Below are 102,297 nucleotides of genomic sequence, written 5' to 3'. Positions count from 1 at the left end.
ACTGATCTCCAGCCAATAGAGGTCAGTTCACCAGGAGAAAACGGCCGCTTTGGCAATTGGACTCTATGGCATTGAAGTCCCTCCCCTCCCTCCGAAGGTTCTGCCCCAAAAACCTCCCACCGGTGGCAAAGAGGGATCTGGCAACCCTAACCAGGTTATTTTAGGTGGGTGTTCTTGAATGGGACAGCTTTGTAACACCAGCAGCATTTGGTGCCTCTCTACATGAACCCCAGTGCTATTCAAGCATTCTCATCTTTACTCAAATTTCAAATTTATTTACGGTCGACTGACCAATCATGTGCCAACACATCAAAAATTCCAGACTCAATAGTTTTGCACCGCAGAATCACAAACTGCCCGTACATATAAAGGTATAAGATCAATAAAAGCAACCCCTGGTTAAAATTATCATCTTAAAACTCATCTTTACTCTGTTATGCAGCTGAAGCAGAAACTGAAGGCTTCTCAGCAGACCGCTACATCAAACTCCATACTTGCTGAGGAGGCATCACTGGCCCAAGCAGAGGCTGAGAAGCGTCGAGTAGCAGCTGAAGCCCAGGAAAAACTGTGTCGAGAGCAACTGGAAGCAGCCCAGCTAGAGAACATCAGCCTAAAAGAAGAAACGGAACGGCTAAAGCAAAAGGTATTAGTTTTGTATCAAATAACTTTTTGTCAAAGGCTTTCATGGTCAGAGTTCATCAGTTCTTGTAGGTTATCCGGGCTGTGTGACCGTGGTCTTGGTATTTTCTTTCCTGACGTTTCGCCAGCAGCTGTGGCAGGCATCTTCAGAGGAGTAACACTGAAGGGCAGTGTTGACACTGAGAGACACCGTCCTTCAGTGTTACTCCTCTGAAGATGCCTGCTACAGCTGCTGGCGAAACGTCAGGAAAGAAAATACCAAGACCACGGTCACACAGCCCGGATAACGTACAAGAACTGAAATAACTTTTTGTTTTGAAAAACTGTAGCATCGATTATTAACCATTTGAAGCGATGGACCGAAATGGTCTGCCGTGTAGCTAAAGGCAGACTCAACTAAGACGTTCACTCCCAATTTGACCAGTAGGCCATTACTTTACTTTAAAGTAGTACCAATTATTAACCACTTGTTTATTAGATTATTAGTACTACCGATTATTAACCGTTTGAAGCATGGACCAAAATGGACTGCCATTCAAATTGGCAGTGAACGTCTTAGCGGAGTATGTCTTTAGCCACCCAGTATTTTTATCTGACCTCCGGGTAAATTAGTGGAAAGCATTATTAAAGATAAAATTGTCAAGCATATAGAAGGGCAAGGTCTGCTGGGCAAAACCCATCATGGCTTCTGTAAGGGTAGGTCCTGTCTCACTAACCTGTTAGAGTTTTTTGAAAGCGTCAATAAGCATGTGGACAGGAATGAGCCTGTGGATATTTTGTATTTGGATTTCCAAAAAGCTTTTGACAAAGTCCCCCACCAAAGACTGCTAAGCAAACTTCATAGTCACAGGATAAGAGGACAAGTCCTCTTATGGATTGAGAGCTGGCTGAAAAATAGGAAGCAGAGAGTAGGAATCAATGGTCAGTTCTCACAATGGCGGGATGTGAGCAATGGGGTGCCTCAGGGATCTGTGTTGGGACCGGAGCTTTTCAACCTGTTCATCAACGACCTGGAGTTGGGGTTAAACCGTGAAGTAGCCAAGTTTGCAGATAACACCAAATTATTTAGGGTGGTTAAAACAAAATTGGACTGTGAAGAGCTCCAGAAGGATCTCTGCATACTGGAAGAATGGGCATTAAAATGGTAAATGAGATTCAATGTGAGTAAGTGTAAAGTGATGCATATTGGGGCAAAAAATCCCAACTTCACATATACACTGACGGGATCTGTGCTGGCAGCAACAGACCAAGAAAGGAATCTTGGGGTGGTAGTGGATAGCTCAATGAAGATGTCAACCCAGTGTGCGGCTGATGTAAAAAAAGCAAATTCCATGATGGCCATAATTAGACGAGGAATAGAGAATAAAACTGCTGATATCATACTGCCCTTGTACAAATCTATGGTGAGACCACCCTTGGAATACTGTGTACAATTCTGGTCACCACACCTAAAAAAGGATATTACAGAGCTTGAGAAGGTGCAGAAAAGAGCAACCAAAATGATTAGGGGACTAGAGCAACTGTCCTATGGGGAGCGGTTAAGACGCTTAGGGCTGTTTAGCTTGGAAAGAAGGCGGCTGAGGGGAGACATGATAGAGGGTTATAAAATTATGCATGGTTTGGAGAGAGTGGACAGGGAGAGGTTTTTCTCCCTCTCCCATAATACTAGAACACGGGGTCATCTGCTAAAGCTGGAGGGTGAGAGATTCAAAACAGATAAAAGGAAATATTTTTTCACACAACACATAGTTAAATTGTGGAACTCCCTGCCCCAGGATGTGGTGATGGCTGCCAGCTTGGAGGGCTTTAAGAGGGGAGTGGACATATTCATGGAGGAGAGGGGTATTCATGGCTGTTAGTTAGAATGGATACTAGTCATGCTGCATACCTATTCTCTCTAGTATCAGAGGAGCATGCCTGTTATTTTGGGTGCTGTGGAACACAGGCAGGATGGTGCTACTGCGGTCGTCTTGTTTGTGGCTTCCTGGAGGCACCTGGTTGGCCACTGTGTGAACAGACTGCTGGACTTGATGGGCCTTGGTCTGATCCAGCAGGGCCTTTCTTATGTTCTTATGATGTATGGTCTACGGTCACTGTTATGTCTTGAATGACTCTGACAGAGCATTCCCGGCTTTGGGCCGGGCTCCCTCCTGCTGCTGCAGTCTACACTCCTGTTCCTTACCCTGGCAGTAGGGTTGCCAGGTCCCTCTTTACAGGTTACCGGTTGGTTGTTCCTGTTTCGAAGATTTCTTCCTCAGAAGATGCACATGATGTCACTTCCAGCTGGAACCCATACATGATGTGGTATCTCTGGGTACCACAGTCCCAATCTGAACTGTGCCTCTGCACATCTGGTTTCTCAGCATGGAACTCCAGGCATACGTCTGACCCAAAGTCTTCACGGCTGCCACATGTCTAACATGTAGACTTTATGTGAATTGGCTTTGAGAATGGGCTTTTGATCTTCTCTTGGGAGATTGGGGAGGGACCTGCCTTCCCCATTGTCCATGGCCAAATAAGTTCTCATGGGTCATTTACGCATGGTCGCTGTAGCCTCCTTTATTCCCCATTTCAGCCAGGATCAAAGTAACCCGGGTTGGGGGAAACTGTTTGCATTGGCTGGAATGATCAGGGACGAAACTGTGTGCTAATGGAGGCATGAATACAGAAAAGCAGTCTCCCAAGTTCAAATCATGTCCCACCCCTTTAAATGCTGCTCTGTAATTGGCTTACATCGCGAGAGAAGATGTCCTTCCCCCCCAAAACCCAACTGCTGCATAAAAAAGCATTTTAGGAACAAAAAACAGAGCAATCTGAAAAAAGGGGGCAGGGGGAAAGAAATCCAAGCCTCATTTTTAAAAAAGCCTTTCTTTTGCTCAGAAAGAGCTCCGAGGTAGCGGGAAGCAAGAAGCACTTGAATCTCTGCCTCTTTACACACTGCTTCGTGATTGGCTGTGAGAGAAGCCAATCTTCTGTGCTTCCCCTGTTTGGCTACATGCATGCTGCCTTGAAGAGGGGTTTGGAAAAGGGTGGGGCAAAGCTCCACCCGAGAAAGTTGTACGCTCGCTCACTGATTCCGGAATGAGCCAGGATGAACTGTTTAATTCGGGCCGGAAGAGGAATGGGAAAAGCCGGGTTCATTTTGTGTTGAAACAGGGTTGAGCCGACAAGGAATGAGATAGCGTGCGTTCAGAAAAATTTGATCCTGGCTGAAACAGGGAATAAAGGAAGCTACAGCGACCATGCGTAAATGACCTTGGATTATGACCGGGTTGCTACAGAGTCCAATACAATTTCTATGCTCTCTGCGCCTTGTTGAGGAGTCTTTCCCGTATTTCCCCTCTGCTGAGTGAGCAAAGGATACTGACTAGTGTGCGGGAAATGTACCATGGTCTTAGGACAGAGCTACTTGTCAATTCCAGAGGAAGCAGCTAGTGTGGGAGCAGCCATAATCTCTAATCCTGACACTACAACTTCTTATCTTAAAAAAAGGTGAAAAAGTTACACTTTTTGTTTTAGTTAATAGAAATGCAGCAGCTCTTGGCACTAATGGATAAGAATCAGTTTGAAAGCACGATGAAGCTAGACAGACTAACCGTGGAGAGAGATGTTCTCAGTGAAGAAAAACAATGTTTGGAACGTGAAAGAAAGGAATTGAAGCAGAGACTGAAGGAAACAATAGAAGATAATTCAAAGGTTAAAGAAAAGTAAGATTTTGCTTTAGGATTCTTTTGCGGTTTTCCTCCCATTCTAAAAAAGAATTATTTGTTTTCTAATTGACATTTGTATGCTCCAAAGCAAAACATGAAGGTAGTCGGAGTATTTTATTTAGACACTGGAGTTTGTACCCCATTCTGTTATGTAAACTCAGAGTGACTGCATTGTCTCATGGTTATGAAATTTCCTCTGTCCCCTTTTCCTTTCCCTTCCTGTTTTTTTCTTATGAGTTAGAAAATATTTTATGTATTAGAATCATTCTCCCCCCAATAAATAATATCACAGTATCCGCAGCCAAGGATGGGGGGTATTATAAAATACTGTTCATTCTAACACCATCTTCAGGGATAAAATAGGACCAAGGTCTGTTTGCATGGCTCCACAGAGGAGTACTGTTGTACTCTCCTTCCAAGTTTAGGGAAATTATACAACTATATAATTCCTAGTTTTGGTAGGATGGTGAAAGCAGAATACATTACTTGACTAAGGTAATTATCAGTGGGAAAAGCTCTTAAGTTTCAAAGTTGCATGTGGGTTGAAATGAACCAACAACAGATGGGATTTTGAACCTTCCAGAGACAGAAACACCACAATACATTGCAGCATAGGTCCAAGTGAGGGCTTTTTGTGAGCCATTGTCTTTTTTTCATTCTCAAATAATGTTGGTGATGTGTGTTTACAGTGAAATCTCTCAAAGATACAAAACAGAAGCTGCTGAAGAAGCCTTAGAAAAAGCAACCTTACTTCATTATGAGGCCGAAAGAGGAAGGCGCTTCCTAGAACATGAGAAAGAAGAGAGAGAAAAACAGTGTGCACTATGGATGGAGAAATATAATACCTTGGCAGACCTTGTACATTCCCAAGAAGAAGAAAAATCAAAGAGACAAAATAAGGCTGTATGCACCATTTTGATATTTTATCGGCCAAATTTTATTACTAAAGATTCTGCAAAATACTTCAAGGTTTGAACCAGAAGTCTCATGTCCCCAGGCTGAACTACACTGTTAGAGCAGCCGCCTGTTTAGCATTGTCGGGTCTTACTGGTAGTAGCTTTCCATGGAGAAAGAAATATTACTGTTTCTCAATATTCGCTACCTGAGATCCTTTTAACTGAGGATGGAAGGATTGAACCTGGGACCTTCTGCATGCCAAATAGATGTTCTATCAGTGATCCATGGTCACTTCTTTCCTCAGGTTGAGATAATCTGGTCTGAGCTATATTTGACTGTATATGTTCAGGCCTCAGGGCTCTCCTGGTGCAATAAGAAATCAGGAAAGTGCAATGTTGGCCTTTGCAATTGGCAGGTGGTATGAAACCTCCGCCCTGACCTGGATGGCCCAGGCTAGCCTGATCTCGTCAGATCTCAGAAGCTAAGCAGGGTCAGCCCTGGTTAGTATTTGGATGGGAGACCACTAAAGAATACCAGGGTTGCTATGCAGAGGAAGGCACCGGCAAACCACCTCTGTTAGTCTCTTGCCATGAAAACCCCCAAAAGGGGTCGCCATAAGTCAGCTGTGACTTGACGGCACTTTACACACACACGCGTGAAATCTCCAGGTGATCAGATGTAACTCTTACATAGATAACAGAGTAGTACCTTCTGTACTTCGGGTTCCAGTTTCTAGCTTCCAGCTGCATCCTACAGTTCCAAGCCCTCAGCCCTTCTTCTTAAAGTTAAGAGGTAGTAAATGCAGCATGTGTACAGAAAATACTAGAATCTAGGTGCCAAAACCCTATGGGGTCATCATATATCAGCTGTGACTTGAAGGCACTTTACACACACATACACACAGGCACCAAGTTGGCATAGTGGGTGGGAAGAGGGTTACAACTGCCTTCAATGTAACTTTAATGTGGGGCACCTGGAATTACAACTGATCTCCAGACTACAGAGACCAGTTCCCCTGGAGGAAATGGCAGGTTCTGACACTAGACTCTATGGCATCACACCCCTACTGAGCTCCTTCCCCTCCCCACATTGTGCCCCCCTCAGTACCGCCCTCAAATATCCAATAATTTCCCAAGTCACTGTTGGCAGCCCTAAGAATAACTGTGCTACATTCTATTATTTGTGAGCAGGGTAGTGTGCCAACTCCATGTTGTGAAATGTCTGGAGATTGGGGTGGGGGAGCCTGGGGTTGGTGGGACTTGGTGAGGGGAGGGTATAACTCCAAAGCAGCCAATTTCTCCAGGGGAACTGAGCTCTGTAGTCTGAAGATGTTGCAATTCTGGGAGATCTCCTGGCCCCATCTGGAGGTTCTCAACCACAGGGCAGGGCCAGTAAGACTTCACTCAGAGAACACTTTCATGAACATATTGATAAATAAAATAATCCTGCCTATTGTTTTTCTCTGAGCCAAGAAGGCGAATGAAATGCAGGATGTCTTTCTACTGTCAGTGACAACCTACTTTCCATAGGTACCACCAGTATAAGCCTGATGGGCTGCAATCAGATAGGCACAAACAAAGCTTGCTAGTGATGAGCATGAACTTAATTTATTGTAGGCCTTGTGCCTTTGAAATGTGGTGTTGGAGGAGCGTGTTACGGATTCCGTGGACTGCCAAAAAAACAAATCAGTGGGTTATAGATCAAATCAAGCCTAAATTGACCCTAGAAGCTAAAATGACTAAACTGAGGCTGTCGTATTTTGGTCACGTCATGAGATGACAAGAATCACTGGAAAAGACAGTCATGCTAGGAAAAGTTGAGGGCAGCAGGAAAAGAGGAAATGACTAAACTGAGGCTGTCGTATTTTGGTCACGTCATGAGATGACAAGAATCACTGGAAAAGACAGTCATGCTAGGAAAAGTTGAGGGCAGCAGGAAAAGAGGAAGACCCAACAAGAGATGGATTGACTCAATAAAGGAAGCCACAGCCTTCAATTTGCAAGATCTGAGCAAGGCTGTCAAAGATAGGACATTTTGGAGGACTTTCATTCATAGGGTCGCCATGAGTCGGAAGCAACTTGACGGCACTTAACACACACACACAGGCCTTGTGCGCTCCCTCCTTCCCTCTTGTAGTACTCTAAGACTTTCTGGTTTGGTCTGGCTCCATTATTTGTGATATCTGTACGTAAGCAATGTCAGCAAACTGGAGGTTGTTTCTTCTCCACAAACCAGGATCCTAAACTGCATTTCAAGCTTGGTTTAGAATGCCATTTACCTGGCATGAAACAAACCAGTTAAGGTGCCAGCATTTGGACATCACAACAAATTTAAGTTAGGCTGAAGACTTCTTAAATCCACAAGCCTTCAGAAATGGGGATGCAGGGAGGCCCCAAGTAAACCAGCCTTATGCACACTTCTGTTCAGAACCCTATGTAACCATCTTATATTTGACTTTTCTTTTCAAAGTGTTGCATAAGACCTCTAACTATGGCCAACCTTGCCAACAGCATTTCTCCTATTCTCTTCTTAGTGCCAGGTGAAACTGAAGAATTATTTCTTGTGCATCAGTGAAACCAGTGAACAAATATCTGTGTTAAAAAATGAGGGTGGCACTCTACGGAGGTTTACGGTAAGGCATAGCATATCACCTTCCATTGAGATGTTAGTGTCACAAAATGGAACCTACATCCACCTGAACTTTTACTGAAAACAACAACAACACCAGAATCCTATATAGCAAAATAACAACATTAATTATTATGGTACAGGGCTTTTTAAAAGAAACAACTAAACAAACGTGCCAGAATTATCACGCTTCATATGTAAGGTTTGGAATGTAATATCGACGTGATTTAGCCCAATGGAAATTACACTCGGCAACAGTGATACACAGATGCTTAGGAGTCACATGTGGCTTTTTGATAGGGTTGCCAACCTCCAGGTACTAACTGGAGATTTTGGCAATAACTCTGTGGTAAAAATGGCTTCCACCATAGGTTTTTCCCAAATACCAGAGCATCCTTAGTTGTCGTCGACATGATATCAATTTTGGCATGCATTGCTGACGACGTGGGGGCTAGCCCTCAGTTTAGGGCTGCCAGGTCCCCTCTCTCCTCCGGAGGGAGGCTACGGGGCTGTGGTTGCGATTTTGAGTGGCCCTTTACCACTCAAACTAAAAGGCCCCTCGTGAGGCGGCACCTCCAGTAGTAAACTGGAAGTGCCGTGCGCGCGTGTGCACGCTTACCCGCTGACCCTCAGGTAGGGTTGCCAGGTGCCTACTGGTGGCGGGCAAACCCCCGGTAATCAGCCCGTCGACCAGCTGAAGGCCAGTGGGCAATCGTGCACGCCGCCTCGCGAGGAGCCTTAGACCACTCAAAAATTGGGAGAAAAACTGTCCAAAAATAACAACAAAATTTAATGAGTTATAAGAAAATTAAGTTTACGATCAAATCTATTTTGTTAATAAATGACTGTAATATTGAACCTTATAAGGGGGTAGAATTATGCATTTTTTTAATGTTAAATATTGTTTAACCAGCGGTTTCCCCTTTACCTTTTCTTTTTCCCTGTATCCTTATTTAACACTGAAAACTAATAAAAACATTTATATATACAAAAAAAAAAATAATAATTGGGAGAGGACCCCCTCTTGAATTGTTCTGGATTTTCCCCAGGCCCTCCCATTTTGTTCTTAGTTCTCTTTTTGTGTGATAAATAGTGTATCTCCTCAAATCTTTACCTCACTCTTCATATCTAGGAGCCCCGTAGAGCAGAGTGGTAAGCTGCAGTACTGCAGTCCAAGCTCTGCTCACGACCTGAGTTCAATCCTGACGGAAGTTGGTTTCAGGTAGCTGGGTCGAAGTTGACTCAGCCTTCCATCCTTCCGAGGTCGGTCAAATGAGGACCCAGCTTGCTGGGGGTAAAGGGAAGAGTACTGGGGAAGGCACTGGGAAACCACCCCACAAAGTCTGCCTAGTAAACGTCGGGATGTGACATCACCCCATGGGTCAGGAATGACCCGGTGCTTGCACAGGGGACCTTTACCTTAACCTTTTACCTCAAATCTACATGATTTTGAATGCACACATTTACTGGAACCACATAGTATCTGTGAACGTGTATATGATTCCTGGTGTGTGCTAGTCAATATGGCATCATCTGGTACCATTGTATAACATCACCAGGCTCTACCCCATGCTGAGGACATGGCAACCTGGGAGAAAATGAATGGGGAGGCAGCCTTTTGGCCTCAAGACAACCCACTACTGAGTAGCACAGATGTGGTTTATAATTTAGCAACAGGTCCTTTTAAAAGAGAGCAGGTGGTCAGATCAGACATGTTCATGCAGTGCAAATACTGTGAACCAAATCTACAGAGGCATGAAATGTAGTGAGTTGTGACAAAGATAAAGCTCTTAAGTGATTGATGTTAACAAAAAGATTTCTTTATACCGTGCTGTTCCAAATTCTTGTGTTTTCATGTATTCCAGGAGGGAGAGCAGGTCTGCTTTTCATTCCCTACTGCTGAAAATGAAGAAAAGGCTAAGAACACTGACAGGTAGGATTTTTTTATCCTCTTGGACATATCTTTACCTCACTCTTCACAATGAAATACCTGTTGAGAGAAGCTGACAGGTAATAAATTAAATTCATTTTCTATCATATGTTCCTGCTCAAAGCAGGAAAAATGCCAAGAATAATATACCTTTTCTTGTCTGCATTTCTTGTGTGAGAGTGCAAATTGAGGTACTGTCTTCTTTCTTTCCTGCTCCTCTCAAATGGCAGAAAAATTGGCTTCTGTGTAAAAATTGAGGGGAAAGTGAATGATGACAGGATTTTAGGAACACTTTAAATGCCTCCTATTTTTAAAAAAAAAAACTTGTGCTTTTAGCTCCCACTCAGTTCTGGAAGAATATTGCACTTTGAAGGAAAAATTGATCAAGAATGAGGGGCAAATGCTGTGATGAATCAAAGAGTGACAGAGAGAGCATGGGCATCTGAACAAGCTTCTGTATAATCCCCCCTACAAACGGCTTTATTTATACATTGACTACATGCTATTTTAGCCCCCCCCAACCTAGATGGCCCAGGCTACTACTGTTTTATTACAGCCAAAGGCCAGCATAAAATATAAAATATACACCCTTTAATAAAACTATACAACTTCCACTTACAGCATCTCATCCATACTAGTTAATCTGAAGGTTTGCCCATAAGGTCTTCGTTCTTCATAAATGCCTTCCGTTTCCAGCAAACATAGGAGCAAAATTTTTGCTACGGGATATGAAATATAAGTCACCCTATCTTCCAGTAGATATTCTACCCAGGAGGCCTCAGAGGTGTGAGAGTGTACAAATCGAGATAGGAGGGGAGTAATTAAACGATTTCTGGCATCATTATAATGTTCACAATGGAGCAAAATATGTGCTAGTGTCTCCACTGTATCCATGGGAGAAGAGCATTTGAATGGCCCAGGCTAGCTTGATCTAGTTGTATCTTTGAAGCTAAGCAGGGCTGGTCCTGGTTAGTACTTGGAAGGGAGACTGTTAGCCATAAGACCACCAAAGAAGTCAGGGTTGCTATGCAGAGGCAGAGCAATGGCAAACCACCTCTGAACTTCTCTTGCCTTGAAAACCCTATGGGGTCGCCCCTCGCCATAAGTCAGCTGCAACTGGATGGCACTTTCTACCGTCTTCCCTCTCCATCCTAATGCAGCAATAGGCCCACAAGATCTCGACTGCTCCTTTCCCCCCTTTTTTCTGCCTGCCACAAGCTGAGTTCCTTCTCCTTTCTGTCAAATTTGCCTCAGTTTTCAACACTGGTTTGTACTGCCACAGCTGAAGGGCCAAATAGACATGACAGCGGGCACTGCATTTGTTTAACTCTAGGCTGGCCTCAATCATATGTAACAGAAGAATCCCTTTTTACCGCAGAAAGAATACGTGGATGAGGGGAACTGAACCATTTATTTCCCTTGCAGTATCTTTCCTCAAAGTACTGTTCTGCCCATGTTCATTATTGGTGTGAAAGGTTGACTAAGGAAAACACTTAGGGTGATAGAGTAGGGAGAGATGTCAGAGGAAAGGGAGTGTTAGCGCCTCCCACCCAGGTGCTCCTATGGCTGCAACGATCAGACCCTGCAACGCTTCCCTTGCTTTATGTATGACTGGGGGAACATCTGGGCATAATAGCTCTGCTGCCATAACATCCAGATAAATCTGGCAATGAGCAGAGCCACCTGGTTAGAATATCTGCCAAATAAACTCTTTACTGTAGGAGACACTATGCACATCCTGACTTTCTGTTATTCATAATGGCTCTATGAAACAGGGCTGCTAACAGCCACCATGGGCCCATGGACAAAGAATCCACCTCCCCCACCCCCACGATCCTGAGACAAACAATAACAAAAGAAATCTCTTGGCTTCCTGACAGCATGAATCACAGAACTGGAAGGGACCACCAGGGTCATCTAGTCCAACCCCCTGCACAATGCAGGAAATGCCAAACTACCTTCCCCCACCCCCAGTGACCCATACTTCATGCCCAGGAGATGGCCAAGGTGCCCTCCCTCTCATGATCTGCCTAAGGTCATAGAATCTGCATTGCTGACAGATGGCCATCTAGCCTCTGCTTAACAACCTCCAGGGAAGGAGAGCTTACCACCTCCCGAGGAAGCCTGTTCCATTTAGAACCATGATAAATCCTCAATTAGTACATGCAAATGTAATTATTTTATTACTGTTTTCACTCATCTCCCTGTATTTTTTCTGCCTAAATATAGACTGCCAGTACCTTGGAGTAGGGAGCTGTTTTGTGTATATTACTAATGGTGTATATATTATTACTACCCAATAACATTACTGCAAGGCAATGGTACCAAGTCAGTGACAGCTGCCACTGGGTTAACATCCTATTACATAATAAAACACAACAATTTAAGATCTTTTGGGGGTTATTAATAGGGTTGCCTGGTCCTATTCTGTTGTATGTTAACAGAACAAAGCTTTTCATGGCATGGAACTAAACCAGCTAATTATTACAGATAAGTCAGTTGTTAAAATAACAGCTATAGACACTGGTCCAAAAGATGACAACCCTAAATACCATGAATAGCCATTTAATGGTTTATGTGTTTTGCCAGTGTAAACAAAAACTGAGCATAGTTTAAAATGTCACATTGTATTTCCCTCCCTCTCATTCTGTGTCCCCCACTTACTTTTATTTATCCCCAACGCTATTTTGTTGTCATAGTTGCTCAGTAAACTCAGTAAAAATAAAAACGGGTACTAATCTGAGATATACAGATTATTGTGATAGCCAAAGCACATTCTCTCTGCTTCGTAACAGACAGTGAAAATGTACATTTGGATCTTCTCTAGTTTGGATTGGTCACCTATTATTCAGCATCATTTCAGAAATATTAAAGAGTTCTCCATCAGCTAAAAGGCTGTGCAATCAGAATTCAATTTTGTTATGGAAGTAGGTGAAGTGAAAATATTTAATTTGCATCTTATATAAACTAGGTAAGAGTGCCAAGAAAAATTACAAAGATTGTTAGAACAGAGGGGCTCAACCATTGGCTGTTTGGCAGGTAGGGAGGGGTGGAGGTGGTAGCCCTGAAAGTAACCCTGGGTTGGGAGCCATGTTTTTTTGGTCACCTACATAACTTGTCAGGCCATATACTGTTTGGAACTGCAAGAGAGGTGTGACAAATCTTAAAACTTGCTAGGGCCTAAGAATGACACCTTGACCCTCAGGAACCCTAGAGTCCATGGCGACCCTATGAATGAAAGTCCTCCAAAATGTCCTGTCTTTGACAGCCTTGTTCAGATCTTGCAAATTGAGGGCTTCCTTCATTGAGTCAATCCATCTCTTGTTGGGTCTTCCTCTTTTCCTGCTGCCCTCAACTTTTCTGAGCATGACTGTCTTTTCTAATGACTCTTGTCTTCTCATGATGTGACCAAAATACGATAGCCTCAGTTTAGTCATTTTAGCTTCTAAGGTCAGTTCAGGCCTGATTTGATCTATAAACCAATGATTTGTTCTTTTAGCAGTCCACAGTATCCGTAACACTCTCCTCCAACACCACATTTCAAAGGAATCTATTTTCTTCCTATCGGCTTTCTTCAATGTCTAGCTTTCACACCCAAACATAGTAATAGGGAATACGATGGCATGAATTAACCTAATCTTGGTGGCCAGTGACACATCCTTACACTTCAGAATCTTTTCTAGCCCCTTCATGGCTGCCATTCCCAGTCTCAATCTCCTCCTGATTTCTTGGCTGCAGTTTCCCTTTCGGTTGATGATGGAGTCAAGGAATAGATTCCATTACAATAAAGTATTCAATTCCATTCCACATTGGATCATACTGGCAGACTTAATCCCTTTTGGACAAAGGACAATCTGGTTTAGACCAGATCATCTATTTGTCATGGAAGTTCAGAGCCATTACCAGGTGGTTGATGGAGATGGGACTATAAGATATACGTCTGATTGGTAAAAGTAGCCTCTGACATCAAAGATGAGGATTTGCATGAGACTGGAGAAATCTGCTTGTCATTCTTAACAAGGAGGGTGGTTTAGGGCCAACATTTAGCATAAATATCTGGACATTTGGGATTTTCCCTTGTCTTCAGTTTTCAGTATTCAGTGGAAACTGGGTACACAGGAAGTTGGGTAGGGGATAAGGACTCCTTCGATTTCTTGTTAGCATAAGAAACTCTTGACATGTTCTGAGGAACCAGCTACAGCATAGGCAATGTGTTTAGCTTAGTTAGTGCACCTGTATTGCTGTTCATTTTAATATCTCTGTGCTGTGTTGCTGTGTGCTTTTCCTTGTATTTTGTTTTGCCTTTTTCCATCCTTTTTTTAATCCAACCACCCTTTCCCTTTTTTCTCTTTTACAATAAACCCTTTTATAAAGACATTTTTTGGCTTCACTTAGTACAATTTATTTCTCTGGGATATTTCTCTTAATCTCTTCCCCATATGCTAGACTGCACGGGTGCTACCAGTTTGGTTATAAATTATTTTGTTATTTTCTCAGTGGGCCAGTCTAGATGATCTCAGGGGATCCTAAATGGTAGCAGCAAGTTACCAGGATACTTTCCAAGGAACCCTTGGTCTAAGGGAGCTTCTCAGCAAGGAAAGGCGCCCTTTCCTTCTTTCTACCGTAACAAGAGACTCCATGTTTGATATTAAAGCTGAGTAATTGTGCTATAGGCAACGAGGGCACTAAATTAATGAGACATGCCCTCTTTCCTCCCGGGCCCTCTCATTACTTTGGAACTTCTTCAACCACATTAAAACTTCTGGACCAGACAATGTAATAAACCTTTTGCTCTGCTTCTTTAGTCAGTCTTTCTTCTTCAAAAGTCCCATCCTTTCACTGAAGCACTGCTGAGACAACCTGCATCATCTGCCCTTCTACCACCCACACACTCTCTCTCTGTCTCTCACTGGGAATACTGTGTGCTCATAACACCACCACAGGACCGCATGAATCTGTGGTCTGAATCAGACCATTGGTTCATTAAGATCAGTACTGTCTACTCAGACTGGCAGCGGTTCTCCAGGGTCTCTCCTAGGAGTCTTTCACACCACCTACTGCCTGGTCCTTTTTAATTGGAGATGCGGGGGATTGTTCCTGGGACCTTGGCATGCAAAGTAGAGGCTTTTCTACTGAACCACAGCCCCTGAGGGAGGAATATCTAGTTTGAGACATCTTCCATTATTATTTTTGTTCTAATCATTGTATGTGTGTACCGTATATTTGCAAATAAAACAGTACAGTGGAGGAACTCTGGTGCGGACTACCTTTAAATGGGCCTTTTGTATTAAGTTTCAAGTTTATATGGATGTTTTCTTTATTTTTTTTCTGCAGGGTTTTATATAAGGTCATTGCACCCAGTTCAAACTCTGGACATGCTCAGACATGCGGACTTTGTCCTGTTGAACTGAAAGAGAAAATGCCAGCTAGAAGAGGCAAGAAAATGGTTGAATATTTTTGGTTTCCAGTTGATGAAGATGATGAAAAGTAGTAGGAGAGAAAATAAAGACTAATTAAATTCAGAAAGATTAAAAGATACTCAGCCCTAAACAAATGTGTTCTGTCTGCCCTCAATGGCTACTATATACCATGGTTTACAGATTTGCATGGTGCAGCAGTTCATATTCTGTTAATGAGCATATTATTTTATATGATGATACTATAGACAGGAATATAATTATTGGCAAATAAGGGCCAATTTATAAGCTACTTTACTTGAGGTCAGCAAACATTTTCTCCCTATTGTGGGTTATCTGAATTGATTGCAAGGGGTCGCCATAAGTCGGCTGCGACTTGATGGCACTTTACACACACACACATACAAGCCACCACTTTAGTAGCTGCTATGACCCTTTCAAAGAGGCCTTTCAATTATTCATTCACCATAAGCAGGGAAGAAAGCAGCCATCTTGAGAAGGGATGATCTTATTAATCACCCCTCAGTCCTATTGATTTTACATTGAATTTGTCCTGGATAAGGTGCACTTAAGGACTGTGGCCATTTTGAATAGCCAGGCTGCACAGAGAAACGAAGGGTCTCATTTCGATGCTCAGATACGATACATGAAAGGCCCATTCGTTCTTTGTTTAGATTTTGTCATGTTATTAGAAAATAAGGTTAAGCAACTTGTTTAAAAAACTAGAGCCATACTGTACACAAGAAACAATTTTTTCAATACATAGTTTCACAAAGGTTCATTCTTCTTTTGCTGGTAGAGGCAGCCAATACCTTGCAAGCGAATGTAATCCATCTCTGCATGGATCCTTGCAAAGTTATTTTATTTTAATGTGCCTTAATAATAGTAGTAGTAGTTGTTGTTCTCTGGTAGAATATTGCTCCTGGGGGGTTTTAAAGTTCTACCAACTTAAGCCCACTCCCACCTAGCCTGACCCCAGATTCCCCTGCCATTCCTATTTGTAGCAATGCTTTGTAAACGGGTTTTTTTTTTAAATTAAGGGTCCATAACTGTCCTTTTTCTGAGTTGTTTCCAAAAAATGGCATGGAAGAATACTAAATTATACTTGAACAGAGCAATAGAATAGCCATGCCAATCAGCAGTCTCAGTAAGCACAAAACACTAGCCCAGGAGCATGCCTATTGCATTAGGTGCTGTGCAACACAGGCAGGATGCTGCTGCAGTCGTCTTGTTTGTGGGCTTCCTAGAGGCCCCTGGTTGGCCACTGTGTGAACAGACTGCTGGACTTGATGGGCCTTGGTCTCATCCAGCAGGGCTTTTCCAGCTGCTCAGCTCCCTCTGCTAATGCCTTTAGAAGGAGCGGCTCTTTCCCTGGGGAGAACTTGTTATTTATCAAAGTAGGATACTTGCATAGGAATATGATTTCAGATTTGTTAGCCGCCTTGGGTGTTCTTTTGAATGGAAAGGCAGGATATAAAATATTTAAAAACCCTCCCAGTGCCATGTTGTTTGGACCTCCCAATTCATGTTGCTTGCTTGGCTCTGCTTCATGTTGATGCATACTTACACAGGGTGTACGAAAAGGAAATATTGTTTTTCAGGCCACAATCTAGAGCAGGGTCAAACTCAATTGTTTTGAGGGCCGGATAGGCCATGTCACTTGGTCAGGCCAGACCATGCCTCACCAGCCCAGATTGAGCGAGGGGGTGGCTGCCTCGGCTGGCCGGATAAGAGCTCTCAAGGGGAGGATTCGGCCCATGGGCCTTACGTTTGACACCCGATCCAGAGACTTCTCATTACTTACCATTGAGGAGAGCAGTCTGAGCCAGCCAGGCCTCCTGGATCTCCAGGTCACAGTAAAGTATACCATTCCTCACACTTGGCCCACTCCTCACACTTGGTCAAAGACAACGGAGTGAGGGTTGGGCCACGGTGGCCTGCTATAGACTCAGTGTACGTGATCTTTGCTCCTTCAGTTCTTAAAAACAAAACCTAACATACAACTAGAGAAACAGTACTGTACTCTACCCAGTTTCCACAGAAAGGCCAAGGAAAGGCAATACATCTACAAAACTACTCTCAAACCACAAACTCTTGGGTAACATTAAAAGATTTCCTGAAGCAGTTATAGAAGGGATTACTGACTAGAAACTCTTCCTTTAAATGCAGCTTTCAGTTCACATAAAATACAACAAAAAGCCTATTTAATTCACAGCTAAGCAAGTTTTGAGGGAAATGCACCCTGTGCAAATTCAACTGAAAACCTATCCCCAAGTGCTTGAAGACATGTTCTTAATACTTAGTGGTAGGGCTGTCAAAAAAAAAAAAAAATTCGGTACAGTTCGGATTCGGCCGAATTTGACCCTTGTGGGGTCTGTACGTGCCGAAGTCCGAGCTCCCCCGCTTCGGATCCCTGGTAATTCGGGGGGGATCCGGAGTTCGGGGGAAAATTCGGCCGAAGCGCGCCTTCAGGGATTCCCTGAAGGCGCGCAGGGGCCCTTTAAACTGATCTGAGCCTCCCAGCTGGGAGGCGCAGATCAGTTTAAAGGGCAGCCCGCCCCCCTTCAGCGGGCTCCCGTGAAGGGGGGCGGGCTGTCATTTAAACTCATCTGCGCCTCCCGGCCAGGAGGCACAGATGAGTTTAAATGACAGCCCGCCCCCCTTCAGGGGAGCCCGCTGAAGGGAGGCGGGCTGTCATTTAAATTCATCTGCGCCTCCCCGCCAGGAGGCACAGATGAGTTTAAATGACAGCCCGCCCCCCTTCAGGGGAGCCCGCTGAAGGGAGGCGGGCTGTCATTTAAACTCATCTGCGCCTCCCGGCCGGGAGGCACAGATGAGTTTAAAGGGCAGCCCGCCCCCCTTCAGCGGGCTCCCGTGAAGGGGGGCGGGCTGCCCTTGAAACTCATCTGTGCCTCCTGGCCGGGAGGCGCAGATGAATTTAAATGACAGCCCGCCTCCCTTCAGCGGGCTCCCGTGAAGGGGGGCGGGCTGTCATTTAAACTCATCTGTGCCTCCCGGCCGGGAGGCACAGATGAGTTTAAAGGGAAGCCCGCCTCCCTTCAGGGGAGCCCGCTGAAGGGAGGCGGGCTGCCCTTTAAACTGATCTGAGCCTCCCAGCTGGGAGGCGCAGATCAGTTTAAAGGGCAGCCCGCGCCTTTCAGCGGGCTCCCCTGAAGGGCCCCCCGAATTGGCCGAATTTATTCACGAACTCACGAACTCGCTGAATTCGGTCCCCCCGGTTGCCCGCCAGATTTGAGTTCGGATCCGTCCGAACTGAAAATCACCGAATCAGGGGAAATTCGGTTGATTTTCAGTTCGGACTGAACCGAATTGACAGCCCTACTTAGTGGATCAGCCTTCCAGTTGGAGCAGGATGCTGCAGCTATTATCATCATGAGTTAGGCAGAACATTGCTTTGGTAAGAGGATAGGGACTGTGGACTTTGCAGTCTGTTGCTGTAAATATGAACCTAGTAAGTAGTTTGTCTCATCTAATGTGTCATATTTAAGTGCTTACTGTTTTGTTTCAGCATTGTATCAGATTTTTGCAAACCCTATTGCAATGTTTATTGGCTGTTCCAGTGTGTTGATCATATTGACTTACACTGCGTAATCTGCCTTGAGTCTCAATGAGAATGGTGGACTATAAATAATGTAAACAAAGCTGTACTCAAGCACACCATTCAGAACTGCCAAGGACTGATTTCTTACATCATGAGTAAGTGAATACACAGGTTTATCCTGCCCTATGGAGACCAACTGACAAGCCCAAAAGAACAGAAGAATGGCAGGTGAATCTATCCTAAGACATGTAAAAAAAAAGAGAATGTTCATTTATATTGCTGCTTCTGTAAAAAGAGGATTGTATAGTACTGTGAGTTTGCCTAACAAAGAATTGCCTTGCTGTATTTTCTCAGTCTATCTTCTATTCATCAGGGAAATGGCTCTGGACCCCACACAGGCATGAAGTCAGTTGGTAGATCAAGACTAAACTAAGCATATGTGTGTGTGTGTTAAGTGCCGTCAAGTCGCTTCCGACTCATGGCGACCCTATGAATGAAAGTCCTCCAAAATGTGCTAACTTTGACAGCCTTGCTCAGATCTTGCAAACTGAAGGCTGTGGCTTCCTTGATTGAGTCAATCCACCTCTTGTTGGGTCTTCCTCTTTTCCTGCTGACCTCCACTTTTCCTAGCATGACTGTCTTTTCCAGTGACTAAGCATATAGGCAGGTTAAAAGAACATTAATGATTTTGAGACAAATACTATATTGCGTTTACCATTAGTCACAACTGGAATATACCGTTTATCCCCCACCCTCAAACTCTATAGCATTCAGTAGTGTTTAATATGCAGAACGTGCCTTTTTTTTTGGTGGAGCAAGAAACCAACACCACCATCACACTTGCAAAAAAGAGCTACTTCAAAACAGACATTCAAGTATCACAATGTTTATTGATAGATACAAGTATATAAAATCAGGGCATGAACATGTCTTGATAAATTAAGTAGACTTAATTTCAATACTATAATAGGGACCAATTCCGTTTCTCACCATTTTGTTTCACACCCACAAAGACCACTTCCCAGGGCATCAATCCACCTCTCCAAACTGATCATTTTTTGTGCAAGTAAACCATGTTTCTTTTAAAAGATTTGTGCACTTGCCCAGGCTCAAAGATATTAAAATCTAGCACATAAAGCCCATTACTAGAGGTAGAAATACAGGCAATATACTATTACGGCAACCACCATCGATTACAGTTAAGGATTCTCTGTAACAACCAAATGGATAATCAAATATTGCAACAACTCAAGTATTACACTGAGCAAAGTGCATTTCTACAGTATTCAGTGTTGCTATTCAGTTTTCTAACAAACAGCCTATGGTAACTGGCATCAAAGAAGATCCTTACAAAGACTGCTTCTGAACTTATGATGTAATTATTGCATGCTGCTAATACACTGTTATCTAAACATTAAAGATACTCTAAAATATTTTTATGGTAGACTATGATTAAGACATACTACAAAAACCCTTACGCAGAAGCAAGTCCTACTGACCTACTGCTGCTTTAAATATTGTGAAAACATTACAGCGGAATGAGTTTTCGCAGTGGTTAGGTCAAATGCAGTTACATCATAGCAACAGTATGTTTGCACAATTTAAGGCTTTGGCTGGTTTAGTCAGCTTCTTCTTCAGATTCTTCTTCCTCAGCAGTTTCCAGCCAGGTCAGCCACTGATTTACCTGCAATTAGGCCATTACAATGTTAGCAAGAGTAAAAAGATGTGAGAAGTGGTTTCTATTTTATGTTTATAGGACACATGAGAAGCTATTCAAATCATAATGCAAGTCTTGACGGTAATTTGATTTAAGCCCTCATCCATTACAATGGATGGATATTTGTTTTAAAGTATTTGAAACATTCTAAATGGACTTGGCCCTCAAACATTATAGAAATCATATTACTTCAAGGGTTCAGAATATTAAGATAATTGTAATAGCATGTTATAGCAGCAGTTTTTTTTTTACCTGGAACAAAGCTTTGCCCTTCCCTGGAAACTCTTGAGTAATGTCTTCTTTCCATGCCAGAAAAGCTTCTTCTTCAATGATTTCCATATCATAGAAATGAACAAAGAAGCGCAGTAACATGCCTAAAAAACAAACAGGGACAGTACTCTTATTCTGGACTTCTTCTGAAACACCAATAAGGGAATAAAGCTACCTTTACAGAAAGAACTGCAGACAGCTTTTTACAATTGTTAGTCTTGGAACTAAAATACAGCATGTTGCCCACACTACACAACATCCATAACCCTTTTGTGTTTAGACAAAGTTATGGAAATGTCCATATTAAAAAGGTTGCTATCTACCTGTTTGAGTCTACCTCTTCTCCTCCCCCAAGTGTTAATCTGATCTTCTACTTCCTTGTACGTAGAGGGATAGATTTACATAGAGATTTATTCCTACCTTTTGGGAAGTTGTTGTTGTAGCAGTGCACTTGGAGCGCATACAGGGCACTCACTTGTAGATCAACATGGTCATGAAGGAACTTCTGCATTACTGGCTTAAATGAAAGAAGCAGCTGTTTTTCTTGCTCTAGCTGCTCTTTAGAAGGAGCAGATGAAGAATCTGGTTCATCACTAGGTGGGTTTACTTCACTAGAAATATACTGCAAGAAACTGAAAGAAGAGTTGGAACTGAAACAGCTGTATGGGTTTGACTGAACTGATTATGTGCCCAATATATTTGTCCTGCTCAAGAACGAGAATACCAGCACACATCCAGGACTAAGTCCACCACTGAACAGACTTCTGTAAAATCATACTTGCACAAACACAGCTACTGGAGCTGTGTTGGAGCTATGGCACGCGTGTCGGACTTGGCATGCGTAGCCATCTCTGTGGGTACGCCGGCAGCCCCCCCTCCCCGACACCCAGCAGGGGTTTGAAGCGCTTCCCGCCCCTTCCACCTTCCCCGAACTTCCAAGGGCCCTCCCGGTTTCCACCCCCGCCCCTTTCCTCTCCGGCGGGTGGTCTGGTCGGAAGGCCCGTCTGGTGTCCGTCTGGGCCCATCTTCCCGCCGGCCAGCCCGAGAGCTACTTCCCCCCCGGGGCCTCCTCTAGGCCGCCCTTCTTTGGCTCCCCTCTCCCTTGTTGTAAGGGCCGCCTGGTGCTGGAGCCGTCGGCGTCTGCGCGCTGGCCCGCTGGGGTGTTGCCCTGCCCCGAGTCGCTCCTGGCCTCGCCTCTCAGCCCCAGCATGCTGGCTGGGAGAATGCCTTTCCGGCCCGCCCTCCCGTCGGGGATGGCTGTTGGGGCCCGTCGCTCGGCCCTCCCTGCTTGGCACCGCAGCTTGGCTCCGTCCATGCCGCGCTCCTGCCGCCTGTTCCCCGGGCTCGGAGGTGGGGCGCGGGGCCCGTCAGTGTCCGCCCAGGGCAGTCCTGGGTCAGGTCTTGAGGGAAGGTAGGAAGGAGCCCAGGCGGCGGCGAGGAGGTGGTCTTGGATTTGCCACTCAGATGCACATTTTCCCCATCCAGATTCTCAAAACTCTGCATGGGGGGTTATTGGCCATTTATGAATGGGAGGTTTTGCCTTGGATTTGCCACTCAGATGCACAACTCAACAATAAGCCCCCCTGCAGAGTTTTGAGAATGCAGATGGGGAAAATGTAGTGTTTGTCAGTCATTGCCATGATTTAATTTTATGGATGCCTTACTTACTTTTTCCCCTCCTCAGAGGCCATGTCTACCCACTGGCTTTCTTGTACTCCGAGGAGGGGAAAAAAGTCCCCCTTCGGAGGCCAGGTCTACCAATTGGCTTCTATGGGCCTCCGGAGGCCAGGTCTACTGCCAAGAAAGCCAATGGGTAGACCTGGCCTCCAGGCGAGGACTCCGGATGGGGAGGGGAAAATGGCAGGGACTTACAATTTAATTTTTATCAATAAATAAGATTAAGTATGATATCAAGTTTTATTCAGTGTACCTACCTATAGTTGTTAAGTTGAAGAAATTTGGCTCTCAAAAGAAATCTCAATCATTGTACTGTTGATATTTGGCTCTGTTGACTAATGAGTTTGCCGACCACTGGCCTAGGGCTGTGCCGTGTTGCCATGGTGCACATTGGCACTCGGCGATAAATAAGTGGGTTTTGGGTTGCAGTTTGGGCACACGATCTCTAAAAGGTTCGCCATCATTGTACTAGAGTGAACACGCAGAACTCCTTATTTGATTCCAAGCAAAACTAATTCAAGCAAGTTAGACATCTCACCTGGTCATCAAAATATTAACAAATCCTTTATCTATATGAAGTTTTGGTGAAATGTTGTCTTTAATCCATTTATAGATAGCTTGAGGGGATGGATCCAACTTTATTTGCTTCAATAGCTCCTTTTCCAGTTTCAGAAGTGGAAACAAGAAGCTAAGTCCCTTTCCTTCCAAGATCTCCAGCATACGATCCTTATTCTGGTCAATCTCTGCAACAGAAAAAATTGTAAGTCAAACAGTTTGAATTAAAGTTACAATCCTTAAGATAAATAAGATGTCCACACATACTTAAGAAGGTTTCAATCATACCCAAAACATCAGCATTTTGTTCTAGTACCTGGCAGCATCTTCTGCATATTGACTTTGCTCAGTTGAAAGAGTTCCGTTAACCATTCACGGTCCTGTAGCTTAGCTAGTTGTTGAAGGCAAAGCAAGAACAGTGGGAAATGGGTGCCACTTTCCAATGGTAGAGCTAGTTCTGAAATGCTCACTAGTTCTGAAATTATGGCACGGGCTGCAAACTGTGCTAGGTAGGATTTTACTAGAGGGATGTCCACCTCCAGTTTCGGACACTGGTCCAATACATTCAGGAATGCCTGAGGGATGGGAAAAAAAAGAGGAGACATATTCAAATGGTACCCAGTGTTCATGGTATTAGATGCTCATAGTTTTATAGAGAGAATTCCTTAAACCAAAAGCAAGAAACAGATCTAGAGATTAGATGGCAATACATTCATACAGAAGAAAGAAGGCCTTGGTGGTGGAAAGTGCCATCGAGTCACAGCTGACATATGGGAACCCTGTACAGTTTTCAAGCAAGAGACGTTCCAAGGTGATTTGCCACTGCCTGCCTCCCCATGGGCTGAGAGTTCTGAGAGAACTGTGACTGGCCCAAGATCACCCAGTAAGCTTTTATGTGGAGTTGGGAATTGAACCCAGCTCTCCAGATTTGAGTCCACCACTCTTAACTACACCGCCACGCTGGCTCTAAGGCTTTGCCACACAATAAAAATTTCATTAAACGGAACAGTAGTACTGTCTACCCAGATGTTTCTACATGATTATTCAAAGAAATTCTAATGCGCGTAACAAAGTAAACTGAACCATGATTTTACAGATTTGTCTCCAGTACCTGCATGAAACTTTCACTGGTGGCTATCCCTTCCTGCTTAAGTAAACTGATCAGTGCGCTTGCTTTCTCTTTATCTTCATCTGATCGATCTAGTGACTGAAGTACTATTTTGCTTAGCATCTCAGGAAGAAAATGTTTTGGAGCCCTCATTTCTCTCACACTGCTGACAGCATCATTGGCGTTTCCATTGTTTAGGTACTCAGTCACAACGGTTTCCTGAAATAGGAAAAAATGTACACCATTATAAAGGTGTACGCAACTTCTGCAGTTCTGAGTCTTGTTAACGGCTTAAATGGAACTTACCGTTAACTTCAGCAACTCTTCCTTAGAAGGTGGCGGTTTCTTAATCGTCTTTGCAGGTTTCTCTTGGATAAGTGGTGGATTTGTCTTGAGACCAAGCTGAGGTGGCTTGAAGAGTGAAAGTTCTCATTAGAAGATGAAGTAGCATGAAAATATATATTATTCATAAGCATCAGGAGTTTGGAATTATAGTTTGGTTCATTACTCAGTATACTTCAGTATACACATTCCTCCTACAGTTGAGCACCCAATAGTTCAACATTCTAGGAACAGTTTGGACAAGTTATCTAGAGGCTGAAAGCAACAATAATGTCCAAACCACGGTCAAAAATCCCAATGGTTGGTTTCTTCTGTTTGAAGGTCACTTTTCTATGAAAAACTAACAATCTGATGTTATGCATGTTGACTTGGAAGCCAAGTCCCACCAAGTTCATGTGGATCTATGCCTTAGGTCTCTATGGTTTTTGCTACAAACTTGCACCTCCCTGAATTCTTGCACAAACTTCAGATGTGTGCAATCTTCAGAGAAGGAAAATTCAGTATGCCTAATTTTTCAGTTAAATGAAAAAGGTTCAAATTGCTCTCAATTCTATGTTCATGCATATTCCACCCCAAAACCAAACCAGAACTACAAGTAACAGCTAATTAGGGAAATATTTACCTGTCCCAAAGGTGGTGTTTGAGTACGTGGTGGCTGTGCACTGGGGGGAATCATAGTTATCTGGGGCTGAAGCTTTGGCACTTGGTTTTTGTTTATTAGGAAAGATTGAGCAGGCCTCAGGCTAATCTGCAAATACAATTTAAGGAGTTATCAGGTTAGAATTCCTGAACAAGTACCTGCTGCTGCAGCTTTTACATTATGTATGGCTGAGTGACACTTAACATTAGTAGTAGATGAGTAGATAATTTTATTAGAATCCTTTGCACTCCAACACGCTAACAAACTTTATGGAGAACTACATCCACTGCTCTTTTTGATGAACTTTACTGCCCTCATATCTCATAATCTTGTTCATAAGACACTGGAGACTCCAGGGAGAGAGAAGGCAGGAAGAAGGATGGGAAAGCAAGAAAAAAAAGATCTGAGAGAAAGTGGAGAAAAATCAGAGAGAAAAGGTAGGAAGAGTCCCAGCACTGGTCCTCATAATAACGCGTCTTGTTATAATCACTGGGCAGTCTGTTTAGAACCAGGTCTATTTGGCATTAAGTGTATACCTCATCTGCATTAAGCTGTCCTTTCTTAGAAAACCGTGGTGGCATATCCTTGGACTGTCCTTGTTGCTGGGATAGAAGTCCCTGACTCTGGTTATGGTACAGCTGGCTTTGTCCCTGTTTTCAAGAGGGAAAGCAGCAAGAAAAGCACTTGTTTAATATTAAAGAAACCATTATTTCCTGTAGCCTGCGCAGCGGAGTGTAAGACTTGCTACTACTTCTGCTTTCACCAAGGTTACTTACTGGATTTTTCAAAAACGATTTGCCTAGTTCTCCAAACTGGGATTGAGCAGGAGGGATGAGGTGTCCCCCATGGCCATTGAAAAGTGGATTTGACCGATGTCGCCCCATGGTGGGTGAAAATCTATCTTGAATAACTCCTGGACCAGTACCAATTCCGCTACCTGTTTAAAAGTAAAGACAGATAGTCTTAAACCCAGGTATTTTAAATACCTCATGACAGTATCTTGCCACTTATTAAATTAAATGGCTTACCAGGCATTTGTCCAAACATATCAGCAAGCCCTCCAAGTGGGTCCCTGTCAAGTTTCATCCTGGGTGGCATAAACGGTCCCTCCAGAAAGAAGTCGCTTCTCATCCCTTGAGACATAGGAGGTGGAATAAAAACTCCCAGATCCTTAAAAATAAATGTTTAATTGTATATTTTGTGTTAAAGCAGATAATCTTAATTCTACTGAATTTCTCAATTAAAAGCTTGACTAGAACTCCTGGGACACACAATTGTTGAACCAGAAAGCTAAAAATATTTTGATTATTTTAAATGTAACTACCACGGAGGGCCTAAAATCATAGACGGGGGGGGGGGGAGTATGTTTAATAATCAACTGTCTGCCCAACTAAATACGTACTTTCACTGCATCTTGACGGATTTGATTGATAGTCTTTGGTCCATTGTCAAGAAAAGCTTTGCGAGGAATCCAGCGGTGTTCTCTTAACTCCACAGTATCCTTCAATCATAAAAGAAATACCCATGTCAAGATCAAGGGCATTGTCCAGCACACAAGACCTAACAACACATGCAAGCTTATGTTCCTACCTGCAGCAGGAAACGAATCCTTGCCGGCAATTCCTTACACATCATCAAGGAGCGCATTCGGGCAAAGTACTGATCCATTAAGGACTGTGGAGACATGAAATTCCAAGGTGAAGACTTAGAACACCTAAAGCTCAGAGACAAGCATGGTAGGAATTCAACTGGATTCTTTCATTTAAAATTCCAAATAGGACTGAAGCATATTTGGTCTAGCCCCTACCGGTTTCCTTGGTTAGTCTGCAGTCCTGCTATAAAAGTAAAATGCAGCTAATAAACTACAGCCCTTAAAATTCCTAATTCTCCTTTACAAAAAAAGCCCCTCAACAGCCTTAGGACATGCAAAGGCATAACATCTGACTATAAAGAAAGAAAAGCATCCCTCTTAAGTACACAACACCCTCTGGTACATGGATACCCTTCACCCTTACATTGATATGACTCTCACTTTCAATTCTGACAATACTTACCTTGGCTTTTGCATGATCTAGTCTAGGTCCTACTGTCCTCATTATCTGACAGAGGCACTCCAAATCCTCTCCCATATCTTTGAGTTGGACTCTCTTCTTCTTTTCCAAAAGCTGAATATTTAAAATCAAGAAATATTTCCATTAACAAAATGTTTCTTTATTGCTCTTTTAGTTATTTACAGAATTTCACTATTTTTAATTCCTTTTAAAGTCAATTTGTTTACAGCTCACAGGTTTTAATACTTTTTTATGATGCTATAAGCCACATGCTGGGAAATACTGGGATTCCTTAGGTGTTCACCAGGGCATTCTCTATGAGAATAATGAGTAACAGCAAGCATCTCTGAAAAGCAGCTTGTTCTCCACTGGCAATCTTACTGGCCATTATCTCGTCACAGAATGGTTGAGTGTACTGTGCGTCATACGCTTAGTTCAGATAGGACAATATATAGTGAAATCCAACAGGCCTGACAAATGAATTGCCTGAACTGCGTGCACACTGGAATGTGCTTCTGTAGTGCCCATAATGGCTCACTGCTGAAGAATATTTTTGTGGAAAGGAATTCCTGAACGTAGAAGTTTGAGAACCAGCGGTCTATGCAACGTTCTGTAATTAATTGTTTGATTTCATATTGCTGTAACCCCCCCTGAGCCCAGCTTGCTGGGAATGAGGGCGGGATATAAATGTAATAAATAAATTTCATGCACCATCTTCACTGACAAATTGATGGTCTAAGTTATCAAGTAATAACAAGATTTAATGACTTAAGTACTTTTGCAGTTTACATGAAGCCAAAAAATACCACTTACTGTTTTGATGCACTTATGAAGGATAGATTCATGAATAAGATCAAGCTTGCCAAGTTCTCCAATGAATTTGATGTTTCCCAGCATCTTGATCTTAGCAATGGCTCTCTGCTCCTCCTCCTCGGGGAGGAGGGGGCCATCATGCTTATCATAGACTATGCACAAGAAAAACAAACACTTGTTACTTCACATGACATAAAATTGAACTATTATTTAATTGTAAAAGAAATCAAAGCCTTACTATCAACATTTCTGGTGCGGTTTTCAAATTCATCTTGAAGTTTAGAAATTAAGAGGCGTCTGAATGTCTAGGAAGAAGAAGACCACTGATTAAAACAGTACCTTTCTGCAGTGCTCATTATCATAGTAGCTTCAGAGCAAGGCTTCCACACTCACTGTGCTTTGCTTCTGTCCTGGATGACTCTCTGCTGATGGGCCATCAAAGTTGGGTGCATCTTCTGCCAGTCGCAGACATAGTTGAGCATATATCGAGCTATATTTTGGCTCTTCAAGGGCTTTGTCTACGATCTAAAGAGAATTTGCAGATGTGATCAGAAGAAACAAAATGTAGCTGGTTTTGTGACAAACACCAACTTTCTTAATTAGCAAAGATTGAAACTTGTTTTCAGAAACCTACATTCCTTTCAAACAGTACAAGTGCTTTTGAACTCATGAACACATGAATTAGCCTTATATTGAATCAGATAATCTGTAGCTCTTTAGGATCTTAGGCAGAGATCTTTCACATCACCTACTACCTGATCCTTTTAAAACGAGACTAAACCTGAGACATTCCTTCAGGCAAAGGAGATGTTCTACCACTGACCCCCAGTCCCTCCCCTACTTGTGCACTTAAATACTTATTACAAAAGCCATCACAAACCCATTCTATTCACCAAATTCTAACATCCTAATGAAACAGTAACTTGAATCAACACAACTGCAGCAGAACTGTAAATGCCCAGTAGCCTATAGCAAGTACAAACCCCCTTAACATGGACAGACATATTTTGTAAAAAGAAGGGGGGAGGGGAAGGCTCATCCATTTCATTATTTCTGTAACACTGTTATAATGGTAATTCACAGTATTATAATGGTAGTTTACATATGGAAGTTTGTTATATTGATGTTCAGCTAATGCCCTGTAGAAGAAATGCTTTATAGATGCTGCCTAGATGAGCTTCTCTGTCTTGCTCCATTTTCATCTAATAGCTTTAAAAACCTCATCTAACATTATGGACATCAGAAAGAGGCCACATCAAGCTGTTGATAAAAATGTAAGTAATTACAAAACTGCACAGAAATCATGTGGCTTAATCACTAATTTCACCTAAATGTATTTCAACAGTGGACTGTATATTATAGAACTCAATGATTTTACTGAATATATATCAGCATGTAAGTATCTGCTGCCCTGACCTGGACAGACCAGGCTGGCACAATCTGTCAGATCTCAGAAGCTAAGCAGAGTCAGCCCTGGTTAGTACAGGCGTTCCTCGTTTTATTGTGCTTCCCTTTATTCCGCTTTGCAGATATTGTGGTTTTTACAAATCGAAGGTTTGTGGCAACCCTGCGTCAAGCAAGTCTATTGGCGCCATTTTTCCAACAGCATGTGCTCACTTCTTTTTTGTCACATTTTTAGCAAGAAAGTATTTTGAACTAAGGCGTGTACATTGTTTTAGACATAATGCTACTGCACACTTAATATAGTGTAAACGTAACTTGTATATGCACTGGGAAATTTTGTGTGTGACTCGCTTTATTGCAGTGGTCTGGAACCAAATCTGCAATATTTCAGAGGTATGCCTGTATTTGGATGGGAGACCACCAAGGAAGTCCAGGGCAGCAACGCAGAGGCAGCCAATGGCAAACCACCTCTGAATGCGCCGGACCTCCTTGACACTCTTGTTTTGAAAACCCTATGGGGTTGCCATAAGCTGCTACTTGATGGCAAAAACCAGAAGTATCTGCTACGATGCAGTGGTACAACAACCACTGTAGCTCTCCACAAACACACACGTGCACCAATGTAGAAGCATATACTCAACTAGCCCTTAACAGGCTAGAAAAATGTCAACCCCCCCAATATTCAAGAACCGAGTAAAATTTAAGAAATGTCAGCCCTGATGCAAGTTTAACCTGTCATTTACAGTACTGCATTACCTTGAATACTGCTGCACAGGCTTGAGGAATGCCTTTGCAGCATTGGAGGCATGTGCCAAGACATCAAGACCAAAGCTAGAGAACCTCTACATTCAGTTCTAGTAATGTAGCTACTGGCAGGAAATTTTCTCACACCACACAGAAATTCTGTCATACCCCCATCATTCTGGGGACAGTTAAGACATTTCTCAGTACATTTTTCCTTACCAGCAGTATGATCCCCTTTAGGATGAGCTTAGACTCTACACCCACATTGAGGAGCTCAAGGCATAGCTTGTCAAACTTTTCAGGAGTAAGCTTATTTAGTATGCTAAAGGAAACAAAAAACAGCAGTGTAAGACTCCTCTAATTCAAGATTCAGTCTATTCACTAAGCTTATAGCATCTTCCTATGTGTCTTAAGACACTCCTACCATTCTTCAACACAAGTGCCCCAAGATAATGCTTTTAGCTTTTCCTTAAAGGCAGTAGCACATTTTAATTGTATTCCATACTGTATCAATCTTGTAGCGGTAAAAGTTGTATACAAACAGACTGAGCTAATATGGTTGCCCATCAGGGAACTAAATAGACTGCACTCCAATCTGCGGGAAATGTATCTGGTTGGGATAAAAACATCACACAAAACCAGGTAGAAGAGTTCTCAGGGCTTAGAGTGCTTAAACAGAGACCGATGCAAGAAAACGTACAACCACAGAGATGGCAAATAACAGTGAAAAAGACTCCTGAAAGGGAAATTAGGCAGGGAAAGGAAGCTTGAGGTAGATGCAGGGCAAAACTGGAAAGCAGACCTGGTACTGTGCACAACTGGCAGAAATGAAGTTACCTTGCCGGTTTGGAAGCAGTGGTTGTGATTTTGTTGATGCAGCCTTATACCAAGCCTGTACAACACAACCACCTTCTGTTTTTGCTTCCTAACATGCACTGCAAGAGCAGCAGTGGGGGTTATCAATCACCTGGCAGGCCACAGTATACTGCATGCAGTATGGTGAGTCACAAATTTGGGCAGGTCTGGCCTGAAATTCAGTCAATTGAGGCTTTTCAGTGCAATCTTAACAACCCTTCCCTGGAAGTTAAGACCAACAGAGTAAACTGAGTAAGATTCTGAGCAATACCCTAAGAGGATATTGAGGGCCAAAGAGTCAGGTATGTACAGGGAGAGTGAACAGCTCATAATTATTTTAGCTAATCAGGCAATTATTTTGGTTGAAGGCTTCTAGTAAGGATTTTATTTTAGATGGTAGCTTAAATTAAAACATTCTATTATTTCTAACTTACCCTCTCACTTTCCTGAAGATTGCATCGTGTCTTTCTTTGTCATTTGCGGAGTCGTCATCTCGTCTAGTGCTTCGTGAAGGAATCCATTTCTGAGCGTTTTGCCCTGGGGTTTTCCCCAGGAACTCGCTTTATTTTAAAATTCAAGAACCAGAGATTAGAACCCATAGAATGCTCCCTTCTAAATTCAAAGTACTGAAGACTATTTTAAGTGACGTATAACCTGCCTTTATCCCAAATGGAGAATCAAAGCAACTTACATCATGCTCTGCTCCTCCATTTTACCCTCATAACTGTGTCCAGAACTCTCATCACTATACCACAACAGGATGCAAAAAAGCCTGTGTCATTACAGCATTTGAATAGTATCTGAGAGCAAGCTTAGCGGGTGCTCACTACCAGTCATCTATTTCACACAGTTGGTACATTTGCTACACAATGAGAATTTAATGACTGGAAATTAACACGAACATCAGTTGCACTCCACTAATCCATTTCAATTTATAGTACCATTACACAGATTAACATTTCTTCCTCTGCTCAAATAGACCCAGGATTTAGTAATTGGTTCAACTCTGTTACTCTTGGCATACTGTTAGTTACTTTAAGTCCACTGAGAAAGTGTGATTTAAGTATATTAAATAAGTAAAATTAAATAACAACCTATACATCTCTAACTTAGTGTCAGTATCAACTCTTGGATTCATAATACAGATTCATAGGAATCTGTATTAAGTTTGATACCAATTAATTTATTCATAAATATGAAATCAAAATGAATAGTGAAATGGTCAAATCTGGAGAGAACACAATTCAGATTGGAGGAACGTAGATAGGAACTCATCTTCAGAACTTCTCTAAATTGGATGAACAGACCACTAGAACATACAAAATGAACCACGGTGGGGAAAATTATGTATGTGGGGGTCCTGAACTGGTGATGACCAACCAGCACACAGATCTTGGGGCTGTGATGGACAGCTTTAACCAAAACATCGACTGTGTGAAGCCGCCGTGAAAAAGGTAAACTGCATGCTAAGGTTTCTTAGGAACTGGATCACAAATGATCTGCAAAAACCATAATTGTTTATATACTCCCTGACTACATCTGGAATACTGTAACAAAACAAGACCTCAAAAGTTTATAAATGTATGTGATGTTGAGAAACTGGAAAATAATTCTCCGTAATACTAGAACATGATTAACTAGTAAGTGTGATTGCAGCAGACTTAAGACAAACAAGTATTTATTCATGCAATGTGTAATTAAACTTATGGAATTCACTGTCACAAGATGCAGCCTACATGGCTTTAATATAAAGCTACACAAATTAATGGGGAAAAAGTTAATCTATGGCTATCAGCCATAGCAATGAAGTAGAACATCCATGTTCAAAAGTAGTGTTCCAAAGCAGAGGCTGTCCCTGTTACTTGCTCATGGGCTTCCCAGATTCATCCAGCTGGACCTTCTGAGAAACAGAATGCTGGACTAGATGGACCTCTCCATCTAATCCAGCAGGATTTTCATGTTCTTATGCACAATAGTATTCAAAGCTCTCTACAAACTTACCTGTTGCCGGCAGTCTTGGGATAGTGCTGAGGTGCACCCCTACCTCCTCCTCCGCCCGAAGAAGCACTATCAAAAACAAAAACCCAGTTAAAAAGAGATTCCAAGGAGCAAGTGTAGGAATTCATACATAATTACTACTTGTGGCAAGTAAAAATCACTGTCAGGTAACAAGGCATGCAAGACAGATGCTAGATATTCTCTTTTACAAGAAATGCTACATACAAGTATGATTTCAGAGGGTTTGAGGAGGGGGATAGTCTAGTAAATGTCATAGACCTCCTTTGTACTCTTTTATAATTTGTACTTTTATAAACTTAAGTGTTAAAAAACAGGATGAGAACATAAAGCAGATGAACATTACAGAATCTTTCACAGCCTAGTCCTACAGAGTATCTTTCACAGCCTAGTCCTAGGAGTTCTAACACCTGCACTGTGTGACCAATCAGCATCTTGTATGTTTATGACTATCACCTCATGTTCTTCCATATCAACGTGTTTTCTGATACACACAGTACGGAGCCTCTTTTATGTCCACACTGGTTTATGGGCTATGGGTCTTAACCTTTGCTACTCATACCTCAAGCATTCTTCACATTTGTTGGTTTCAACAACATGGAGGCAGGGCAGAGGAGCAGTCTTGGATCAAATTTGCCCACAACTGATTTGTACAAGGCTTCACATTGCAGTCATCAGCTGCTGCACCAGCACACAACAACTTGCTATGTCATGCTAGTGTAAAATTGATCATACCCCCTTTGCACCACCAACTGCCGATGAGGGCTGTTATGTTACAGGCCAGAAGTGCTTTGTGTCCACCCATTTTACTATGAAAAGAAGTTCCATTAAAGAGATACCTGAAACGAGAAGCACCCCCTTCTGCAATCGCACTCTCCACTTTGGCGGCTTGACAATGAAGAATCTTCAAAAGAATAATAAATTGACCGGATAGGGAAAAACAAAACCTAGGAGACAATCAAGAATTTGCACTGTAAGTATTTGACTACCAAGACTCAACTAGATCACTTAAGTTTCACAGTATTATCAGTATCTTTCCAACAATATAAGTCTTCAACTCTGTAACCTCAGCATGATTTACTTGTAAAGTGCAAATCTATGCCCTCCTCATGGTGTTAATTAAAAGGACTAAGACAACTGAAAATGCCGTATGTTTGTTGAAACCATAGACCGTTGTGTGACCCACACAGGTAACTGGGCTTTGTTTTAATTTAACTGCATGTTTATAGCCTTGTAAGATCATCCAGACAAATCTTCTAGACTACAGTGCCATTATGCGTCATATGTTCAATAACCATGGTCTCCAGAACAGAATTGTAGTTGAAACGCTATATTAACTTTCATATAAGGAGGAACTCATTAAACCTACCCTCCCACCCCGTCGAGCACAGCATGGCCATTCCGGATTGCGCAAGGCCCTTTTCCCAACCCCAAGGTGGAAGCAGCGATAGGGATTCAGGCCATTCACGCAGGGGAGGTTTCGCCTTGGATCTGGCCCTCTGTAGATGCACGTTTCCCCCCATCCAAATTCTCAAAACCCAACAATAAACCCCCACGCAGAGTTCTGAGAATTCGGATGGGGGGAAACAGCAACTCCAGGGCAAAACCTCGTGCACAAACGGCCTTGGGTAGGCCTCTCTCCCTAACCACGCTTAACGAGCGCGCATTTGGCTCCCACCAAGCCTCGGCCCCTTTTCACTGTTGGATAAACCCTCGTCTACTTCGACGGGGGTTTTCCTCCCAAATAAAGGACGCAGTGGCGGCGCCACATCAGCAACACACGTGGCCCCATTTTTTTTCCCTTACCGGCAGCGGGCCTGGCCTTGGGAATCATGCGCCAAGGAGGCAAGGGGCAAAAACGCATGGGAGGGATTTGCCGCTCTCCAGATGCACATTTCCCCCACCTGAATCCTCAAAACTCTGCACGGGGGGGGGGGGGGTTATTTTTGAGTTTTGACCATTTGTAGAATCAGAGTTGGAAGGGACCACCAGGGCATGGGAGGTTTTTGCCCGGGATTTGCCGCTCTCTAAATGCACATTTTCCCCAGCCAAATTCTCAAAACTCTGCATGGGGGGGGGCTCATTGTTGAGAATCTGGGGCCATTTATTCATGGAAGGTTTTGCATTGGATTTGCCGCTCTTTAGATGCACTCCCCCCCCCCAATCCATATTCTCAAAACTCAACAATAAGCCGCCATGCAGAGTTTTGAGAATTCAGATGGGGGGAAAAGGTGCATCTATAGAGTGGCAAATCCAATGCAAAACCTTCCATGAATAAATGCACCCAAATTCTCAACAATGAGCCCCCCCTCCATGCAGAGTTTTGAGGATTCAGATGGGGAAAATGTGCATCTATAGAGTGGCAAATCCAATGCAAAACCTTCCACGAAAAAATGGCCCCAGTTTCTCAGCAATGAGCCCCACCTACATGCAGAGTTTTGAGGATTCAGATGGGGAAAATGTGCATCTATAGAGTGGCAAATCCAATGCAAAACCTTCCACGAAAAAATGGCCCCAGTTTCTCAGCAATGAGCCCCACCTACATGCAGAGTTTTGAGGATTCAGATGGGGAAAATGTGCATCTATAGAGTGGCAAATCCAATGCAAAACCTTCCACGAAAAAATGGCCCCAGTTTCTCAGCAATGAGCCCCACCTACATGCAGAGTTTTGAGGATTCAGATGGGGAAAATGTGCATCTATAGAGTGGCAAATCCAATGCAAAACCTTCCATGAATAAGCAGCCTCTCCGGGGAAAATGCGCATTTAGAAAGCGGCAAATCCAAGGCCATTGACCCACCAGAGGGTTTCCCCTTGGAAACACATTGGAAGCACATTTTCCCCACCTGAATCCTCAAAACGCTGCTTATTGTTGAGTTTGGAGGATTCCGACGGGGGGCAAAACGTGCATGGGGAGAGCGGCAAACCCCGGGCGAAACCGCTCCTGCATCAACGGCCCACGGCAAAAACCTCCCACGCGTTTTCGCCCCCTAAGGGAAGAACATGGCCGCGACCAAACAAAAGGGCTCACGAAGCGCCCCCTCCCGCCCTCGGCTGCCGCTCGCGCCGTCCCCCAGCCCAGCTTCACCCCGCCACCCCCACTTTTGGGCGCCGCCCGTCCCCAGGCTCGGCCGCACAATGGAGAGGCCGAGGCCCCATCTTTGTTCTCCTGCGGGGAGGGGATCCGGAAAAGGGGGTTCGGGGCCTCCCGCCTCGGCCTCTCGGCTCCAGGGGCCGTTGCGCCCACGTCCCCCCCCCTCCTCTCACCCGCAGCACAATGGGGCTCCTCTGAGGGAGGAGCGGCCGAAGCCCCCCCCGCCCCGGTGTAAAAAAGGGCGAGGGAAAAAAAAACCCCACACAAAAGGGGGTTTATCGCGATACCCGAAACCTCCCGGCCTCGTTCCCCCTCCCAGAAACCGGCCCTGAGAGAACCGGGTCCCCGGCGGCCGTCGCCATTTTGTGCCTCAGAGCGAACGTGCACAGGCGAGGACAAGATGGCGGCCGTTTTAGGCGGCGGCCATTTTGCCCCTCGGCAGCCCGCTTCCCCCGCAGCCCGGCTCGCCCTCCATCCCCGGGCCCCGAGACGGTTTCCCGCCTGCCGGCAGAACGGGTCCCGCCGTCGGCGCTGCCCCCCCTCCGTCGCCCGCCACCCCCCCCCCAACGACGGCGGCGGTTCCCCCCTCACCTTCCCTACAGCCTCGTCAGCGTCCCCGAGACCCGGCAGCGGCGAGGGCTGGGAGGAGGCGAGAGAAAGGGAGGGGGGAGAGGGAGCCGGGGATCGGGGCTGGGGTAGGGAGGGGGGGAAGGCGAGACCGGCAGGACGAGTCTCCGGATCACCACGGGAGCCGCCGAGCGCTTCCCTCCGTCACCTCCATAGAAATCGGCCCCGCTCGCCGCCGCTTCCAATGTGTACTGAGACAGCCCCCACTAACTTTATTACACCGCGCGCAACCGAACCCTCCTCGGCGTGCCGGCTACCAATCGCCGGCGCGGAGCCTGCCGGATCGGCCAATCACAACGAAGGAAGGGGGTGGGAAACGGGTCTGAGGAGGGAGGGGGAGGAGGCAAGGTTGGTTGAAGGGAAGCACCGCCGCAGTGCAGCACCCTATTCACAAAGACGGGCGCGTCGGCGGGTTCGCGTAGGAAGCACGCTTGTCTGGGAGGGTGAGACTGCGCAAATGGCGCACCGGGTCAATTGGGGCAGGCTGGAGGGATCCTTTCTTTTCCCTTCCCCATCGTTGTGTATTCCCGTAACAAACGCTGAAAAGAGTGTTCCCCATGAATTTCAATGACATCTGCTTCTCTTTCTCTCGCGCAAGAGAATTTACTTAGCGCGGTACCCCTGTATTGTCCATCATCCTGCTTCCAATGGTGAACTTGCTTTCTGGGGAAACTATTGCATAGCTTGCTTGATTTTGTCTTAGTGCAGGGCTGAAGCTGCTGGGTCAGGGGGAACAATATCATCCACCATGAGGGTGAACTCGCTATATGCCTGATTCAGCCATGCATCCTGAAAAGTCACAGATGTAGGGTGCCAGTTCTTAAAATGGACGTTTTTTAAAAAAACGTGCATTCAACTCTCAGACTTTAAAAAGCCATCCTTGTTCTAGTTCACATTCCTCCTGCCCAGTTCCTATAGTAATACAGAGGTAGAGCAAACCTCCCAGCTCTTTTTATGTGCAACATGGCTCCTGATCACAAGTACACCTAATGAATGGTTCTCTTCAGTAATTTCATTCTGCAGGTCCTTATGCACAAAACCTCCAAAGCATCGTATGCCTCTATCCACCCACCTCCTCCGTAGTACAAGCATTTCAAAAGAGATCTAGGCTCTAGGCTCAGATGTTTGGAATGAATTAGCACATCTTGAAATATTGCTGTGGTCGGCTAAAAAACAAAACAAAATGTGCACTATGAAGTACGCTTCTGTCAGTATATTAGTGCATATTTCACATTATTAACAGTTCTGACCGAAAATGGAACAATTACTTAAGTAAAAGGAAAACCGTTCCCATTCAAGGTTACCTTTAATGATAGTATTGTTCTCCTAAGCCAGCACGTCGCTATGTCCATACCAACCACAGTTAATAGATCGTTTGACCCAACCACACTTGCACAATTATGAGTGACTTGATAGCTCATATGATCCAGTGGAGATGAATTTTAAAATGTGAATAACAATCAGTTTATTGCAACTGCAAAACACACAGATTTAATTTCCTACCCCTGGGCAGAAAAGTGTTTTAGAGAAAACTGGTTTTCAGGTGTTAACGAGAGTAAACATGTCGTTATGGCCATGCAGCCTTAAAATATGACACTTCTCTCTACCTTTTATATATCATAATGTGTGCGTGTAAAGTGCCGTCAAGTCGCAGCCGACTTATGGCGACCCCTTATGGGGTTTTCAAGGCAAGAGACTAACAGAGGTAGTTTGCCAGTGTCTTCCTCTGCACAGCAACCCTGGACTTCCTTGGTGGTCTCCCATCCAAATACTAACCAGGGCTGATCCTGCTTAGCTTCTGAGATCTGACGAGATCAGGCTAGCCTGGGCCATCCAGGTCAGGGCATATATCATAATAGCTAAACACTTTCTTGATGACACTTTCTTAAGTGAGCATGGATGGTCTCTGATGGCTGGTGTCTCCTAGCTACTGAGCATAACCTGCTTGCCGCAATGGGAGCTAATTTGCATTAGGAATGCAGCCAACAGAGGAGACAGTTGTCTGCATTTTTGTAGCCGGCTGGCAAGGAGGAGCCATAGAGTTCCAGAGGCATGTTGATTGCTTCTGGGAAAACGGATGCTTCTTTAGTAGACTAGCATGGTCTGACTGCATGCTCCCTTATGCTCATCTTGTATATGTAGGGTTGCCAACCACCAGGTACTAGCTGGAGATCTCCTGCTATTACAACTGATCTCTAGCCAGTAGAGATCAGTTCACCTGGAGAAAATGGCCGCTTTGGCAATTGGACTCTATGGCATTGAAGTCCCTCCCCTCCCCAAACCCTGCACTCCTCAGGCTCCACCCCAAAAACCTCCTGCCGGCGGTGAAGAGGGACCTGGCAATCCTATGTATATGTATAAATAAACAGACATATCACCAGCTTTCCGTTCTAAACCATCTAAACAGAACTGAAAGTATGCCTCAGGAACTTCCCACCACTTGAAGGAGAAAGATTGAGGATTCAAAATAGAAACATCCTGGAGCTAGGAAATTGGCTGGAGTGGGTTGTAGGGACAATATCACCCCAGTCTTGGCCCACTTACACTGGCTTCCAATTCAAGGTGCTGGTCTTGACCTTCAAAGCCTTATATTGTTTGGGGCCAGGATACCTGCAGGACTGCCTAATTCCTTACGAACCTACCTGACAGTCACAGTTGGAAGCCCTGCTTTGGGTGCTCCTGCCTTCTCAAACTAGGTGAATAGCTAGGGTTGCCAGCTCCGGGTTAGGAAATACCTGGAGATTTTATGGGAGGAGCCTGAGGAGGGTGGGGTTTGAGGAGGGGAGGGACTTCAATGCCATAGAGTCCAATTGCCAAAGCAGCCATTTTCTCCAGGGGAACTGATCTCTATTGGCTGGAGATTAGTTGTAATAGCAGGAGCATCCCAGAGGGAATTCACTGGCCGTGCCGCGGGTGGGGTGTGTGTGCGGAGCTACCAGTAGGAGGCACCTCGGCCACGCCGTCCCCGGCCACCAAAGGCTCAGGAATGGGCTGCCCATATATTAGTAATAATAGTAATTTAACGGTGATCATTCCATTAAACTTGAAACAAATCATAGGTATTCTATATAATACTTGCTAAACACAATTTTAAGCATTATCATAAAATCAAATATAGTATATAGCAGATAAAACTACTTGCAATATTTCTGAAATACCCCCCCCCCTCGCAATTTTAAGGTTTTTGGTTCTTTTCTAACCTATTTCACTATGCATACACTGTGCATACATAATCAAGGTGATTTTTTAAAGAGTAGTACAAATAGTATACGTTCCATTTTTCTTGAAATTCTTTGAATTTTTGTTAACATAACCATTATTGCATATTCAGCCAATTTATCCTCCTGGTCTTCTCTAACAGAGGACTCGTCTGCTTTCCTCCAGCATGGAGCGTCTTGAATCTCAGCCTAGTCAGGAATTATTTAGAACATGTCATCCACCTTCTCAATGAGAAAGGTGTACTAGAAATATAGCTAATAAACAAATAAAGATACTTCATTGATTGTGCTCTAGTATCATTATAGGTTGAGTATCCCTTATCTGGACTGTTTGAGACCAGAAGTGGTCCGTATTTTGAATCTTTCCGTATTTTGAAATTTTTGCATATACATAATGACATCTCTTGGGGATGGGACCCAAATCTAAAGACAAAGTTCATTTAGGTATCATATATGTTTTATATGCTTTATACACATAGCCTGAATATAATTTTAAACACTATTTTTAATAATTTTGTGTACATTGAACCATAAATGGTGTTGCTGAGGGCCTGTGAGTAATGCCTGCAAGCCGGCTCAAAACGTCCCATTTTTGGATCAGTCCAGATATCGGATGTCTGGATAAGGGATACTCAGCCTGTATATGTGCTTCCACTTCACTAGCATTATAGTTTTCTGGATGACCCGTCATTGATGGGCAGAAGCCTACATTTCTTTTTTCTTTACATCTTCAGTTCATAGTCTTCTCTTACAACAGTCACCCCTCTGTAGTTTAAATGTAATCAATTACACACTGGAGAAATCAAAGGCTGTCATCCAGCTACATATTTTTTTAATTACAGAGGATCAGTCTGTACCACAGGCAGCAGGATCTGGTAACCCTTTTGGGCTGAAACAGAATATTTTGTGAGTCTGGCTATGATGTTTCCATGTGCATCATTAAATCCTACTAATATAAGGTACCCCATACCAAAAAGATTGGCTGTCACTGTTTCAAGGAACTCATGAGACACTCATAAACACTATGTTAATTGTCCTGTTGGGGGGGATTTGTGCCACTTCTGGGACTTCTATCACTATACTTTGAAGTTAGATGGCTGGAAAAGTTTTCAAACCACTGTAAGGCAAATTTAAAATCAGTTTGTATCACATTAGTATACTCTACAAGTCTGATTCATAGTTAATTATACTCAATGTAGTCCCCATGCAAAGAATTTGGCTTCTTCAGAAAGGACAGCTATGCTTGGCAGCCTTACTTTCCCTTTCCATTACAGCTACCCACAGTTCTTGCTGTGAAAGTTTTAACCAGCCACCTGTTTCCCTGTATGGAGCACCTGCCATTCCACTACCGCTGCTTCAGAAGGAGTTGTTTTCCTCTTAACTAGAGTTCCTATGAGATACTGCTGTGACATTTTGCCTACCTATTCCCCTCCCCATCAGATATCTTACTGCTGCTGATTTGTGGAGGTGGAAAACAATTTTTTTTGTGAAACTGACAAAGGGCTCATCAGTTTCGCTCAGTTTTCCCCCTCACTTTAGTAGGGCTACCTCCTTTCTTATGTCTGCTCAGGATGTGGCCACAATTGACCATGTAGCCAAGTTTTTGCAATATGCAATGTGGATCTGCGAAAGACACTGTAAACGGGAACAGGCGAGCTCTGTTGAGTAAAATTGTATGATTATGTTCTCTGCAGGTATTGGGTATGCCAATAAAGATTTGATTGATTGATTGAGTAGGGCTACCTGCAAAGAAAACCATGTCAATTTCACTGCGTCAGTTAAAAGCAGCAAGAAAGGTTCAGCTTGGAGAGCTGTATTAGATATTTCAATTTTTAAAAGTGAAATTAACAACCTCCCCCCTTTAGTTCTGCAGACCAACTAGTTTCAGGGCAAGGTGCTTCAGGGATCTTGCCTCTTGTCACTTCAACTTTCTTTGGGGAGAGGGGAAGCTTGGACCTACAGTACAGCAGGATTTGCCACAGTTTCATCTTCAGGTATTTCATAGCAGATGGATAGCCTTTTAAAAGAGATAATGACACCGAAGGGCAGCTAGGTAATGGAGGGGCTGAGTTACGCATAATCATCACATCAGAAATCACAAACCAGGTAAGATAATTGTCCCATAACAGTTCACACCTGAAGAACTGCACTGAAATTGCGAGAGAAACACCAAAAAAAATTGGAACACACCAGCACTTTAAATGTGCAGACTGGGGGGAGAAACAGGAATACATTGGCTTGGCAGAAGTGTCTGGGTTTTTTTGGAATAAAGGAGTATAGTGAATGGTCTCAATATAAGACCAGTGCGGAGGCAGCAACACAGAGAGATTCTCTATTCATTACTTCTAAAGCACATATTGATATCCTGAAGATTAAATTGTACAGTAAAGAACAGAACAAAAGGGGTTTGAGAAGTAGTGCATGCCAGGAAGCCTTCTTTTCCAAAGGAATTCATTATTATTTGTATAGCAAATCACAATTATGATTTGAAAAATGAATACTGGGCCTCCCATATGGTTCAGCATCAATATTTTTAAGGAGATTCTCTAGAATACCGGAAGTCGGAATGGAGGTATCTAGTGCTATAAAATATATAACTATATAAATATAAACTTTTACTAAAAAAATAAATAAATAAAATGAAACAGAGACCGAACAAGTGAAAGTATGCATGGTAAAATGGATGCAAAACCTAGGAAAAGAAATCGCGATGCAACAGTGGGAGCAATTATGGACAAAATCAATAAAATTTACAGCCAGTCAAAACTTGAGGGAGAGCTGGTATAAACAGTTCTATAGATGGTACATAACTCCAATGGACATTTAAAGAATGAACAAGAATTTGGACAATCGCTGTTGGAGATGTAAAGAACTAGATGGGACTTATTTTCATACTTGGTGATCATGCGAAAAAATAATAATCAGGTTTTGGACTGAAGTCCATCAAGAAATGCAGAAAGTTCTGAAAACCAGACAGACCCAGAAATAATGTTATTGGGAATATTACCACCGGATATTGAAAAAAACACACAAGAGAGAAGTATTCAGTTATACGATTACTGCAGCCAGAGTCACATTAGCAACAAAGTGGAAACAAGAAGAAATCCCAGAAATAGACAGTTGACAAGTACATCCAAAATACTTCTGATGCTGCTGAATGAGAGACAATTGGGTCCTGCCAATCACACATATCCCTAGCAGTATCCAAGAAACCCTGCAATTAAAAAAAGCCTGCCAGCTTCTGAGGCTGCTGCGAGTGCATGTTTGGGCATGGCCTTGCCCTGGCACCTTTCCCCACAGCTTGATGGACAGCCTGCCTCACTGGTGCCTGGGCAACGCTGTCCCCCACTGGAGTGTCCATTGGAGCAGGTGAGTGTGGGGGTGGCCCCCCCCCAGCAGAATTATATTAAAGGTAAAGGTAGTCCCCCGTGCGTGATGTTACATCCCCACGTTTACTAGGCAGAGTATGTTTACGGGGTGGTTTGCCAGTGCCTTCCCTAGTCGTCTATAATTTACCCCCAGCAAGAATTATATTACATTGCATTAATTCGAGTGTTGTTACCTGCCTTGGGTCCCAGTTATCTGGGAGAATGGTGTGAGTGAATGCTCTTAACATCATCTAGCCCCTCTCCCCTTACTTCAGCAGGGCTGTCTGCCCTTTTTCATTTTTGACAGTGATGCCTGAGTGATCGTGCTATTACGGTATCTGTTAACAAACCATTTTATTAAAAAAACAAACTTGTGCAAAGCTGCTCCAAAAATAGAGGGAGCGGAAGGATTGTTGAGTCATTGAGGGGAGTGACAAACCCATTCACTACCAGCTTCTGTTGTAAATGGAGAACTGGCTTTTCCTTCCTTCAGAGGACCCCTTTGTAGAGGAAAGGTACACCGAAAGGGTGTTGCCACTTGGGCTATGAAGTGAACACTGAAATTGTCTGCAAAACTCAATGCAAACCTGACTTCATTCCCAGGCATATCTATTTTTAACTTTACATTGCATGGCTCATAGATATTAAATTTTTATGTCTTGAAAACGCTCTATGTAGATGGAGTAGGATACTGCAGCTTTCCAATGGTAAAAGGTTCTTCCTGTGCATTGCTAGCTCTTGAATGTTACTCCCAGCCTGACTACATTTGCTAAGTGGGAAGCTCTGTCTCTAACCTTTCCTGTGGCTGATATAGGGAAATAAGGAGAGGTTTACCACAGGGCAAAACTTTTATTCTTGGGGGTGCTGCTATGGGGGCAAATCTTGCCCCCCCCCTGACTATCTCATCTTTTTCTGACAGAGATTCTTCTGGTGTGTTTGCACATAACATACTTAGCCCTCTTTTGCTCTGCAGCATCCATAATGCCAGATATGTCAATATATATGACCATACATTTTGGGCAACAAAATTCTCTGACATGAATGGGCAGCTGCCTTATACTGAATCCGACCCTTGGTCCTTCAAAGTCAGTATTGCCTACTCAGATTGGCAGCAGCTCTCCAAGGTCTCAGGTCGAGGTCTTTCATATCACCCGATCCAGAGCGGCAATGCTGGGAATTGAACCTGGGACCTGCTGCATGCCAAGGAGATGCTCTACCACTGAGCCACAGCCCTTCCTTGATATGTTTTCAAGCAAGCACTTATAATTAGTAACAATTATCAAGTCCATTCATTCTAATTCTGACTAAGAAACATTTTGTTTAATTTATTACAGTGAAAAATAGATTTTCTACTTTCATAATTTCCCTCAAAATAAAGTGGTTCTCAGATATTCCATTTCCTCCCTGCATACTGAAATAACGAGTAAGTTTTATCATTCTGATGTCACATCAGAGCTTTAACAATGATTCATGAACGGAAGAAGGTAAATTGTGCATTGCTAGAATCTTGCAATTACCGTGTTTGCAATTATCTCCTATAATCACATAGAAATTGGTACCCTTTGAATAATTTGATCAAACCACAAGTAGGAGGAGGGGTTGCTTCTGAAGCACCTCCTATTCAGTCCTTTTCAGAGTCTGTCATTCTATACTTCCCTATCTGCTGTTAAGCAAAAGTGAATTCCTACTAGCTTAGTAGGGAAAGTATTTCAGCAACCAGAGAAACTATGGAAGCTAGGAAGGAGCTGGGTCAGAAGTACAGTAAGAGCAACCTTCTCCAGCTGCTAATGTATTGTTGAAGATGAAGGTGCAATCTCCATAATGCAATTTGGCAACCCTAACTCTGCCTATGAATGGAATCTCCTTGGATTGGTCTATGATGTAGATAAACCAGTTTAACAGACATTATCTCTTGCAAGGATTTCTGGGAGCTGTATTTCTTTGGAGGAAATGGCTCTTAACATAAAATGCTTAGTACTCCATTCAGCTGTAGTTCCCAGAATTTCCTGGGAGAAGACATAACAATCAAAATTACTTAAAGTGAATGTAAATTTGGTAGATATGCCCTTTATTCTTATTATGTTAGCTATATAGCCTGGAAGTTCTATATATGCCACTTGGGGATAAAGCCCTTCACAGACACATTCCCAGAGTAGCTGGAAATCGCCTTGTGGAGAGGAAGTTCTCATGCTAATGTAGATGTGTGAATAGGCTCTTGATCTTGTCCCTAGGTTAACTAGAGCAAACTGGACAGATTCCTGAAAATAGGAACTTCTGGATAAAATGGCTGCGTTGGATCGTGAACTCTATTGGCATTATACCTCGTTAATGCCCCTCCCCTCCTCAAGACCCACCCTCCCCGGGCTTGACCTCCAAATCTCCAGAAATTTTCCAGCCCAGAGCTGGCAACCCTAGTAGGGATGATGTGGAAAACAAAATAGATTCTGTCACTGCCAAAGTTGCTTCCTTCTTCAGGGTCTCTTCCCACTTGGTACTGATAGTTTAGTTTAGGAATGGCTGTTTTAAAATATTGGATAGCGTTAATAATTGTTGACCCCTCCTCAAGCTTGTTAGGACTGAAAGAGAGGTATGGAGCTAACACTGCCCAATGTTCCTCCCTCTTAATGGATTAGATCCCCACTACATTTTCCAACGGCAGAATGGAACTTTCCTGCCTCTACTCTCTCACTGGAGTTTACTGTCTTCACAAAATACTGCTCCTGGGGAATAGGGAATCCTGAGGAATGGCATTGGGGAGGGGGTCTGCAGCAGGAAGAGGAAGCTGGTAGAAATTACCAATTTATAAGGTTGCCAGGTCCCTCTTCGTCACTGGCGGGAGGCTTTTGGGGCAGAGCCTAAGGAGGGAGGGTTTGGGGGAGGGGAGGGACTTCAGTGCCGTAAAGTCCAATTGCCAAAGCAGCCATTTTCTCCAGGGGAATTGATCTATATTGGCTGGAGATCAGCTGTAATAGCAGGAGATCTTCAGCTAATACCTGGAGGTTCAGTACAGGAGCGCAGAATACTTATAAGTGCAAACAAATACTTATATGCTACCATGTCTAATACAATACGCACTTCATAAATATACAAAAAGAACCATTCATACAGTTATAACACACATACACAAAATCATCTCTAGGATGGCTACACTTGTGAATGTTACCCTTCGTGGGAGCTGAACTATATCCAGCACTTTGTAATTTATTATCAAGATGTGCAATATAAGAGGAAAATGCTTGAAGAACTGATGAAGAATTCAAATTGTCAAGAATTTGAAACGGCCGTATCCTCCATGAAGTTATTCCTCCTGAATTAATATTTATTACCTCTACTTACCTGCATGGGATGAATACAGAAGACTGTTGAGCATATCTTGAGAGAAACTGCACCTTTTATTGAACTTTTTCCATTCACCACCATCCTAGAGATGATTTTGTGTATGTGTGTTATAACTGTATGAATGGTTCTTTTTGTATATTTATGAAGTGCGTATTGTATTAGACACGGTAGCATATAAATATTTGTTTGCACTTATAAGTATTCTTCGCTCCTGTACTGAATTTCTTATCCTTTGATACTAGTACAGTGGTGTCTATTTTCTCCTCCAATACCTGGAGGTTGGCAACCCTACCAATTTAGCCTGGATCCAATCCATTACAACACAATTTGAAGTAGGGTGGCCAGGTCCCTCTTCACCACTGGCAGGAGGTTTTTTGGGCAGAACCTGAGGAGGGTGGGGTTTGGGGAGGGGAAGGACTTAAATGCCATAGAGTCCAATTGCCAAAGGGGCCATTTTCTCCAGATAAACTGATCTCTATCGGCTGGAGCTCAGTTGTAAAAGCAGGAGTACTAGTACCTAGAGGTTGGCAACCCTAATTCAAAGTCACCATCCTATGCATTGTTCCACCCCAGCCATCAACAGCCAATAATGTAAGAGGCTGAGGCAATGCATACTTCAATGACCATGTCGTGTATTGAGTTAAAAGGTAAAGGTCCCCTGTGCAAGCACCGGGTCGTTCCTGACCCATGGGGTGACGTCACATCCCGACGTTTCCTAGGCAGACTTTGTTTACGGGGTGGTTTGCCAGTGCCTTCCCCAGTCATCTTCCCTTTGAGTTAAACTAGCCATTATTGGAGGAGGGGAGTTGAGGCAAGAGATACTGAGGCAGCACCTCCATGTCTCTTAGACTGTCTCATTCCTCCTTCAAATGTGTGCTTATAGGAAGCATTTGGTTTCTTTCTTTTCCTGTTTAACAGATTTTATAATTATGCTGTCCTATATTAATTAGTACTGTGATTTCCAATTCTACCTTATAACTGGTTACCTAGTTACGCGATGTGTTTATTCCTGTTAAACATTTAAGCTGTCATCTAATCTGAATTGATAGATCGCTGATGAAACAAATAACAGTAACAAAAAAGGGGGTTATGAAGGTAATTGTTGTCACAACACAGAGCTCCAGCTTACTTATCGGCTCTGAGAGAAACAACGTTGTGTCTGCAAATGACGGAGATTAGAAAACTGTATAGGTGCTCCTTTCCCGGAGGCTGAATACCAAAACAGCAATCATCTTGCTAGGAAAGATCCATTGGCAAATGTACAGCAGGAAGTGGAAAATTGCCGCACAGCGAAAGGGAAAAAAAAATGCAGTTAGATTTTGTTTGGCAGTCAGATTTTGTAAAACGTTGTGTATACTAAAGGAGTTCTTTGTAAAGTGTGCTCTGTTTCCTTATATCAAAAGAACTCTTAGTGTTTCACAATCAAATGGTTAAAAATAAAGATCTTGCAAGGAATCGTTTGCCAGCATTATTTTAAGGAAAGCTGCTATTTCGCCAAGGGCCAAATTAGATGAGATCTGTGAATAGACTTTCCCAGTGTTTTAAAAATGGCAGTAGCAGCCATGCCACACCCTGATTTGAGCCCGGGCTTCAGTTAGGGATACCAGCCTCTAGGTGGGACCTAGGGATCCCCAGAAATTACAGCTCCTCTCTAGACTACAGAGATCAGTTCCCCTGGAGAAGATGGATGCTTTGGAGAGTGGACTTTATGGCACTGTATCCCACTGAGGTCCCTGTCCTCTCCAAGTGCCACCCCCAAAACTTCAGTTTCCCAACCTGGAGTTGGCAACCTACCTGCCCCCTGCCAGTGGCCAGGGAGGACTTGGCAACCCTAGCTACAGTACAGGGGGAGAAGGAGGATTATAATTCCTCACCCCAACACACAGTGACCTCATTCTGAATACGGTCCTTGTGCAGCTGGCTTACAGTTAGGGTTGCCAGCTCTGGTTTGGAAATACCTGCAGATTTTGGGGGGTGGAGTCTAAGGAGGGGAGGGTTCAGAGAGGGGAGGGACTTCTATGCCATAGAGTCCAGTTAGGGTTGCCAGGTCCCTCTTCGCTACCGGTGGGAGGTTTTTGGGGTGGAGCCTGAGGAGGGCGGGGTTTGAGGAGGGGTGGGACTTCAATGCCACAGAGTCCAATTGCCAAAGCAGCCATTTTGTCCAGGTGAACTGCTCTCTATCGGCTGGATATCAGTTGTAATAGCAGGAGATCTCCAGCTAGTACCTGGAGGTTGGCATCCCCAAGTCCAATTGCCAAAGTGGCCATTTTCGCCAGGGGAATTGATTTCTATTGCCTGGGAGTAATAGTGGGAGATCTTCAGCCATCACCCTACTTACAATGTGGTTTGCTTTGTTAAATAAATGGGCAAAACATGTCGTTGGAGTGGCTGTTTAAATATATATATATAATTTTAATGCAATAGCTGTTGGGAACTCATTGTATAAGTTCACCACCCTCCTATTACTATGCCTTCCATGAAGACCGTTTCAAAGGGTAGTTGTGTTGGTCTGCAGTAAAACAGCTAGATTCGAGTCCAGTCGCACCTTAAAGACCAACAAGATTATCAGGGTATGAACTTCTGAGAGTCAAAGCTCTGACGAAGGGAGCTTTCACTCTCAAAAGCCCATACTCTGAAAATCTTGTTGGTCTACTGGATTCGAATCTAGCTGTCCTAATACAGGCACACCTCGTTTTATTGCACTTTGCTTTATTGCGCTTCACAGATATTGTTTTTTTACAAATTGACAGTTTGTGGCAACCCTGCATCAAGCAAGTCTGTCTGCGCCATTTTTTCAACAGCATGAGCTCACTTCTTGTCTCAGTCACATTTTTGCAATAAAGTATTTTGAACTATGTAATTATGTAAATTTATTTTTTTAGGCATAATGCTATTGCACACTTACCGGTAATAGACCACAGTATAGTGTAAATGTTTGTATGCACTGGGAATAGGGTTGCCAACCTCCAGGTAGTAGCTGGAGATCTCCCGCTATTGCAACTCCAGCCAATAGAGATCAGTTCACCTGGAAAAAATGGCTGCTTTGGCTATTGGACTCTATGGCATTGAAGTCCCTCCCCTCCCCAAACACCACCCTCCTCAGGCTCTGCCCCCAAAACCTCCCGCTGGTGGCGAAGAGGGACTTGGCAACCCTAACTGGGAACCCAAAATGTTTGTGTGACTTGCTTTATTATGATATTCGCTTTATTGCGGTGGTCTGGAACCAAACCGGTAATATCTCTGAGGTATGCCTGTATTAAAAACTCTTCATAAACTGATGGCCACAAACTACATTTGGATATCTCTCATCAATTTCTTTATTTTTCTTCCCTAACCTTTTACAATATTGATAAAAGTCTGCTCGAGTTCTACCGTCAGTCTTTTGCCCACTATGTCTCTACCACACATGTACCATCGTACACTTATCTTACTTTGGCTGCAATCCGCTTACTTAGGAGTAAGTCCTATTGAACACATTTAAATCTATTTCTAAGTGAACATACACCTAGGACTGAGCTAATTAACTGGTTCCTAGGTAATTCTTAAGTTTCATGAGCTACGTCAAATGTTAACATTCTTGCAACATCATATACTTTCTATGGCCTGGTTTAAGATTTGGTGTTTTTTTTCTTCCAAAGTTGCTTGATTAGTAACAGTGCGGCTATCAAAAGACGTTTTCCGTTGGAGCAAATAGGTGGTTTTATGTCTAATCTGGAAACTGTCAGTCATGCTATCGAAGGAGACTCACTATTAAAGTGACAAGGGTGGTTTAGAGCAAACACGCGTGCCTTCTACTCACTCTATTTTAATGATGACAGATGCAGTCAAACTTCAAGAGATGCCATCTGTACAGTTAGTGATTCTGACCTATTCAGGAGCAAATCATCGTTCTGAGTGATGAAGTGTGATTGGGAGAAAAGATGACAATGTGACCATGTAAGGTACTTTTATAGATTTTTAAAAATATCCAATGTAGGAGTATTTGCTAAGTATAGTCCAAAGCTCATATAATAAAAAATGAAACAGGGTGACAAATGCAAGAAAAGAGGCAGGGTGGGCATCAGAGGAAGCATCACTGAGTAGCTTCCAGGCTTCAGAAGAGCCTATTGCTGATCCTTGACCCACCATCATGTAGCATAAGTAAATTATACCAGGAGGGGCTGGATGGGGTTTTCTGAAGGGCTTCCACTGGTCCTAATTCTGCTTCCTTCTTTTTCTAGACCAGTAATACATTGAAAGAGAAAGTGCCAAAGCAGGACTACAGCTGAACATCAAGAAAACAAAAGTAATGACTACAGGAGAATCACACAACTTTAAGGTTGACAATGAGGAAATTGAAATTGTTGAAGACTTTCTATTCCTTGGCTCCACCATCTACCAAAAGGGAGACTGCAGCCAAGAAATCAGAAGGAGATTGAGCCTGGGAAGGGCAGCCATGAAGGAGCTAGAAAAGATTTTGAAGTGTAAGGATGTGTCACTGGCCACCAAGACTAGATTAATTCATGCCATCATATTCCCTGTTACTATGTATGGGTGTGAAAGCTGGACAGTGAAGAAAGCTGATAGGAAGAAAAAAGATTTCTTTGAAATGTGGTGTTGGAGGAGAGTGTTACGGATTCCGTGGACTGCCAAAAAAAAAAAACAAATCAATGGGTTATAGATCAAATCAAGCCTGAACTGACCCTAGAAGCTAAAATGACTAAACCGAGGCTGTCGTATTTTGGTCACGTCATGAGATGACAAGAGTCACTGGAAAAGACAGTCATGCTAGGAAAAGTTGAGGGCAGCAGGAAAAGAGGAAGACCCAACAAGAGATGGATTGACTCAATAAAGGAAGCCACAGCCTTCAATTTGCAAGATCTGAGCAAGGCTGTCAAACACAGGACATTTTGGAGGACTTTCATTCATAGGGTCGCCATGAGTTGGAAGCGACTTGACGGCACTTAACACACACACAATACATTGTTCTTCCTCTTCCTCCTAGAGAGCAGAGGCAGGAAGTGGCAACCGTTTGCTTCCATTTGAGCCTGCGTGGTGTTGGTAGCTTGGGGCACAAGTGGACAATGAAGCAAGCAAGCAGTTTCGGCTACTGCGGACTGGGAAGTAAAAAAAAAGCCCGGGAGCAAGTCAAGCTGAATGGCCCCTGCTGTGCTACAAGGAAGCACTGCAGGACTACTTAGCTCAGCGGGGCTGACAGTGGGCATTAGCTTACCCTCTGCATCATCCCCAAACTGGAAGCAGTGTAGGAGGAGTAGGGTTGCCAATCTCCAGGTACTAGCTGGATATCTCCTGCTATTACAACTGAGAGCGATTCACCTGGAGAAAATGGCTGCTTTGGCAATTGGACTCTATGGTGTTGAAGTCCCTCTCCTCCCTAAACCTTGCCCTCCCCAGGCTCTGCCCCCAAAATCACCCATGGTGGCAAAGAGGGACTTGGCAACCCTACGAGGAGAAAAGGGTAGTTGGGTGGGGGGAAGAGGGAGTAGGACTCCTAATGGCATTTTGCAATGGGCCTTCCAAAATCTAAAGCTGGCCCTGTAAAAAGGAACAGGTGTTGATGAAGACCACCTAATATGTGCTTGTGAATTGTCTTTGTTAAGAAATGGGAAATAGAAGTGAGAGAATAAAACCAATGCGTGTGGCAGCTGCCACTGAAACAATGTTTTTAAAAATCCGCACAGCCAATTATCATTTTTACTTGAACAGAAATGACCCTGAATGTAAGACAAGCCCCGCCTAAAATGTTACACAAAAGAAGTTTTTAATATTGGACATAACGGTAACTTACAATGACCCCATTTTTAAATGGCATACCTGGAAACAAATCTAGTCTTGCATTTGAGTAAATACTGTAGATATCCCATGGCAAATCTAATGCCCTCTGTGTAAAAATCCCACCCACTTACTAAAAACACTTGGCAGGCACCAGGAAAAGTGTCCGATGGCATCACGGTGCCCGCGGGAACCACATTGGGGACCCCTGCTCTACTATTTCTATCCCTGTGCTTGTTGCCATACTCTCTTTGGGTCTCTTTCCACACCCCAAAGCTAAAATGTCTCTTAATGGTAGTAGCCAAGTCAGTATATGAAAACGTAAGAACATAAGAAAGGCCCTGCTGGATCAGATCAAGGCCCATCAAGTCCAGCAGTCTGTTCATACAGTGGCCAACCAGGTGCCTCTAGGAAGCCCCCAAACAAGACGAATGCAGCAGCACCATCCTGCCTGTGTTCCACAGCACCCAATATGTTCTGCATTCTTCTCTGATCCTGGAGAGAATAGGAATGGATCGTGACGAGTATCCATTTTGACTAGTAGCCATGGACACTGGCACCTCTTGCTAAGGAACTATATGTCCCATTTTTCTTAGTTTGGTTTTGAGCGTCAATGCAACAAAAAGCTTTTCTGGTGCACCAACATTTTGAGGAATTGCTGGAGAAAGGGAAATATGTCAAAAGGAAAGGAAAACTTGTGCACATTGCATGCTATTTGGCTTGATATAACCAATGATTGCAAAGTGTTCACCCTATTTTGGCTCAGCACTAGCTTATTGGTACACCTAAGAATTCTATTAATGCAGGAGAGAGTTCGAAAGAGAAATCTAAGACACTACAGCTAATGTAGATTTTACATTCATGATAGGAGCCAATTTATACAATGGCATTTTAACTGGAAGTGGATTTAAGTGCACATGAGAAGTTAGCCAGAGATAAGACCATACTCAGCAGCATTGGGTAATGTATCTGTTGCTGGATTGGGCAACTTCAGAGTGCAGCTGGGGTCGGGATTCTTGGAATTATCTACATAGAAAAAAAAATCAGCACATACATATAAAGGTAGTATTCCCTGGGAAAGGGTTCCAGCTTTACTGACAAGCTAGCTGGGAATGAACAAGGTTTTTGTCGTTAAATGTAAGAGACTATTCAAATGTGCATCACTCTAAAGCAGTACAGTTCTGCAAACGCTACATTATGTCTGGCAGATCACCTAGCTTGGCTCTGATGTGGCAGAAATAAGAGGGCACATTCATACAGGGCCTTCTCTCACCCCACAGTCTGATGTTTTACTTCTAAAACAGAAACAGAGCAGAATTTCTCTGAAGCAGCAGAGATGCTCTAGCATGGCATCTCACTGCACTACATCTTTTTGGTGGCACAGTCTGTGCTGCCCTTATTAGCACTCCTATTTTCACCACCATCCCTGTAGATAAATAGGGATGGGGTAAGCAGTTGCTGCTATGTACTGCAGCAACTGACTTAGATTGATCCCGAACAAATGCCCCATGTAGACCCATCCTTTTAGAAATGAGCTTTCTCCACGACTATGCAAGAAATCCATGATGCCCTGGTATGCTCACATCTGTTTATAAGATGTCAAGGTGGACCAAGCAGCGGTAAAAAAAATTGTTGGGGGAGTATATTTTGGTCTGGGGCCATTTTTGCATGGTAATTAGCAGCATGTTCCAGGCTGAAGTGCCCCGCATATTTTTTAAAATCTTGCACGCTGAACCATCATTCCGGAAGTGACTGTGAAGCAGGCACATACCTGCTTCGCATTACTAAAGAGCCCATTTAACATGACCTTTGGAGTTTGCCACGAAGAATCTCCCTCAAGGAACCATGCAAAACAACAGAGGCGTGTTAGCGATGCATATGCTAATGGCTATGCAATTAGGAACAAAGGAGCAGGCGAGTGGGGGGGGAGTGGAACTTCTCCTTTTGCGTCGGGACCGTGAAAAGGCATTTTTAAAATCGCATTTTTTAAAAGAGCTTTGAGCGAGCATCACCATTGACCATGCAAAAATGGCCTGTGAGATTATTTTAGGCATGCTGGGCTTTTAATACATATTCAGCTGCACTCTTCTTGAACCTCTTTCTTCAGCGTATGCTGTTCTCCCTGCACCACTGATCTAATTTGAAGGATTTGGCAAAATATCTTCTAGGTGATCTCTGTGTAGTGAAACCTGCAATAACTAAAAATGCCAATTATGGGCACTGACCTTATTAAGCACTTATATATGATGCTTCAGCATAAAGGTTTTCTTTACATCTGAGTACGGAACACTGCCCATTTCCTGACTAGGAAGCTTTTTGTGTGTACAACTGGGGGAGATGGTATGTGGATTGATGCTTGTGCAGATTTCCATTCTGAGAATTGCATATTCTTCCCTGTTCACCTGAGGAAATATTACCTGTGCCAAGACTACAGAGGGCTCCAGTATTAATTCAATATGTTAAGGATTTATTGAGGTTGCAATTTGTGGCATATAAGAAAAATGTATAGAATACTGACAAATTTTATTTCTCAAAGTCTGCCTAGTAAACGTCGGGCTGTGACGTCACCCCCATGGGTCAGGAATGACCTGGTGCTTGCACAGGGGACTACCTTTACTACAGGAAAAAAGTGAGATTATGTCATTAAAGAGGATAGTGATAACTATTATTTAAGAAGTTTGATATCAGATTGCATAACAGCCGGACAAAGGTAGCATGTTTTTAAAATTAAAAACAAACAAACAAAACACCAGCTTGTTTCCTTCACATTAATTTATCTGGACAGACTCTGCAACTTGACAAAACATTCAACCATTACAAGTGATTTGGCTGTGCAGATTATTGTGTTTGCATGAAGTAAAACTCTCATAGAAGCAGGAGTTTAATATCGTATACCAACTGCCGCAACATAGGACTGGAATAGAATTGTTGATCAACAGATACAGGGTCATACAATTGCATCTGACCTTTGTTGCAGATCAGGGTCAGGCAGAATCACAGAGTCCAGCAGCAACACTGGGCCAGAGACTATGGGTAACAATATCATTGACTCTCAGGCAGTGTGTGTATGTGTGTGTGTGTGGCGGGGAGGAGGCTAAAGTTGGGTCTCCCTGTATGCTGTGATTGCAAACAGAAAAGAGCTGTTGTTTGTTTGGGAGATACAGTCCTTATGTTGTTCCTCAACAAACACAAGGGCTTCATAATGTATAGATGGAGCCTTAGTGACGAGCCATTGTGAAGGCAAGAGGAGGCCCACTAGGGGTTGATAAATACTCTATAGGGTATGCTTGGCAGACTGGAATGGATTTGGAAGTGAAATCAGTGCGACAGATTCACAGAATAGAAAATAGATCTTGCAGGCTACATCTATGGCATCGTTAAGTTTCCACTCCCAATACATCATTGTTTGAGACAACATGGCTATACTTCAGTCAAGCACGATAGAAAACGTAATACAAAAACAGCACACATAATTGCTCCATTACGTTTTTGCATCAGGAATTGGGTTTCAGTCTTTCCTAAAACACAGTTAATCAGTTCTCCATACAGATGGTCATGACATCCTTCTTGGGCAGGAGCCAGTGGTTTCTTGTGCTTGAATACGTTTTAGCGTATTTGAGACTCCCTTGCAAGGTCCTATGATCTTTATTCAACAGCCTTATGGCTTTAATTCTACCCATTGCCTGCACACTTTGGAACAACAAGTTTAACAAGGTTGTTTGTAAAGTAAAGCTTAAAGTATGTACAAGCATTAATTAATTCCCTGCAGTTCTTTGTAGCCTATCAACTCCCAGTCTGACTTCATGTATATTTCCATTTCTGTGTTGATATGTGTACTCGGGAGCAGTTGAGAAGGACTGTATCTTTGTTGGAAAATATATCAGGAATGAAATACAATTGGAAACCCCCCCAGCAAAGGTGACTTTTCAACGTAAAGTGATTTTCTTACCTACTGCTTTTTTCCCCTGTCAAGTCACAGCTGACTTATGGTAACCCCCATAGGGTTTTCAAGGCAACAGACGTTTAGTGGTGGTTTGCCATTGGCTACCTCTGTATAGTGACCGTGGTATTCCTTGGTGGTCACCCCTCTAAATACTGCCCAGGGCCAACTCTGTTTAGCTTCTGAGATCTGACAATATAAAGTCTAGTAATAGAATGAATGATTTTTTGGCCTGATATTCGATTTCATACTGTTCTTCACTTAGGAAAAAAAGAAGCTAATTTTGCTGAAGATGTTTCATGAGGTAAAATCAGCAACATTTCTACGGAGTGTATTAAAATCCTTGGGAAATCGTACACATTTTGACTAAAGGTTCTCTAAATTAAGTGCTGTTGGGAACTCAGAGATGCTCTGAATATTTATCACAATCCGGTTCTCTCTCCCCCTTTAACTATGCTTTCCCAATGTGCAAACACGCTGTTAGAATAATCATTTGGTAATGTGAAGACCAATGTTATCCTCTATTTCTTCAACACACTGTACTTTTGGAAGCCTTTCATTTAATACTATTTTTTTTAACAATGTTTGGAGATTGTGTATTCCCAGTTGTTGATGTGAAACATCCTTTCACATGCCTTAGCTTGTTCAAAAGCTTGCCTACATGAAAACTGCAGTCCACCATAAACTGCCATATTTTTAGCTCACTGTTTAAATTCCATTCCCCAATGGCTGAATGGAGGTACAAGTGGGTCATGTTTTACAGCACAGGCCATGACCAAAAAGGCATGTGACCGCGCCATGCAGGACCACAGTTTCCTAGTGGGTGGAACCATGAGCAAGAACTAAGCTGAAGAATGCAGTTGGCATGTAGTTTCAAACAGGAGAGGTGGTACTTCAGATATATGAGTTCCAGGTTGTGAAGGGCTTTTAAGGTAAGAACCAGAACTTTGAATGGAATGTGGAAGTATATAGACAACCAAAAAATCTGTTTCAGAACATGTCTAATTTGTTTATAGAAGCTTCTTTTTTTTTGCTGTCAAGTCACAGCTGATTTACAGTGATCCCATAGGTTTTTCAGCGCAAGAGACACTGGGAGGTGATTTGCCATTGCCTGCCTCCGCATCATGACTCTGGTATTCCTTGTAGGTCTCCCTTCCAAATACTAGCCAGGGTCAGGGCTGAGAGTATGTGACTGGCTCAAGGTCACCCAACAAGTTTCCATGGTGCAAGTGGGAATTTGAACCTGGTTTTCCCAGGTCCTAGACCGACACCTTAACCACCACACCACGCTGGCTCTCATACCAGCTTCTATCAGGCCCCCACATTTTCATTGATTAAAGCATCATAAGTATGTTCAAGGGCAGCTTGTAGGGTATTAAGTGGCGAGCTTTTGTTGCATGTCAGACAGTCAAGAGTTAATATTGAATGTATAGATACTGACCAGTTCAAGGAATTGATGTAATGTGTTAATTAACCATGTGGTCAGCGAGTATCCACAGCAAACGTGTTTGTTAGTCATGTACACAAGCAATCTGCATGTTTACTGCTTTCCTTTGTTTAGAAGTGAAAGCAGTACCCCAGTTCGAGTTTCGATCCCAGCCTAGCAGGATGGAGAGGCAATCTTGTCCTTTAAGAATGCCTACTCGAGAGTAAGCTTAGCGCCTGCCAGAGGCTTCTGGGAAGCATAGGAAATTTAGAATGTAGAAAGGATTATTTGTTTTATCTCCCAGTGAACCCTACCCTTGAGTTTAATCTAGTAAAGATTGTTTTTAAACCAAGACAGACGTCTTGTGTCTTCTGTGCGTGTGTATGACTGATCTTAATGACAATAAGCCATGATCAACGATCTCAGCCCTCTGAATGGTAGCAGTATTAATTAATAAATAGTCCTCAGAATTTATCACAGCTTCACACAAACTTTGTTACAGTAGTATTGCCTTGAGGTTACAGATAACATTGATTAGCATGGCCAAGTCAGTTGAGTCTACTTATTTTATTTTTTATTTATGTTATTTATAGTCCACCTTTCTCACAGGTCAAGGTAGATTACATATAGTGAGTCAGTACAATCAACAAAATGGGTCATTCAATAACCAGTGTATTCGAATTTTAGTAATCTGGAATCACCATAAAGAACTGAAGCATAGCATAAGTATTAACATGACACATTAAGAAATTACATAATAGGATCCTATTAACAATAAGACATACACAGCAGTATCACCACAGTACCAATGATTTATCCAAGTATCACAGTACCAATGATTTATCCAGTTTGTGAACTGTTTTGTACAGTCTAGAAAGGAAGATAGCATCTGGGCTTTCCCAATAGCAAAGGTGGGTTCAGAGGCATACCCAGACTCTCTACATGAGCTTCAAACAAGATACTTGCTCCACCAAGATCTGGAAAAATAAGTCTGCAGGTCCAGGTGGTATATACCTGAGGACCTTAAAAGAACTCAGCTGTGAAATTGTTGATCTCTTAACAAGTATATTTAACCTTTTTGCTAAAATTGGCCTCTATGCCAGATGATTGGAAAATAGCAAATATCACCCCAATTTTAAAAAGGGCTCCAGAGGGGACCCGGAGAACAACAGGCCAATTAGTTAACATCTGTTTCAGGTAAATTAGTAGAAATTGTGATTGGAGAACTGCAAGTAAGGACCTAACAGTAGCCAGGTCCACAGGATGTACCGGGTGGTCAGAGGCCCTTGCTGTTGACATGCTGACAATGTACTGCCATCACTTCCTGTATGCCCTGGATGTGAAATCAGCGCATCACCAGTGCTACTGGAGATGCTCTGGCATTTGGGCCAAACTCTGGTGGGAGACTTCAGTGGGGTAAAATTTCAAAGATTCCACCTATCAAAGTGGCCATTTTTTCCAGATGAACTGATCGTTGTTGCCTGGCAACCTTAACCTTTGCCAGTATTTGGATGGGAGATCTCCAAGGAACACCAGGGTCATGATGCGGAGGCAGCCAATGGCACACCACCTCCAAATGTCTCTTGCCTTGAAAACCCCACCATAACTCAGATGTGACTTGATGGAAAAAAGGGAAGATATGATGGAGGCTTATAAAGTTATGCATGGGGTGAAGATAGGGTTGCCAGCTCCAGGTTGGGAAATATCTGGAGATTTTGGGGGTGGAGCCTAAGGAGTGTGGGGTTTGGAGAGGGGAGGGACTTTCATGCTATAGAGTCCAATTGCCAAAGCGGCCATTTTCTCCAGGGGAACTGATCTCTGTCTCCTGGAGATCAGTTGTAAGAGCGGGAGATCTCCAGCCACCACCTGGAGTTTGACAACCCTAGCTGGAAAAGATGGACAAGAGAGCTTTTTCTCCTTCTCTCCTGCTAGAACTCAGGGGCACCCTATAAAATGGTTGAGAAATAAGTTCAGGATAGATGAGGAAATACTTCTTTACTCAGTGAATAATGAAACTAGCGGCGTGATGGCCAAAAGCATAGATAGATTTAAAAGGAGGTTAGACAGATTCATGGAGGAGTGGTCAAGTAATGCCTGCTAGCTATGGAGACTGAAGGGAGCCTCTATCTTCAGAGGCAGCAAACATCTGAATACCAATGCTGGGAGGCAACAGCAGGGGAGGGCCTTGGCCTCTGTGCCCTGTTCCTTTGGTCATCCAGGGTGACTGGTTGGCCACTGCATGAAACAGTATGCTGGGTTAGGTGGACCACTGGTCTGATCCAGTAGGCTCTTATGTTCTCCCCCACCCCCTTTAGCCAGGTCTTTCAACAATCTCTTTCAGAGGTTTTAGGAAATTCCCTTCCATCAAAGCTGTATTTATTATTTTAGCTAGAAGCATCCCCATTTTCAGTCTGCACAATTTAACCAGCCTAAAGGCCAAGGATCTGATTTGTAGGAGATGACCTTCCCAAAAACAAGAGCCCTGTCCACATCAGTCAGGGAGATGAATTTATACAAGTGGCTCCTTCTGACAGTTATGATGAAAGATCTGCATTCAACCTGGCACCCATGCCAGACAGTTAAACAGTCTTGCAAAAGCATCGCATCAAGTTATCAAATTGCTAATATCAAGGTGCTGGACCCTAGGTGTCAACAGAACCACCTTGAACAACAGAGCTGGACAAGGTTCAGCTAGTGTAGTGGAGGCCAAGAAAAAAGGGTTTCTCTTCAGCAGCAGTAAATGCCACTGTAATGCCACTCCCCTTATTATGTCTATTCTACCCCTTTAAAATGTCTGAAAAGGGCTCACAAGATCCTGGTATTTATCTTACACAAGTAGATATAGCTTTTAGTGTAGGCAGCTTCAAAATAATAGCAATTCTGAACTCAGTAGTTCAGCATTACTGCATTAACAGTATTATTATTAATTCTTATTGGCATTATATCTTTTTATAAACCACCTCAATTGTTTTGATAACAATTCTCATTAAGCCTTCTAAACGTATTTATTTCTAAAATGGTGGGTTGGAAAAAATACACCCCATCATTTAAGAAGTATATTCATTAAAAGGGCATTTGATTTAATTTTTTGGCTATACACAATCGTGCCACATGGTGTCCTCATAACCTAAGCTAAACCTTTAAAACGTCTATTTGATGAAATCATTAGCATTCTTATGTGAAAAAGAAGTGAATAGCAGTGCCACTTCCTACAGCTTTAGATTATGAGATGCTGCTTCTAGGCTCAGGGGTTCATGTTTGGGGCTGGCTTTGCTGTTCCAGCAATGCCAGTCCAATCCTTGGACAAGCACAATGTGCAGCAGTCATAGCGGTCTGCTAAATTATCACCTGAAAAACAGGGAACTGTGTTGTTTCTGCTCTCCCATATTCAGCTCTGGAGTGCCATATTTTTGTGTGCTCCTGTAGTGAGTCAGGAGCACAGGAAGTTGCCATGGAGCGCATATTGAAACACAAGACTAAACTCCAAAAGCACCAAACTCAAAAGCGGTGATGATTGCATTAATTTTGGAGAGGACTGTGACAGCAGAACACTGTGAAGCTCAGTGCCAAATTAATTCCAGCATTTGAATGTACGGCGTGAATTGCTCAGCAGAGACTGGACGTTTGGATGAACATTAATATGGCTAATAGTATTAGCGGCGATAAAAGACGAGAGCTGGTGTCAGAACTGATTGCACAGCCATGTTTTAATTTGTATCTGCACTAGTCAATCTGCTGCTATTAGGGTTGCCAGGTCCCCCTTTGCCACCGGCAGGAGGTTTTTGAGCCTGAGGAGCCTGAGGAAGGCCAAAGGGGCCATTTTCTCCAGGTGAACTGATCTCTATTGGCTGGAGATCAGTTGTATAGCAGGAGATCTCCAGTGAGTACCTGGAGGTTGGAATCCCTAGCTGCTACTGAGGTGTTCAAGCTATCTACATGACAATAAAATAGTCAAGATTTTAGTGTACAGACTGCTTGAAATTTTTCTGGGGATTAGTTGCAAGTATGGATAACCAAAAAAGAAAAGAAAAAAGAAACAAAACAAAACAAAGCCCTGGAAGAGGGAAAGGACCTCAAAAATAAACCGTGGAAAGAACAGAAAAGATCATAAACGAGGTGCAGGGCTATTTTTCTTTTGACACAAACCCTTGCTCATGAAGTGAAAGTGAAATTATTTTCATAAGTGCATGTCTGTTTTTCCCCAGGAAAACTTCAAAATTTGAAATGAATGCCGATTAACCTCGAGGAGGAAGGAGCTCCTAGCCCCAAGCATATCTTCATGGAATGATGGAAAAAACAGGGAGGACCATAAAGAACCCCAATATGTTAAATATACTATGCATATTTACTTTAGTTGAAGTCATCATCATCCAAATTCTTAAATGTTAATATGATCAGTAATAATTTCACAATATTGTTTACAGTGTTACATGTTTTATAACTTTTGTAGGCTAGGCTCTGGTGCACAGTGGGAACCTGCCAGGACTTTCAGTGGGTCCTGTACTTTCCCCTGTTTCCCTCCCCCTCTTTACCTCCTCATGACAGCCCCCATAGCCTAAACTTTCCCTGCTTTCTTTTCTCTTTCCCACCCACAAACAAATTTTTAACGCTTTTATCTTTTATCTTACCTTACCTTTTACCTTTTATCTGTCTCCTATCTTCAGCTAGATTTATTATTTATTCACTTCATTCATACCTCAACTTTCTCCCCAATGGGGAACCAAATCAGCTTAAATCATTCTCCCCTCCTCTATTTTGTCCTCACAACAGCCCTGTGAACATACACATGAACACGCATGAGGCTGTCTTACACAGAACCAGACCCTTGGTCCATCAAGGTCCGTATTCTCTACTCAGACTGGCAGCGGCTCTCCAGGGTCTCAGGCAAAGGTCTTTCACATAACCTACTGTACATATGTAAGGCTATTTTTTGTAACAGCCTATGGCTAAACAAATAAATGAATTCTGCTAGATCCTTTTAGCTGGAGATGCCAAGGATTGAACCTGGGACCTTCTGCACACCATGCAGATACTCTACCATTGAGGCAGAGCTACTCCTCCTTTAAGGTAGGTTAGTCTGAGAGTGTGTGACTGGCTCAACGCCACCCAGTGAGCTTTCACAGAAGAGTGGAGATTCAAACCTGGAGCTTAATGGGAGAAATCATGACTTTGAACTGAGCCTGGGAATGAACTGGCATATGATAATATCAGTGACAAGGTGGTGGATTTGCAGATAGTTATAGAGGAAGCACTGTTCCAAGCTAACTACTACAGCCCATTCCTGAGCTGGTGGCGGCCGGGGATGGTGGGGAGGAGGTGCCACTGCGCCACCTCCTAAGCCGTTCCACGGCCGCTGAACGACCAAAAAAGGGCTCTTTTCGCGCCATTGAGAAAAGCGAGGCTGTGCCTGCTAAAAAGCAGGCACAGCCTCACTTCTCTTGCTGCTGGCGTACCTGGGGCAAATGGGGACAGGAGGCTGGGAACGCCTCCCGGGACGCCGGGATGCCCCCCAGGATGCCGGCACGGGCCTTTACGCCGGTGGGACGCTGGGGGAAGGCCCCGCCAGTGTCCCGGGGTGGTGCTGCCGCAGTGGCGCCTGGCCCTCCCCGCCAGCATTGGGGTCACTTACGGCGGCATAAACAGCCCGGATGCTGGCGTGGAGGGCCCCAACGCCTGCGCAGCTCCTTCCTGGTCTCCTAAGTGCTTTTGCCCTTAAAGGTCAGGAATGCTCTGTAAATGTGCTAATGCATTGTGGGTCTCTGTGTATCCACGGCAGTGTGCCACTGACAAATGAGATAGTTTTGTGCCTAGAAAAAAATGGCTATTTTATCAAAACTGAAAGGAGCATTATAAGAAACGAGACCATCTCTGTCCTTCAGAGGTATGTTCTTTTCAAAAGATTTGACTGAGAATTTTCTTAGTTCTGCGAATTGTCAAATTAGGTGACTAGTGGGGGCATTAGGGTTGTCAGGTCCCTCTACGCCACCGGTGGGAGGTTTTTGGGGCAGAGCCTGAGGAGGGTGGGGTTTCGGGAGGGGAGGGACCTCAATGCCATAGAGTCCAGTACCCAAAGTGGGCATTTTCTCCAGGTGAATTATTTCAGCTGGAGCTCAATTGTAATAACAGGAGATCTCCAGCTAGTACCTGGAGGTTGGTAACCCTAGGGGGCATCCTACTAGATAAGTCTTTCTCAGCCTAAACTACGTCACAGGGTTGTTGTGAGGCTGGAATGGCAGCTGTATGCTGCCCTGAGTGTCTTGGAGAAAGGGTGGAATTAAAAAGGAAATGTATGTATGTACATGTGAGTAAGTACGGCTGAGACAGAGGGCTTTGCTGGGCTCCTGTAGAATTTCTAGATGCTGCATTCAAGGAACAATTTCAGAGGTTATGGAAAGGGAAATGGGGGGAGGGGGTGTAAAGTAAAAAGAGAGGTTAGCACTTAAGGGAATGAGCAGAAGGGAGGATGAGGTAAGAGAGGGAAACAATTTCAGTTGCATTCCCAGAACCAACCACTTCTGCTGTTCCGCTTGTTGTATATAATGAGTGTGGACATTTTGCCCATTTATGTCACACCAATTTGCTGTCTCAGACTGGTGCGTATATCTGAACTGATTGCAATTTCTCAAGACGACAATAAATGTTCTGGGAATTCACTGGAAATATGACATTTCATCATTTAGGCATGTTGGTTGTTGGATGTCATGCAGCATAACACACAAAACCTTTGCGATATCCTTGGATAACAAAAGCTTGTCCCTCTGCCAAAGTTCTTAAGACCATTCATGGCTACATGGTGTTCTACCAGCTTCATTTAGCCTTTGTCAGTTGCATTAAAAAAAGAGATTAATTTTCTGAATATCTTTCATGTGGGATGTTGTGGATAGCAACCTGGCAACCTCTGGATGTCCACCAGGGAGATATGCCCCCCCATCACAATTGAAGCCCCCCAATTCATTCTCTTGCTTTGCATCTTCATACCTAGTTTATTTAATCATCCCTTTGTCTATATGTGAAAAATTTACATTATAGTTATTATTTTAAAAAACATTAAGCCCTTTAAGCTTGAAGTAACATACAAAAATAAAAGCCTTATTAAAAACAATAAGGATTAATAGGAGGACTGAATGCCTGTGTGTAGAGCAGAATTGTTTTTATTGGTCCAGATCCAGCGTAAGAGTTGCAAAGACTCCTCCATCTTTATCAATATGATGGTGAATATTCTACTAGTGAAGCTTGGCAAGGAAAGCTCTATGGCCAAAGCTCAAGCAAAAGCAACCCATGTGGGATTAGCAGGGTGTGTAAAACTTGCATGGATGGCTGCCAATGGGTGTTTCCAAACAACTGCGATCTTGGGCTGTATCAACAGATGTATAGTGTCCAGATCACACAAAGTGATGGTATCGCTTTGCCTGCTCTGGTTAGACCTCGCCTAGAGTATTGCATTCAGTTTTGGGCATTGCAATTTAAGAAGGATGTAGACAAGCTGGAACGTGTCCAGAGGAGGGCAACAAAGATGGTGAGGGGTCTGGAGACCAAGTCCTATGAGGAAAGGTTGAAGGAGCTGGGTATGTTTAGCCTGAAGAGAAGAAGACTGAGAGGTGATATGATATCTTCAAGTACTTGAAAGGCTGTCATAGAGGAGGGTGCCGAGTTGTCTTCTGTTGCCCCAGAAGGTTGGACCAGAACCAATGGGTTGAAATTAAATCAATGAGTTTCTACCTAGACATTAGGAAGAATTTTCTAACAGAGCGGTTCCTCAGTGGAACAGGCTTCCTTGGGAGGTGGTAAGCTCTCCTTCCCTAGAGGTTTTTAAGCGGAGGCTAGATGGCCATCTGTCAGCAATGCTGATTCTATGACCTTAGGCAGATGATGAGAGGGAGGCTCTCTTCTGGGCATGGAGTAGGGGTCTCTGGGTGTGTGGGAGGGAGGTAGTTGTGAATTTCCTGCATATTGCAGGGAGTTGGACTAGATGACCCTGGTGGTCCCTTCCAACTGTACGATTCTAACTGCAGTTTTTAACTTTTGATAATAATGTAAAATTTCTAGTGTGATTCAGTATTAATTGCATGACAGAAAGTCACCTTTTTTAGAAAGAAAAGCTAACCTGGCTAAACGTCATTCACAGCTTCCTCTCAAATAGAGCATCTGTTGCAATTACTGCTCTTAGGGGGACTGTCTATTGGCCAGCGTGGTGTAGTGGTTAAGAGCTGTGGACTCTAATCTGGAGAACCAGGTTTGATTCCCCACTCCTCCACATGAAGCCTGCTGGGTGACCTTGGGATAGTCACAGTTCTCTCAGAACTCTCTCAGCCCCACCTACCTCCCAAGGTCTCTGTTGTGGGGAGGGGAAGGCAAAGCAATTGGAAGCTGCTTTGAGACTCCTTAAAGGTAGAGAAAAGTGGGGCATAAAAACCAACTCTTCTTCTTCTTCATCCATTACGATTGCTTCTTCGGGGGAAGAGTTCCTCCCCTTTATTTATTTAATTTATTTAAAACATATTTTTGGCACCTTTTCTCCCAAATAGTGTCCCCAAGGCAGCAAATATAAAAACATTAAAACGTTTGAATGTTAAAGTAGCATTTAGAATAATATATAAAATAATTCAATTTAAAACATATAAATACACAAACACACAGCACCAAAACCAGGGAGGATATCGGGGGTATGCCAAATAAAACAAAAAAGACAACGATAGACAGATGAATCTCCTTGGGGAGAGAGTTCTAAAGTTTTGATGCCATGACTAAGAAGGCTATTTCTCAAGTTTCCACCCATCCAGCCACTGGACATGTGCAAGGGAATAGCAATAGCTGGGAAATTTTTGCCAGACAGTGTTTCTGGGAGTACTTTGCCCACTCCTTTCCTGTCAAGAAAGCAAAAAGGGTCTTGTTAATTTCCCTACACTTTTGCCTTTACAACTGGGTGCTGAGGCGAGAGGAGGAAAACCTTTTCAGTTCTCCCCCCCCCCGGGCCATCTTAATGCATGGGCCCGATGGGCATTTGCCCGGGGGCCCCACGAGCATAGGGGCCCTATGCTAATCTGTGTATGTTAAGTGACTTGCCATAAATAAATACTACTACACAGTAGTCTAGACTATACTAAACTATAAAATAATATTTGCTGCAATGTTATTGTGTTACAAATGGACATTGTGATTTGTCTCTGATTTAGTATCCCTGGGTTAGTATTGCAGTCACCTCTGCCACAGTGCCACCTCACTTGCATGTAGGCCTATATGAGTGGTTGTCGTAGGGGCCCCAGCACACTGGTTTGCCCAGGGGCCCATAATGCTGTTAAGACGGTCCTGCACCCCCCCCCCCGCAAGCATCGGGCACTAATGCTGAAGCCAGTCTGAGCATGCCGCATGTCTTAATTACATGTGTGACTTTAGATGGTCTTCCCCCCCTCACCTCTGCATTCTCAGGCCTTTAAAAATGACACTGATGAGACAAAAAAAAAAATGCTTACCTGCTCACACAGCCTCTCAGTGAAACTAAGCTGTACTCATGCAAAGCAGCTCCTTGCACTTCATTAGCAAGCTAGCACAATACCCACCTGGGCTATTGGCTCTGCATGCTAACAAAGTTTGTGTACCAGGAGGGTATAATTCTGTTTAGAATTGCACTACAAGGTATGTAAATATCACCTTTCAGACTGTGGTCCTGCCCAAAGGCACTCTCTGTTATATCATGTTGCAATCTGTTGATAACAATAGTGCCAGAAACCCTTCTACGACAGATACATTTGGCTAGGCATAGTTAAGTTACCAAAGTGAGGAGGAAAAAAGCTTTCAGATTCAGATAATTTTATACAGGGTGTGCAGTAATGCACAAGTCACAGCAGGAACGCCTTTCCCAGTCAGACACAAGAAGCTGGCATTTCAATCAAGCCATCAGAAAGAAAAAACACACACCAAAAACAAACAAACACAAAGGTAGAGAAATATATACTCTTCCAGGAAAAGAAAGATGAAAGAGAATTCAAGATAATTTCTTTCTCATTGTCAAGGTTGCTTCTTACATTCCACAGATAAATGAGTTCCTTAACTGATGTTGTCTACTGGCATGGATTTTGGAAAGTAACACCTCGGTCCTCAGAACTGGACTTGCCTGATGCAATGGGCAACTTGCCCATTGTGCAAGTGACCATGCCTAGGGTTGCCAGGTCCCTCTTCGCCACTGGCAGGAGGTTTTTGGGGTGGAGCCTGAGGAGGGCAGGGTTTGGGGAGGGGAGGGACTTCAATGCTATAGAGTCCAATTGCTAAAGCTGCCATTTTCTCCAGGTGAACTGATGTCTATCGGCTGGAGATCAATTGTAATAGCAGGAGATCTCCAGCTAATACCTGGAGGTTGGCAACCCTAACCATGCCAGATTGCAACGGTATGGTCAAGGGAAAGACTGACCTGTAGAAGAGTTGTGCCATTGTAAATCTTCATGGGGACAGTAAGCAGTTCCCGGCATAAGACAGAGGACTGCACCTTCTCTTGCCTTAAAGGTATCTTTCTGGATCTGTCCCATAACCCTCAAGATAACCCTTAAGGCCATGGTTGAGGTAGGAGAAAGAACAGTATATTTTTAACAATGCTTGCCTGTTCATGTTACCTCGACCCAGTTTCTCATAGCAATTTTTGTAAGAACAAGGAGCTTTGCCTCATTCTTCAAACTGCATACCATGTCAATACATCTCTACAGTTCATTGCAAATGTTAGAAAAATATGTCAAATGTGTGCTATTTCTGGCAAGCTAAAGCAATTTGCATTTCTCTTAATTAGCTCTGATGTACCTTGATAAATGGCAAACACTTATCCTTCTGTACTTCTTTCAACACTGCTAGAAATGAAACCAAAAATCAAGTAGCACATATGACATTACTGCATTTGTTAGCCTTTGTTTTCCAAAGCAAAGCTTCTTAAACTGTGGGTTGCAACCCCATATGGGGTCATGTAACTGAATGTGGGGGTCATGAAAAATTTGGCAATAGTAAAAGATTTCTTTATGATTTATTATCAGTAAATGTTTGATTTGTATACCTATTTTATATACCTATATTCCCGGGGTTGTGTAAAAATTTCTCGGGTCGCAAGTGGAAAAAGTTTAAGAAGCCCTGTTCTAAAGCATTGGATCCCCACAAAACTGCTGGTTGAGCCTTATTTCATGTGATTAGTATGCATCCCAAAGGAAACACTGAATACAAGGAAATTTCAAACATTTCAGATTGAAGGGTGTTATGTTAACTTACTGTCTAGTTATGTCTCACTGTTTTCTGTCGCCAGCCATGCAGGATAATTCTCATAAATTGCTTTTTTCTTCCTCTCAGCCACTCCTCTTTTCTTGGCCAACTCAGCAGTGAGGTGTTTTTGACATCACAGCCGCTTCCATGATGTCATAAATTGCGAAGTCACATACCAGACTGTTCGCTGGAGGATCAAACGGGAAGAAATAGGTGGTTGGAGGGCCTCACTTAGTGTGAAGCTTTCACTGCCCCTTTCCTGTCCCAAAGCTCAAACGTTCTCTACAGTGTCAGTTCCTGAAAACACAGAACGGTGCACCTGTTCTGTAGTGACTGGTGTGGCATGCTGCCTGGCACACTCAGTGGCACATGGCAGCCATAGGGGTGCTCCTTTGTCGCCATTTAGTGGTGATTGCCTGCATGCAAATACCAACCATATCTCTCCCATGTCATCGGGGAAGTGGCTAGAGAGATGGATTTTGACATCAGAATGCCAGATTCAAATTCTTTCTCTGGACTGCTTACAAATGACTGAATTTCTACATCGAAATAAAGTAGAAGTAAATTATGCTCCAGATTTGTGTGTGTGTGAATCTTACATGTACATAAGACAAAATTGTATTAAATGGCTGAATCAACACATGCTTACAAATTTTTATGCAAAGAAAATTATTACATTCAAGCGTCTTCCATGTAGACATTTGGTTAAGTATGAAGTTTTGAGGCTGATCTCAGCAAGTCTCCCTCTAACCTATCCAATAAGACTGTTAGAATCATAGAGTTGGAAGGGACCACCAAGGTCATCTAGTCTAACCCCCTGCACAATGCAGGAAATTCACAACTACCTCCCCACACACCCCACCCCCGTGACCAGAAGATGGCCAAGATGCCCTCCCTCTCATCATCTGCCTAAGATCACAGAATCAGCATTACTGACAGATGGCCATCTAGCCTCCGCTTAAAAACCTCCAGCGAAGGACAGCTCACCACCTCCAGAGGAAGCCTGTTCCACTGAGGAACCGCTCTAACTGTTAGAAAATTCTTCCTAATGTCTAGACGGAAACTCTTTTGATTTAATTTCAACCTGTTGGGATGATGAATACCATCTTAGGCTGTTGGGATGATAAAAATAAAACTGTCGGGGTGGCAAAATAGTGCAGCAGCAGCAGTGGCTCTAGGATTGCCAGCATCCAGGTGGTGGCTGGAGATCTGCTACTACAACTGATCTCCAGGTAAAAGAGATCATTTTGTACAACCACAAAATGACTGCTGCAAGAGGCGGAGCCACACATGCACACAGGAAGCCTAAGTGCAGAGGGATAATTTTTTAAAATACACTGGGAAAGAGAATAAACCAATCACTGTGGTGACAGCTGCTGTAGGAACAATGTTATTTTAATCTACCCAGCCAATTGGATCTCCATTGGTGCATCAGAAGCCCTGCTGGGCAAGAGCCCCACCTGGGCCCATGCCCCTTTTTGAAAACACTTGATGGCTGCCAGGAAGGGTGTTGGTGGGCACCATGTTGGGGACTCCTGGAATAAAACAATGAATGATGGGATAAGTATTAACATATTTTGCTATATTCTTATACAGGACCTCTCAAATAAGATTCATTTTAATATTTTTGTTCAGAAAGGTTTATACTTTGCATTCCCCAAGTAGGATAATATGAATTTTCAGCCTTATTTAACAATAATAATAGTATCCAGAGAAACTTAGCTCTTTCTGTTAATGTGTTTCCAGTTTCTGTATGATTTGTTTGCAATATTATTGGTGGACTAGTATTCTTACCCAGTAATAGGATACATTTCAGCTATTTTCTTTGCTTTTTGGCAGCTTTTCACCTCAAGAGGTATTAGAAGCATAAAGTCATCAGAAGGATAGCATTTCAAAGTTACTTTTTAAAAAGGTTTTGTTTTGGAAGTAGAAAGAAGCCAGACGTGTGAGTATAAATTTGAAGGCTGGAAGGTGATGAAAATGGATATACCGAACTGTAAGAATGGGTTTCCCCCAGTGAAAGCAAAGATTTCTGTTAAAACCTTTGCAACCGAATTTGTCTTTTCCAGTTAACATCAACACCATTTCTGAAAACATTGGCTTTCATAGTCTTTTCTTTTTTCTTTTCTTTCAATGACAAATAAAGGAAATGTCAGCTGGTGTAAGGGGTCTAACAGTCTCAAAGGTCTGTTCTTAATCTCAGCTACTGTCATGCATTATAAATTTCGGCCAGTCACCTTATAACATAGAAAAGAGCTGCTAAATCAGGCTAATGGTTTGTGGAGTCAAGCATCCTTTTTCCCACAGTGGTCCACCAGGTGTCCGAGAAGGCACATAAGCAAGATCACGGAAGCGAAGCCTTCCCTGTTGTTGATCCACTTAGGACTGGTATTCAGAGGTATGCTGCTTTTGAACATGTAGGTTCTATTTAGCCATCATGACTAACTGTGCAAACCTGAAGGCCCCCACCCCGAATGCCCATAGGAGCCAGTGTGACCCCTACGCTGGTGTCCGTGCCACTTGTGCTGTGCAAACTAGCATGGACGGCTGCATAGGATGATAGCCACATCCACTCATAGTTATCACTTGATGGGAAGCATTATATTACGATTATTTTCATAGGGAACTGAATGGCTATTTTATCCCCTTTCATTGCAATGCTGTTCAGTTAGTGCTCCTTTTGTGTTGCTAATGAATCTTCCTTGTTATCAGTGCTGATCTTACCTTGTTATTTTCCTGTGTTTAATTATCATACTCAATGTCTGATGCAAAGTAATAGATCTGATTTGCATCCCCTCTGAGACTGTTTCAGTTATACACAATAGATTTCTACACATCTCAGTGTTTCTTTCCTGTTTTGATGCTTCAGTTTCAATTTTATTTTAAAGATTCTTAAATTTGATCTCTTTCCCAGAAGGGATACCCATGCATAATCTGCATATGGACGGAATTATATTTTCTGAGTGGGCTTCTGTGGAAAATCTCTTTGCCCCTTGGAATTTCCATTGGCACTGCCATACCTTCAATTGGGAGGGGCTGTGGCTCAGCGGTAGAGCATCTGCTTGGCATGCAGAAGCTCCCAGGTTCAATCCCTGGCATCTCCAGATAGAGCAGTGGTTCCCAAAGTGGGCATTACCATTCCCTGGGGGGTGGGGGGTGGGATTACTTAGGGGGTCACTAAGAGGCAAGGGGGTAGCAGGGGGTGCTAGAGGTGAGCCCCTTCGACTGTGTTGTTGGATAGGGTAGGGGGCGCTGGGGTTGAGTTTGTGGAACCAAGGGGGCGGTGGCCCTAGGCCGGTAGGTGATGTGAAAGACCCCAGCCTGAGACCCTGGAGAACCGCTGCTGAGTATACAATACTAACCTTTAAAGGGCTGATGGTCTGATTCAGTATAAGGCAGCTTCATGTGTTCATGTGTTTCCATTTGCTAACTTTAGTAAAGGTCCTATATGAATTTGAATATATATGTTTTGTTGTGGTTGCAAAAAGAAAGCCATAGGTTTTGGAGTCTTAACATTACTTCTTGCAACTATAGTATAGTAGTTAGACTTGGGAGAGCCAGATTCAAACTCTCACTCTGTCATGAAGTTTACTGGCTGACCCTGAGCCAATCACTCTCCCTCAGCCTAATCTACCTCATGGGATTTTTATGAGGATGAAATGGAAAGGAAAAAACTGTGTAAGCAGGCCTGAGCTCCATGGAGGAAGGGCAGGATAAAAAGATATAACAGAGACACAGCTGAATCTGTACATCTCTATTTCATTCTTGAAAATTATTTGGCATGATGGACATTATGATTTTTCACTGCACACATTTTTGGGTGCAGAATAGAGGGATGTGCCTGACCTAGGCCCTTCTTCCTGACAATAAGCTGCATTATGGTAGCAAACCTTTAGCGCTTCAGATCCCATTGAGTTTAATAGGACAGTTTTAAGCATGAGCTCTGCCATTGATATCATTGGTATTCAGTAGTGGTTTTAACTTGTATGGGACCATGAGCATTATATTAAAATTGAGAATATCTCCTGCCATTAGGGCTGCCAACCTTTAGGTGGTGGCTAGAGATTTCTTGCTATTACAACTGATCTCCAGGCAACAGAGATCCATTCACCTGGAGAAAATGGCCGCTTTGGAAGGTGGACTCTATGACATTATACCCCGCTAAAACCCCTCCCCTCCCCAAACTCTGCCCTCCTCAGGCTTCACCCCCAAAATCTCCAGGTATTTCCCAACCTGGAACTGGCAACCCTACCTGTCCTGCTCACCATCCACAGACAATCCCCTGGTTCCATTTCAAGTGTACAAAAGAGCGCCTGTTTGTCTGAAGTTTGATTTATTTTATATTGTTCTAAATTTTTTATGCTTTAATAAATTGGAAATTGCCTTGGGTAGAAGGAAAATAAATATGTTTTATCAGTACATATTTGTAATGCTAGAATGGACAAATATAAGCAAGAGGCAATCATATCGCACTGAGGGTTCTACAAGCATTACAAAATATGTACCTCTAACTATTTCAACATTATGAAGACAGATTTCTTTGGCCATGCAATTCCTTATCTGCATTTTCAATAATAATAATAATTGAGAAATATAATTTTTGAAAGGGCTCTTCAGGTTCTGTGATTGTAAAGGTACTGAAAAAAAAGATGTCACACTATCTACGAGAGGCATAAATTTAATGTATGGTCTTTTCTTTCTCAAGTGCAGTATTCTGTTGACAAAGTGTTCTGTTTTCATCAAGGGGAAACTGCATGATTTCTGAAGCTTTGGATCATTACCGATGCTGTTATCTGCATCGCATCTCAAAGACGTCTGTGCCTCTGTTTTGCCTCACTTTACTGTGGACACACTTTCGATGTTCCTGTAATTGTTCTTTTGCACTTTTTTTTGCCAAGATTCTGAAACTTCAGAAAATAAAAGCAGTATGGTAGACAATGGAAGGAAACATTTTCATTTGATTCAGAAATCAAATGGAGATCCTTATTAGTTAACAGTATAATTATGTTTGATAGTTCTGTCACCCTTGAGTTACCTTCTGGTCTGATTTAACTACAGTGAGTAATAAAACTGGATTCCGGCACCTTTACACTTTATGTGAGCCAGTTTAGAGTAGTGGGTAAGATGTCAGACTAGGATCTGGGAAACCCAGGTTCAAATCCCCAATTGGACATGGAAACTTGCTGGGTGACCTTGGGCCAGTCACACACTCTCAGCCTCGACCCTGGGAAGTATTTGGATGAGAGACCTCCAAGGAATGCCAGAAGTGTGATGGCAAACCACCTCTGAATGTCTCTTCCCTTGAAAACCCTAGGGGGTCACCATAAGTCAGTTGTGACTTGACAACAACAACAAAAAAGTATGTTTGCCCTGACCTAGATGTCCCAGGTGAGCCTGATCTTGTCAGTACTCAGAAGCTAAACAGGGTTGGCCATGGTTAGTAGCTGGATGGAAAACCACCAGGGAATCCTAGAGTCTGTATGCAGAGGAAGCAATGGCAATCCACCTCTATAACAGCCCATTCCTGAGCTGAGGCGTACGGGGACGGCGGGGAAGAGGCGCAGTGGCGCCTCTTCCATAGCCACTCCCTGTACACCGTTAAACAAACAAACAAACAAACAAACAAACAAACAAACAAAAAGCCGTTTCGAGGCTTCTTTTTGTTTAACCGGGGCCTTTCGCCCCATAGGGAATAGCGAGGCTGCGCCTGCTAAAAAGAAGGCGCAGCACCACTATTCCCAGCACCGGCGGAAGTGACCGAAAGGGGATAGGGAGCCACCTAACTAGCGACTCCTCTCTCTGCCCCGTCCCGGGAACGCCCCCCTGTGTCGCTGTGGCCTCTCCCCGCCATTGCCAGCGCCATGGAGAGGCTGCGCTGGTGGAGGGGGGAGGCGTGGTTCCGCCGTTCTCGGCCGCTGCCGGGACTGGCGTTGCCACCGGGGTGAATGTGTGTAAACACGTGATTACACGCTACGCCGCGGCAAGGTCACACCACCTCTTAAAAATTTCGGCCCCGTTCTCAGGAATGGGCTGTTAGTCTTTTGCCTTGATAACCCTACTGGGTTGCCATAAGTCAGCTGCAACTTGATGGCACTTTACACACACATGGTGTGTTTACAAAATTAGAAGAATATATTACATGTATTTTCTCCCAGTTTTTAGATACATCACTATAATAGTTTTTGAAATTTTAATTATTCCTGGTTATTACTTTTGTACTTCAAATATGATTGCATTTTAATATATTTTCATTTACTTAACAATATTCTTCTTCAGGCCAATTATTTAAATATTTTCATGCTTTTAAAGTTTCAGTTTGACTTGATGTGATTCAGTTTCTTACCGTTTACTCTGTGATGTTAGCCAGTAAGTACACTCCTTGGGAATGTTGCCCAGCTCTCTTCAGTCTTTCACTTATCCCTACTTTCAAACCTGCCAAGTAGATTTCTCCTCTTTTCAGCAACAAGTATCTTGGCTTGTGCAGATCAGAAACCCATTTATGTTTCAGTAGCTTGGCAGTTGAGGTAGGGATTTGGAAGGAGATACCATGAGTGCATTGTGTTCTTCCCAGTCACCTGGATCTATTTCTTCACATCTTAGGGCCAAAACCCACGACACAAAATCCATGTGTCAGGACATGGGTTCCGAAACTGACTCACAGTATGAGTAAACTGACTCACAGTATGAAACTGAATCAGTTTATGGTTATCCACTACAGTGGTATATGGAATTGATCGCAAGTGTTGTTTTTTTTTTTTTTTAATGGTGGGTGTTGTTAGGGAAAATGGCAGCAGCTCAGAAAACACGGTGATAGGTAGAAAGTGGTAGGATGTGGGAAGGATCTGTACAAGTGCAGTAAATTGTACAGACTTCACACACACACACACACACACACACACACACACACACACACACACACACACAAAGCTTCAGGTGTGTGCTTTCCATAAACGTTGGCGCAACGTTTATGGAAAAAACACAGGGAAAAGATGGGAGGAAATCAGTAGCACAATGACTTGTAAATGATACTGTGTGTAAGGTTGGGAGAAGAAAGATGTCATTAATAAGCCATGCTGGAGCTGGGTAAATGACCATACCCTAGTACATATGAACACATGAAAATATCTTGTACTAAATCAAACCAATGATCCAGCTAGCCCTCTATTATCTGTTCTGACTCTGGAGGTCACAGGCAGAGCCTGGCCTAAGCATTGGGGAGTTAGGTGGGGGGTGATGGTACATTATGAAGAATTGGTATATTGCAACATTAAACATTCATTTAATATTCTTGATCTGATATTTTTCCTTGCTAAGGGAGTGTGTGTTCAGGACAGCTTTGAAATTAGAAAATAGGCCAGAGGCTCAAAGCACCCATGCAAAATGTGCTTGTATCCCATTTTTTTTGGTCAGTTAAACAGCACATGTCGCTGTTTTGTGGGCTGAAAATATCCTTATGCGGTGGTATGAAAATTGTGAGAACGAGATGCCTACAACATACCTGTAGAGGCTAATGAATATTTCTACAGATCACCCACATTTTTAACAAGGGGGAGGAATCAACTTCTCATATATTCTAAAAAAAAAAAAAAAAAGAGGTCAACAACAAAGGTAAATTAGAAGAGTAATTAACTGACTCCCCCACCCCACCCCAACAGATTTGAAGTGCATGAAAATAAGTTGTATTTTAAAATCTGAATTCTGGCTTTTGAAGAGTAGTATTCTCAAATTTTCATATGTGCACATTAATTACATAGTTTATGTTTATTGCACAGTCAAGCACATGAATGAAGGCTACATCAAACAGAAAATAGATAAGAGATAACATTTCCACTGGATGTCACCCTTTGCTTAGGTCTGCATTATATTGTTTCAAGCACTGGTAATAAAACCGAGATATATTTATACAAGTTTATACCTCTCAGTTATTATGATGTGAATGCTTCTTATCTGCCCCTTACAATGTAAAGATAACATTTGCTTTTAAGCACTTAAATCTTAATAACAATGGTCTCAGTGTGTGGAGTGTGCTGATACCTGGCAGTCTGATCTTATGGCGGCTGCTTCAGCTCTTCCAGTGCAAAAAAGAGTTTTGCCACTGGGGCCAAAATTGTTTTTAGATGTCAGCTTTCTGGCTATTTTTGCAGGTGAAGATGCGAATACCCAGTTTTGCTACTCTCAAGCAAGAGAGCCGACCTGCTATTCAGAATATACTAAAAGGACTGTAGGAGTGGCTAGGATTGCCAGGTCCCTTTTTGCCACCAGTGGGAGGTTTTTGGGGTGGAGCCTGAGGAGGGCTGGGTTTGGGGAGGGGAGGGACTTCAATGCCATAGAGTCCAATTGCCAAAGCAGCCATTTTCTCCAGGTGAACTGATCTCTATTGGCTGGAGATCAGTTGTAATAGCAGGAGCTCTTCTGCTAGTTCCTAGAGGTTATAGCAAAAATAGACACTTCTGTGTACATAAGAGTTAAATCCAAAAACACACAGAGATTCATTAAATAGAAAGAACCCAAAATATATTTGGAATCAACATGCTGTATACCACATGAAACTAACCTCTTTAGGCAGTAGGACTAATATCTACCTCATAGGAGATTGTACCAATCTGTAGGCCACAGACCACGATTGATATTCTAAGGATGAATACATGATTTTGAAGAGGAACTGATGAAGACATAAGAACAGAAACGGCCGTCTTCCTCTTCATCCTGACATGTGTTGAATACAAGGGAGATTATTCCTGAAAAAACAGAATTGTATTAGTATAAAAACTGTTTAAAATATTTGTCAGTACCTGGAGGTTGGCAACCCTAGGAGTGGGGGACCGCAATTATTGCACAAAACCCGTTATAGGAAGTCCAGGTTGCTAAGCATCATGGAGGAGTCCACACAGAAGGTACAAAATCAGCAGGTAACTTTATTGTAACCACAAAGGAATATCAGGAGGAGACCTTGGATTGAACTGGCTGCTAGTAAGAGCCAAACTAAACTGCAACTGTAAGGTGAAACTGCTCTGGCAATGGGGTTCAATGCGGTGTTTCCTAGTACGGCAACCCTACACCACCAAGGTAGGGTTTCCAACCTCCAGGTGGGGCCTGGAGTTCTCCTGGAATTACAACTGGTGGCCTGGGGAAAATGGCAGCTGCGGAAGGTGAACTTTATGGAATGACATCCATGCTGAGCTCTCCCATCTCCTTAAACACCACCCTTTGTGGGCTCTGCCTTCAAATCTCCAGGAATTTCCCAGCCTGCAGTTGGCAACCCTAAGGGGCCCATGATAACATCCCTTTTCAGAGAAGGATTTCCTGTTTCACTTCCAGGTATGTGGAGGCTGCCACTGAGGAAGCTGGTGTGAGAGGAATCTGATATCATTGTGTATCGCAAGACTCAGCCTTACCGGCAATTGAAAAGCCCTAAAATGCTCCTTCCTACAGAAAATCCCTCCTAAACAGTGTTGTGCATGTCCCACATGGCTGTTTTAAAGACTCTTCAGATCCTTTGCTGTGTGAAGGGCAGTTCAAAGCCCTGCCTCTCATTCTCTGCCCTTCCCCCTTCTTCTTTGGGTTTTCATTTCCTAAGTAAATGAATACAATTGCTGGCTCTGGGTGCAGATTTAAACATCTGCATCTTCCAAATCCCATGATGTATGTTGTGTGTGAAAGCAACCCTCCCCCACTGTGAGGAGCTTTGGTGCTACTGCCTTATATTCTGGGGACGGGCTGTGGCTCAGTGGTAGAGCACCTACTTTGCATGCAGAAGGACCCATCTCCAAGCCAAGGAGCTAAGGTAGCAGGTGCTGGGAAAGACCCCTCTCCCCCAGAGATCTCAGAGAGCCCTTTCCCAGTCACAATGTTGAGCTAAATAGACCATTAGTCTTACTTGGTGTAAGGCAGCTGCAGATATTAATGGCTTAGGAAATATTATATATTTAGTCAGTTCAGTGCCTTCTGCTTTCAGAGGGCTTAGAGCAGATAAGACTTGAAGGGGGAAAATACAGCACGAACAGAACACCATAAGAGAATACCGACTCAAACATCATAATATTTCAGAATTTTAAAATTGCATACTTTGGCTGCTGAACCCTGCCTATTAAAAGGCAGCTCACATAGGCAAAGAAATGATCTCATTGACCTACCGAATCCTTAAGTGTTTTGTTCCCTCTCACTCTTTGCTTAAAGTTCATTCATAGTTTGGTTGGGCCATAAGCAATATTCTGTTACATATTTACCGCCAATTCCTGAGCCACGCTGGCGGCCAGGACGAGAATCTTCTGGAGGACGGCGAAGGCTCTCGCCGGTGCGAGGGCCCACAGCGCAGGCGTCTGAGCAGCGTACGCCGGCGTTTGTGGCCCCAGCGCTGGAGTGAAGGCTGGGACGCTGTTTGCTGGCCGCTGCTGCGGCAGCGCTGGGCTAGGACGCCGACAAAGGCCGCAGCGGCGTCCCGGGGTGTCATGGCACCGGGCTGGGGGTGGGGCCACCATTAAGCGGCCTCCTAAGCCTTATGGCTCGGGAGCACCCCCCCTTTTTTAGGCCGAGATACGCCACCTATGAGGGTTGCACAGAGTTTTGGTGCCTCGAGGAGGTTTCGGTGCGGCCGAAACCTCCTTAGGAGGCAGCGCCGCTGCGTTGCCTCCTAAGCCCGGCACAGGTATTCCCCTCAGGAATGCACGGTCAGTCTGACAGAGATGTGTTAGGTGCGATGTTTTTTTTTCAGTACGAGGGAAAGAATTATATGATATCTGGCATAATGCAATCCTATCACTTCCTTTATCTCATGGGATTACTGAAGATGTAGGAAACTCTTTTTAGGTGGTCCTCGGCTGCCCTGTGCCTGCCATAGTTTGTATGGTTTGGACAAGATGATACACATTCCTTATCCTTCTTCCCATCACACAGACCATTTCCTCAAGCTGCATGTTTTTGACCCTGAGTAAATATCTTCTGGAAAGTCGTTTTAGTTGGTGCCAATGAACCAAACTGCTCATTAATTGGAGTGATGCCCTGTAATGCTCCATTTGAAGCAGCAATTCAAAATCCATCATAGGTAGGTTTTGTTTGCCTCCATTCCATTAAGCTGTCATGGGATGCTTCTGATTTTTTGGCATTTCATTTTGCATAGCTCTTCAGGGTCAAAAACTCAGGTGCACACAGCTGTCCTTTATAATTGCATTTTCAATGACACATGCTCGATGCCTTTTCCTTCCTTTTTGGTTTAATGCTTTAACAATATCCACATTTTTATGGCCCCAAGAGGGCTTTGAAATTAACATTCCTTTAAGGTGAATTAAAAAGTTCCAGTTTCCAGTGCCCAGATTTCTGACAACCATACAGCAGAATGAAGGATGCCAGACACAAAAAGAACAGACAGCTGTTCTGCACCTCTTTTCAGTGGTCAAAGCTGCACTGAGCATCAAACCACACTCTGTGTCACATGAGACCTGCCTTTGCCAGGGCATGGAATATGAACAGTCAAAGCTGAATGGAGAACAGGGAGTGCTGCCGCCATGACACATGTTCGTAACCACATTGAAGGAGCTAACTGCCCCCTGCCTCTCTGGCACTAGGGTTGCCAATCTCCAGGTACTAGCTGGAGATCTCCTGCTATTACAACTGATCTCCAGCCAATAGAGATCAGTTCCTTGGAGAAAATGGCTGCTTTGGCAATTGGACTCTCTGGCATTAAAGTCCCTCCACTCCCCAAACCCTGCCCTCCTCAGGCTCTGTCCCCAAAACCTCCCGCCGGTGGTGAAGAGGGACCTGGCAACCCTATCTGGCACTGTGTGGCACATCATGGAGTCAGGTGCTTCCTCCATCTTTTCTTCCTGTGGGGCAGGGGAGTTCCACTCCTGGTAGTGAGGAATGCCTCTGAATGTGTAGGCTCTAAATCAGGGGTGTCGAACTCATTTGTTACAAGGGCCGGATATGACATAAATGTCACTTGGTCAGCCCAGGCCATGAGTACCATAAAACGTAATGCCAGGTAGTGGAGATACAAACTTTATAGAATACACATGCAAAGCCAATTAATAATATTATTTTTTACTTAAAATACAAACATGCTTAAAACAATAATACTCGTATAGTATTTTTGTTTTATTTAACAGCCTTTGATAATTGACATCTCGGGAGCAGGAGGGTGGCTACCATAGGTGGTGAGCCTGCAGCAGGCTTACCAGCCCAGATCAGGACAGGGAGGTAGGCTCGTGGGCCGGATAAGAGCTCTCAGGGGGCCTGATCCGGCCCCCGGGCCTTATGTTTGACACTCCTGTTCTAAAGGCTTTGGCAACCCTAGAGGTGAAGCTGACTGTTGCTGGGTTTCAGGCAGGGCTGTGGTTCCTGAGCCGGAGGGCTGTGTACATGGTGAAACAACTTCTGCCTGTGGTTGTTCCTCTGTTCTCAACTGTTCCTCCATTCTGAGGCTGACTCCTTCCACCTCCTCTTCATCTGAGGAGGCTTCAGCAGATTGACCCATGTAAAAGTAAAGGTAAAGGTCCCCTGTGCAAGCACTGGGTCATTCCTGACCCATGGGGTGACGTCACATCCTGACGTTTACTAGGCAGACTTTGTTTACGGGGTGGTTTGCTAGTGCCTTCCCCAGTCATCTTCCCTTTACCCCCAGCAAGCTGGGGACTCATTTTACCGACCTTGGAAGGAGGGAAGGCTGAGTCAACCTTGAGCCGGCTACCTGAAACCAACTTCCGTCGGGATCGAACTCAGGTCGTGAGCAGAGCTTTTGACTGCAGTACTGCAGCTTACCTCTCTGCACCATGGGGCTCAAGACTGACCCATGCATCTCCTTATTTCTGTATACTGTTAGTTTTGTGAGTGACTAGCATGCTGTTCAGCAAAATTTTCACAGGGACTGTGTTGATCCCCCTTTTTATGACTGTTCATCCATGCAGCCTACCAGGCTCTGCTATAGGGGCAAAGCAATTGTTGTGCCAAATGGGCAATGCTTGCTCTGACACCTCATAATATTTAGTAATCCCCTCCCCCAAATTGTTGTGCTCCACATGTCCAGTTAGCTGCCACCTTCACTGCTGGAAGCTATGTCTGAAAATGTTGCAATGGTTAGCTTGTGCAGTTTCATATCTGGACATATTGTGTATTTAGTGGGTGTAGTAATCCCTTGTACATGAGAGCTTGAGTGGTGTACTGGTTAAAATGTTGGACTAGGATTTGGGAGACCCAGGTTTGCATCCCTACTTGCATCCCCCAGGCTTACTGCACCATTAATTTACTCCAAATTATTAGCGTGGTCGAACTATGTGGCTTGGCTGCGCAGTCAGATTTCCCCCACGCACCTTGGATAAATTCATCGCTGTATTTACAACTGCCTGTCTGCACTTTCCCCCGGGGGAGCATCGCATAATTCATGATGTCATGGGTGTGCAACAAGCTCCCCTTCCCCCCTTTTTAATTTTTTTCAAACTTCACCCCGGCAGCCTGCAGCTCCACTCAGACCCCCTGCTGTCCCTATAAAAATGTCCACAAGCACATACAAATTGGGACAAGCAGCGTGAGAAGCCGGGCAGAACTTGTATAGGAGGGAGACTGCAAGACCAAGCAAGGAACTCTCTCCCGTTGCTGCCACCTTCGTTTGAAAACTGCAGTCCCACAGTCTTCCCTGCTCAGAGAGCTTGCATAGCTGCTCTCCAAATTTCTCTGCAACTTTTTTTTTAGTTCACTTTAGGCACAGTCGGGTGCCTGAGGATTTATTTTTGAAAAAGCTACACTCAAAGGGTCAAAAGACTGCTCAAAGCAGGAAATCATTCCCATCTTACCTTGGAAATATTGCACCGGGAGGAAAATGGGGGGAGGGTGGGAGGGGGATAGAAGAAACTGAAACAATCATTCTACTGCGGCCAGAACAAAAGCAACAAGTACAGCCTCCTCCGTAACAACAGAAACAAAAGAGATTGGCTGGAGAATGGGTCGCTTCTTTGCAGGCTTCAAACACCATCCTTGACATCCTGATCCCTTTTTTAAAAAGAAGAGGAACGATCCAACATTACTCCAAGTGCATTTTTTTTAAAAGGCTCAGAAAATGGCCACCGTAGGGAAAGGGGTGGGGACATTGGCTTCACAGTGGGTGTGGACGGCAGAGGGGCGGGAAAATAAACAGCATCTTAAAGCTATCTGCACCTTGGGGGAAGCCGTCTGGGAAACGGAGAAAGGAAAAAGATCGCCTTATAAGCATTTCTGGAAACCACGTGGATTAAGCAACAATGAAACGGTTCCACCACCAAAGGGAGGGGGGAAGGTGCGATCATGAATCAATAAAACGTCTCAACAAACATTTCAAACAGTGAGTGCGTTAGCCCTTCCAGTTGCCACGAGGCTTGCTGGGTGACCTTGACCCAGTCACACACTCTCAGCCTAACTTATCTCAGAAGGTTGTTGTGAAGATAAAATGAGGGACAGGAGAACAATGTAAGCCCCTTTGGATCCTCATTGAGGAGAAAGGCGGGGTATAAATGAAATAAATAAAGTAAATAATGTAATGTGTAATGTGGACAGATGACGTTGCACTGCCTTTATATGATTCTTCCACCACTTTTTGAGGTGGAAAGGTTGCAGTAATTGGATGTACGTACATATAGGCTCCAACCCTAAGGAAACTTTCCCAGGAGCAAGCCCCATTGAATAACAGGAGACTTCTAAGTAGATATACTTTGGATTGCTTACATGAATACACACATATGAATGTATGTGTACTAATAGAATAGTACATGTTATTCTCTACTAGACTGTTTTGAGCCATCTGTGTACCAGTCATTACTTTTCTGAAATCAAGATGAAACAAAAGAATTTCATAAACCAACCTCCTCTTTCTGAAGGAAGCAACAAGGTTTCAAAAGCCCCTTTCTCCTAGAAAACAAAGGATTCAAGGCTAATATGGAAAAGCTACAACATCTTATGAAAAGCTGGTGCTTGTTATTTGTATTTGCAGGAGATGAATTATAACAGGCAGCTCCCACAGAGGCTCACTTGTAATGGATTTGAAGGAAATCTCATTGTCACTGAGCTTTTCTATAGTCTTTTGAATGCATTGAGGCATATCATGAGCAGTGCTAGTGTTTAAAGAAATTAGAGTAAGACCCCCCCCCCCATATCATATTGGGACTGTTAGCCAGAGCTGTAATATGCAAATAGTGGCATGAGAAAACTAGGAAATTGTGCCACATTGTCTATGTTTACATTTTTCATGCCGCTCTCATTTTAAGAGCCTGGTATTAATTAGACTATAGGCTTCAGATAATTTCTTCCAAAGTGTGAATGTGAATTTTAATTAGGCTAAACATGCTAGTTAAAGGGGAAATGAAATTTTAAAGATGAGTTCAATTTAGACTCTGATTTAGAATTTAAAATGTGGTTAACCAACAAAAGCTAGATATATGGATATATAAAGAGAAGAACCAGAGGTGGGCATTTTCTGCTAGCTGCATTTTTACAGTGACTTCCATCTCAAAGTAGAAAAGAGCAACAGTCCAGTAGCACTTTAAAGACGAACAAGATTTCTGGCAGGGTCTGAGCTTCCATGAGTCACAGCTCACTTCTCCATCTCAAAGCTTCTGCTGTACATTAGAATTTCCCCCCTAACATCTTTGATAGTGGTTTGATGAAAACCATTCATTTACTTCAACTTGTGGGACCCTGTCAAAAGCTTTGCTGAAATCTAGGTAAACAAACTCGATGGTGTTCCCACATTCCAGTAAGCTTGTCACTTGATCAAAGAAGGAAACAAGGTTGGTCTGGCAGGACCTGTTGGGGACAAATTGTGCTGGCTTCCCTGGATCACCAAGTTGTCCTTCAAATGCTCGCAGATTAACCCCTTTAAAATCTGCTCCAGTATCTTCCCCAGGACAGAGGTCAAACTGATTGGCATGAAGTTTCCTGGGTCATCCCTCTTCCCTTTTTTTGAAGACTGAAATAACATTTGCCTTCCTCCAGTCTCTTTTCTCTGCCTTTAAGGAGTCTTAAAGTGGCTTACAATCGCCTTCCCTTCCTCTCCCCACAACAGACACTTTGTGAGGTAGGTGGGACTGAGAGAGTTCTGAGAGAACTGTGACTAGCCCAAGGTTACCCAGCTGGCTTCATGTGTAAGAATGGGGAAACCCGGTTCACCAGATTAGAGTCTGCCGCTTATGTAGAGGAGTGGGGACTCAAACCCAGATCTCCAGATCAGAGTCCACCGCTTTTAACCACTACACCACACTGGCTCTCCTGAAGTTGACATGGAATAGGCATTACCTGTGGTATTCACATTTATCCTGTGGTATGCTCACTCTTGTTTCTAGTCAAACAGGTTTCGCAGGTTCCTATAGTTCTTTAGAAACTTGTAAAATCTGTTTAACCAGAAGTGACAGTGGGATGAAAGGCATAAATGTGTGCACTACAGGAAACCATGATGCTTTTTGGGACTTAGTGCAGTCCTAAATATATTTACCCCAAAGAAACTTCCACTGAATTCTATTGGCTTTACTTTGAAATAAGTGTGAATAGGGACTGTAGCCACATGCCATCTGTTGCATGTTCAAGTAAATTGTAATACCACTAATAACTCCAATGCAATTACATTTTCAGACACCATAACCTTTCCAAAAGAGCATTCACAATATTAATTAATGTGCATTAATGAACCCTTAGGATAAGGGCTTTGTTTCATACAAGACACCATTATCAGAGAAGTAAAAGAGTTTAAATTTTGGACACCTTCATGTTTGCATGAATATTCCTGTTTAATGAATCTAAAATTAAAATCAGTTTTATTTTGTATTCAGAAATATTTGTTATATATGTTAGTTGAAAAGGACAGGCGGGTGGAGCTCAGCTTTTTATTACGAATTAATCATTTAATTATGTGATTGGAATAAACTAACAAAACTGTTGGTCTATGTTAGTGATAGCTCACAAATTCACCAGTCAGCTGAACCTGTGCTGTATAGTTAGGGCCTGTTTCACATGTGTAGAGCATTATGTTTTATGGTACACTTGGCCTGGCCTGACCAAGTGTCATTTATGTCATATCCGGCCCTCGTAACAAATGAGTTCAGCACCCCTGGTTTATACCCTTTTAAGTCAATTGAAATCAGTTGGCTCAGAAGGATATAACTGCTTAAGATTGCACCGTGAATCTGAATTCTTTGCATATGCCGCACAAACCATTAGAACTGTTACCTCAGGGAAGCAATGAAAGCCTTAACTTTCCATCTCTGGGGTCTCTCTGTTTGTTTTCTTCGATAAGGTTGGCTCAAACAGGCAGCTGGCCAGAGTCCTAAATGTGCAGATAGGTCAAGGTGTGGACATCCTTTCATTCGAAATATCCTGTGGCTGGTTCTTCTTCCCTGGTTCTTGAGAGTTGCCAACCCCATTTGTGCCTACACCCTGGCCAAGGGAGGACCTTTTAGCTTTCCACATGTCATCTTATGTTTAAACTAAATAGCAGAAGATAATAAACACAGTCTGAAATCATAAATGCAGAGAGCTAAGGAGTGAAAATCCTAACAATAAAACCACAAGTCAGAGAATAAGATGCAACAGCAACTAGGGACAGAGGGGACCTGCTCTCATAACTGGGATAACAAAGTTTTTACCAACCATGGTGGGGAGAGAATGCCAAAGTCAAGGTCCACCACAGAAAAGGTCTTGTATCTGGTCACAACCCATCTCACCTTCAAAGGGCATACAGAGAAGGACCTCTGAACCAGACTTTAAGAGATAGAAAGGTTTGTATGGGAGGAGGCTTTCCTTCAAATACCCTGGCCCCAGCTTATTTGGAACTTTAAAGGTAAGAACCAGCACTTTGCCCAGGAATGAATGAGTGGACAATGTAGTTCTTTTAAAATTAGGAGGGTGTGTTCTTGGCAGCCTGCACCCATTAAGAACGTTGTTACTGAAGCAACTGTAGTTTTCAAACAGTCTTCACTGTCAAATCCACACAGAGCACATTACTTAATCTTCACATGATTGGGCACCTAAAAATTATCTGGGCTTACTATTCAATAGTAAGAGAGTATGAGAGCCAGCGTGGTGTAGAGGTTAAGAGTGGTGGTTTGGAGCGGTGGACTCTAATCTGGACAACTGGGTTTGAATTCCCACTCCTCCGCATGAACTGCGGAGGCTAATCTGGTGAACCGGGTTGGTTTCCCCACTCCTCCACATGAAGCCAGCTGGGTGACCTTGCGCAAGTTACAGCTCTGTTAGAGCTCTCTCAGTCCCACCTACATCACAGAGTGTCTGTTGTGGGGAGAGGAAGTGGTGATTGTAAGCTAGTTTGATTCTTCCTTAAGTGGTAGAGAAAGTCGGCATATAAAAACCAACTCTTCTTCTTCTTCTTCTTCTATATATGAATTTTCTGGTGAGTATGGAGAGGTTACCTCTGCCTTCCTATTTTTAAACGATTCGAGAACATCTTATGTTGGCACAGCATAAATGCCTAAAAAGTGCTCTTATCCTACAGTATTTCTCTAAGCATTTTGCACCATCTGCATAATAGGATCTTGAGATGTTCCTTTTGTTTGCCGTAGCCCAGAAGAAGGAAAAATATCACAAAAACACTTGGCAGCCTCAGTGCATCATTTGACTGAATCCTTACTACTGTACTTGCTAATGGAGACCTGAGCTCATTGATACTGGCAGACCTCCCTTCTCTGATGCTAAAAAATCCATTAATCTGTCAGGCGGCTGATATACCTGATAAACTGTGCTTGAATGCACCTGTTCCTAGGTGGTGGGGAGTCTGTTATGGGAAGGATATATATATTCTTTGGTCATGCTGGAGTCTGAAAATGGCTTCCTGTATTTGTACAACATCCTGGAGAGGTGAAATAAAACTGCCATGGCAAGCTATTGAGCACTGAGGCACTGTGCAAACATCCAATTTAATCAGTTCCACTGGGACTTCATAGTCGCTGTTACATCATTCTGATCTGGTGAACCTGCTGAGCATTTTATGGGAGAATAAGCATGCTTCTTTCTTTCTGTTTTTAATGCAGTGTCTCATTCCTGCTCCTAATGGCAGCCAGTGCAGCCCACAAGACTGATGAAACATGTTTGTATTCCAAGAAGTGTTCAGAGCAGAATAATGAGGATTAGCTATTGTAGTGTAAATTGGCTATCTCTTCTTACAGGTTTTAAAAAATATATAATAGCATTTTTAAAAAAAATGTTCTCTATGAAATTAAAGGTTTCTTACAAAACTGTTTATTGATTAGATGTTGCAAATGAGACAGGTTTGCAAAATGACTGTACGATCGCTTGCCTACTATCTATGTAGCCAGTGTGGTGTAGTGGTTAAGAGCGGTATTTGGAGCGGTGGAATCCAATCTGGAGAACTGGGTTTGATTCCCCACTCCTCCACACGAGCAGCGGAGGCTATTCTGGTGAACTGGATTTGTTCCCCACTCCTACACACGAAGCCAGCTGGGTGACCTTGGGCAAGTTACAGCTCTGTTAGAGCTCTCTCAGCCCCACCTACCTCACAGGATGTCTGTTGTGGGGAGGGGAAGAGAAGGTGATTGTAAGCTGGTTTGAATCTCCCTTAAGTGGTAGAGAAAGTCGGCATATAAAAACCAATTCTTCTTCATGCATTTTAAAAATCTGGGGCTTGTCAGAAAAGAAATTCCTGTGCTGTTTGTTCAGTGGTGAGCTGGGAGTTTCAGAAAATGATATCCCACAAGTTAAATGAATCATATTGTTTGGGATTTGAGCAACATTCCACTGGGACTGGTGGGCATCAGCACAGAGTGAGCACAGTTGCCAGGTGGTGGTGGTGGTGGTATTCAGTTTCAGGGCAGTTAGTGTTATAATATTATTTTCTTCATGAACAGTCCCCATCCTAAGGAAACTCACACAGTTCTAAGTCCATTGACCTCGTGGATGTAGAAGGGTATAATTCTCCTTAGATTTCACTGTAAGTGTGTTTGAGTGACCTAAACAATATGTTTCCCATCATTTTGTAGCTTGAATTGAGATTTTTTGCATGGAAAGGTATGTTAAAATGACCTAAATCAGGGGTGTTGAACTCAATCGTTACGAGGGCCGGATGTGACATAAATTTCACTTGGTCGAGCCAGGCCATGCCTCGCCAACCCAGACTGAGAATGTAGGGGGTGGCTGTCTTGGCTGGCCGTTTAAGAGCTCTTAAGGGGGCGGATCCAGCCCTCGGGCCTTATGTTTGACACCCCTGACCAAAATAATTTTCATGCATTTAAAGAAACAGAATTCTGGGCAAAACATTCATTTTTATTACAATTATTCTATTCATCCATGATATTTGCATGGACAATCACTGCCTCAGGAAAACTTGAAACCCAGAGCTTGGTGTCAGGCAAGATTTCTCGTGCTCAGGGTCAGGTATCAGTATATGATATAGTTCTGTGCTCTTTTACCTGCTGGGCTCTGCCCTTCAACCTTAGGGAAAGCACATAGGCCCCTCTGATACACCCCCACCCCCAGCAGTGCTGTTTAAACCTCCCTGTCTGCATGAAACTTTGGAGAGCTGCTGCTTGTGAGTATAGCCAGGTCCCTCTTTGCCACCGGTGGGAGGTTTTTGGGGTGGATCCATAAAAAAGTGTAAAAAGCCAAGTATCTTGTTTCCCACCCAAGGGCAGTCGGAGACCAATCAAAGAAAAAGAGATAAGGGCTGACAAATGAGGACGGATCAGCACTGGGAGATGTCCACTATACTGAGGACTTGGAAGGTAGTCTAGAAGATCCTGAAAGGCCAGAATAAGATCAGTACCAACACTGAACCAGGCAGAGGACTTGAACAGAAATTGGTTTCAAGAGATGTTGAGGCCGTAAAAGTCAGGCATGGACAGAGGAGTGTTTTAGTATTTGGTTACACAACTTTTCTTGTTACCTTGAATGTGGGCCATTATCTTGTTACCTTGAATGTGGAGCCTGTGTGGTATAGAGGATAAGAATGGTGGTTTGGAGTGGGGGACTCTGATCTGGAGAACCAGGTTTGATTCCCCACTTCTCCACATGAGCGGCAGATGCTAATCTGGTGAACCGGGTTGGTTTCTCCACTCCCCACATGAAGCCAGCTGGGTGACCTTGGGCAAGTCACAGCTCTTAGAGCTCTCTCAGTCCCACCTACCTCACAAGGTGTCTCTTGTGGGGAGGGGAAGGGAAGGTGATTGTAAGCCAGTTTGATTCTTCCTTAAGAGGTCCTCCTCCTCCTCTTCTTCTTCGTCTTCGTCTCCTTCTCCTTCTTGTCATGTCTTAGACCTCAGGTCCCTCCTGCTAAACTGATCCTTGTGATAGGATATCCTAGGCGGCCAGGCAAGAATTATGTCACAGAGTGGATGACTGCTCTAATGAGCCTCTTCTGAGTGCTACAACATGACCCCAAGGGTGTTGAGCGAGAAGACACTCAGTTCCATTGTAACTCAGGAATCAATTCCATGCCCTTGTGGCAGTGACAGAGACAGAAACACTGGCAGATGAAGAACCAAAAAGACAACAAAGACAGAGGGAGGAGGGCAGAGGGCTATGAAGAAATGGCACCAGAAAGAAAATAAAAGTGTTGGTCATTACAACTTGCTCCCCCCCCCACCTTTTTGCTGTTATGTGTATCATTGGATTCATTTCCTTTGACTATCCAGCAGATGCAAAAGGCTGTAGGGATTCTGATGGATCCAAGGTTGCCATTTGAAAAGCATGGCATTGTTCATCTTCCAGATGTCTGCTGTTTGTCTCAGCAGTGCCTTCTGCTTAAAATCCATACATATCAAGTCATAGAATGTAGCACACTTTCTACTTAATTCCAATGATCTTCCAAACTGGCTTAAGTCTTTAAAGATTGAATGTGGGTTGAAAAATATCATACTGCCTCACACTTAAAAAAAATTGTTCACTAGCTTGATTACACATGAGGATAATCGTAAATGTGTTTAGTTATAGAAAAGACACTGTTGAATACTGAACATTTCTGACAGGCTTACCAGTCAAGAATCCATTATTTAACAAAATCCCCCCAGGCCCAATTGTTTGTACAAAGTGCTTAGATACTTTCACTGATTTGATTTACATGGCAGTGGACTAATATTTGGCTATTAATTTTTAATTATTATGGTGAGATCGGTGGTATCTCATTTTCTTGAGCTCAGTGAGCAAGAAACCTATAAAATAGGAAGCCACGTGGAGTTTGTGACCAAGGGAAGCATTACGAACAGATTGCCCTCTTGTTCTACACTCTCTTATATCATCCATTGTTTACCATTAAAATCCTCTGCCCTTGAAGGGTTTGACTTTCTGCTTCTCTTGGCCTTCAGAATAAGAAAATAAATTGAATGGGCCTTTCATAACAACTGAATGGGCCTTTCCAGATTCTCTTTGTAGGTTAATTCCCTTTTTCTGTGCCGTAATGTTTGTTTATTATTAATATTTACTTAATTTATACCCCGCCTTTCTCTCCCAAAGTGGCTTACTTTGTTCTCCTGTCCTCCATTTTATCTTCAAAACAACTCTGTGAGGTAGTTTAGGCTGAGAGTGTTTGACTTACCCAAGGTCACCTAGCAATAGGGTTGTCAACCTCCAAGTACTAGCTGGAGATCTCGTGCTATTACAACTGATCCCCAGCCGATAGAGATCAGTTCACCTGGAGAAAATGGACGCGGTGGCAATTGGACTCCATGGCATTGAAGTCCCTGCCCTCCCCAAACCCTGCCCTCTTCAGGCTCTGCCCCAAAAACCTCCTGACCGTGGTGAAGAGGGACCTGGCAACCCTACCTAGCAAGTTTCCATGGCAGAGTGGGGATTCAAACTTGGGTCTCCCAGATCCAACAGTTTACACATGAGCCCTCTCCAGTTTTTCTTTATTTTTTTGTTCAAAGTTTGAATCAGATGCTGTGTCAGTCAGTTATGTGCCTGTACTGTTTGCAGCATTCAGCCTGGCCTCTGTCCAGGTAGCCACTTGTACAGGCTCCCCGCATAAGTTGCATCATATGCGACAATGTCATTAATATTTCTTGCCTTGGTAAATCAGCTGAATCTGTAACTTACAGGTTGCAGCATGTGGTACCTTTTGTGCCTGTGCAGGTGTTTAAATTCCCCAGGGTCATGGGTTGGACATTAAAGTAGCCTAGCATTTCATCACTGCTCATGGGCACTTTCCCCTCCTTCTAGCATCAGTGTGGTCAGGATTGCATCTGTGCAGTCAAGAAGATGTACTTAAAAGGCTGCGAGCAGCAGTCAGGGAAGGGACATTATCACATGAGCAATGAAGCAGTAAGAGAATGTTCAGTCAGCTTTTTGTGTGTGCAAAGTTGATCATGTATGAACTGTTTGAATACAAATAGTTTCCTAATGTTCAGCTTTCCTGAATGCAATTTGCAGACAATTTGTAAATTAAACTGGTTGGTGATTGAGCATACCTGGTACTAGGTACCTGAAGCACACTTACTTAGATGACACCTGGAGGTTTCCTTCGACTTTCATGGCTAATGGCTGTTAATGGATCTATCCTCCATTTTAATGTCATTTTGGGTTAAGTACCCCTGAGCATTGGCTATAGAAATGGGAAACTATATGCCAGGATGAGTCAGAAGGCTTGGCTAGTTCAGTCTCTGATGAGATTACGGAGGTGTGCCTTATCTTTTGCAGGAGAGAGCTAAACAAATGGTGAAGAAGTCTGTCTTTTGTCTTTTTGTTTCCATTTTACACCAGATGTCCTCCCAAGTGGAATCAGGTAAACAAGCCTGAACTTGCCCAGTTTGCTCTGTAGCTTGGCATGCAAGGTGGATGCCAGGAGACCCCTTTCATCTCTGGCTATATAATAGTGTTCCATCCCTGCACATTTGCTCCAGTCCTGTACACCTTGCCTGGTGTATCACGGTAGCCTAGTGCTGTCAGGATACCACAACAGAGGAACACAACAGAGAGCCAAGCAGATATTTAAAAAAAAAAATCCAGTGAACATAATAACATAAGAGCTCTGCTGAATCAGACCAATGGTTCATCTCGTCCCACATCCTATCTCTCACAATGGCCACTCAGTTACTCAGAAGGACCAACAACAGAGCATAGAGACCAAGGCTTTCCTCTGATGGCATAGTTACTCTGGAAGGCCAACTGCAGGGTATAGAGGCCTTGTCCTTTGCTTGGCACTGGTATACAGAGTTCCTACCTCTGAATATGGAAGTTCCCTTTAGTCACCATGTTAGTAGTCACTGATAGACCTATCCTCCATGAATCTGACTAATCCTCCTTTAAAGCCATCTATTCCTGTGGCCATCACTACATCGTCTGGCAGCAAATTCCACATTTTAATCACTTGTTGTGTAAAGAAGTATTTACTCCTGTCCGTCCCACTGCCCATAACTTTTATTGGATGCCCTTGACTTCTAGTTATTTGAGAGAGGGCGAAAAAGTTGTTTCTTTCCACTCTCTCTAACCCATGCATAATTTTATAAGCCTCTATCACATCTCCCCTTAGCTGTCTCTTCTAAACTGAAAAGTCCCAGACTAATCAGCCTTTCCTCATGGGAAAGGTGCTGTAACCCCTTAATCACCTCGGTTGCCCTCTTCTGTACTTTTTTTCCAGCTCTGCAATGTTCATTTAGAGATACGATGGCAAGAACTGCCCTGCACACAGTATTCCAAATGAGGCCACACCACAGATATATTCAGGGGCATTATAATAATGGCTGTTTTATTTTCCATCCCCTTCCTAATAATCCCCGGCATAATTTTTTTGCCTTTTTCACAAGTGGTGAACACACTGGGTTGACATTTTCATTGAATAATACACTGCAACCTCAATGCCTCTTTCCCTTTCAGTTTTAGTAAGTTCAACCCTTACTGGCATGAAAGATGGAGTTATTTGTTCCAGTGTGCATCACTTTAAACTTAAATACCCTGAACTTCATTTGCCACATTGTTCCCCGCTCACAAAACTTGTGGAGATCCTCCTGGAACTCTTCACCGGCAACCTTGGTTTTTACTTTCCTGAATGATTGTGTATCTGCAAACTCACCCTCAGTTCCAGATAGGGTTGCCAGGTCCCTCTTTGCTACTGGCGGGAGGTTTTTGGGGCGGAGCCTGAGAAGGGTTTGGGAAGGGACTTCAATGCCATAGAGTCCAATGGCCAAAGCGGCCATTTTCTCTAGGTGAACTGATCTCGATCGGCTGGAGATCAGTTGTAATAGCAGGAGATCTCCAGCCACCACCTGGAGGTTGGCAACCCTAGTTCCAGATCATTTATGAACAAATTAAATAGCACCGGTTCCATTACTGATGCTTGTTGGAACCCACTGCTTCAGTTTCTCAGTTTATTCTCAATAAAATGACTCAATAAAATAAAATAACTATGCCCCACTGCTTACTTCTCTCCACTGTGAAAACTGTCCATTTATTCCAACTTTCTGCTTCCTGTTTTTAGCTCGTAAGAGGATACATCCTCTTATCCCATGATTGCTAAGCTTACTCAGGAGACTTTGGTAAGGTACTTTGTCAATAGCCTTTTGAAAGTCCAAGTATATATGTCTACTGCGTCACTGTTATGTACATGTTTGGTCACTTTCTCAAAGAACTCCAAACGGTTAGTGAGGCAAGACCTCTCTTTGCAGAAGCCATGCTGGTTTTCCTTCAGCAGGCTTTGTTCCTCGATGTGCCTAATAAGTTTATCTTCGTCGATGTGCCTAATAAGTTTATCTTTGATTACAAATTCTACTAATTTGTCTGGGACAGACATTAGTTTAACTGGCCTGTAATTTCCTGGTTCCTCTCTGGTCCCCTTATTAAAAGTTGGTGTAACATTTGCTAGACTCTAGTTTATGATACAGTGGCTGGCTGATGTTAGTGACGAATTTAGGGCTGTTGAAAAAAAAGATTTCAGTAAAATTCAGATTCGGCAAAATTTGACCCATTTTTATTCGGGAAATGCCGAAGTCCGAACTCCCCCACTTCGGGTCCGTGCAATTCAGCATGAGATCCGAAGTTCGGGAAAAAATTCGGCCGAATAAAGCCATTAAAAGCACAATCGCGCCTTTACGCGGCTCTGGGGGGGCATTTTTGGGGGTAGAGGTCCGAAACCTTCAGCGTAGCTTGAGGGAACCCTTCTTGCAAGAACCCCCAAGTTTTGTAAAGATTGGGTTGGGGGGGCTGAGATATGGGCCCCGAAAGGGGTCCCCCCTCCTTAATGTGCATCTCTGACAATGGGGGTTTGCAATTAGCAGAGCTTGCCGCCCACTCCCGAAGCTCCCAGTCCCGACAAACAGCTGAGCTGTGGGGAGCAAGGGCGGGGCAGGTGCAAAGAAGTTTGCAAACCATGCAAAGCAACAGGTTTGCAACCATGCAAACCATGCAAAGCAACAGGTTTGCAACCATGCAAAGCAACAGGTGACACCTGGGAGTTTGCAAACCATGGAAAGGGACAGAGGCATGCTAAAGGAGCAGGAGGGGGTGGAATTTCCCCTTTTGCATCAGACTCGGGACCAGGCAAATGCATTCTTTAAGTTACAATTTGAAAACCAGTTTTGAGAAAGCATGAAAATAGACCTAACCGATCTTATGAATGAGGGAAAACCTGAGGACACACAACTTAAGCCCCCCCTCAAACCAGGGAGAGAGAGACTCGAGGGGGCACACACACCCCAGGCAGAACGGGCGAAAGCCCCCTTTGGCTTCCCCCCCCACACCCACAGAAACTGCTCCCTCCCCACACACACACAGACTCTGCTCCCCCCCATACACACAGGAGAAAAATTATAGAGAAAAGCCCCAAAACGGGTCTTACTGTGGATGTCTTCTGTTCCATCTTCTTCGCACCTGCCCCGCCCTTGCTCCCCGCAGCTCAGCTGTTTGTCGGGGCTGGGAGCTTTGGGTGTGGGCGGCAAGCTCTGCTAATTGCAAACGCCCATTGTCAGAGATGCACATTAGGGAGGGGGACCCCTTTTGGGGCCCATATCTCAGCCCCCCTTACCCAATCTTCACAAAACTTGGGGGTTCTTTCAAGAAGGGTCCTCTGAAGCTATGCTGAAAGTTTGGGGGCTCTACCCCCAAAAATGCGCCCCCTGCAGCCACGGAATGGTGTGAATATGTGCTGTAAATGGAATAAAAATGCATATTAAGGGGGGGACCCCTTCCGGGGCCCATATTTCGCCCCCCTGATCCAATCTTTACAAAACGTGGGGGTTCTTGCAAGAAGGGTCCTCTGAAGTTATGCTGAAAGTTTGGGGGCTCTACCCCCAAAAATGTGCCCTCTGCAGCCACGGAATGGCTCGAATGTGCACACGCCCCCCCAAGGGGGATCTCTCTCACACACAAACAGATACTCTCTCTTTCTCTCCCCGGGCCGCGCAGCAGCTGGGCTCATGCCCTCAATCGCGACTGATTGGCCAGAAGAAGATCCAGCTTGGCCACCGATTGGCCGTGGGAGAATGCTGCTTACTAACTGACGGTTATGCTGCTGCACTGAACACCCCAAACTCGCTTAATTCGGCTCCCCGTTTTCCCGCCTTTTTTGAGTTCGGTTCCATCCGAACTAAAAACCGCTGAATCAGGGGAAATTCGGCTGTTTTTTGGTTTGGGACGAACCGAATCAACAGCCCTAGAGGAATTACATATACTAATCAACAATTTCACATTTCAGTTTCATAAGTACTCTTGGGTGTATGACATCAGTATCTGAAGACTTAATGGTTTTCAGTTTCGCCAATAGGTCTAGAACTTCATGTCTCTTCACTAGTAAAACCCTGATAGACAAAACAGGATGGTTACATATCTCAGAAGCATGTGAATATCAGAAAATATAAATTAGCTTTAGACCAATATTCCCCAAATGGACATCTGGACAGAGATATTGGTGCTTTTTGCTTTAGGGCTTTCTCATGAATGATAGCAGGTAATTATGTCCTAACTGACCCTAAGATGCTAGCCTCAGAAATGGAAAATATCTGAAAAATGCCTTTTCCTCACACCTTAATTGGCTTTGAAGCCAATTAAAGTTTTCATCTCACTGAAGACTCAATTGCATTTTCATTTCTGCTTGTTTCCTCTAATTGACATAAAAATGAGATATTACTTCCATAATGGACACAGAAGTCGTGCATTTCATAACAAATGAGAAACAGAAAGCTCTCAACATTGATTTGTTCCCAAACATATTTTTAAAAACTTTCTTCTCAAACAGTAATCACAACGAGACGCCATTACATCCAATGAAATGTAAGGTCAAAAGTCTAATAGAGGAGTAGTTTGCATGATCACAGCTTTCATAATCTATGTAACCTATAAAATGAGTCTCATTATAACATATCAGTTCTTTGGAATATTCAGCACTTATTGAGTTGCAGAGCCTTCAGAGGTGAACACACTGAATCAGAAGAGAGAAATGACTGCTTTTCTTCAAACTTGTGCTGATTACAAATTACGGAATACATTTACACACACGAAATATTCAGGGGTGGATTGAGAAGTTTAAAAAGACTGGGAGAAAACTGAGCTGAGCAGCCCCTGCAGCATTTGCTAGTATTGCTGAAGCTCAGCCTGGCTTACTCTTGGCCACCAGTGCTCATCTAGAGTAGCATCCCACCACTAATTTTTCCGGTAAGTTAAAGGGCCAAACTGCCCCTATATATATTTGGATAAAGGGTTTTTTTCTCCAACAGTGCATAATGCATTATTGGCATAACATAACTATTGAATTTCAGCCTTGGGTTCTGAACTTTTTGGCACTGTTATCTTTTGAGCCAACCATCAAAACCATCATTACTTCTTCCCTGTTATAAATAATAAACATGAACCAATTTAATTTGGGAAAGGTTAATACAATTCTATTTTGTTTCCATCATTTGTTCAAGTAACTGGTTAAGAAAACACTGGCATTCACTGTGTGTGTGTTAAGTGCCGTCAAGTCGCTTCTGACTCATGGCGACCCTATGAATCAATGTCCTACAAAACAGCCTTGCTCAGGTCTTGCAAACTGAGGGTTGTGGGTTCCTTTATAGCAGGGGTGGGGAACCTTTTTCCTGCCAAGGGCCATTTGTATGTTTATAACATCATTCAGGGGCCATACCAGGTGTAAATCTCCCTGTGGGGGGGGGGAGAGAGGCTAGGGTTGCCAGGTCTCCAGCCACCACCTGGAGGTTGGCAACCCCAGGGGAGGCCACACAGAGAAGGCCTGCAGGGTGCCCCTGCTCCCCTCTCCAGGCGGGAGGGCAGCCAGCGGTGGGCCCAAGCAAACGAGGCACCAGGGGGGGCACAGCCCACAGTCAATTGGCAAGGGAGGAAGGAAAAAAGAGGAAGAGGGAGGGAGAAAGAGAGAGAAAGGGAGAAAGAAATGGAGGGGGAGAAAGAAAAAGAGGGAGTTGCCGGCCTCTTCCCCCCCTCCCTCTCGCTGCTCAACAACTGACAGGCAGCGAGAGGGGCTTACAATGTGCTGCGGCGTTCCTGCACATCCCTCCCCTCTCCTCTCACTGACCAACAGCCGACAGTCGGCGAGAGGAGGTCCAAAGGGCGCCGCAGCGCCCCTGTAAGCCGCGGACCCAGGAACACCCTCAGGGAGGGCCGCCCTGCACCCCGCCTCTGCAGCAGGGCCCCAGAGCTCCCGAGGGCCACAAAAAATGTCCTCGGGGGCCGCATACAGCCCCCGGGCCTGAGGTTCCCCATCCCTGCTTTATAGAGTCAATCCCCTTAGGCCCAGCTGCAGAATCTCCATCTTTGATAGATTTAATTTCAGATGGCTCTGTTTTAACCATCCCACCACAAGCCCCAGGCACTTGACCAAAACATCTGGGGCAGTGCCAACCGTCCATCAACAGGAAGAGCTGGGTGTCATCTGCATACTGATGACATCCCAGCCAGAAGCTCTGAACAAGCTGGGTGACAGGGCGCCTATAGATGTTGAAAAACATTGGGGAGGCACCTCACACACTAGGGGGCACTGGGTTGAGGTCCTCTCCCCTAGTGCCACCCTCTGTCCCCAGCCTTGGAGAAATTAGATCAGCAATTGATGGTCTGTCCCTCGAAATCCAATGTTACACTGAACACAAGTGCAATCCCTGAATAGAGTACACTTGACTTTCTTTTAAACGTGTGGAGTAATTCTCATGTTACATTGAATGCATGGACAGCTAAATGTGTGATTTTAAACTCATATTTATCCAAATACTGGTCTCCAGTTTCATTTGTAAAATGAACTTGGCTCTATAGTGGCTGCATGGAAAACCATCATTTTAACAATTTCCTATGAATCTTCGTATCTGTGTAAAATGCAGAGTTTTGATACTGATGTCTTGGGCTGAACAGATTGCAGTGAGAAGGAGAAAAATGACAAAATACACAGACAAAATACTGCAGAAGATCACTCTTGGTGTTTAGGACACCTTGGTTTGCACAGAGTTAATACAAAAGCAATCATCCTTCAAGCACCTGGGCAGTGTGAGCTGGCTCTTGTTGTGCAGCCTGCCGGATGTTGCCAGCATAATTTAGGTCTGGCATGAAACCGAGTTCAAATTATTCAAAGAGCATTTCAGCGGGGATTCATAGAAATCAAAATGAAATCAATGGGACTATTCACAGAATGGTTATGCATGCTGAACCCTAGTTTACCATAAAGCATACAAGATAAAAAAGAGAGGGGAAAAATATATTTTCAATTGTGAAGTCTCAGTTTATTCTTGTGCAAATTCTGTTTCATTTATAACAGCACGTGCATGACTGGAACAGCATTTGTAATTTAGTAGGACAAAAAAATTAAGCTAGGCAATATACATTTAGCACTAATTTAGCAGAGCACTGTTCCATTTGTCCACACACCCTTTCCCCTTTATCTACCATAGGGCAAACTGGAGGGGAGATGCAGAGGGGAGATGCAGGGCTGTTTAGCTTGGTAAGAAGGCAGCTAAGGGGAGACATGATAGAGGTCTATAAAATTATGCATGGTTTGGAGAGAGTGGACAGGGAGAAGCTTTTCTCCCTCTCTCATAATACTAGAACGCGGGGTCATCTGCTGAAGCTGGAGAGTGAGAGATTCAAAACAGATAAAAGGAAGTATTTTTTCACACAACACATAGGGGCATTTTTCATGGTAGATTTTGCTTCTCTTTTGCCACGGACCAATAAAAAACCCGATTTAAATTTTTTTCATGGCGGCGATTTATCCTTGTCAATTATCTGTAGTTTTGGTTTTTCATGGGAACAAAGCATGCTGTATTTGACAACGGTTTGGTCTGTCCCTTTTGCAGGAGGCCTCCCCTTCCAACAAGCTCATTGTTTATGCCTGCCCCCAACTCCGCCCCAACTCCGCCCAGCAGATTACCTCGTGCGGTTCACCAGCCCCAGTGCAAAAAACAACCACCAGTCCCTCTGGTCTCCTCCATTTTTCTTCCACCCTCGCTCTGTTCTGCTTTTGGAACAGTCAGATTCCAAATTGGGGGGGGGGGGCAAGGCAGCTCTTTCCTCAAAGCTTCCCTCTATTTTCTATAGGTGTGGAACCCATTGAACTTTAATGAAAGACAGGATTGGGGGGGGGCAGGAATTGCATCCATGTGCCAAGAGGTGTGCCTTGGATCCAAGGTGTGCCTTGGATTTGCCGCTCTCTCTAGATGCACATTTTCCCAATCCTAATTCTCAAAACTCTTCTTGGGGGCTGATTGTTGAGTTTTGAGAATTTGGATGGGAAAAGGGTGCATCTAGAGAGCAGCAAATCCAAGGAAAAACCTCCCATGCATAAATGGCCACTGTAAACCTCTTGCATTAAAGCCAGTGCATCATGAGAGAGAGGAGGGCTCCCGGCTTGCTCGCCGGCCCCGATCCAGCCAGTGTGCATGGTGGGGGGGGGGAGAGGAAAGAAGGCCCCTGGCTTGCGCGCCGGCCATGATCCGGCCCCAGTGCATTGTGAGAGAGAGGAGGGCTCCTGGCTTGCTCGCCAGCCCCAATCCAGCCAGTGTGCATGGCAGGGGGGAGACGAAAGAAGGCCCCTGGCTTGCGCTCTGGCCATGATCCAGCCCCAGTGCATCGTGAGAGAGAGGAGAGCTCCTGGCTTGCACGCCGGCCCCGATCCAGCCAGTGTGCATGGCGGGGGGGGAAGAGGAAAGAAGGCCCCTGGCTTGCGCGCCGGCCCTGATTTGGCCCCAGTGCATCGAGAGAGAGGAGGGAGATCAAAGCAGACTGGCTGCCCCTCTTCAGAAGAGTGATAGGAGGGAGTTTTGTCTTGGGTTTTCCGCTCACAGGATGCACATTTTTCCCATCCGAATTCTCAAAAATCCCCCCTCCCCACTGGGATAGAGGGGCCAACAGCCCCTTCCCTTGAACATCCCCCCCACGGGTCCAGCTGCCCTAGACCGAGCTGCCACCCCCCCCCCCCCAGCGCACGAGGTGCACATGGCAAGGCTCCGCCGGTTTCCCCCTGGAGCTGTCTGTCCGATGTCCCCCTGGGCTTGGAGGTGTGGGCCCAGCTCCAAGGCCCATCCCGGGTGAGGGGCAGGGAAGGCGTGCCGCCTGCGAGCCTCCGGGATGGAGGGAGAGAAGTGCCAGGACTCTAGGCAGGCAGGCAGGCAGCAAAAGGGGCGGTATTCTTGTCTGAGCGCGAAACTCCCCCAGCCAATCACTGTTCTTGGGGGAGGAGAAAGTAGACGTAATGGGCAGGGGCAGTGGAACTGAAGCAAACAATTGTTCATGGGCCTCTGAACCAAAAAACACTCGCCAACAGGAAAGGACGGTTTTAAAGTGGTTTCAGTTGCCTCAGTTATAACGCAGCTTTTATTGCTCATTCTGGGAAAATGCGGACCTACAATGAATAACCAAAAATTTGCACCGACACAGATCAGATTTGAAAGTGCAGCAAATCTCCGTGAAAAATTCCCCATAGTTAAATTGTGGAACTCCCTGACCCAAAATGTGGTGATGGCTGCCAACTTGGAAGGCTTCAAGAGGGGAGTAGACATGTTCATGGAGGAAAGGGGTATTTATGGCTACTAGTTAAAATGCATACTAGTCATGATGCATACCTATTCTCTCCAGGATCAGAGGAGCATGCCTATTATCTTAGGTGCTGTGGAAGACAGGCAGGATGGTGCTGCTGCAGTCGTCTTGTTTGGGGGCTTCCTAGAGGCACCTGGTTGGCCACTGTGTGAGCAGACTGCTGGACTTGATGGGCCTTGGTCTGATCCAGCAGGGTTTTTCTTATGTTCTTAAAAGATGTCTGGGCCAGGAAGTGCAGTAGATGCAATATTGACAGTGACACAGACAATTTCTGGATTAGGGATCACTTGAAGAGGTGGCAATCCTAAATATCAGTTAGCAGGATACTTTTTTAAAAGTGCAACCAGGCACAAAATGGACAGTTTCAATAGAAAACT

The 102,297-nt window shown here is 43.8% G+C and overlaps 1 protein-coding gene and 1 non-coding gene across 2 annotated transcripts; both read right to left on the bottom strand.

The window, feature by feature from the left end:
- Nucleotides 1-19,653: 19,653 nt before the first annotated feature.
- On the bottom strand, nt 19,654-79,439 carry EIF4G2 (eukaryotic translation initiation factor 4 gamma 2). The gene is made up of 22 exons (XM_056851937.1): nt 79,216-79,439; nt 33,815-33,922; nt 32,961-33,026; nt 31,394-31,519; nt 30,324-30,426; nt 28,350-28,481; nt 28,195-28,261; nt 27,957-28,108; nt 27,147-27,257; nt 26,683-26,766; nt 26,495-26,593; nt 26,121-26,262; nt 25,869-26,029; nt 25,629-25,742; nt 25,075-25,200; nt 24,417-24,521; nt 24,114-24,329; nt 23,319-23,577; nt 22,986-23,190; nt 21,191-21,402; nt 20,753-20,874; nt 19,654-20,467 (listed from the first exon to the last, which is right to left on the bottom strand). Exons 1-22 carry the CDS (start codon nt 79,437-79,439, stop codon nt 20,402-20,404), a joined length of 3,000 nt encoding a protein of 999 aa, XP_056707915.1. The 3' UTR covers nt 19,654-20,401.
- On the bottom strand, nt 25,401-25,589 carry LOC130479854 (small nucleolar RNA SNORD97). Its single transcript, XR_008933400.1, has one exon. It is a non-coding gene; the product is annotated as a small nucleolar RNA SNORD97 (small nucleolar RNA).
- Nucleotides 79,440-102,297: the final 22,858 nt, after the last annotated feature.

This window comes from Euleptes europaea, chromosome 6 (genome assembly GCF_029931775.1).
Source record: "Euleptes europaea isolate rEulEur1 chromosome 6, rEulEur1.hap1, whole genome shotgun sequence".
In the NCBI taxonomy this organism is placed as follows: domain Eukaryota; kingdom Metazoa; phylum Chordata; class Lepidosauria; order Squamata; family Sphaerodactylidae; genus Euleptes; species Euleptes europaea.
This window is presented reverse-complemented; position numbering and strand designations above follow the sequence as displayed.

Excerpts from the sequence above, each read along its gene's own strand:
- EIF4G2 (XM_056851937.1), bottom strand. The coding sequence starts at position 79,439 with ATGACACCCCGGGACGCCGCTGCGGCCTTTGTCGGCGTCCTAGCCCAG. Across the intron at positions 33,923-79,215 it reads GCGTGGCTCAGGAATTGGCG|GTTTTGTTTTTCCCTATCCG; the intron begins GTAAATATGTAA and ends ATTGTCTCCTAG. Across the intron at positions 20,468-20,752 it reads AGGGCAAAGCTTTGTTCCAG|GTAAATCAGTGGCTGACCTG; the intron begins GTAAAAAAAAAA and ends GCCTAATTGCAG.